This window comes from Chiloscyllium punctatum, chromosome 46, assembly GCF_047496795.1.
Source record: "Chiloscyllium punctatum isolate Juve2018m chromosome 46, sChiPun1.3, whole genome shotgun sequence".
NCBI lineage: Eukaryota > Metazoa > Chordata > Chondrichthyes > Orectolobiformes > Hemiscylliidae > Chiloscyllium > Chiloscyllium punctatum.
The window spans coordinates 45,492,621-45,631,573 of record NC_092784.1 but is presented as its reverse complement, the minus strand read 5'-3'; the positions used below and the strand labels follow the sequence as shown (position 1 = coordinate 45,631,573).

The 138,953-nt window shown below is 46.4% G+C and overlaps 1 protein-coding gene across 4 annotated transcripts; it reads right to left on the bottom strand.

Moving 5' to 3' along the window:
• Window positions 1–18,567: 18,567 nt before the first annotated feature.
• LOC140467987 (adhesion G protein-coupled receptor E3-like) lies at window positions 18,568–111,579 on the bottom strand. 4 transcript variants are annotated; one of them, XM_072564106.1, is made up of 20 exons: window positions 111,470–111,579; window positions 88,229–88,318; window positions 82,265–82,408; window positions 80,642–80,788; window positions 74,844–74,990; window positions 73,743–73,892; window positions 68,399–68,539; window positions 62,416–62,483; window positions 55,082–55,204; window positions 50,896–51,073; window positions 49,690–49,809; window positions 47,079–47,251; window positions 41,837–42,007; window positions 35,963–36,166; window positions 35,050–35,270; window positions 30,661–30,727; window positions 26,183–26,274; window positions 25,906–26,074; window positions 23,807–23,929; window positions 18,568–21,076 (listed from the first exon to the last, which is right to left on the bottom strand). In XM_072564106.1, the coding sequence occupies exons 1-20, from the start codon at window positions 111,492–111,494 to the stop codon at window positions 21,044–21,046; spliced, it is 2,586 nt and encodes an 861-aa protein (XP_072420207.1). In that variant the 5' UTR covers window positions 111,495–111,579; the 3' UTR covers window positions 18,568–21,043. The 4 variants fall into 4 exon arrangements, with proteins under 4 accessions (XP_072420207.1, XP_072420208.1, XP_072420210.1 ...); XM_072564107.1 differs by lacking the exon at window positions 82,265–82,408; XM_072564109.1 differs by lacking the exons at window positions 80,642–80,788; window positions 82,265–82,408 and having other exon boundaries at window positions 111,470–111,578.
• Window positions 111,580–138,953: the final 27,374 nt, after the last annotated feature.

Below are 138,953 nucleotides of genomic sequence, written 5' to 3'. Positions count from 1 at the left end.
CGCCAGAGACCTGGGTTCAATTCCCGACTCAGGCAACTGACTGTGTGGAGTTTGCACGTTCTCCCTGTGTCTGCGTGGGTTTCCTCTGGGTGCTCCGGTTTCCTCCCACAGTCCAAAGATGTGCAGGTCAGGTGAATCGGCCATGCTAAATTGCCCGTAGTGTTAAGTAAGGGGTAAATGTAGGGATATGGATGGGTTGCGCTTCGGCGGGTCGGTGTGGACTTGTTGGGCCGAAGGGCCTGTTTCCACACTGTAAGTAATCTAATCTAATCTAAATTGCCCCATAGCGTGTAGGCTAGGTGGGTTAGCCGTGGGAAACGCAGGTTTATGGGGATTGGACAGGGTGCAGTTCGGAGAGTTAGTGCAGACTTGATGAGCTGAAGGTAGAGAGTCTAAGAACGTTAACTTGGAGAGAGCTGACTTCAAAGTGGGGGGCAAGAGTGGAGCCAAGGCAGATGAACAGGGGGCTACCTTCAAAGATGAGATGGTTTTGGCGCAATTCAGGCGTAGCCCCTGAAATAGGGAAGGTAGAGAAAATGAGTCCAGAGTTCCCCTCTGAGAACGGAGACAGAAATTAAGGAAAGTGTGCTTGTGTCAGATAGGAAATACAGTTCAGAACTGAACTAAACATGGATGGTACAGAGGGGAGATGAGAAAGCACATACAAGAATTAAAGAGGGATTCTGAAACAAGTCTGGAGCTACCATTAAAAGCAATCCCAAAGTATTCTAAATAGTGAAAGCGTGATGAAAGGAGGAATAGGGTCAATTATTGAGCCAAAAAGGAAGTACAAATGGAGGTAGTTGAGTTATTAAAAGAAAACTACATTCATGTTTACCATCCATGACACAGAGGATGAAATGTAGTTAGCACAGTGGCCAGATGGCCTGTCGACGTTGATTCAGGGATACCGACTGAGCAGGACACCATGGAGACCTGTGGAGAGATCCTCTTCAAAACCATGGGCGGCACGGTGGCACAGTGGTTAGCACTGCTGCCTCACAGCGCCAGAGACCTGGGTTCAATTCCCGCCTCAGGCGACTGATTGTGTGGAGTTTGCATGTTCTCCCTGTGTCTGTGCAGGTCAGGTGAATTGGCCATGCTAAATTGTCCATTTGTAGGGGTATGGGTGGGTTGCACTTCGGTGGGGCAGTGTGGACTTGTTAGGCCGAAGGGCCTGTTTTCACACTGTAATGTAATCTAATCAAAAAAAAATGTTCAAAAATGAGGGAGGAGGAGATATTGGATGAACTCTCAGCATTTAAAGTTAACAGCCACAGAGTGGATGAGATGTGTTCATGGATATGTCGGAAGTTGGGAGTGGGATTTGACATTTGACAGACATTCCTCCCCACTCCCTCAAACTCAGTACAGCATCTCACCTGCAAAAACCCAAGATCTTGACTCACTCATCACCAATAACTGGAGAGCTCTGCTATTCTTCAATGTCATTTACCTTGCTAGTGGGGGTGTGGGTGACAACAGCAAGGTCTTGTTTGTTGACCAGCGCGAATTGTTTTGGGATAATATCAAGGGCCAATCAGGGCAGTAAAGTCAATGGATAAAAATTGAACCATTTAAGATTCCACTTACAGCAGATATTATGGGAGGGTGCATTTCATCACAAGGTTAATGAATGTTTGGGGCAGCCACAAAGCTGCTGAGTACTTAGAGACAAGGGTCAAGGTTAACGAGAAGGACAAGACCTACGTGGTTAAAAATCACGCAACACCAGGTTATTGTCCAAAGGTTTATTCGGAAGCATTAGCTTTCGGAGCACTGCTCCTTCATCAGATGGTTGTGGAGTATAAGATCGTAGGACACAGAAGTTATAGCAAAGGTTTATAGTGTCATGCAACTGAAATGATATCTTGAACAAACCTGGATTGTTAAAGCTTGTTCAATGTATCATTTCAGTTGCATGACACTGTAATCTTTTGCTAGGAATTCTGTGTCTTACTTTATTATACTCCACAACCACCTGATGAAGGAGCAGTGCTCTGAAAGCTAGTGCTGGTGTTGTGTGATTTTTAACTTTGTCCACCCCAATCCAACACCTGCTCCTCCACATCAAGACCCACTTGGGTAATATCTCATGGGAATCTGAAGCTTGCTTAGAGGGAAGGCTGACACCTAGAGGGCAATGTGTATCATTACAGAGGAGCAGTCATAGAGGAGCCATAGAGTAATACAATATGAAAACAGACCCTTCAGTCCAAGTTGTCCATGCCGACCACGTTTCCCAAACTAAACGAGTCCCATTTATCTGCATTTGGCCCATACCCCTCTGAACTTTTCCTATTCATGCATCTGTCTAAAAATCTCTTAAATGTTGTAACTGTACCCAAATGTATTATTTTCTCTGGCAGTTCATTCCATACACGCACCACCCTCTGTGTGAAAATGTTGCCCCTCAGTCCCTTTAAATCTTTCCCCCTCACCTTAAAATTATGTCCTCTCGTTTTGAACTCCCCTACTTCAGATCTTTGCTATTCACTTTATCGATGCCCCTCATGAGTTTACAAACATCTCTAAGGTCACCCCTCAACCTCAATGCGCATGGGAAAATAGTCCCAGCCTACCCAGCCCTCTCCTTATAACTCAAACCCTCCAATCCCAGTAACGTCCTTGTAAATCTTTTCTGCACCCTCTTCAGTTTAATAACACCCTTCCTATAATAGGGTAACCAGAATTGAACAGAGTTGGCCTCACCAACATCCTGTTAAACTGCAATGTGACAACCCAACTCCTATACTTAATGAAGACAAGTGTGCCAAACACCTTCTTTACCACCCTGTCTACTTGCAAGTCCCCACTCAAGGAACTATGTACCTGCACTCCTGTTCGACAACACTCCCCAGGGCCCTACCGTTAATTGTACAAGTCCTGCCCAGGTTTATTTTTAATGCATTAGGACCTCTTTTTTACTGACAAGACAGACAAAATTTGTGTCCTCTCCCAGTCCCAAAAGATGTAGATGAAAAGAGCAGACTATTCCAATCCATATAAATACAGAGCCCCACCATCAGACCAGAAAGAGTTTGAGTGAAACGTTCAATCCAGAAATCTAAGGGGGCATCATTTTTCCAGGTGGGTGTAGTTCAAGAGTTTTCTGATAAGGCCTGCATGGGATAGCAGCATCGGTCTGCAGCAGTCAACATTTCACATCCAATAGCTAGTGCCCTGCTCTCTGTCTACTCTGCTTACAGCAGCTCCCGGTGTAACTGTTGGTTGCAGCTAGTCCTGTTAGGAGACTACCCCCCCATCAGCGTATGCTATCCCAGTCGGTATGTGCAGCCATTACATTTTGCCTGTCAATGCTCCGTGACATCTCTCATCCAAGTGCCCCTATCTCTTCCTCATGCACTCCGTTTTTCCCTCCTGAAGAGATCTTCACAGCTTTGATCAAAAGGCCAACGTACTTAGGAATTAAGACCGGGAGTAGGCAGTTCATCCCTTTGCTCTGTCCTTTAACACGATCCTGGCTGATCTTATCCTGATCTCAATTCCATTTTTTCCTCAGGAACTTGTCGATTTCTTTCTTGAATCTGTTGATTGATTCTTCCTCCACTGTACCTTGACTTCCCCAGATACACCACCTTCTGAGAGAAGTCGTTTCTCCTTGACTCAGTGTTGAACCTGCCTCCTCTCACTCTGTATCTACTCCCTTTTGTTCAAGACTGTCCCTCCCCTCATTCCTCTGAGCCCCAACAAGACTGTCCCACAAGAAGGAACATCTGTTCAAGTCCACCTTATCAATTCCCCTTTAGCGTTTTATATCTGTCAATCAGCTCTCCCTCCCCTCATTCCTCTGAGCCCCAACGAAGATGAGAAAAACCATGCATTCTTCTCTGGATATCATGTTTTAAGAGTTTTGCTTTGCCCTTTTCAATTTCCAGCACCCCTTTATTTGTCTAATGGTCTGTATACGGAATACTTAATTGACTTTTCAGTATCCACATTTCCAAATCTTCATGGGTTCTCAGAGGCATCAGTTGGACAGAATACAGCAATATTTTCCCTTTTTACTCACTGCAGTTCTCTGCTTGAGGAGACATCCTTCAATTCCTCAAACCTCTATCTTTCTCCTGACTTCAACACAGCACTCACCATCTTCTGAGCAACTAGCTCTGGGTAATGGAGAGCAGACAGAGGACTATTGTCAAACAGTTGAATTATTTTGATTTGAACAACATTTGAATCATTTCTTTTTCATTCTTTCATAAGTCTTGGATGTCACTGGCTGGGCCCAGCACTTATTACCCGTCCCTAGTTGCCCCTTGAAGGAACTGAGGTATATTTCCAAGTCAGGATGGTGAGGGGCTTGGAGGGGAACTTGGAGGGGGTGATGTTCCCCATGTATCTGCTGCCCTTGTTGTTCTAATTGGAAGTGGTCATGGGTTTGAAAGGTGCTGTCTGAGGATCTTTGGTGAATTTCTGCAGTGATTCTTGTAGATAGTATACACTGCTGCGACTGAGTGTCAGTGGTGGAGGGAGTGGATGTTTGGGGATGTGGTACCAATCAAGCGAAGGCTGCTTTGTCCTGGATGGTGTCAAGCTTCATCAGTGAACATCCTCGCTTCTGACCTTATGATGGAGGGAAGGTCATTGAGGAAGCAGCTGAAGATGATTTGGAAGCTCCTGTAGAAGTGTTCTGGAAGATTGGCCTCAACCAATCACAGCCATCTTCCTACATGCCAGGTATGACTCCAACCAACAGAGAGTATGCTCCCTGATACCCATTGATTCCAGTTTTTCTAAAGGCTCCATGATGCCCCACTCGGTTGAATGCAGCCTTGATGCCAAGGGCTGTCACTCTCACCTCCCCTCTGGAATTCAGCTCTTTTATCCATGTTTGAACCAAGTCTGTAATGAAGTCAGGAGCTGTGTCCCTGAACGGAACTCAAACAGGGCATCACTGAGCAGGTTAGTGTTGAGGAGGTGCTGCTTGGTAGCACTGTTGATGACATCTTCCATCACCTCACTGATGATTGAGAGCGGACTGATGTGACGGGAATTGGCTAGGTTGGATTTGTCCTGCTTATTATGTACGGGACATACCTGGACAATTGATGGGTGGTGCCAGTGTACTGGAAGAGCTTGGCTAGGGGAGCAGCAAGTTCTGGAGCACAAGTCTTTAGTACTTTTGCCAGAACATTGTCAGGGCCTGTAGCCTTTGCAGTATCTGGTGCCTCCAACCATTCCTTGATATGACATGGAGTGAATCGAATTGGCTGGAGACTGGCATCTGTGATGCCGGGGACCACGGGAGGAGGCCGAGATGGATCATCCCCTCGGCACTGCAGGCTGAAGATTGCTGTAAATGCTTCAGCCTTATCATTTACACTGATGTTCCCTCCCATCTTTGACGAAGGGAGTCAGCCAGGAGCAGCAGTATCAGCAATGATGCCAGTCTATGCCAATCTGGACTAAGGTTGCCACCTGGTTGAAAGCACGCTCAGCTGATATAGAATTCCCTAACTACTGAGAGAATGGCACGGTAGATCAGTGGTTAGCACTGCTGCCTGACAGTGCCCAGGGACAGCGGTTTGATTCCAGCCTTGGCTGACTGTCTGTTGAATTTGCACGTTGTCCCTGTTTCTTCCGGGTGCTCTGGTTTCCTCCCACAGTCCAAAGATGTGCAGGTAAGGTGGATTGCCCATAGTGCCCAGGGGTGTGGAGGTTAGTTGCATTAGCCAGGACTAAACAGGGGAATGTGTCTGGGTGGGTTACTCTCCAGAGGGCCTGTGTGGAATTGTTGGGCTGAGTGGCCTGTTTCCACACTGTAGGGATTATTCTATTCTAGAAGAAATTCCTCCTCTACCTTAACTGGGTGACCCTTTATTCTGAGATTATACCCTCTGGTCCTCGAATCCCCCACAAGGATAAACAGCCTTTCTGCAACTACCCTTAAGAATCTTGGATATTTCAACAAGGCTGCCTTTCAATCTTATATTCCAACTACTTTCTCCATAGTACAGCCTTGACCAATCAGAATTGAGTTTCTAAGCAATCTGCACCCTTTTGCCCTCCAGTAGAAATTGTCGTGATCATTGGAAATTTGGCATTCTTGCACGTGTCCTGGTGAGTGCCTGATGAAGAGCTTCAACGATATGTCTCCCATCTCATCAAAAGCTGAGACTTTGCTCTCTGACTCTGTGGGCTATGGTCCAAGTGCTGGGAAACCGGATTAGAATTGATGACCAACATCGACCTCGATGGGCCAAAGGGCCTCTTTCTGTGCAGGAATGTTCTATGACTGTATTTGTAGGTATTTTCTCCTACATTTTCCACCAGTCAACAGCTGAAAAATAGACAAACCTTTGCCAAATGAGAGCTCATTCAATGTCAATAACTCTTGCGGTAAATGCCACTTGTGGTTTTCTCAATTATTTTGAGGATGTCTTCAGTGCATTTCCAATTCTTTGAAACAGGACCCTGTGGTTTCCCAACGGTTCTAAGCTGAGGCAGAGTGCTTTCTCAGGGGTCTCGGAGTCACATTCAATGTCAGATTAGCCTCAACAGAGACACAGTTTATCGGTTAGACCGCAGGCTGGTGCAGCCCTGGTATTCTTAATTTGTCTTGAGACAGTTACTGGTGTGTGATCCTAACGGAGAGAGGGAACGAAGTGGTTAACAAGTGGAGAGACTGAATGTGGGAAGACTCTTCAAGAATAACAGAAAGGTGGGGGAAGGTGCAATGCAAAAATAGGATGCAGGATAAGTAATACAGAGACAGTGCATACTTTTGAGAGAAGGTGAAGGGAGATAGTGAACAAAATGTCTCACCATCTGAAGCAATAGATTATTGAGAGACATTACAATGTGGTGAGAGACAATGAGGCAGAACATTGAGAAATTAAGGAATAATCCAGAGAAATGAAAGAGGGAGGACAAGAAGAGGTCAGGACAAGGCGATACAGTGTGGTATCACAATGAAGTAATGTCACACTCCAAAGGGGATCGTGCAGGAGGTGTTGCACTGTCTCTGCCATTCGATCTTTCATGGATTTGTATCGTTGGGTGTGGGCATCGCTGGCTGGCATTTAATGCCTGCCCCGAGTTGCCCCTTGAGAAGGTGGGGGTGAGCTGCCTTCTTGAACCACTGCAGTCCATTTGCTGTACTTTGACCCACAATGCCCTTAGGGAGGAATTCCAGATTTTTGAGCCAGTGATACTGAAGGAATGGTGAAATATTTCCAAGCCAGGATGGGGAGTGGCTTGGAGGGGAACTTGCACGGGATGGTGTTCCCAAGTATTTGATGCCCTTGTCTTCCTAGGTGGAAGTAGGGGTTTGGAAAATGCAAAGGATTTTTGAGGAATTTCTGCAGTGTGTTTTGTCAGTGGTACTCACTGCTGTTCCTGAGGTAAGGTGTTGCCCTGGATGATGTGAGGTTTCTTGAGTGTTGTTGGAACTGCCCCCATCCAGGTAGGTGGGGAGTGTTCCATCACACTCCTGACTTGTGCCTTGTACATGGTGGACAGGCTTTGGGGAGTCAGGAGGTGAGTTACTCACAGCAGGGTTCATAGATTCTGTCATGGTCTCGTAGCCACTGTGGTTATGTGGTGAGTCCAGTTGAGTTTCTGGTCAATGGTAACCCCCAGGATGTTGATAGTGGGGGATTCAGTGAGGGTAACACCATTGAATGCCAAAGAGTGATGGTCAGATTGTCTCTTATTGGGGATTGTAAAAATCAACTATGGAACATCTCCGGGACACCCGCACCAATCAACCACACCGCCCTGTGACCCAACATTTCAACTCCCCCTCCCACTCTGCCGAGGATATAGAGGTCCTGGGCCCCTCCCTCACCACCAGATGCCTGGAGGAAGAACGCCTCATCTTCTGCCTCGGAACACTTCAACCCCAGGGCATCAATGTGGACTTCAACAGTTTTCTCATTTCCCCTTCCCCCACCTCACCCCAGTTCCAAACTTCCAGCTCAGCACTGTCCCCATGACTTGTCCGACCTGCCTATCTTCTTTTCCACCTATCCACTCCCCCCGACTTATCACCTTCATCCCCTCCCCCACTCATCTATTGTACTCTATGCTACTTTCTTCCCACCCCCCACCCTCCTCTAACTTATCTCTCCACCCTTCAGGCTCTCTGCCTTATTCCTGATTGAAGGGCTTTTGCCCGAAACGTCGATTTTCCTGCTCCTCGGATGCTGCCTGAACTGCTGTGCTTTTCCAGCACCACTCTAATCTAGACTCTTATTGGGGATGGTCATTGCTTGGCATTTGTATGGCACTGATGTTACTTAAACTCACTCATTGATCTCATCTATTTCAGCTTGTGACATCTGAGACTGCAACTGACTTGTACGATTTGCAATTCCATTTCCTAGTTGGCAATTGACCCTCAGATCAGAGCACAATCTTATCTCACCTTTACCCCCAACTCAATCCCCACTTTAATGGCAGTACATCCATTGGTGGTTTAATCCCTTGACACAGTTATCCAAACACTTTGTTTGAAAAGCATGGATTGCTTTTGCTGGTGGTGTCCGCCTTCTGGTTTACACACCGACTGAACCTCAACTACCTCGAATTTGGGTGAGTTTCGAGCAGGGGTGCCTGGTGTTTAGCTCTTCCTGAAGACGATGGTTGAGAGTTGCCCAGCCAGCAGCTGCTGTGGCGAGGAGCTTGGGTGGTCTAACTGAAGGGAGGCTGCACTTTATCTCCCACGCTCACTGTCACACCTGCGCTGGGGGCAGGAGGGGGATCAGGCTGTGGTTGAGACCCACTGGGAAGTAGCAGCTCAAAGCCTGAGTCAGCTGGCCTTGGTTTAACTGACTGCAACCTCATCAGAACAGGCAGAAAATGTCGTGACAGGAAATTTAACCTGCAAACTTCTCGCTGACACAACCTACACACTCTAACCTTCCAAGTTTAGACTCGATTGTTTAAAAGAGCTCTTGGCTACCTTCAGAGTTTCCACTCTCTGTTCTCAGAGAATCATTGCAAAAGGCCATTTGGCCCATCAAGTCTGCGCCAACCCTCCAAAGACCATGCCAACCTATCCTTGCACCTCCCAAGGTGCATCCATCTTATCCTGCACATGGCAGGCAATTTAGCCCGGCTAATTCACCCTAACCTGCACATCTTTGGACTGTGGGAGGAAACCCACACAGACATGTGGAGAATGTGCAAACTCCACACAGACAGTCACCTGAGGCCGGAATTGAATCCAGGTTCCCCAACGCTGTGAGGCAGCAGTGCTAACCTCTGGACCATCATCCCACCCAGCTCTGCAGCCCAGGTTCAAAACCCCCCGTCACTCTCCCTCACCCCCACCCCCCACTGACACACTTTGGTTCCCCCCCCCCTTCCTGAATTGTCAAATTCTGATCCTGATGTTGAAAACCTTCTTTGGTCTCTACACTCCCTGTCTTCATCCCCCTCTCCTGCTTTGCGATAAATTCTTAGTTCGGGACAAACAAATTGCAGATGCTAAGGTAGGAGGCTGGAAGAACACAGCAAGCCACATAGCATCAGGAGGTGGATAAGTCTACGTTTCAGGTATAACCCTTCTTCAGCTTTAGGGGTGGGAGTAGGGAGAGCTGTAGATAGAGGGGGTGGCTGGGTCAGTGGTGGGGGAGGGAGGGGCAGGGTGGCGAGGTACAGATCGGTGAACACAGGTAGAGGGTGCAGCCTGGTTGGTCGCTGGGAGGAATGAATCTGTTGATAAATTCTGCCCTCTTGCTAATTCCTGCACACTCCTGTTTTTCATCAACCCCTGACACTGGGCCTGAGGCCCCAGCAAACTCCCTTCTTAAAAAAAATACTCTTCCTTCCCTTGATTTGGAGATGCCGGTGTTGGACTGGGGTGGACAAAGTTAAAAATCACACAACACCAGGTTATAGTCCAACAGGTTTAATTGGAAGCACACTAGCTTTCGGAGCGACGCTCCTTCACCTGATGAAGGAGTGTCGCTCCGAAAGCTAGTGTGCTTCCAATTAAACCTGTTGGACTATAACCTGGTGTTGTGTGACTTTTAATTTCCTTCCCTTGTTTCAGATGCTCCTTCAAACATAATTCTTTCGCTAAGTTTTTTGTCATCTGTCCCAACACATCGGGAGGTGACATCGTATGAAAGGATATTCAATGATTCTCTGATAAGGCAGCTTTGACTGGGAGACAATCTTGTATGTAAGGTGCACAATATTATTGTTGTGTCTTTTGCTTGCTGTTTAGAAGCGTCCCTTATTTTAAATGTTACACATTTTGTTTTGAGCCACAAGTGTGTTATTTTTCCAGATGCCTATTGCTGTGGTATTATTCACCTCTACCAGTGAGCGTGATACTGAGTGAAGGGGTGTTTGACGTTGTTCATGGCTACAAACCCTCCTCTGTCTTGTGTCTATCTCGTGATGAATGTCACGGGATACACAAACCGTTGAGTATCGACAGAACAGGCTGTTTGTTTTCAGACACCAAGGTTTATTGCACAATCAGCAGTAAGTACATCGATATTTGGTAAGTCTTGATGCCTAGGACCGTTAGGGAACTGTTACAGATAGCCACAGTCACATACAGTCACACAGCATGGAATCAAACCCTTCAATCCAACCAGTCTATGCCAACCATAATCCCAAACTAAATGAGTCCTAACTACCTGCATTTGGCCTATGTCCCTCCAAACATTTATGCACTTAGTAAAATGTCTTTCAAATGTAGTAACTCTACCCACATCTACCACTTCCTCTGGCAGTTTATTCCACGCACGAACCACTCTCTGTGTAAAATAAAAAATTGCCTCTTGTGTCTTTTCTAAATCTTTCTCCTCTCACTTTAAAAATGTGCCCCCAGTTCTTGAAACCCCCTATCTTAGGGAAAGGACAAGTACCATTAACTCCATCCATACCCCTCACGATTTTATAAACCTCTATCAGATCGCCTCTCAACCTTCCCCCCCACTTCAGTAAAAAAAAAGTTCCCAGCCTCTCCTTACAACTCAAACCCCCCCCACCGCCCATTCCCGGCAACAACCTGGCAAATCTCTCCAGCTTAATAATACCCTTCCTTTAACAGGGTGATCAGAACTGGACACGGTACTCCAGAATAGGCCTCACCAAAGATACCAGCTGCTCCACCTGACAGATGGAACCGAACTCCCCGCCTCCATACACAGACTGTGTGTGACCTCAGTAGAACAGGTGGAGCCAATGCACTGTTAACATTAACCCCTTCAGAACCATGACCTTACATCACAGTTGGCACATGCTGCTGGTGGGTTGTGGAGCTAAAGTGTTTCGTAATGTGTCACATTGCTTGCAATGGTCCAATATGTTGACTGACTTCTGTAAAGTTTTTAAAAGGCCCTTATTAGTTCTGTGGTTACTGGGAAACCGCAGAATCCCCATATGCCGCAGACTGAAACTCGGCAAATTAAGATTTTATGTCTGGCGTGCATGCCTTTCACAACTTCTTCTTCCTGCTCAAAGTCTTTTCTTGAACAAAGTGCACATTCTACAAAAGCTGTGCTGTCTCAGCAATACACATCCCCACTTACGTATTGATCGGATAATAATGTGTGAGGTTATGAGGGGCATGGATGGGGGTGGGGTAAGAGGTTGCTGTTCTCCTTAATTGAAGTAACAAAGGACAGGCATACTTTGAAGGTAGCTGAGTTATTTGAGTGTACGTGACAATAAAAACTAATTCTAACTCTAAGAGTCGGAAAGTGGGATTAGTATCGATAGGTCAGCACAGGATCAATGGGCCGAAGGAGCTACCTGGCTCTCGATCAGCTGCTGGCATAGGGCAGCAGATGCTTGGACAGAAATATAGGGAAGCTCATCCAATACTCTGCACTTGCTGCTCCCATGGACTCTGACCCAACAGTGAAGACTTATGTAGTGGAGGGGCAGTGGTGTAGAGTTCTGCTTGAGGGAAGTAGGTGGAAGCTGGATCAAAGGGTTATCACCGAGGGAAATTGAGAAGGGCACTGCAGGAGTTTTGCTTGGCACCGTTTGCCCCAATATTTGGGCAATCACATGGTCTTTGCATGATCCTGTAAGATGATAGGAAACTAAGCACATTAACTTGAAGCACATTGGCGAAACCACTATTACAAAACAGGAGTCCCTATTCCACTGACAGATTGTCATTGGCATGAATCAGAGATTTAACTTGAGAGGGTTGAACTAGTTACAATAGATATTCCTGATCAGCAATCCAGATCCAGCCTGAGAAGCATCAGGAGTTGAAACGTAGAAAGTAGGAGTGGGCCATTCAGCCCTTCAGTAAGATTATCTAACTCATGCATTATTCCCCTTTCTGCTCAGATCCTTCCAGTCCAAAAATAAAACAAGATCGAAGGCCTTCTTGAAACTCTTCAATGTTTTGGTATCAACAGCTTCCTGTGGCACTGAATTCAACAGGTCCACCAGTCTGTGGGTGAAGAAATTGCTCCTCATCGCTGTTCTGAATGGCCTCGCCTTTTATCCACCTTAGAATCATAGAATCCCTGAAGGAGGCCATTCAGCCCATCAAGTCCACATTGAGCCTCTGGAGTACATCTCATCCAGACCAACACTCTACCTTATCCTGTAACCCTGCACTTCCCATGTCTGCTCCACCTCACCTGTATATCCCTGGCTTGTATGCATAATTTCCCATGACTAACCCCTTATAACCTGCATATCCCTGGACAGGATGGGCAATTTCCCACACCCAACCTGCCTAACCTGCATATCTCTGGACAGTATGCATAATGTCCCATGACTAACCCGACCAAACCTGCATATCCCTGGATAGTATGTGCAATTTACCAAGTCCAATCCACCTAACCTGCATATCCCTGGATAGTATGGGCAATTTACAAAGGCCAATTCACCTAGTCTGCATATCCCTGGACACTATTGACAATTTCCTAAGGCCAATCCACCTAATATGCATATCCCTGGATAGAATGGACAATTTACCACAGCCAATCCACCTAACCTGTATATCCCTGGATAAAATGGGTAATTTCTCATGACCAATCCACCTAACCTGCTTATCATTGGTTAGTATGGGCAATTTACCAAGTCAAATCCACCTAACCTGCATATCCCTGGATAGTATGGGCAATTTATTTACCAAGGTAATCCACATACTCTTCTTATCCCTGGATAGTATGGGCAATTTACCAAGTCCAATCCACCTAACCTGCATATCTTTTGACTGATCTGCCCGATCTCGAAGCAGCCAGTTTGCAGAGCTCAGTTGTTGAAGCTTCACCATTAATCAGATTACCTTGTGCCCCCAGCTTTCCTCTCCCTCTGTCTCTAGCTCTCTCTGTCTCTCTCTCTCTCTCTGTCTCTGTCTCTGTCTCTCTCTGTCTGTCTCTCTCTGTCTCTCTCTCTCTGTTTCTCTCTCTCTCTGTCTCTTTCTCTCTCTCTCTGTCTCTGTCTCTCTCTCTCTCTCTGTCTCTCTCTCTCTCTCTCTCTGTCACTCTCTCTCTCTGTCTCTCTCTCTCTCTCTCTCTCTCTATCTATCTATGGCAATGCCAGAGCCAAGTCCACCTGCTCTGTTCCCCAGCTACCATCAGTGGTTTCCCACTACCGTACCCCGCTGCATTGTCTTAAACCACGCTGCCACTCACCAGTTCACGACATCTGCTCCCTTGCCCCTGCCCCTGGCACCTGCGCCCACCCTTGAACTTACGAAAGACCCTGCTCCCTGCACAGAGAGATCCCCAGGATCTGACCTATCGACTGAGTGGTACACTCCCATACCATCGCTACCTGCTGCCCTGTAATGTAAGGCTAGGGTGAGGATTCCTCTGCTTGTTTGAAGATCCCAAATGCTCAAGAAATGGGATGATTCTATTTGTATCTCACTGACATAAAGGTAGGTGCCCTGAAGAAATATCTACAGGTGAACTCCATAAAAACCCCATGTTCTCCATAAGTGACGAGATGTGCCTTTAAGAAGGATTTGTTCCATCATGTCTCTCTTGAAGAGGGGTCTTGTCAACTCGGTGCTGAGGTGCCATGGGAGAGCAGAGGAAACAGCTTCGGGTGTTTTCAATAAAGAATTAGACAAAACAAACATAAATAGGTGGAGTCAGGCTCGCACAGTTGGGAGTCAAATGCACTGGGCACAGTTCTCTCTCTCTGCTGTGAGATTAATTCCCCAGCCATTGTAACCACTACCCACTGCTATACCAAACTGGTCCTCACCCTCAACAACTTTCCCCTTAACTCCTCCCATTAACTTCAAATCCAGGGGGTGGCCATGGGCACCCAGATGGGCCCAGTTACGCCGGCCTCTTTGTCGACCATGTCGAACAGGCCCTCCTCAGTAGCTCCACAGACACTGTGCCCCAACTCTTCCACTGTTACGTCCATGACTGCATCGGTGCAGTGTCCTGCACCCAGGCTGAACTGGGACAGTTCTTTGCCTTAACCCACAACTTCCACTCCGCCATCAAACTCACTTGTTCCATCTCGGACACCCCCCCCACCCCTTTCTTCACCTCTCCATTTCCATCTCCAGCAACAGTCTCCAGACAGACATTCACCACAAACCCACAGACTCCCATAACTACCTGGACTACACCTCCTCCCACCCAGTATCCTGTAAGAGCTCCATCCCATTCTCCTTCACCTCCACTGCATCTGCTCAGACGAGGAGACGTTCCACTCCCAAGCATCCCAGATGTCCACCTACTTTGAACGACATGATTATCCCCCCTCTGCCATCCAGACAACCCTCCACCGCACCACCTCCATTCCCAGTACTCTATACCATTTCCTCCCAATGCAATACAGAGCCCCCCCCCCTTGTCCTCACATACTACCCCACCAGTCTCCGCATCCAACACATCATCCTTAAACACTTCCGCCAACTCCAACTAGACCCCACGAGCAAGCACATCTTCCCCTTCCCACTCCTCTGTGCCTTCTGCAAGGACCAATCCCTTCGACAGTCCTTGGTTTGCACCACTCTCCCCACCAGCCCCCCTACCCCCCCCATCCCCCCATGTACCTTCTCCTACAACTGGAGAAGATGTAAAACCTACTGGCGCACCAACCCCCTCACCTCCATTCAGGGCCCCAAACAGTTCTTCCAGGTGAGACAGAGGTTCACCTGCCTCTCCTCCAACCTAGTGTACTGCATCAGGTGCTCCCGATGTGGTCTTCTCTACATCGGGGAAAGCAAACGTAAACTAAGGGAACGGCTCACCGAGCATCTCAGCCAGGCCCGCAGGGGCTGACCGGCCCTCCCAGTCACCGTTCACTTTAATTCCCCTTCCCCACTCCCTTTCCAACATGGCCATCCTTGACCTCACCAATGCCGCATCGAACCAAACCACAAATTGGAGGAACAACACCTCATCTTCCACCAGGACAGCCTACAGCCCGGAAGAATCAACATTGTGTTCTCCAATTTCAAATAACCCTCCCTTCCCATCCCCTGACCTCCCCATGCCAGTCCCTCCCCCTTCCCTTCCACTCCTCCAGCCACCAACTGGATTCATTCCTCCCATTGACCAACCGCATTATACCCTTTACCTGTCTTCTCCTATCCCCACTTCACCACTCTTTACCCCCCCCCACACACACCATCAATCCTGAAGAAGGGGGGAAACATCGACTTCTCCACCTCCTGATGCTGCCTGGCTTGCTGTGTTCTTCCGGTGTCCTGCCTGTCTACTTTGGATTCCAGCATCTGCGGATTTTTTTTTGTCTTGAGCTGGATTAACTCTGTTGGGGTTCCTTTCCCCTGGGCTGGAGGAGATAGCAAGTGAGGGAAATCTGTTTTGCTGAATTTGCCTTTGCCAAGGGTGTGTTTATGGGATGCTGCTACATTGGAACAGTTAATGATCGGTGATTAAATAATATATTATGCTATTAAATATTTCTCTTGAGTTAAAGTTATGCCACTTCTTTTTCTTTTAATTTGTGTTTTTAAAACTGTGGAGTAAGAATAAAGCATATTTTGGTTAAAGTGTAGTAGTTTGCCCAATCAAATCACAACTGGAATGCAGCACTGTACACTTACCTTTAAATAAGATTAAAATGTCTAGGCTATCTCCTTGATCCTTTTTGAGGGGGTTTGGCCTGGTCCATAACACTGCAGTCCTACAGACCAATGTCAAATTGCTCCTGACAGCACATTGTCTACAAATTCCACATCAGAGGTCCTGAAATGCAATGATACGTTACTGCTTCCTCTGGTATCCCAGGGCTCTGGGAGATTCCCAGAAGGTTTCTCCAGCAAATCTAAGTTGGCTGCAATGAAGAGCAATCATCGGAACATGGCGATCATTCCAGAAGACCTTACTTACAAATGACGACATTAACCAGTTACCAAAAAAGACCTTCTGCAGTCATCATGTGACCCCTGAGGCTTCCTTCCCAGTGTTCTGTATGGACTCATAGCATCCCACAGCACAGAAACAGACCCTTCAGTCCAACCAGTCCATGCCGACCATAATCCCAAACTAAACTAGTCTCACCTGCCTGTTCCTGGCCCATATCTTCCAACACCTCTCCCGTTCATGTACCTACCTGAGTGTCTTTTAAACATTACGCTGTTTCCAAAGGAAAGTGCAACCATCATTCTCACTGCGCCAACCAGGAAAAGCTAAAGAAGTTGGCACTTTACATGACTACTTTGCTTATTTACCCCGTGTATCTTTACACCAGCAAAGATACTTCCCGCTACAGCTCACTTCTTCTGGTATGTTTGCTGGTAAGATTAATATTCCAACTTCATTTCCAGTTTGCTGTCATCTCAGAACTGTTGCTGTACAGTAAGTGGCTCAGTCACTCAATCCTTCTACATGTTTATTTACAAATATGCACATGCCCCAATCTACTCGAAGATGGAGATGAGGAGGAATTTTGTCTCTGACAAGGTCATAAATATTTAGAATTCTCAAAGGTCACTGCACGTACTGAGACAGAATTTTGAACTGTAGGCGAGTCAAGGGTTCTGGGAAACAGAGAGGAAAGTAAACTTAAAATTGCCAACAGATCAACCATGATTTTATTAAATGATGGAGCAGGATATATATATATATATATATATATATATATTCTGTTTCTATTTCTCATGCTCATACAAACTGCAGACCTCTGGTGCTATATTCTTAATTGCCTCCTTTCTTCATCCTTAATGCCCCACACGAAGTGAGTAAGCCCTTCACTTCAGCTTCCAGTCAAATTGTTGGAAAAAAAAGCGAGAGACATGGAGTCGAACATTCGGCAGGACAAACTGGCATGAATACCAAATCTCAAAGGGGACAACAACTTATTCTGCATGAGAAGAGGGTATCAGCACAGAGGCTAGAAACTAACCAAGGAGTGAAATCACCTACAAACCAGGGTTATGAATGATTCTGGCTATTTAACTGTGGGACACCTCATCTGACCTGCCCTCATAATCTGTCCTACATGCAGTGATGGTTTTTTTTTAACCATAGCAGCATACCCTACCAGGGGAGGCAATACTTACGTTAGCTCCCATAACGTAAGAACTATTCACAAATTATGAACTAGACGGGAGTCACATAGTTGTGTAAGATTCAATAGATGTTTATTATGGTTCCTATACATTACAGTCGAGAGTGTGTTGCTTGGAAAGCACAGCAGGTCAGGCAGCATCCGTGGAGCAGGAGAATTGATGTTATGGGCAAAAGCCCTTCATCAGGAATGACTTTCTCCTTTCTCCTGTACATTACAGTCCCATTAATTGGTATCTGGGCTCACGGTGAGTTATAAGTGCTTGCACAATTCTCTCAGTGTGTCATGCTGCAAGTGGCCCCACTAAGATGGAGACCGAGAGTTTTGTACCAGAAAATCACAAGCCAAGATGCAATGGTTACACCACAAAAGTACACTATGCTGTGAGACATATCCCACCAGTGAACAAGCCTGAACCTATACTTAGCTGAAGGCAGGACGTAGCTCCTGATCTGTTCCAGGTCAGTTAAAATGCAGTTGCAAGAAACTTGACTATGATTCATCAATAGCTCAGGGTTTAATCCCAGGAGCGGTTTGAAATAAATAGCTCCGCAGTTAAATCGCATTTAGCATTTTCATCAGATTAGAATTAGATGTCTTGTTTCTACTGCATATTTTGTCAGTGTTTTGGGTCAAAGGGACCGTTCATTAACACCATTGTGTCCCCCCCCCCCTCCATGCCAGGTGGTTGGAGAAGTCAGGGAAATTAGGGACAGGCAATATCCCAAGAAACAAAGAAACAAATGCGGCACAATGACTCAATGGTTAGCACTGCTGCCTCACAGTGCCAGGGGCCCAGTTTGATTCCAGCCTCGGGCGACTGTCTGTATAAAGTTTGCACATTCTCCCCAGTGCCTGTGTGGGTTTGCTCTGGTTTTCTCCCACGGTCCAAAGATGTGCAAGTTAGGGTGAATTGGCCATGCTAAATTGTCCATACTGTTAGATGCATTAGTCAGGGGTAAATGGGTCTGGGTGGGTTACTCTTCGGAGGGTCAGTGTGGACTGGTTAGGCTGAAGGGCCTGTTTCCACACTGTAGGGAATCTAATCTTTACAGAGCATAAAATTAATTAATTTTATTTATATTAACTTTACAAGTTTGGACGATTTTGTGCCATCACAATTGTTATGTTTCATGATCTGTAAATGATTTTGTTGATGGTTCAGGAATTGGCTCCTTATTGTAGTTCCCTCTCATTACAGGATCTGTGTGGAATAAATCTGGACTTTTTGGTCAGTGCATTGAGTATCGGAATTGGGGGGTCATGTTGCAGCTGTACAGGACTTTGGTGAGCCCATGTTTGGGATGCTGCATTCGATTCTGGTCTCCCCTGTTATAGGAAGGATGTTGCGAAACTTGAAAGGATGTTGCCGGGGTTGGACAGTTTGAGCTGCAGGGAGAGGTTGAATAGGCTGGGTCTGTTTTCTCTGGAGCTGGGTGAAAGAGAGGTTTATAAATTCACAAGGGGTGTGGATAGGGTGAGTAGTCAAGGTCTTTATCCCAACACTCGGGAACCAAAACTAGAGGGCATGGGTTTGGGGTGGGAGGGGAAAGATTTAAGAGAGTCTTAAGGGGCAACTTTTTCACGCAGAGAGTAGTCTATGCATGGAATGAGCTGCCAGAGGAAGTGTGGAGGCTGATACAATTACAACATTTAAAAGGTATCTGGATAGGAAGGGTTTGGAGGATATGGGCCAAGTGCTGGCAAATGGGCGGCACGGTGGCACAGTGGTTAGCACTGCTGCCTCACAGCGCCAGAGACCCCGGTTCAATTCCCGCCTCAGGCGACTGACTGTGTGGAGTTTGCACATTCTCCCTGTGTCTGTGTGGGTTTCCTCCAGGTGCTCCGGTTTCCTCCCACAGTCCAAAGATGTGCAGGTCAGGTGAATTGGCCATGCTAAATTGCCTGTAGTGTTAGGTAAGGGGTAGATGTAGGGGTATGGGTGGGTTGCGCTTCGGCGGGGTGGTGTGGACTTGTTGGGCCGAAGGGCCTGTTTCCACACTGTAAGTAATCTAATCTAAAAAATTAATTTAGGATATCTGGTTTGCATAGACGAGTTAGACCAAAGGGTTTGCTTCCATGGTGTACATCTCTATGACTTTTCAGTGTGGGTGTGATGAGGTGAATTAGCTCCCAGTTTGATCACTGCTGAATCGATAGGAGCTATCCAGAGAGTTTGGCATCATCAGCTGAAGTGAGCCTCCAGCAGGGTTCAGTGGTTGGTAACCAGCACCACATGCCCCCCTGCCAACTTTACACATCATTGGATTATCTTAAAGGAAAATCCTTTCTTGGGACATTGGTTAGCATTCATTGCTTGTCTCGAATTGCCCTGGAGCCAAATACCTCGTTGCGTGATTTCAGAGGGCAGGTAAGAGTCAACCGTGTCACAGTGGTTCTGGAGTCACATGTAGGCCTGATCAGGAAAGGGTGGCAGATTTCCTTCCTTGAAAGGACAATCATGAACCAGACAGGACTTTATTCAGTCACTCATGGGGTGTGGGCATCACTGGCTGGCCTGCATTTAGTGTCCATCCCTAACTGCCCTTGAACTGAGTGGCTTGCCAGGCAATATAAGAGGACAGTTGAGAGTCAAGCATGTTGCTGTGGGAGTGGAGTCACATGTAGCCCAGACCAGGTAAGGATGGAAGATTTCCTTCCCGAAAGGGAACCAATCAGCAATGGTTTTGTGGTCATCAGTAGATTCTGGATCCCAGATTTTGTTTGAAAATTGAATCGAAACTCGACCACCTATTGCAGTAGGATTTGAAGCTGGATCCCTGGCTGAGTTTTGGGATTGATATTCAAGTTATAATAGCACTAGCCCATTGCCAACTCAAAGAACAGATTAGCAATGGGTTAACAGATGGTCACCATTACTGAGAATATTCAGTTCCAGATTTATTCATCAAATTTTCAGTTTGACCTGCTGTTGTTGTGGGACGTATGGTCCTGAACATTAACCCAGGCCACTATTTCGATTACATTACCACCCAGCACCACATCCTTGTCATACAATGAAGGGGAAGAACGGTGATCAATACAGAAGTTCACTTCCTTTAGATTTCTACATGTTTATTTACAAAGTTGAGAGAAAGTGCTGGCAGAAACTGTAACTTAAAATGTTAGGATAATAAAGCACAGCAGCACAGAACTCAACGGGTAGGATTAGCCATCAAGCATGTACATTCAGAATCATTCCAGCTACTTCATATAACTCCTTAACATACATGACGTTTCAACAGCTCATGGTAAACTGTCACTGTACAATGCGAAACTCATTACAGAAAAAGCTGTCCCCCTGAAAGGTTACATTGATGTTGAATGCACATCTCAAACATGGATCTCCTTATCCTGGGTCACCAGTTCAAATCACTCCATCATGGGGTAGTTGCTCAGGCCAATAGTCATTCAATCCATTTTTAGGGCTCTCTAGGACCATTGGGAATGCTCAGAAACAGCATCCCAATGGAAGATCCCACACAATATTCCCTGAGAGGACACATCCCAGCGAAATCCTGGTGATAAAGTGCACGGCAGTCCCATCTCCAGACGCTCTGGGCCAGGGAGAGGTTGTTCATGCTGCGTTGTGACAGCTGATGTCTCTGCTCTAGAGCAACCGAGAGAAATGGGGTTAGCTCACACTAATCTCAGCTCCCCCACTCCGAGAGGTTTCCCCCCCTTACAGTCACGACAATTGCCCCCACAGCACTAACACTGAACACTGCCACACTGAGCCGTGACCCAGGAGGGGAGCGCTGTTCCCCCTCGAAGGTTAGAAAATGTGAGTTCAACCCCCCACTCAAAGAAATTAAAACCCAGTGGGAAAGGTTCCTTGAGAGGGCAAAAAAAAAGAATAGAAACTGCAGAGGCTGAAAATCAGAAACAAGGACAAAAATCGCTGGGAAAACTCAGCAGGTCAGACAGAATCTGTGGAGAGAGAAAGCAGAGTTAACGTTCCTGGCCTAGAAGATCCTTCAGGGTTCAGTTTATGACTACTCATAGCAATCCGCACATTTTGCTGAGTTTCAAATTTGCGTCCTGTTTTGAGGAAATATGTAGACAGGATAGTGAAGAAACTGTTGGTAGACCTGCCTTTATTGGTCAGTGCATTGCGTATAGGAGTTGGGAGGTCATGTTGAGGCTGTACAGGACATTGGTGAGGTCACAGTTGGAATATTGTGTGCAATTCTGGTCTCCCTGCTGTAGGAAGGATGTTGTTAAAAAAGAGTTCAGAAAAGATTTACAAGGATGTTGCCAGGGTTGGAGGGTTTGAGCTATAAGGAGAGGCTGAACAGGCTGGGGCTCTTTTCCCTGGAGATTTGGAGGCTGAGGGGTGAACATATAGAGGTTTACAAAATCATGAGGGGCATGGATAGGATAAATAGACAAAGTCTTTTCCCTGGGGTCGGGGAGTCCAGAACTAGAGGGCATAGGTGAGAGTGAGGGTTTAGGGTTTAGGGTGAGAGTGGAAAGATATAAAAGTGACCTAGAGGGCAACTTTTTCACGCAGAGGGTGGTAAGTGTATGTAATGAGCTGCCAGAGGAAGTGGTGGAGGCTGGTATAATTGCAACATTTAAGAGGCATTTGATTGGGTATATGAATAGGAAGGGTTTGGAGGGATATGGGCCGGGTACTGACAGATGAGACTAGATTGGGTTGGGATGTCTGGTCGGCATGGACAGGGTGGACTTAAAGGTCTGTTTCCATGCTGTACATCTCTATGACTCTATGACTATCAGGAATGAGGCTTGTGAGTGGGGGCTGAGAGATACATGGGAGGGGGATGGGGTTGGGAGGACTCTACACTGGGGAGACAGGACGCCTTCTTACGGATCGTTTCAGAGAACCTCACTGCGACACCCATACCCACCAACTCCGCCGCCCCGTGGCTGAACACTTCAACTCCCCCTCCCACTTCATCAAGGACATGCAGGTCCTAGTCCTCCTCCACTGCCAAACCATTCCCACCCTACGTCTGGAGGAGGAACACCCCATATTCAGCCTTGGGATCCTGCAACCACACGGGATAAATGTGGATTTCAACAGCTTCCTCACTTCGCCTCCCCCCACATTATCCCAGTTCCAGCCTCCACTCAGTAAGGCCCAATACCTTGAGGGAGCTAGACAGAGAGTTGTTCTCATTGGCAGATGGTTCAATAATGGAACCTGAATGCTTAAGGAACCAAAGGTAACAGTCAACCTGAGCAACAAATGTTTAGGATCTGGAAAGGTGCTGGCTGAAACTGTGGTGGAGACAAGTTTGGTCCTGACTTTCAAAACTAATGTTACTCAGACAAAACACAATTTGCAGTGAGGCAGGAAGAAAGAAGGAAGATGGGACTGACTGAGACAGAGATAGTGAGAGAGAGAGAGAGAGAGAGAGTGGAAGCAGCGAGATGAGGTCCCGAATGGTCCCATTCCCTGCCGTAACTAAGCTACCATTCTACGTTCAGCCAAGTGCCGAGGAAGGCCACATTGACTGCCAGGCAGACTCAGGTTCTCCTGCACAAAACAAAAAGGCCCACATTCGATTTTCCAGAAAATCTGCATTTACATAGCGCTTTCTCAGGGCATCCTAAAGTGCTGCACCGCAAGAAAGGTGGTGGAGGAACTGTGGTAGTGAATTGCCACAGCAAAGTGCCAACACGGTCAATATATTTGATGGCTGAGGACAACTCCTCAACTTTTTCAAATTGGTGTTTTTTGGATCATTCCCTCCACATGGGGGGGGGGAGAGCAGAATTGGCTCATTGTGAAAGGTGGAACACATCTCGGACAATGCAACACTCCCTCAGGACTTTACTGCGCTGTCAGTTTAGATTCGGCACTCTGCAACAGGGTTTAAATCTCCAGCTCTCCATCTCCCAGACAAAGGGAGTGATTAATCCAAGGCAATGATAAGAGTTTTGATTTGATTTATTACTGTCATATGTACCCAGGCACAGTGAAAAGCTTTGTTTTGCATGCAGGACAGGCAGATCATACCATACAAAGTGTCTCAGGGTTATAGAACTGAGTAAAATGTTACAGGTGCAGAGAAGATGCACAAAGAACAAGATCAACATTAAATTTAAAATTTGGGAGGTCCATTCGGAAGTCTAATAACAGCGGGGAAGAAGCTGATCTTGAACCTGTTGGTACGTGTGTTTAAGCTTTAATACCTTACGCCTGACAGAAGCAGTTGGAAGGGATTATAACCAGGGTGGGAGGGGTCTTTGATGACGTTAGCTGCCCTTCCAGCATCACTGCAGATGTGATCAGTTTGTGCAGCAGCTCTCTCCTACAGTCAGTGGGAGGCGCTGTTGTCCAGACCCTAATGAAAATGGAGAAGCAAACCTGATATGTTGAGCTGTTCTTCGACTGCAGACTGATCATTGGGACTGTGGACGATTGGATGAACTCGGAGTACAAAATGGGCTTCAAGCAGCATGGGAACCATTTCCGGTATTCATCCCTCACCTTTGGGAAAAACAAAATGGTACCATTAGCTATGTTTCCAGGGAATCGGAACATGACTTTGAGGACATCTGAAGCAAGAGACACATTGAGGGAGAAAAGAACAGAAATCTATATTGGTACAATAAGAAAATACAGCAGGGGTGGGTTTAGCTCAGTTGACTAGATTTCTAATATAGAGTAACACCATCAGCATAGGTTCAATCCCCACCTTTGCCTGTGGTTACCATGAATGGTCCCACTTTCTAGCCTCTACCATTGCCTGAACTGTGATAACCCTTAGGTTAAGCCACCACCATCAGGGGTCTGCCTTTATTAAGAAAGCAGGCCTATGATCTGGTGAGACGACAGGGGCTTGACTTGACCATTCAGTCCATTATACTGAAGCCTTGAAAGGACTATCCATTAGCCCCACCAGACCATTCTCTGTTAGCCTAGCAAGAACGCTCTATTCAATTTCTGTTCCAAGCGTTGCCAGTGAATCAATTTCTACTGTAGGCATCACATTCCTCATCATCAACAGTACATTGTGTAAATTAAATTCTATCTGCCTCCAATGCTGGTTCTTTTTTGTTGGTACTTTAAAATCAATCAAGCCAAAGTCAAAGGAATTGATCAAGGCTCCTGTGGAATAGGAACAGTTCAATATAGGACAGATGGGACCAATGGCCTTTTCCCCTAAGCTCCAGACACTGTCTGATATGATGAAGGGGAAAAAGATATTGAGCATTGAGAAAGGGAGCTGAGACTGAATAGGCTCTAACAGACAGGACAAGGGATCACCAAAAAGAATGGCTTTGAGTATTTTCAACTCAAGATGAAGGCAACTTGGAGCAGAGAATTCCAAACATAGGAATGCAGTGGTTGGATAGGAAATGGCATGGAATCAATGGAAGTGACAACATGTCAAATCAAGGGGTGTGGGTGGAACAACAATAAGACTATTGTCTGGGATATAGAGGGGTGTGGGGTATATCAGAGAGTGTTACAGTGAGGGGTGTGGGGTATATCAGAGAGTATTACAGTGAGGGGTGTGGGGTATATCAGAGAGTGTTACAGTGAGGGGTGTCGGGTATATCAGAGAGTGTTACAGTGAGGGGTGTCTGGGATATATCAGAGAGTGTTACAGTGAGGGGTGTGTGGGATATATCAGAGATTGTTACAGTGAGGGGTGTGTGGGATATATCAGAGATTGTTACAGTGAGGGGTTGGGGTATATCAGAGAGTGTTACAGTGAAGGGTGTGTGGGATATATCAGAGATTGTTACAGTGAGGGGTGTGTGGGATATATCAGAGATTGTTACAGTGAGGGGTTGGGGTATATCAGAAAGTGTTACAGTGAAGGGTGTGTGGGATATATCAGAGATTGTTACAGTGAGGGGTGTGGGGTATATCAGAGAGTGTTACAGTGAGGGGTGTGTGGGATATATCAGAGAGTGTTACAGTGAGGGGTGTGGGGTATATCAGAGAGTGTTACAGTGAGGGGTGTGGGGTATATCAGAGAGTGTTACAGTGAGGGGTGTGGGGTATATCAGAGAGTGTTACAGTGAGGGGTGTGTGGGATATATCAGAGAGTGTTACAGTGAGGGGTGTGGGGTATATCAGAGAGTGTTACAGTGAGGGGTGTGTGGGATATATCAGAGAGTTTTACAGTGAGGAGTGTGGGGTATATCAGAGAGTGTTACAGTGAGGGGTGTGTGGGATATCAGAGAGTGTTACAGTAAGAGGTATGGTTTATATCAGAGAGTGTTACAGTGGGGGTGTGGGGTATATCAGAGAGTGTTAGAGAGATGGGGTGTGAGATGTATTAAAGAGTCTTACAGTGAGGGGTATGGGGCATGTCAGAAGATGAGGGGGGGTGGAGAGGTGCAATGAGATTTATCCGAGCTGTATTGTGTGAGATGTGGGGGGTCAGAATGAGGGAAGGACAGCTGCACACTGCAGTGATTGACACCGCTGAGTCGGAGACAGCCTCCTACCTGTTTGTTGAATAGACAGTGAAGAATGAAGATGAATGCTCCTTGTAGGCTGTTAATGATGGTGAATATATACGCCATTGTGATGGTTTCCTTCTGAAAGTGGAAAATTCCAAATATCCAGGTACAGCCGAGGAGAAATAACTGGGCGATCGCTGTCACTGTGAAGGACCTGGGATGGGGACAAGGGAAAGCAATAAAAAATGTAATGTTTCTGGACAAATTAACTTTTGAGAGACCGTTCCTATCCTGAAGGTTGACATTCTGATACCACACATACCTGAACTTCTTCAGCTTTGGGGCGTCTTTCTGAATGGAAGACATTTTCTTTGCTAACTTGACCAGGGTGATGCAGTAGAAGACTATATTGATCTGTAAAAAAATGGAACGTTTCAGTTAAGCTGGAGATAAGGAACATCTCGATCTTCTTGGGATTTGTTCTTCCCGTTCAAGAATCTGGGTCAGAACAGGTGTCCTATCCCAGGTAAGGTATCAGACGGGATTGAACATTTGATTGCCTTCCCTTGCACTGTCGGTAAACTCTTCCAGGCCAAAGACAGAGCAAAAGTCTCCATCTAAAACAGCAAGTGCTGGAAAAGCTCAGCAGGTCTGGCAACAAGTGTGATGAGAGAGTTCAGAGTTAATGTTTTGGTTCCAGTGACCATTTCTCAGAGTTAAGGTCTTCTTGGGCTGTCTCACGGTCTGTTTCTTGATCAGGTACAGGCTGAGGGGCTCAATGGTTAGCACTGCTGCCTCACAGCACCAGGGACCCGGGTTCGATTCTATCCTCGGTCAACTGTGTGTGTGGAGTTTGCACATTCTCCCCATATATGTGTGGGTTTCCTCCGGGTGCTCTGGTTTCCTCCCACAGTCCAACGATGTGCAGATACAGGTGGATTAGCCAAGCTAAATTGCTCCATAGTGTTCAGGTTGTGTAGGTTAGGTGCATTGGTCAGGGGTAAATATAAGGTGGGGGAATGGGTCTGGCTGGGTTGCTCTTCAGAGGGTCAGTGTGGACTTGTTGGGCCGAAGGGCCTGTTTCCACACTAGGGATTCTATAAGATGGTAATACTGGTTAGCTCAGTTGGTTGGACAGCTGGCCTTGATGCCAATACCATCTGGTCAATTCCTGCACTAGCTACAGTCACCATGAAGATTTCATTAGATGACCAACAAGTCCACACCGCCCCGCCGAAACGCAACCCACCCATTCTCCTACATTTACCCCTTTACCCCTTTACCTAATACTACGGGCAATTTAGCATGGCCAATTCACCTGACCTGCACATCTTTGGACTGTGGGAGGAAACCAGAGCACCCGGAGGAAACCCACGTAGAGAGAATGTGCAAACTCCACACAGTCAGTCGCCTGAGGCGGGAATTGAACCTGGGTCTCTGGTGCTGTGAGGCAGCAGTGCTAACCACTGTGCCACCGTGCCGCCCACAAAGGTCTTCCTGGGCTGTCTCACAGTCTGTTTCTTGATCAGGTACAGACTGAGGGGCTCAATGGTTAGCACTGCTGCCTCACTACGCCAGGGACCTGGGTTCGATTCTATCCTCGGGCAACTGTGTGTGTGGAGTTTGCACATTCATCTCTACTTTTCCCCTGAAACATGCCAACTGTCAGTCTTCCCTCTCACTCAGGCCTCCTAAGCCAGAGGTGGGGACACTGCCACTCAGAGATGTATTTATAAAGAACATAACACTACAGCACAGGAACAGGCCCAGGCCCTTCAGCCCTCCAAGCCTGCGCTGATCCAGATCCTCAAACTAAACCTCCCACCTATTTTCTAATGATCTGTATCCCTTTGCTCCCTGCCCATTCATGTATCTGTCTAGATACATCTTCAATGGCGCTATCGTTCCAGCCTCTACCACCTCCGCTGGCATCACGTTCCAGGCCCCCACGACCTTCTGTGTAAAGAACGTCCCACACATATCTCCCTAAACTTTGTCCCTCTCACTTTGAGCTTGTGACCCCTAGTAATTGACTCCCCCCACTCTGGGAAAAAGCTTCTTGCTGTCTACCCTGTCTACACCTCTCATGATTTTGTTGACCTCTATCAGGTTCCCCCTCAACCTCCGTCTTTCTAATGAAAATAATCCTAATCTGTTCAATCTCTCTTCATAGCTAGTGCCCTCCATACCAGGCACCATCCTGGTGAACCTCCTCTGCACCCTATCCAAAGTATCCACATCCTTTTGGTAATGTGGCGACCAGAACTGCACGCAGTATTCCAAATGTGGCCGAACCAAAGTCTTACACAATTGCTTATGATTTGAAACTCATTCTCCCATGTCGCACCTGAGTATGGGTCCCCTCTCAGATTTTTCTTTTTGTTATTTATTCACTCGTGGGGTTTGGGCATCACAGCCTGGGCTAGCATTTATCACCAAACTCGAGTTTTTCTTGAGATGGTGGGCCTGTGGTGAGCGGCCCTTCTTGTCCAGTGAGGTTTTGAAGCCATCATCAATTTTTATAAAAACAAAAGTCTGGTTCACTCATGTCCTTTAGGGAAGGAAATCCACAATGTCCATAGTGGGCGGTACGGTGGCACAGTGGTTAGCACTGTTGCCTCATAGCGCCAGAGACCCGGGTTCAATCCCTGCCTCAGGCAACTGACTGTGTGGAGTTTGCACATTCTCCCCGTGTCTGCGTGGGTTTCCTCCGGGTGCTCCGGTTTCCTCCCACAGTCCAAAGATGTGCAGGTCAGGTGAATTGGCCATGCTAAGTTGCCCATAGTGTTAGGTAAGGGGTAAATGCAGGGGTATGGGTGGGTTACGCTTCGGCGGGTTGGTGTGGACTTGTTGGGCCGAAGAGTCTGTTTCCATACTGTAATGTAATGTAATCTAGTCTAATATGTGATCTAGCCTACATATGATACCACACCAGACCATAGCAATATGGCTGACTTTTAACTTCCCCTCTGAAATGGCACTGGCTTGCCCTTGAGTTCAAGAGTAGAGAGGGATTGACAAAGAAAGGACAAAAGCAGAATCAGGAAGCTAGAAGATGGTTTGGAACAGGAAGAGATTACAATGCTGTGGATGGAGTAATGGGGTTAATGAGAATCAGTCAGTCAGTTTGGCAACTGATGATATAAGGAGGACATTTGCAGGATAGTCCATGAGAGAAGGAAGGATTCTGTATTTGGGGACATCTGGTTCAAAACAGGGCTGGTGCACTGTATGGAAATAATATCTCGAGTTAAATTATTGTGCCATGGCTTGTCCAGATTATAGCTACAGCAGGCTGATAGGGATCACCAACAAAATCAAAAAAAGGGACTGGGACAAATTGCCCGTAGTGTTCAGGGATGTGTAGGTTAGGTGTATTAGTCAGAGGTAAATGTAGAGTAATAGAGTAGGGGAATGGGTCTGGGTGGGAATTTCTTCAGAGTGGTCAGTGTGGACTTGTTGGGTCAAATGTTTCTACTTTGTAGGGATTCTACTGTTCTGTGATTGTATGAAATGAAGCCTAATCTTTATTGGTTGACTTCTTTTCTGTGGTTACCCTTATCCCAAACCAAATACTGAAGAGTTAATATCTGTTTCAAAGTAGTGGCCACAGTCTTAAGGTCAGATTTGGAAGAAACGCAAGGGTGGTGGGTATCTGAAATTTGCTACTTGGTATCTCAAGACATTTAAGAAGGAATCAAGCACTTGAAATGTCATAATACATGTGGCTCAATCAGCTTGATGACCAGCACAGACACTGTGGGCCGGATGTTCTCGTTTTGTGCTATAAAAGATTTGCGACTGTTGCCTATCCACCTACAATGGCTTCTCACTGTAACCTTGCCCCTTCAGTGTCTTCATCGAGAGTGTGGTGCTGGAAAAGCACAGCAGGTCAGGCAACATCCAAGGAGCAGGAGAATCGACGATTCGGGCATAAGCCCTTCGTCAGACCTCACTTTCTCCCTTCGGTGTCTTGGTAACCATGTTTCCCAATTCTGTTAGCTGCTAATTGGGAATCATCCATTGATCGAGGTGGCACAGTGGCTCAATGGCTAACACTGCTGCCTCACCAGCACCAGGCAACCTGGGTTCAATTAACACCCGTGGGCAATTTGTGTGGAGTTTGCATGTTAGAATCACACAATTCCCACAGTGTGGAAACAGGCCCTTCACTGACCCGCTGGAAAGTAACCCACCCAGACCCATTTCCCCACCCTATTACTCTACGTTTACCCCTGACCTAATCTACACATCACTGAACACTATGGGCAATTTAGCGTGGTCAATCCACCTAATCTGTACATCTTTGGATTGTGGGACGAAACTGGAGCACCTGGAGAAAACCCACACAGACACAGGGAGAATGTGCAAACTCCACACAGATGGTCGCCCGAGGAGGGAATCGAACCCGGGTCCCTGGCGCTGTGAGGCAGCAGCACGAACCACTGCCTCCCATATCCTTGTGGGTTTCCTCCCAGGGCCCAGACATGTGCAAATAAGGTGGATCGGCCATTCTAAATTGTTCCATAGCTTCCAGGCATGAGCAGGCTAGATGGGTTAGCCATAGGGCGTATAGGGTGGGTTTGGGTGGGATGCCCTTCAGAGGGCTAGTATGAACTTGATGGGCTGAATGGCTTGCTTCCGCACTGTAGGGATTCTATGATCGTCTCTTTATGTCCAAAGTCCCTCATGTCTTTTTTTGGCCCTGTGTGTTTCTGTCCCTCAGCTGGACCTCAGAGCTGCCCTGCTCCCTTCACATTGAAGTGCAGCCATGCACTGAACCTCCTGCCTGGCCCTCACCATTATAATAGCACAGACCGGTCCCAGGAAGCTCCACAGGAAATGTTTATCCAGAGACAGCCAGCAGCTGCAGGAGAAAGGAAACAGACTGTTAGCAGGAACAGACATTGAGAACAGGCCAAAGCATTCTTGTCAAAGATTTCTGTACCTCCCACCACAAGCAAACAAACTAAAAATAAATCCCGTTTGCCAGCTGTAAGAGGAGACCCAGCGGACAGGGAAGAGAAGTTGGATCTGGTTGGTGCTTCACTCATGGCGGGTCAGAGGGGAAGGCTGATCCCTATCAGGAACATCAAAGTGTGCTCCACCTAGTCCTGCCAAGATCCAAAAATAAACTGCTGAGCAAACGAGAGCTTCCTACTCTCTGGGCTATTTCCACTGGGCTTTCCAAAGGTTTGGATGCACATAAAGCAAAGGGGTTTCCAGAGGACGGGAGTGGGAATGTAGAAGGCTACGGGGGCAAAATGATTTCTTTCGGGCATTGATCAAGTTGTCCCATAGGATATCAAAATGTTCCATAGAGTTTCACCTTAGGACTGCTTCTGTTTCCTGTAAGTCGAAGAGTGTGGTGCTGGAAAAGCACAGCCGGTCCGGCAGCATCCGAGGAGCAGGGGAGTCAATGTTTCCGGCATAAGCCCCTCATCGGACATTCCTGATGAAGAGCTCGTGCCCGAAACGTCGACTCTCTTGCTCCTCGGGTGCTGCCGGACCGGCTGTGCTTTTCCAGCACCACACTCTTCGACGCTGACCCTCCAACACCTGCAGCCCCTCACTTTCTCTCTGCTCTTCGAAGAGTCATTTGTGAGCGTGAAAGCGAGTCAATGATGGATTGGGTAGAGCTTTCTGAGATCTGGCCTGAGGAATGGAATGAACTGTGTAGATTTCCCAAGCACCCGGTCCACCCTGTCCTGATGAAGGAGCAGCGCTCCGAAAACTTGTGATTTCAAATAAACCGATTGGGCTCTAGCCTGGTGTCGTGTGACCTCTGACCCTGGATGAAAGAGCTTGCGAGCGGCACAGGAAGAATTAAACCTTCCAGCAGGAACCCCTCCCCCGCCTCCACCACCTTTAAGACCTTTAGACTATAGCGGCGTGTGCCTCCATATAAGAAATATTTTGCAGAAATAAAGACTGCAGATTGATCACGTAATGAAGTAGAAATGTAGGTCAGTTTCTTCAGCGATGTGGTCTCTTTAAACTGAGAGCCACCGTACTGGTGACGGATCACGCAGTTTGCAGTCAGAGCAAATGCACGTTTGCCCTGCGTTTGAAAGGAGCTGAGTATGAGAATAGAATGGAATAGCATTTTACTTTCATGTCTATTTTTACAAAAAAAACCACAGTGAGATGTTTTGTACAGTTGGCAGTGTTAATGACAGAAGTCAGACATCTGAAGAAAAAAAGTAAAAATGAGGACAGAGTTGAGCTCAAATCAATAATGCTAGCTCCGACGTATTTGCCTCTTACTGATCGAGCATAGCCTTGTCATCTCTGCTGCTGAGCTCTTCTGTACCACACTTCTCCACTTGGCTTTGCTGACTCTACAATTTGACCCAAGTTGCTTTCTTATTATCCCCACCTCCTCCATGGAATGTGGAAATCGCTGATGGGGATCAGCCATGCATTTTTAACCATGCTGCTTGGAGATGCGATGACCCACCTCCGGGGCACGTGGGACTTGAACCCTGACCTTCTCGGCCTTTGTTCTTTCACAGGCTAAGGGCATCGTTGGCTAGGCCAGCATTTATTGCCCATCCCTCATTGCCCAGAGGGCAGTTAAGAGTCAACCGCATCAGTGTAGACCACATGTGCTCCAGACCAGGTAAGGATGACAGTTTCCCTCCCGAAAGGACATCACTAAACCAGATGGGTCTTCCCGATAATCGATTCATGGTCATCATTCGACTCTTAAGTCCAGATTTGTTTTTATGGAATTCAAATTCCACCATCTACTGTAGCAGGATTCAAACTCGGGTCCCCAGAACCCTACCTGCGTCTCTGGATTAACCATCCAGCAATAGTACCACTGGGCCATCACCTCACCTAGAGGCAGGGACACTACCATTTTTCCATGAAAGCATTGACAGCACTAACAACGATGTGCATCCCTAATTGAATGAGCTGCTTTGGAAGGCTATTCAGAGTCAACCACGTTGCAGTGGGTCTGGAATCACATGTAGGCCAGACCAGATAAAGATGGCAGACTTCCTTCCCTAAAGGACATGAGGCTTTTTCTTAAGGACAATAACTATCATGGTCATTCTATTCCAGAATTATCTTAAAAATCGAAGGACATGCCATTGTCGGATTTGAATCCACGTCCTCCAAGACAATTTGTCTGTCCTTCCTGATGACTTCTCCAGTGACATTAGCATTATGGCACTCTCACCCTCAGGCAATGTGAGGTTATTTAAGAGACAAGTCGGGGGGATCCAGAGATCCAGTACTCTTCCCACAGGGTTTGCAATTATAGTTGTAAAAACGATTGCACGTTTAATAGTTCGCTAGCGATTAATATGAGCGTTATAAAGCAACTCTTCTTTTCATAAAGACAGGGTGCTCCCTTCAAATTGCCACATTCCTGAATCTAGCTGTTGGTTTAGCTACTTTCGGTGAGGAAATGAAGGGCAAAAATTAGGATAGAAAGTGTGATCCACGATGAAGATTTCCAGCTAATACATTTATTACACAGGACAGGTATTTTGGCCACTCTGCATAACCTTTAATTCTCAAAGATCTGATTAAAATCTGGGTTTTATATCCATTTGGAGTGAAACTCTTCTATTTAGATTCCAGTAGGGAACAGCTGTACCAAGAAGCCTGGAACGTTACAAGGCACTGCTCAGATCACAGCTGGAATACTGTGAACACTGAGGGCCCCTGATCTAAGGAAAGAGCTGGCACTGGAGGCAGTCCAGAGAAGGTCCACTCGGCTGAGGGGGTGGAGGGACTGACCTCTGAGGAGAGGTTGGGCCTGTACTCGTAGGAACATAAGAACTGGGAGCAGGAGTAGGCCATTTGTCCCCTTGAGCCTGCTCTGCCGCTCAATAAGATCATGGCTGATCCTTTAGTGGCCTCAGCTCCACTTCCCCACCCTCTCACCCTAACCCTTAACTCCTTTACTGTTCAAAAAGTATCTATCTTAGCTTGAAAAACATTTACTGAGGAAGCCTAAACCATTTCATGGGGTAGGGAATTCCACAGATTCACAACCCTCTGGGTGAAGAAGTTCCTTCTCAATTCAGTCCCAAATCTGCTCCCTCTGGCCTTGAGGCTATCCCCTCTTGTCTTAGCTTCACCCACCAGTGAAAACATCCTCTCTACGTCTGCCTTATCTATTCCCTTCATAATATTATATCTTTCTATCCCCCTCATTCTTCTGAATTCTAATAAATGTAATCCCAGTCTACTCAGTCTCTCCTCATAAGCCAACCCCCCTCAACTCCAGAACCAACGTGGTGAACCTCCTCTGCACTCCCTCCAGTACCAGGACAACCGTTCTCAAGTATGGAGACTCACTGGAGTGTTGAGGAATGAGAGGCGACCTTATTAATGCAGACAAAGTTCTGACAGAGTAGATGTGTGGGTGCAATCTCAGAACTAGGAATGGCACATTTCAGGCAGAAGAGAAAAGCTCCCCTTCCCTCCGAGGGGAGTAAGGCTGTGGAATTCTGTATCACAGAGGGCTCTTGAGGCTGGGTCATTAAATATTTTCAAGGCTGAGAGAGACAGATTTTTAATCAGGAAGGGAATCGAGGGGGGAAAGGCGGGAAAGTGGAGTTGAGGTGGATCAGATCAGCCACAATCTCATTGGATAGCTAGCAGACTCGATGGGCTGAAAGGCCTTATGCTGCACCTATGTCTAATGACGCAAGGCCCTCTTCTGTATGAGGCAGAAGTGGGTACTGCAGATGCTGGAGATTCGAGTCAAGATCAGAGTGGTGCTGGAAAAGCACAGCAGGTCAGGCAGCATCCGAAGATTCCCGATGAAGGGCTTCTGCCCAAAATATCGATTTTCCTGCTCTTCGGATGCTGCCTGACCTGCTGTGCTTTTCCAGCACCACTCTGATCTTGACTCTTCTGTATGAGTAGAAAGTGAGGACTGCAGATGCTGGAGATCAGAGCTGAAAATGTGTTGCTGGAAAAGCGCAGCAGGTCAGGCAGCATCCGAAGAGCAGGAAGAAGGGCTGAAGAAGGGCTTATGCCCGAAACGTCGATTCTCTTGTTCCTGGGATGCTGCCTGACCTGCTGCGCTTTTCCAGCAACACATTTTCAGCTCTTCTGTATGAGTCACCTCCAGACGCAGCTCTTGCTTCTGCGCGTTGGAAGTGTGACTGTGAACACATTCCAGAACCCACTGCAACATATCACAGGGAAAGTGGTACGTACTGCTTGCTTGTTCCGTAGCCCTTGTGACGTATGGCAGCGGAGATCCCAACAACTAGTAGAGGCAGCCCGTAGCCAAATGGGAGGATGTGTCGTTTCCTGAGGCATCCTGCGTTGAAAACCTTCACCACCATCAGGTAGAGCTGTATCCCTTCCAGGCACATCCAGGCAAACACAGTCAGGAAGAAGTAATGTAGAAAGCCAGCGATGATCGCACAGACAAGCTAGGGAAGAACAGTGGTGTATTGAGTGTTCTGTCTCCACCAAGAGAGAAGCAAGTCTCCCGGTGAATAGCGATGGCCATCCATTTGGGTGTCACAGATGGAAGTCGCAAATGTTTCATCAATTCCATCCTAGTCTTTGCCCTGACCTTTATAAAATAATCTTAACTTTTGTTTTTACTGTTTCTGTTACTATTTGATCAGTTATGATGCCACTTCCTGGAAGCTGTTAAAAACATGGGCATGGTTGGGTTGGGTCTGAATTTATTGCCCTTCCCCAGTTGCCCCTTGAGAAGGTGGTGGAGAGGTGGTTTGCCCTGATGGGAGAGTCTAGGACTCGAGGGCCCATTTCACTCAGACATGAGGAGCAATCTCTTCCCTCAGAGGAGAATGCATTTGTGCAATTTGTTCCCACAGAGGGCCGTTGAGGCTGGGTCATTAAGTATACTCAAGGCTGAGATCGGTTCCTAATCAGCAAGGAAATGAAGGGTTATGAGGAAAGGACGGGGAAGTGGAGTGGACTATTAGATCAGCCACAATCTCAATGATTGATGGAGGAGCTTCAATGGCCTGTGTCTAATCTTATGTCGATGGCTTTGTGGGGCAATGATAGCGTTTGGCGCCTGGGTGTGATAGTCTGGTGTTCGCCGATGTTACAATGATAACAGGACACTGATACAGAGCAGCGGCTTTACCTGGTTACTGGTTTGAGAGATACCGACGAGGAACAGTAGCTCAGCCAGAAACAGACACAGGCACAGGTGGGCATGGATGGTGGTGCGTGTGCCTTGGATGGTATGGCATATCAGGAAGGTGAGGAACGAAATAACGAGGCACACGAGGGAGATGCTTATTCCAACGTACGAAATCAGACTGAGGTTCAGCAGATGCCAGGGATCCTGCAGAATGAGAAATAGCCAGGGTAACCACCTCACATTCACCGTACACTTCTGTGACCACAATTCTCATCCTGTTTTATGTCTCGCAATCTGCATTATTTTGCCTGTCCTGACCCACACAAGTTTCCTCCAAAATACAAGCACTTCAGCTCCAATGTTTAATGCTCAGCTTCTGAATCCCCATTGGGTCTACACAATACTGTGATTTCAACCAGTGACCCGGTGATTAAATGTTGGTACAGAGATCCACTGATGCAAAGAATCTCACCATCTATGTGTCAGTTGTAAGTTTGCAAGGGGTTTTAGTGACTCCATTAACTGGAGGTGACCAAACATCTTCTCCTTTTTTTGCTCTGATTCAGCAACACTCAATCTCGCCATTAGTTCGGGAACATGATTGGCCACAAATTGTGATGGCCACCATTGCTGGATAGTCCACTAACAATACCTGACTCATCCATCGCTTACTTGTGACTCTTGAAATGTCTTACAGGCCAGGGGGTGAAAGAGAAGTCATGGAAAAGCAGGGAGGGAGGGAGTAGTTTCTGCCAAAGGCACGACAGAAATGATGTTCACAGGCTTTAAATCTGAGGTACACGAGGGGGACGTATGCAGGCAATGCAGGAGAGGACAACTGACTGGAAACTGTCTCCACAAATTGGATTGCCAAATGGGATAGTGCTGGTGGAGGTGGATGGTGGACAGTCATAAGGGAAATGGAGAATGGCATTGAGGGGAGAAAGAGAGAGAGAGAGGAGACAGAGAGGAGAGAAAAAGGAGAGAAGGAGGGGAGAGAGGAAAGAATCATCTCGAAAGGAATAATTTGATTAGGGATAGTCAACCCAGTTTTGTGAAGGGCAGGTCGTGTCTCACAAACCATATTGAGTTCTTTGAGAAAGTGACCAGAGAGGTGGATGAAGGTAAAGCAGTTGATATGGTGTAGGTGGATTTCAGTAAAGTGTTTGATAATGTTCCCCATGGTAGGCTATTGCAGAAAGTACAGAGGCAATGGGATTGAGGGTGATTTAGTGGTTTGGATCACAAATTGGTGAGCTGAAAGAAGACAGAGGGTGGTGGTTGATGGGAAATGTTCATCCTGGAGTTCAGTTACTAGGGGAGTACCACAAGGATCTGTTTTGGGTCACTGCTATTTGTGATGTTTACAAATGACCTGGATGAGGATGTAGGAGGATAGGTTAGTAAATTTGTGGATGACACTAAGGTCGGTGGAGTTGTGGATAATGCTGAAGGATGTTGTATGTTACAGAGGGGCATAGATAAGCTGCAGAATTGGGCTGAGAAGTGGCAAAGCAGTTTAATGTGGAAAAGTGTGAGGTGATTCACTTTAGAAGGAGAGTACTGGGCTAATGGTAAGATTCTTGGCAGTGTAGATGAGCAGAGAGATCTCGGTGTCCAAGTACATAGATCCCTGAAAGTTGCCACCCAGGTTGATAGGGATTGTTAAGAAGACATATGGTGTGTTAGTTTTTATTAGTAGAGGGATTGAGTTGGGAGCCACGAGGTCACGTAACAGCTGTACAAAACTCCGGTGCAGCTGCGTTTGGAGTATTGTGTACAGTTCGGGTCACCGCATTATAGGAAGGATGTGGAAGCTTTGGAAAGGGTTCAGAGGAGATTTACTAGAATGTTGGATGGTATGGAGGGAAGGTCTTATGAGGAAAGGCTGTTTTCGTTAGCGAGAAGAAGCTTTAGAGATGGCTTAATAAAAGATGATCAGAGAATTAGATAGGGTGGACAGTGAAAGCCTTTTTCCAAGTATGGTGATGGTGAGCACAAGGGGACATAGCTTTAAATTGATGGGACAGATGTCAGAGGTAGATTCTTTACTCAGAGAGTAGTAGGGGTGTGGTGGCACTGCCTGCAACAGTAGCAGACTCACCAACTTTAAGGACAATTAAATGTCATTGGATAAAAAGATGGGGTACTGGGCTAATGGTCGGATACTTGGTAGTGTGGAAGAGCAGAGGGATCTTGGTGTCCATGTACACAGATCTCTGAAAGTTGCCACCCAGGTAAATAGTGCAGTGAAGAAGGCATATGGCGTACTGGCTTTTATTGGTAGAGGAATTGAGTTCCGGAGTACTGAGGTCATGCTGCAGTTGTATAAGACTCTGGTGCGGCCGCATCTGGAATATTGTGTGCAGTTTTGGTCGCCATACTATAGGAAGGATGTGGAGGCACTGGAACGGGTGCAGAGGAAGTTTACCAGGATGTTGCCTGGTATGGTAGGAAGATCCTATGAGGAAAGGCTGAGGCACTTGGGGTTGTTTTCATTGGAGAAAAGAAGGTTTAGGGGTGACTTGATAGAGGGTGTACAAGATGATTAGGGGGTTAGATAGGGTTGACAGTGAGAACCTTTTTCCACGTATGGAGTCAGCTATTACAAGGGGGCATAGCTTTAAATTAAGGGGGGGTAGATATAGGACTGATGTTAGGGGTAGGTTCTTCACTCAGCGAGTCGTAAGTTCATGGAATGCCCTGCCAGTAGCAGTCGTGGACTCTCCCTCTTTATGGGTATTTAAGCGGGCATTGGATAGGTATATGGAGGATAGTGGCTTAGTGTAGGTTAGGTGTGCTTTGATCGGTGCAACATCGAGGGCCGAAGGGCCTGTACTGCGTTGTAATGTTCTATGTTCTATGTTCTATATATGGGTGATAATCAGATAGTGTAGGTTAGATGGACTTTAGATTGGTTTCACAGGTTGGCATAACATCGAGGCCCATCAAGGGCACTGTAATGTTCAATGTTTTATATTCTAGATGTGAGAGAGATAGGAAAGAGAAGAAGAGGGGAAGAGGAGAGAGACAGAGGAGAAGGAGAAAGATTGTGAGTAGACAGTCAAAGAGGAGGAAGAGAAAGAAGAAAGAGGAAGAAGAGAAAGGGGAAAAAGGGACAGGGAGAGGTGAGAAAGAGAAAAGAGAGAAAGGCAAAAGAGAGGGAAGAGAGAGAAAGGATTTAAAGAAGCGAGGGGGAAAGAGAGAGAAGAGAAAGTAAGAGAGGAGAAAGAAGAGAAAGCCGAGAGAGAGAGAGAGAGAGGGAGAGACAGAGACAGAGACAGAGAGAGTTATAATCTAGTATTTTACAGAGGGATTAGATTAGATTCCCTAAGTGTGGAAACAGGCCCTTTGGCCCAACCAGTCCACACTGACCCTCCGAAGAGTAGCCCACCCAGACCCATTCCTCTATATTTACCGCTTCACCTAACACTATAGGCAATTTAGCCTGGCCAATTCACCTGACCTACACATCTTTGGACTGTAGGAGGAAACTGGAGCACCCGGAGGAAAGCCACACAGAGCATGGGAAACATACTGAAGGGCATGTAGAGTAGTTCGAAGAGCTAATAGCTTTAACAAAGAGGACAACAGCTTTAAAAATGGCAGAATTAAACAAAGAGGAGCAATCGCCTTCCCTGTATTCATTCAGCAGCGTCCCCATACACATTCAGCAGTGTTTCACTATATTGCAGCGTCCCCATACACATTCAGCAGTGTGGACACTATATTGCAGCGTCCCCATACACATTCAGCAGTGTGGACACTATATTGCAGCGTCCCCATACACATTCAGCAGTGTGGACACTATATTGCAGCGTCCCCATACACATTCAGCAGTGTGGACACTATATTGCAGCATCCGCATACACATTCAGCAGTGTGGACACTATATTGCAGCGTCCCCATACACATTCAGCAGTGTGGACACTACATTGCAGCGTCCCCATACACATTCAGCAGTGTGGACACTATATTGCAGCATCCCCATACACATTCAGCAGTGTGGACACTATATTGCAGCGTCCCCATTCACATTCAGCAGTGTGAACACTATATTGCACCGTCCCCATCCACATTCAGCAGTGTGGACACTATATTGCACCGTCCCCATTCACATTCAGCAGTGTGGACACTACATTGCAGCGTCCCCATACACATTCAGCAGTGTAGACACTATACTGAAGATATTTACCAAGATGTTGCTGGGGATGGAAGGTTTGAGTTATAAAGAAAGGCTGGATTGGTTGGGACTTTTTTCACTGGAGTGTAGGAGGTTGAGAGGTGACTTATAGAAGTTTATAAAATCATGAGGGGTGTATGATTTGGAGGTGCTGGTGTTGGACTGGGGTGTACAAAGTTAAAAATCACACAACACCAGGTTATAGTCCAACAGGTTTAATTGGAAGCACTAGCTTTCGGAGCACTGCTCCATGATCAGGCGGTTGTAGTGGACACAGAATTTATAGCAAAAGTTTACAGTGTGATGTAACTGAAATTATACATTGAAAAATACCTCGATTGTTTGTTGAGTCTCTCATCTGTTAGAATGACCATGATAGTTTCACTTCTTTCATATGTAAGTCATAAAACTTTTTAAAAAAACGTCACATTCTCAGTTTAATTGTAACAATTGGTGTCAGCCAGATAAGATGTTGAAGGTGTTAGCCCCCTGTGTTGCCTGTCTGTGCCATAATGTTTAGACTGATTCTAATCTAAACAGTGAGTTAACAAATTCCTACATGGATTCATGCAGTTTTTGAGCAAAGTACAATGTAACTCTGCAAGTACAAATTCACCCCACAAACGTATATGTGTATGTGTGCATGTGGGTTTTTTTTTGTGTGTGTGTCTGTCTGGGGTTGGGGGTCATGAGTGTGAGAGAGAGTGTATATTTGTGTGTGTGTGTGTATATTGGAGTGTCTGTGTGTGTGTGTGTGTGTGAGTGTGAGAGTGTGTGTGTGTCTATAGGAATGTGTGTAAGTGTCTGTGTGCGTGCCTGTATATACTTGTGTCTGTATGTATGTGTGTGTATTGGAGTGCCTGTGTGTGTGTGTGTGTGTGTGTGTATAGTGCAATGGTAGTCACCCGTAATGTGACATGAACCCAAGGCCCTCCCTATCAGCCTCTGCTTGGTCACTTTTTGCTGCTGCTTGTCCCGAAGTCCGCCTTGGAGGATAGTCACCCGAGGGATGTACATGGTAGTTGTCTTTTCACTCAGACAGGGGATTTCAAGACTAGACGGCACAATTTTACGGTAAGAGGAGAGAGATATTAAAGAGACATGGGGCAAAATTATTTACACAGAGGGTGGTTCGCATGTGGAATGAACATCCTGAGGAAATGGTGGATGTGGGTACAGTTAAAATGTTCAAAAGACATTTGGATAAGGACATGAACAGGAAAGGTTTGGACAGATATTGGCCAGGAGCAGGCAGGGGGGACCGGTTTGGGATTATGGTCAGCATGGACTGGTCAGACCAAAGCGTCTGTTCCTGCGCTGGATGACTCTATGACTAACAAACCACACGCAAGTCTGTCCACACACTACTCAACTTCCTGTTGTCATGGTTTGTGGTCATGCCAATGTCTAACACTGAAAGCACTCATATTAACATTCAGAATGGAGATTGTGTATGTAAACAATTGCTTATAACGTTGTAGTTACATGCTCTGTCCAGTAGGTGGTGTGTGCAGTCATTTTCTGAAGTATTTCTGCCAACTCTATCATTTCATCATGCACCCGTACACTGTCACTTGCAGTTAAATCAAAAAAATCATGAACAAATGCCACGGACAATTCATTGGTAAACGTTAGACTGCGTGAGAAATCTTGCAGCTTTCAGTTGGTTGTGTTTTGCGATGTAAATGTACCTGGGTCTCATACAGTGCCATCAGCACTGCAAAGCTGGTTAGGTGTGTGCACCTGCACATCGTGTGTGTGGTGTTAGAATTTACCACAGTGCAGCCTTGCCGGGACCAATGGTTTCTGCTTCCTGTGCGGTTCAGGGAGATACAGACAACTTTGACTCGAGGCTTCTTCTCCTGGATCAAGAATATATCAAAGAATCAGAGAGTCATACAGCATGGAAACAGACCCTTCGGTCCAACTAGACCACACCAACCATGTTCCCAATCTAAACTGATCCCACCTGCCTGCGTTTGGCCTATATCCCTCCAAACCTTTCCTATTCATGCACATATCCAAATGTCGTTTTAAATGTTCTCACTGTGCCTGCGTCCACCATTTTTTCTGGCAGCTCTTTCCTCCTACATGGTGTGAAAAGGTCCTTTTTAAACCTTTCTCCTCTCACCTTAAAAATATGGTCCCTAGTCTGCAACTCCCCCACCCCAATGGAACATATCCTCGCAATTCAACTTATCCACGGCCCCTTGTGATTTTATAAACCTCTCAGTGGTTAGGCTTTGGTCAAAAGAACCATCCATTGAGTTGCCTCCTTAAACAAAAGCATTGCCTTGGCAGCAGCATATCTCCACCATATCCTACTCCCTGAACAACATAATGGCATGGTGGCTCAGTGGTTAGTCCTGCTGCCTCACAGCAGCAGGGACCTGGGTTCAATTCCAGCCTTGGGCGACTGTCTGTGCGGAGTTTGCATATTCTCCCCATGTCTGCGTGGGTTTCCTCCGGGTGCTCTGGTTTCCCCACACAATCCAAAGATGTGCAGGTTAGGGTGAATTGGCTGTGCTAAATTGCCCATAGTACATTAGTCAGGGTCAAATATAGGGTAGGTGAATGGGTCTGGGTGGGTTACTCTTTGGAGGATAGGTGTGGACTTGTTGGGCCGAAGGGCCTGTTTCCACACTGTAGGGAATCTGATATAATCATAACCATCTGCCCTTCCTTCAGTTATTGAAGCAAGGTTGTGTGTGTGTGTGTGTGTGTGTGTGGTGGGGTGGGGGGGGGGGGGTGTGCAGGGAATGCGATATCCTGATGAAATGAACAGAAATGGTGGTGTCCTGTATTGAGCAGTCGATACAGTGCCATACCAACGTTTGCTACACAAGGTAAGAGTATGTGGTGCAGGGATGAACAGATCATCAGGATAATGGATTGGTCGCCTAACAAGAAACAGCATGGCTAGGGTGGGAGCTGTTCCAGCTTGGGAAGCTGTAACTAGTGGAGAGTCTCCTGAGGAATGCTGACTCCTCAAGTATTTCCAATCTGTGTTCATGGTTTGGACAATGGGGCCATTTGTTGATGACTCCAAGGCAGGTTGGAAGGAAAGTTGTGAATGGGAGGGAGGAAGTCTGCAAAGGGATAGAGACTGGTCAAGGGAGTGGGAAAAATATAGCAGCTGGAGTATAACCTGGATAAATGTGACTTGTCCACTTTGGCGAAAAGCAGTGTATTGTTTGAATGGACAGAGGGTGCAGACCGTAACGGTGTAGAGGGATCCACAAGTCCCAGTACATGAATCTTAAAGTTAGTACGCGGGTACAGCAAGTCATCAGTTCATTTCATCAGGATATTGCATTCCCTGCACCCCCCCCCTCCACCACCCCCCCCCCCCCACCCCACACACACACACACACACAACCTTGCTTCAACAACTGAAGGAAGGGCAGATGGTTATGATTATATCAGATTCCCTACAGTGTGGAACATAACCATAGGGGGAATTGTACAGCAGCCACGTCCAGCTTTGGTGAAAACACTCAAATAGAAGAAAAAAATACTGCAGGCACTGCAAATCGGAAACAAACACAGAGAATGCTGGAGAAACTCAGCAGGTCTGGCAGCATCCATGGAGAGAGAAACAGAGTGAATGCTTTAAATCCAATATGGGTCTTCTGTCGAACAGATGTTCTGCTCTGTACTCCATTCTCCCATAGAGTCATACCGGGGACTCGAAATGCTAACTCTGTGTCTCTCTCCATTGATGCTGCCAGGCCTGCTGAGTTTCTCCAGCGTTCTTTGTGTTGGCAGCAAATTGAGTCTCAGACACAGAGGACAATCAGAGCAGAATATCTTTATGGGGCTCCCTTATTTATGATCATTTGACTTTCAAACGCAATCCCACAGGGGTGTAATTTTAAAGATCTAACTTATAAATGTTTCTCGGATTTAAGGATGGCCTTTTTATACTGCTCTGACTTGCAAATAGACTCTGGAATGGAATCCATTTGCAACACAGAGTCTGCCTGTAGATAGACTACTGCTTCAGAATGAGAGGCGAACCCACTGAAAAATATTATATTGTACAAAGGCTGGACAGGGTGGGTATTGGGAAGCCATCTCCCTTGAGGAGAAAAGAGATAATTATTCTGGCAGATAATCTTCTGCCTTCTCAGGAGTAAGAGGACATGCTTTAAGGGAAGCAGAAGATGTGGGATGTGAGGGAGATGTGAGTGAACAAAGGAGAATCTGTTAAAGAAGACATCAGGAAAGATTAAAAGGCAAATGTTCGAGTCTAGAAGTCTAGCTTTGATTAGAGTCATGGAGTCATGGAGATGTCCAGCATGAAAACAAACCCTTCCAAAGTGTCCATTCCACCCAAATATCCTAATCTAATCTAGTCCTATTTGACAGCACTTGGCCCACATCCCTCCAAACCCTTCCTGTTCATATACCCATACAAATGTCTTTTAAATGTTGTAATTGTACCAGCCTCCACCACCTCCTCTGGCAGCTCATTCCATACACGCACCACCCTCTGTGTGAAAAAGCTGCTCCATAAGTCCCTTTTAAATCTTTCACCTCTCTCCCTAAACCTATGCCCTTTAGTTCCCACTACCCTGGAGAGAAGACCTTGGTTAATCTATCCTGGGGAAAAGCCTGTGGGCTATTCACTCTATCCATGCCCCTCATGATTTTATAAACCTCTATCAGGTCACCCCTCAGCCCCAGACGCACCAGGGAAAATAGCGCCGCCCTCTCTCTATAACTTCAACCCTTCAACCCTGGTAACATTCTTGCAAATCTTTTCTGCACCCTTTCAAGTTTATGAACATCTCTCCAATAGCAGGAGACCAGAACTGAATACAGTTTTCCAAATGTGGCCTAACCAATGTCTGTAAAAGACTATGGTCTTTCACAAATGGTACCGCAATCTCTAGGGACTGTGTGACCTAACTCTTATGATCTTACATTTAGATGCTGTCTGTTATTTTGAATCCACACAAGGGGTTGTTCATATGCATCATGACGGTGAGTAACTCTCACCCCAAGTAAGTGCAGAAATCACTGGAATTACTCAACAGGGAGAGAGATAGAGAGAAACAGTTAATTCTTTAGGTTAATGATGTTTTGTCATGACTGGTAGGAGGTGTTTTAAGAATCATAGAATCCCTACAGTGCACAAAGATATCATTCAGTCCATCCAGTTTGCACCAACCCATCATAGAGCATACCACCCACACCCACAGTCTACCCTATAATCCCGCATTTCCAACTCACCTCGTCTACACATCAGGGGACAATTCCCAACACCAGTCCACTTAACCTGCACATCTTTGGACTGTGGGAGGAAACCAGAGCACCCAGAGGAAACCCACCCAGATAAGGGGAGAATGTCCACACAGGAATCGAACCAGAGTCCCTGGCGCTATGAGGCAGCAGAGCTAACCACTGAGCTACCGTGCAGAGTATAGCACTGGGGAAGAACCAAAGGGATGGTCTATCATTGAATGAGAGGTACAGGAGAAAATAAAAGGGAGGTGGGCCAGTGTGTGGTGTCAGGTGAAAGGAGATGGGTATTGGAAAAGTCAATAAATAAAGGATGAAGCAAGGATGTAGTTAGCTTTTTGGAAATGCCTCTGTTTGTTCACTTTCAGTTCAATCTAATTCCTTCTCACACACTTTATCCAATGGGAGTTGGATAGACATTCTGGTTAGTTGAAGTAGGATCAGTTATTGTAACGTGGACAGCCAGGTGGACCTCTTAGAATATGAGTGCCCTGACTGGGGCTGTTAATGCGGTCCAATCAGGGAGCCCTGGCTGACAGAGATCGATAGGAGTGTCGGGGGTTCTGTTCACTCTCGGAGCTGGCTCTGAGCTCGCCGGGTTAGTGTGCACGTATAAGTAAAGGATGACCTGGTGATGGGATGCCAGCCTCAGTGCAGTCATTCCAGCCACCATTCAACTTTATCGGGAAAATGGCCCATTTCCTCATCCCAGAAGGGGGTCACAAAGGTCATGGAACTGACTTTCTAGTCTTTTTCTACCTCCGTGTTCCCCAGTCTTTTGTCTGTTTGTGGATGGGGGAGCATGGGGGGGGGAAGGGTTATGAGGAGATTAAAGCGTTAGTTGTGTTATATTTTAGTAGTTCATGTTTGTTCATTAGATTAGATTAGATTAGATTACTTACAGTGTGGAAACAGACCCTTTGGCCCAACAAGTCCACACCGTCCCGCCGAAGCGCAACCCACCCAGACCCCTACATCTACCCCTTACCTAACACTACGGGCAATTTAGCATGGCCAATTCACCTGACCTGCACATCTTTGGACTGTGGGAGGAAACCGGAGCACCCGGAGGAAACCCACGTTCACTTGAAACTATAGTCCAATCACATAACATAAATAACAATTCTTGTTCTGTGCAGAAATCTGGCCTGTCCTTTCCATTAAAGGCAAACTGGGGGACTGCACATACCTTAAGAACATTTGGCAAGACTCCAGCAATATTGAGGCCCAGTTGACAACACAGTATCTGGGTGACACTTTGGCTCAGTGGTTAGCACTGCTGCCTCACAGTGCTAGAGACTTGGGATCGATTCCACCCTTGGGTAACTGTCTGTGTGGAGTTTGCATGTTCTTCCCTGTGTTTGTGTGGGTTTCCTCTGGGTGCTCCAGTTTCCTCTCACAATCCAAAGGCGTGCAGATTAGGTGGATTGGCCATGCTAAACTATCCAGGGATGGGCAGACTAGGTGGGTTAGCCATGGGAAATGCAGGGAGGGGGCGGGTGGGACGGAAGGCTGGTGTGGACTTGATGGGCCGAATGGTCTGCTTCCACACTGTAGGGATTCTACGATTCTGCCCCAGTGCTGGGTAAGCACCTGCCCGTTATGCGATGGACACTGTGAAAGGGCCAGCAATGATCGAATGGGCCGAGGGGCCTGTTTTCTCAGCCACGCCGGTGCCTCACTTACCCGCTCGTTCCGGAAGGTGATGTTGACGGGCTCAGCGAGGGCCTGCCTGTCCTTGTGGGAGGAGGTGACGGTCAGAACGTGAGAATTCAGGCACAGGCCACCATCACTGTCCAAGGAGCCGTTCAGCACCGACTCCATCTCCGAGAAGGCGATGAGCGCCACGCTGGCGAAACCTGCCAAGGTGGAGTGAGCAGTCAACATTCCAGCCTCACAGTTACCATAGCAACAACGCCCCGGGACTTCGCAACCCTTATTGTGGGTGAGCCCTTCCCAGGTCTAGGAAGGGTTTAGAGGGATATGGGCCGTGTGCTGGCAAAACAAACTAGATCAGGTTAGGATATCTGGGTCAGAATGGACGGGTTGGACCGAAGGGTCTGTTTCTGTGCTGTACATCGCTAAGACTCTGTGGCTATTACACCGAATGAGAGAAAGTATCAGATTGAAGAAAATATTGTGGCTGAACATTCGCCTTTCTGAGGTAGAGAGGAGCCAACATGTAGGAGGATGTGAGGCCTGGGACAGGTCAGCCACGCTGTTATCGAAGAGCGGAGCAGGCTCGAGAGGCCTCCCCCTGCCCCGATTTCCTGTTCCAAAGTTTGATGGTCTCATGACACCTCAGTCAGGGCGGAGCTGAGAAAATGGCCCAGTCCCTAAGTCTGACCAGTCCAAACTCACAACGCCAAAGGGTCTCCAGCTGGTGAGCCTGTGATAAATTAGAAACCTCATGGATGTTTCTGGCCATGTTTAGCCCACTCTGAACAGTGTGGAGTCCGCTTGATCAGGCGACTGGTGCCATTCAGAGACTTGCTGGGGACGGATGAGCTGCTGCTTTACCCTTCGTGACTATGGTGACTACACCTCAATACTGCAACACTGGCAAGTCTTTGTCGATAACAGGATTCCACGGCCCTGTTTCAGAGAATCGAAAAGGAGTCATAAAGTCATACAGCGTGGAAACAAACCCTTCAGTCCAACCAATCCAGGCCAACCACATTCCCAAACTAAACGAGCCCCACTTTCCTATTTTTGGCCCATATCCCTCCAAACCTTTCTCCTCTCACCTTGAAAATATGTCCCTAGTTTTTTCTTTTGCAACACCACCAATAATTGTGCAAGTCTTCCATAGAACATAGAACATAGACCATAGAACAGCACAGAACAGGCCCTTCGGCCCTCGATGTTGTGCCAGCCTTTTATCCTACCCTAAGATCAAACTAACCTACATACACTTCATTGTACGATCATCCATGTGCCTATCCAAGAGTTGCTTAAATATCCCAGACTCTCCTACCACTGCCAGCAGTGCAGTCCACACACCCGCCACTCTCTGTGTAAAGAACCTACCACTGACATCTCCCCCAAACCTTCCTCTAACCACCTTAAAATTATGCCTCCTCATGATAGACATTTCCATCCTGGGAAAATGTCTCTGGCTAGCTGCTCTATCTATGCCTCTCATCATCTTGTACACCTCGATCAAGTCACCTCTCACCCTTCTTCTCTCCAATGAGAAAAGCCCGAGCTTCTTCATAAAACAAGCCCTCCAGTCCAGGCAGCATCCTTGTAAATTTCCTCTGCACCCTTTCTAAAGCTTCCACATCCTTCCTATCATGAGGTGACCTGAACTGAACACAATATTCCAAGTGTGGTCTAGCTGGGGCTTTATAGAGCTGCAGCATAACATCCTGGCTTTTCTATTCAATCTCCATGCTAATGAAAGCCAAATCACCTTACGCCTTTTTAACAATCCTATCAACTTGGATGGCAACTTTGAGGGATTAAGGACATGGACCCCAAGATCCTCTGTTCCTCCACACTGCCAAGAATCCTGCCTTTAACCCTGCAATCTGCATTCAAATTCAACCTTCCAAAATGAATCATGTCACACTTTTCCAGGTTAAACTCCACCTGCAACTTCTCAGCCCAGCTCTGCATCCTGTCAATGTCCCATTGCAACTTACAATAGCCCTCCATACTGTCCACAACTCCACCAACTTACTAATCCTCCCGTCCGTTTCCTCATCCAATACATTTATAGAAATCACAAAGTCCCAGAACAGATCCCTGTGGAACACCACTGGTCATTGAGCTCCAGGCCAAATACTTTCCATCCACTCCCACCCTGTGTTTGTTTTTCCAAAAAGCAATACCATACCTTTATCCAAATTAAACCCCATCTCAGCCCATTGACCCAATTGGTCAAGAGCTCTTTGTAATCTTAGATAAGCTTCTTCACCGTCACCTTCTCAAAATGTCTTTCTCTCACTTATTCTCCATATTACTGCCTGCTCTGTGTCTGTCTGTCTCTCCTTTGAAGCTTCTTTCTATCAGTCTCTCAGTTACGGTAACACTCTTGTCTCGAGAGTCATAATGTTGTGGGATTAAGCCCCACACCAGAGACTGGATCATGGATTAAAGCTTGCTCCACTGTCCTGGTCAACATTGACCCCTCTGTCAACATCACCCACCAGCAGCACATGACAGGAATCCTCACCATCTTATGAAAGTTGGTGACTGGGTGATATGTGGACTCTTGTAGAGGGGTATGATTGGTGAGATGATGACTATTATGGTATTAGACAGTTATTGAGGGACCAAATGAGGGATTTACCAGAATCCTCTCTGTCAGTAACTGCCCGCCAGTGGATGTCCATCTGGTTCCCCTTCGCCGACAGCGACGCAGTTTCCTTGTCTGTAAAGTTACGTCCTCGTAGCACCTCCATTTCAACCTCTAAGGAAAGGAGCATGAAGGCTGGTAAATGTTTACAGCAGCACAGCACGGAAAAGCCGGATGTATTGGGCACAGCTCGGAGCTCACTACGTCTAAAAGACTATCCCTTTAGCTGACCGAGAGTTTGACCAATTTTCACTATCCCAGAAACAGAGGCGTTAGGAAAAGGATTAGGCCGTTCAGCCCCTCGAACGTGCTCCGTTATCCAGCAAGACCATGGCCACTCCTTTGCCATATCCCTGCACTATCCCAATAACTGTGCCAGACTTGAAGAAAATCAGCAGACATTCAGCCCTTTGAAACTGTACTAGTCATTCAATTCAATGATGGCTGATCAGGTATTGAACTCTATAAATGTCTCTGGGGTCTGCGAGTTTTAAAAAAAGATGTTAAATTGAAGCCATCCTGAACAGATGGAAGTTATCCCATGGTATGATTTTGAAGAAGACTCATCCCTTTTTGTCCTGAAAATGGTGAATTCTCAACCACAAATGACAGCGGATGTTGGATTAGTTGTTAATTTTAAACCTGAGGTCCATAAACTTTTGTTAAGCAAAGGTATTAAGGGATATGGGCCAATGGCAGGCATATGGGGCTTGGTCACAGATTAGGCATGAGGACAGTATAGCTCAATGGTTCGCACTACTGCCTCACAGCGCCAGGGTTCTGGGTGCTCTGGTTTTCTCCCATAGTCCAAAGATGTGCAGGTTAGGTGGATTGGCCATGCTTAAATTGCTCGAATTATCCAGGGATGTGCAGGCGGTGAGGGCTGGAGATCAGAGCCAAAAAGTGCGGCGCTGGAAAAACACAGCCGGTCAGGAGAGTCGACGTTTCAAACATAAGCCCTTCATCAGCGTTAGCTATGGTTTAAAGTGTGGGGATAGGGTGGGATGTTCATTGAAGGGCCAGTGCAGACTCAAAGGGCCGATAAGCCTCTACATGCATTGTAGGGATTCTGTGATCTCGTTGAAGGGCAGATCAGGCTTAAGGAACTGAATGGTCTACTCCTGTTCCTAAGATGGAGGCCCAATACGCTCAACTTTAATTTATTTCTTTCCACTTGGTGTCACCCTCTGGGTTTATTACCGATATTTCCAAACGCCATGTTCTTCTTTTCCTGATCACTGAGTGTGTACGCCAAGGCCATCACTGAGCTTTCAATGGTCTGTAAGGATACCTCCAGTGCTCTCTGTCGATCCTGCCCTCCCAGATTTTCCAAACGGGACCGGTTTCTGAGAAGCTCCTCTGTTAGCGAGGTGAGGTTCTGCAGGATTGAAACAGTCCCATCAACGCGGCTACAATTCATTCACTTCAGGTGGCAGGCTGTGTTGCAACTCTGCACTGAAATGGATTTGCATTAAGAACAGAATTATGATGCGAAAGGGAGGGTGGATTTCTGTCTGGGCGACGGCAGAGCCGTTGGAAATGTCAAGTAAAACGATGGAAACGATAAGCGATCAGATCGAGAGGAACAGCAAGTTGGTCAGAGTAAGTGCTGGACAGCGATGAGTTGGATTAGAAAGAGGTTGAGATTTCTGATGGTTGTGACCATTGACAGGAGTAGCCTATTCAACTGCCTGAACCATTCAGTCCCAATTGGTCTGCATTTCAACTCTGTTCCTCAGCTTTGCTCCACACCCAACAATCTCAGCCTGGCAACTGACATGAAGTCATACAGAGCAGATAAGGCCCTTCGCCCATTGAGTCTGCACCATCCTAGCTACCAATAACTGCGCACCAGTTGTCCCATACCTTTGAATGTTATGATATTTGAGGTGCTCATCCCAATATGTTCTTAAAGGTTTCTGGCCTCCACTATCTTCCCAGGCTATGCACTCCAGATTCCCAACGCCTGATGTGTGAGGTAGTTTCTTTTCCCCAAATCCCCTCTGAATCCCTTGCCCCTTACCCAAAAACGATGCCTCCTCGTGATTGACCCCTCAAATTAGGGGAACAGCTGCTCCCTACTCACCCAGTCCATACTCCTCATAATCCTATATACCTCAATCATGTCCCCCCCCCCCCCCCCCTCTCTGTTCCAGAGGAAACAGTCCAAGCCTATCTCGTCTCTCCTCATTGCTCAACTTCTCCATCCCAGGCAACATCCTGATGAACCTCCTCTGTATCCCCTCCAGTGCTATCACATCCTTCCTGTAGTGAGGTGACCAGAACTGCACACAATTCTCCCGGTGTGGCCTAACCAACGCTCTGTACAACTCCAACATTACCTCCTTGCATTTATACTGTACGCCACGAGTGACGAAGGCAATTGTCCCATATGCCTCCTGAATTAGGCTTTTGCCCGAAACGTCGATTTTCCTGCTCCTCGGATGCTGCCTGAACTGCTGTGCTTTTCCAGCCCCACTCTAATCTAGAATCTGGTTTCCAGCATCTGCAGTCATTGGTTTTACCCTGCCTCCTGAATTATCCTATCCACATGCTCTGCTGACTTCAGAGATCTGTAAATAATTACCCCAAGATCTCTCTGTTCCTCTAAGCGACCCAGTGTTCTGCCATTCATTTGCTTTCAGTTGTTCCCTTGTACTTTGGTTAAGGAAATTTCAGATTTTTAAAGGTTTCTTATATCACAGAGATCTTCAGCAGGAGAAAGGCTCTTTGGCCTATGCTATCTATTTTAATGCCATTTCCAAGCACTTAACCTATCGCCTTGTATGCCTTGCTATTGGAAGAGCACTTCTAAAGATTTCTTGAATGTGATGGGGGTTTCTGCCTCTCTCACCCTTACAGGCAGAGAATTCCAGATTCCCACCACCCTCTGGGTGATAATGTTTCTTCTCAGTAAAGATGGTAAAGGCTATTTTATTAAGAAAAAATTCTTTCTAATTTCCACGTAATTTGGCGAGAGAGACTTGGACAATGTCCAGGTTTGGGCTGACAGTTAGCAAGTAGCATTGGTCTCACACTAGTGCCAGACAAATACCATCTTTAACAAGCAATGTCATTGTCTCCCTTTGACATTTAATGGTGTTATCATCATTGAATCTCCCAATATCAACATCCTGGGGGTTATCATAAGACCATAAGACATAAGACCATAAGACCATAAGACATAGGAGTGGAAGTAAGGCCATTCGGCCCATCGAGTCCACTCCGCCATTCAATCATGGCTGATGCGCATTTCAGCTCCACTTGCCAGCATTCTCCCCGTAGCCCTTAATTCCTCTAGACAACAAGAACCTATCAATCTCGGCCTTGAAGACATTTAGCGTCCCGGCTTCCACTGCACTCCGTGGCAATGAATTCCACAGGCCCACCACTCTCTGGCTGAAGAAATGTCTCCGCATTTCCGTTCTGAAATGACCCCCTCTAATTCTAAGGCTGTGTCCACGGGTCCTAGTCTCCTCGCCTAACAGAAACAATTTTCTAGCATCCACCTTTTCAAAGCCATGTATTATTTTGTACGTCTCTATTAGATCTCCCCTTAATCTTCTAAACTCCAACGAATACAATCCCAGTATCCTCAGCCGTTCCTCATATGCTAGACCTGTCATTCCAGGGATCATCCGTGTGATTGACCAGAAATTGAACTGGATTGGTCATATCAATACTGCAGCTACAAGAGCAGGTCAGAGACTAGGGGCACTGCAGCAAGTAACTCACCCCCTGACACCCCAAAGCCATCTACAAGGCACAAGGCAGCAGTGGGATGGAATACTTCCCATGTGCCTGGATGGGTACAGCTCCAACAACGCTCAAGAGGCTCAACACCATCCAGGACAAAGCAGCCTCTGCTTGATTGGCACCACATCCACAAGCATCCACTCCCTCCCCCACTGACGCTCAGTAGCAGCAGTGTGTACTATCTACAAGATACACGGCAGAAATTCACCGAGGCTCCCTACACAGCACCTTCCAAACCTAAGACCATTTCCATCTAGAAGGACAAGGGCAGCAGATACATGGGGAACACCACCCCCTGCAAGTTCCTTTCCAAGCCACTCACTATCCTGATTTGGAAATATATCGCCATTCCTTCACTGTCATTGGGTCAAAATGTTGGAATGCCCTTCCTAAGGGCATTGTGGGTCAACCGACAGCAGATGGACTGCAGGGGCTCAAGAAGGCAGCTCACCCCTATCTTCTCAAGGGGGCAACTAGGGATGAGCAATAAATAACAGTCCAGACAGAGACGCCCACATCCCACGAACAAATGAAAGAAATTATTCAATGGACTGACCTCATGGTTACATTCTGAGAAGTACTAACACACAGGGAGAAAGTGGATTTTAATTCAAGAGGGATGGAGACGGAATAAATAATTATGAAAGGATTTGATAGTACCTGCCGAGAGAACATGTGTTGATTTGTGGGTAAGATTATAATCAGAGATGGTCACTAATCAATTCAATTGCGAATTCGGGAGAAATCACTTGCTTAAAAGACGGAATTTGCAAGTGAAAGGATTTGGGACAAAGTGTAGATACATCGAAACATAAAGATAAGCACATCAGCATTAAAGATATAGAAACATATATGAATGGACAATTGAATCATCGAGTCACAGAGTTGTACGGTATGAAAGAGACTTTTCAGTCCAATTTGGCCATGCTGACTAGATATCCCAATCTAACCTAGTCCCATTTGCCAGCACCCGGCCCATATCCCTCTAAACCCTTCCTATTCATATACCCATCCACATGCCTTTTAAGTGCTGTAATTGTACCGGCCTCCACCTCTGGCAGCTCATTCCATACACGTACCACCCTCTGTGAGAAAAAGTTGCCCCTTAGGTCCCTTTTAAATCTTTCCTCTCTCACGTTAAGCCTGTGCCCTCTAGTTTTGGATTCTTCTACCCCTGGGAAAAGACCTTGTCTATTCACCCTATCCAAGCCCCTCATGATTTTATAAACCTCTATAAGGTCACCCCTCAGCCTCCGACACTCCAGGGAAAACAGCCCCAGCCTGTTCAGTCTCTCCCTATAGCTCAAATCCTCCAACCCTGGCAACATCCTTGTAAATCTTTTCTGTACCCTTTCAAGTTTCACACCATCCCTCCTATAGGAAGAAGACCAGAATTGAATGCAGTATCCCAAAAGTGGCCTCACCAATGTCCTGTACAGTGGCAACATGACCTCCCAACTCAATGCACTGACTAATAAAGGCAATCGTACCAAATGCCTTCTTCAGGTCCTTTTTAAAGTTTTGGCAAATCAAAATGAATTACAAGTGAGCCCTAAATCAGAGTTCCGCGGAGATACAATTTCCGACATTACATCCTACATTTGTTTAACTTCCCTTTCCCAATGCTTACCTTCAGGTTCTCCTCAAAATCAAAGTCCTCTTGACTATGCAGTTTTTCACATACATTATAGTCACGGAATAAGCTGATGAGTGAGCAGGTTGGATCATCATGCTCAGGAGCTGAACTGTTACCCTGGGAAAAAGAGAGAGAGAGAGAGAGAGAGAGTCAAGTAAGTTCATGATATTGCACTGGAGAATTCCAGGGTAGAAATTGCACGTGCACTACCAAATCTGTACCAGTCATTGCTGTAACCTGCAGTTCAATATTCTTCCCATGGTTCCGCCTCCATCCTGAATCTTTGCTTGAAGCTGCTTTATCGAGTGAGTGGATTTGCTATGGTGCTGCGTATCACAGGGATTACATTTCTCACTGAGTACATTCATAGAATCATACAACACGGAAACAGACCCTTCAGTCCAACCAGTTCATGCTGACCATAATCCCAAACTAAACTACTCCCACCTGACTGCTTATCTCTCCAAACCCTTCATATTCATGAACTTCTCCAAATAGTTGTTGAATGTTGTAACTGTCCCCACATCCACCACTTCCTCCAGTAACTCATTCCACACATTCTGTATCAAAACGTTACCCCTCATGGCCTTTAAAATCTTTCTTCACTGACCATAAAAATATGCCCCTAAACCTTGAAAGCCCCCACCCTTGGGAAAAGACACCTGCCATTTACCCTTATCTACACCCCTCATGATTTTATAAACTTCCGTAAGGTCACCCCTCTAGATCCTACATTCCAGTGAAAAAACCGTCCCAGTCTATTCAGCCTGAGAAGTGGCAGATGGAGTTTAATTCAGATAAATACGAGGTGCTGCATTTTGGGAAAGCAAATCTTAGCAGGACTTATACACTTAATGGTAAGGTCCTGGGGAGTGTTGCTGAACAAAGAGACCTTGGAGTGCAGGTTCATAGCTCCTTGAAAGTGGAGTCGCAGGTAGATAGGATAGGGAAGAAGGCATTTGGTATGCTTTCCTTTATTGGTCAGAGTGTTGAGTACAGGAGTTGGGAGGTCATTTTGCGGCTGTACAGGACATTGGTGAGGCCACTTTTGGAATATTGTGAGCAATTCTGGTTTCCTTCCTATCGGAAAGATGTTGTGAAACTTGAAAGAGTTCAGAAAAGATTTACAAGGATGTTGCCAGGGTTGGAGGATCTGAGCTACAGGGAGAGGCTGAACTGGCTGGGGCTGATTCCCTCGAGCGTCGGAGGCTGAGGGGTGACCTTATAGAAGTTTGCAAAATCATAGATAGGGTGAATAGACAAAGTCTTTTCCTTGGAGTGGGAGAGTCCATAACTAGAGGTCAATGGTTTAGGGTGTGAGGAGAAAGATTTTAAAGGGACCAAAGGGGGAGAATTTTCACACAGATGGTGGTACGTGTATGGAATGAGCTCCCAGAGGAAGCATTTAAAAGGCATCTGGATGGGTATAGGAATAGGAAGGGTTTAGAAGGATATGGGCCAAGTGTTAGCAAATGGAAATAGATTAATTCATGATATCTGGTCAGCATGGACGAGATGGACTGAAGGGTCTGTGTCTGTGCTGTACATCTCTATGACTCTATGACTCTTCTTTTAACTCAAACCCTCCATTTCTGACAACATCCTGGTCAATCTCTTCTGAACCCTCTCCAGTAGAATAAGTAGGTGGAAGAAAAGCGGGAAAATAACTTGTGTGAGATTCTGTTTGACTGGTCTTTGGTCAAATTAATTAATTGATAAATGGGAATCACCTGATGAAGGAGCAGTGCTCCGAAAGCTTGTGATTTCAAATAAACCTGTTGGACTAGAACATGTGACTTCTGACTTGGTCTAACACTGGCATCCCCACATCATGGGTAAATAGGCTTGTGTCTGGGTATAACAGGAAGCCAGTTTGTCACCTATCCGAAAACGAACTTGCACTGAGTGCACATGTTAATTCGACATCCTGTCCCTGTGTTTCTGGCCACGTTTGTTGACATGAATATCTCTCTCACCTTCCAATGAGAAATGATACCAGGGTAGCACTGGAAAAGCAATATTTATTGCCCAGAGACTGCGAATGGATTGGACTGTGGGTGTAGACTGGGGAGTATGGCGCGATACCACCTGCCCGTTAATCAGTTGGACTTTGATGAACAACTGAAAGAGGAGACTATAAAAACCTCCCGCGAGGCTTTCACTTCCTAGAAATACCGCCCTCTGACTTGCTACACTTTCCCATTAGGCTAAAAAAATGTAAATAAGATGAGCTCTTGAATATTGAAAACTGGAATTTAAAGGTCAGTTCGACACAGTCCAGAATTTTATTTCTCCTTACACACCACTAAATAGAAATTGCTGGAAAAGCTCAGCAGGTCTGGCAGCATCTGTGGAGAGAAGTCAGAGTCAATGTTTCGGGTCCAGTGACTCTTCGCCGGAATGTTACCTCTGATTTCTCTCCAGCGATGTTGCCAGACCTGCTGAGCTTTTCCAGCAATTTCTGTATTTGTTTCTGATTTACAGCATCCACAGTTCTCTTGATTTTTACAACTCTAACACTGCCATGACTGTCTGAGTGACATCTGCATGTTCTCCCTGTGTCTGTGTGAGTTTCCTCCCACAGTCCAAAGATGTACAGGTTAGGTGGATTGGCCATAATACTGGATTAGTGGTGCTGGAAGAGCACAGCAGTTCAGGCAGCATCCGACGAGCAGCGAAATCGACGTTTCGGGCAAAAGCCCTCGGATTGGCCATAATGTCTGTGAATGTGCAGGCTAGATGGGTTTAGCCATTAGCTGATTCCTAAATGTATGCTATACACACACATACACGCAGACACACACACACACATACAGACACACACACACACACAAACACATATGTGTATACACACACACACACAAACATATACATACACACACACATACATACCTACCCACACACACACATACATACCTACCCACACACACACATACATACCTACCCACACACACACACACACACATACATACCTACCCACACACACACACACATACAGACACACACACACACACAAACACATATGTGTATACACACACACACACAAACATATACATACACACACACATACATACCTACCCACACACACACACAAACACACACAAAATTAACCCTTCATTAAAGTATAACCATCATCTGTTCCCTAGCTATATTTGCTCTCCGATCACCCAACCAGACTACAGTAGATGATAACAAAGATTGCAGTGGTAACTCTGCTACTCTCCCATCCTTTTCCCTTGTACGTTTCAATGTTAATCTCTCTGATGGCATGACCCTTCATCTGCCTGGGCTCCAAGGTCTGGAATTCCCTTCAGAAACTGCTCTACCTCTCTCTGCTTCTTGAAGACAGTCCTTAAAACCCACGCTATTTCCTGTGTCCTTATGTATCTCAGCCTTTGATAACAACGGTGTGAAGCACCATGTGGTGTTGCACTATGTGAAGGCACTACACAACTGCACTTGGGAGGTGGCGGTCTCATGGCACTATCACTGGACTGGTCATTGAGTGACAGAGGTAACATTCTGGGAAACTGGGTTTGAGTCCTGTCATAGCAGATGGTGGGAAATTGAATTGAATAAAAGAATCGGGAATTAAGCATCGAACAAATGACCACGTAAGTGATGGTTGGTGGAATAAAACCCATCTGGTTCATTAGTCCTTTCGGAAGGAACTCTGCCATCGTCACCTGGTCCAGACTACACGTGACTCCAGACCCACAGCAATGTAACATCCATGTCCCATGAAACAGTAAATTATTCCGATTTCTTTGTCTGTGATCTCCTCAGGAACCATGTGAAACCTGGATGCTGATAATCACTGAACATAATGAAACAAATGTAGGCCATTCAGCCCCTCAAATCTGCACTGTTAATCTTTAAGGTCTGCCCCAAGTCTCAATTCCGCTTTTAAGCCAGATCCTCACAGCCCTCAACTCATCAAGCCCATGGTGACTCAGTGGTTAGCACTGCTACCTCACAGCGCCAGGGGCCACGGTTCAATTCCACCCTTGGGCAACTGTCTGTGTGGAGTTTGCATGCTCCTCATGTGTGTGTGTGTGTGCGTGCGTGCGTGTGTGTGTGTGTTCCCATAGCCCAAAGATGTGTAGGGAAGGAGGGAATGGCCATGCCAAATTTCTCTGTAGTGCTCGGAGATAGGGTAGGGGCCTGGGTCTGGGTGTGATGCTTGTTGGATGGTCGATGGGCAGAACAGCCTCTCTCAGAGGTCTATGATTTCAAAGAGACCTACCTCCTCCTTAAATGCTTCTCGTCTCCACTACTCTCTGAGGTGTACAAAGTTAAAAATCACATATTGTCTAGCTATTTCTGTAAACTGGGAATGAGAAGCTGTTTCTGTGGATAAAGTGGGTCGTGTTTGTCAATCCACAGTCACAGAATCAGGGAATTCTTCAGGCACAGAAAGAGGCCATTCAACCCATTGTGCCAACATCGGTTCCATTACCCTCCTTTGACTAACCCTTCCACTGACACCCTCCTTTGACTACTGAACTCATCTCTGTATACCTCGACACGGTCCTGTCCCCCTTAGTCCAAGAACTGCCCACCTACGTTCGGGACACCACCCACGCCCTCCACCTCCTCCATGATTTTCGCTTCCCCAACGCCTTACCTTCACCATGGACATCCAGTCCCTGTACACCTCCATCCCCCGTCATGAAGGACTCAAAGCCCTCCGATCCTTCCTTTCCCGCCGTACCAACCAGTACCCTTCCACTGACACCCTCCTTCGACTAAGACCGCAATTTCCCCCCAGACGTGGTCGACGATGCTCTCCACCGCATCTCCTCCACTTCCCACTCCTCCGCCCTTGAGCCCTACCCCTCCAATCGCCACCAGGACAGAACCCCACTGGTCTTCACCTACCACCCCACCAACCTCCATATACATCGTATCATCCGTCGTCATTTCCGCCACCTCCAAACGGACCCCACCACCAGGGATATATTTCCCTCCCCTCCCCTATCAGCGTTCCAAAAAGACCACTTTTTGGAACTCCCTCATCAGATCCACACCCCCCACCAACCCAACCTCCACTCCCGGCACCTTCCCCTGCAACCGCAAGAAATACAAAACTTGCACCCACACCTCCCCCCTTACTTCCCTCCAAGGCCCCAAGGGATCCTTCCATATCCACCACAAATTCACCTGCACCTCCACACACATCATTTACTGCATCCGCTGCACCTGATGTGGCCTCCTCTATATTGGGGAGACAGGCCGCCTACTTGCGGAATGTTTCAGAGAACACCTCTAGGACACCTGGACCAACCAACCCAACCACCCCATGGCTTAACACTTCAACTCCTCCTCCCATTCCACCAAGTACATGCAGGTCCTTGGACTCCTCCATCGTCAGACCATAGCAACACGATGGCTGGAGGAAGAGCGCCTCATCTTCCGCCTAGGAACCCTCCAACCACAAGGGATGAACTCAGATTTCTCTAGCTTCCTCATTTCCCCTCCCCCCACCTTGTCTCAGTCCCAACCCTCGAACTCAGCACCACCTTCCTAACCTGCAATCTTCTTCCTGACCTCTCTGGCCCCACCCCCTCTCAGGCCTATCACCCACACCTTGACCTCCTTCCATCTATCGCATTTCCAACACTCCTCCCCCAAGTCCCTCCTCCCTACCTTTTATCTTAGCCTGCTTGGCACACTTTCCTCATTCCTGAAAAAGGGCTCATGCCCGAAACGTCGATTCTCCTGCTCCTTGGATGCTGCCTGACCTGCTGCGCTTTTCCAGCAACACATTTTCAGCTCCATTACCGAGCCCCAATCTTTGCTTTAAATTTCTTTTTGTTTTAAAAGAAAAGCCACATGACCTCGGAACTCCTGGCCTCGGAACTCCAGGCCTCGGAACTCCCGACCTCGGAATTCCCGACCTCGGAATTCCTGGCCTCAGCACAGACCCAACAAGGTGTCCTCTCGGACTGGCGTGGCAGTCTTTCAGCTTGGCCTGGCAATCTCCCAACAATCCCCCTCCCCCAGTGTGGTGGTCTTTCAGCTGTAGATGGTGGACCCTCGGCCTGGTATGGTCTCAGTGTGGATGTCCGGTCTCGAGGTGATTCTAGGGCGATCTCCCAGCCTCGTGAACCCTGAGATGAAGGCTGGTGCAGTCGGAAGGCAAGGCTCGGAGTAGCCTGGAGTCAAGACCCAGTGCGTCTGGAAGCTAGGCCCAATGTGGCCTGGTTTCAAGCAATGGTATGTTCTGGAGGCTAGGCCCAGTGAGTTCTAGAGGCTAGGCCTGGTGTGGTCTGGTGGTTAGTCCTCGTGAGGACTGGAGGCCAGGCCCAATGCGGTTTGGATCTAGACCTAGTGAGGACTGGAGACTAGGCCCAGTGAGGACTGGAAGCTAGGTCTGGTGCAGTCTGGAGGCTAGGCCCAGTGTGGTTTGGATCTAGGCCCAGTGTGGTTTGGATCTAGGCCCATTGAGGTCTGGAGGCTAGACCTGGTGAGGACTGGAGGCTAGGCCTGGTGTAGCCTGGAGGCTACCATGGACTAGATTGGAAGATCATCGTTCTGAATTTTTTTCCTCCATTTTATTGGAACTGTGATTGAAGAATCTGTGCCCAGGGACCTTTGCACTGAAGATGATGCTATAGGCAACGATTTGTACACATTTCAACTGCATTCAGTTGAGTATGTGACAATAAATCTAATGTGTTTATGTGTTTATTTATCTAAATGTGTTTATTTATCTTTTTGTATTATATTATGGTGGAAGGACTGTTATTCTGAGCTTTCTATTTCATTAATTTTTCTAATTTATTACTGTGATTTTGTACTTTGAAGATCTATAATGCCAGACTTTTTATTTCTTTATTTTTCTATTTTTTTCCTCAGAGTTGGGGTGGCACAGTGGCTCTGTGGTTAGCACTGCTGTCTCACAGTGCCAGGGACCCAGTTTCAATTCCACACTCGGGCGACTGTGTGGAGTTTGCACATTCTCCCTGTGTCTGTGTGGGTTTCCTCCTACGATCTAAAAGTGTGCAGGTCAGGTGAATTGGCCAAGCCAGATTGCCCATTGTGTTAGTCAGAGGGAAATGGGTCTGGGTGGGTTACTCTTCGGAGGGTTGGTATGGACTTGTTGGGCCGAAGGGCCTGTTTCCACACAGTAGGGAATCTAATCTAATTTGTACTCAAGAAACTGTACCAAAGATGGCAGCCTGTAAACTTTTCACTGCATTCGTGTTGGTACATATGACAATAAAGCTAATTCAATTCAATCTCCTGCATTTTTCCCTCAGACATCAATTAGGCCCACATCCTCAGAATGTTCAGAAAATGCCTTGGTGACCGTGGCGTCTTACCTGCATCCACTCTGTCTCCATGGCTGTGGGTGAACATTTGGCAACTTCATCGGAAGGACAGTCAAATTCTTGGGAGACAAACAGAAGGGTGAACTTCAGTAGAATGCAATCATTTTGACTCGTTTCCTGTATCCGAAAAATATCAATGCATTCCCCTACAGTTCCATAAGCAGGTCGGAAGATGCAGCAGAATGTGCTGGATTCATTCTAAAGGGACAAACTCTTATTGAGATTCTGGATGTAGGTTTGCTCGCTGAGCTGGAAGGTTCGGTTTCAGACGTTTCGTCACCATGCTAGGTAACATCATCAGTGAGCCTCTGAATGAAGCTTCATCCTTCCAAACCTCCCAGCGCAGTGAGCAAGCCTACATCCAGAACCTCAACCTGAGCTACAAATCTTCTCAAAACCCGATCTTGTTGAGATATTGAAGAGACACACTCCCCTTCAGATCTACCTTGCCTGACCTGGCCTGAAGTCACCTGCCACAATTCAATGTCAAATTTTGTCCCTATGTCAGGGCACCTTGGGATATTGTGCTGTCTTAAAGGCATTATTGGAATGCAAGTTGTTCTCTGTAATGTCCTCTTGTTTTACAGCCCGATAGATACATACGCTCCTGCAGATATGAATTCTTGAATACCCCAAATTTTAAATCTATCCAATATTTTAAAGAATTTATTATCTCATCATTGGCTGCCCGAGTTGCCCCTTGAGAAGGTGGGGGTGAGCTGCCTTCTTGAACCGCTGCAGTCCATTTTCTGGAGTTAGACCCACAATGCCCTTAGGGAGGGAATTCCAGGATTTTGACCCAGTGACACTGAAGGAACAGTGATATATTTTCAAATAAGGATGGTGAGTGGCTTGGAAGGGAACTTGCAGGGGATGGTGTTCCCATGTATCTGCTGCCCTTGTCCTTCTCGATGGAAGTGATCGTGGGTTTGGAAGGTGCTGACTTTGGTGAATCTCTGAAGTGCATCTTTTAGATGGTACAAGCATCAGTGATGGTTTAGTGACTTTGCTTCAACTGCCTGGGTCCTAAAGTCAGGAATTCCTTCCTTACAACATTCCACCTGTCCCGCCTTGCGTTTCTCCTTTCAAACTCTGCTGAGAACCATCATCTTCATCAAGTTGGCTAATGTTTTTAAAGTGGCGTGTTTTGCTTTGTAACATTAAAAGTGTTCCATAAATGAATATTAGCTGTTGCTGCTGTGCATTCCGTAGAAACAGTGCTTCATGGAGTATTCCGATGATGTTCAGCCAGCACTTTTCAAACAGCCACAATATGTGAGCCGCATGGTGCAGAGTATGGACAATTATTGGGCCTCTGAGCAACGTTATGGTCACCTTCTATATGTAGCCTCTGCTGTTTTGTATTGTCACCAATACCTGGCACAAAGGATTGTCTGTGTTCAAGGCAAGAGGGCACAGAGGTCTAATAAACATCGAAAATAGAGGCAGGAGGAGGCCATTCGGCCCATCGAGCCTGCTCCACCATTCGTGGCAGATCATCCAACTCAGTCCTTGTTCCCACTTTCTCTCCATACCACTTTGTCCCCTTTAGCCTTAAGAATTACATTTAACTCCTTCTTGAAAATATTCAATTTTAGGACCTCCATTGCTTCCTGTGGCATAGAATCCCACAGGTTTCCTGCTCTCTCAGTGGTGACATTTCTCCTCAGCTCAAGATTTCAGGACTCAGGGACATACTTTTAAGGTAAGAGGAGAAAGATTTTAAAAAAGACACGAGGGCCAACCTTTACCCAGAGAGTGGTTCTTGTGTGGAATGAACTTCCAGAGGAAGTGATGGAAGCGTGTACAGTTACAACGTTTTCAAAGACGTTTGGATAAGGACATGAATAGCAGGTGTTTGGAGGGTCAAGCGCAGGCAGGTGGGAATGGTTTAGTTTGGGAATTTAGTCAGCATGGACTGATTGGAGGATTAAAATCTGAGGATGTGAAACAGCAGAGGTCCTTTCCAGGTCTAGGAGAGTGTGGCCCTGAGCTGAGACAGGGACGATGAGGATGTAAAACAGCAGGGTCCTTTCCAGGCCTGGGAGAGCGTGGACCGAGGGGTCTGTTCCCATGCTGTATGGCTCTATTCCAGTCTTGAATGGTTTATTCCATGTGCTTAGACTGTGACCCCATGTCTGGACTCCTTGCTCATCTTTATCCTGTCTGGCCCTGTTAGAATTTTACATCAAACTTTCTGTGAGATTCCCTCTCATTCTTCTAAACTCCGGTGAATATAATGGTAACCAACCCAGTTTCTTTCTCTATGACAGCCCTGTCACCCCAGGAGCCAATCTATCAAATACTCATCCCCTCATGTCACGCAACCATTTAAAGAGATCATGGCTGATCAGTCCACATTCCTGGCTAACTCGACACTCTTTCTCTCCCCTGCCACTCCTCAATAGATTCTTAAGCATCTATCTATCTTTGCCTTAAGAAGATTCAATTAAAAATCACACAACACCAGCTTATAGTGATTTTTAACTACATTTATTTAATATATCATTACTACTCCAATGACATTGTAACCCTTTTGCTGTAAATTCTGTATCGTATGGTCATGTTTCACAACCACCCGATGAAGAAGCAGCTCTCTGAAAGCGAGTGCTTCCAAATAAACCTGTTGGACTATAACCTGGTGTCGTGTGATTTTTAACTCCAGTCCAACACTGGCATCTCCAAATCTTAAAAAGACTCAAACACCCTGTTTTCACTGTCTTTCAAGGAAGGGAATTCTAATGACACACATTCCTCCGAAAGAGAAAGCTCCTTATCGTTAATTTTCGATTTTAAATTAATGCTTACATTGGATCTGTCCTAAAGGTGGGGAGGGGAACGGGATTCAACTCATAGAGTTATAGAATCATAGAATCATTCACCATGGAAACAGACCCTTTGGTCCAACCAGTCCATGTCGACTATGTTCCCAAACTAAACTAGTCCCACTTGCCTGCAGTTGGCCTATATCCCTCCAAACCTTTCCTATTCATGTACTTATCCAAATGTGTTTTAAATGTTGGAGCTGTACCCGCATCCACCACACCCTCTGGATTCCATTCCACACATGAACCACTCTCTGTGTAAAACAAAAAAGCCCCTTGTCTTTTCTTAAATCTTTCTCCTCTCACCTTAAAAATATGCCCTGCAGTCTTGAAATCCCCCACCCGAGGGGAAAGACACCTGATATTCACCTTATTAAAACCGCTCATGATTTTATAAAACTCTATAAGGTCACCCCTCAGCCTCCCACAGTCCAGTGAAAGATGTCCCAGCCTATCCAGCCTCTCCTTATAACTCAATCCTTCCACTCTCGGCAAAACACTGGTAAATCTTTTCTGTCCCCGCTCCAGCTTAATAATATCCTTCCTGTAACAAGGGGACCAGAACTGGGCACAGTCCTCCAGAACAGGCCTCACTAATATCCTGTACAACCTCAACATAACTCCTATTCTCAAAGGTCTGAGCAGTGAAGGCAAGCTTTCTCAACATCCCTAACGACATGTGAAGCAAACTTCAAACAATTGTACACCTGAACCCCCAACTCCTTCTGGGACACAGCTGCGCTGGGAATTAAAATTGAGACAGCAGTTTGAGTTGAGCAACCCGTCTCTGCTTTGCTCTGACAGTTCCCTGGAATTTTCGATCGGGTCTGAGGACCACAGCAACTCTGAGACATCGTGCTGGATGGCAATGTGTTGTTAGTGCCCTCTTGCACAGGGGATGCTCCCTGAGGATTCACTCTGCCAGACCTGGCCAGCAAGACCTGCCTGAGAGTGATCGAGTGTTCAGCACCTTCAAGGTCTCTGAGTAAATGCAGGTTGTTGCTGTCACTGGGTAAAGCACAGAAGGAACATAGAACATAGAACATAGAAAAATACAGTGCAGTACAGGCCCTTCGGCCCTCGATGTTGTGCCGATCCAAGTCCACCTAACCTACGCTAGCCCAATAACCTCCATATGCTTGTCCAATGCCCGCTTAAATGACCATAAAGAGGGAGAGTCCACCACTGCTACTGGCAGGGCATTCCATGAACTCACAACCGCTGAGTAAAAAATCTACCCCTAACATCTGTCCTATACCTACCACCCCTTAATTTAAAGCTGTGTCCCCTAGTAACAGCTGACTCCATACATGGAAAAAGGTTCTCACTGTCAACCCTATCTAAACCCCTAATCATCTTGTACACCTCTATCAAGTCGCCCCTAAACCTTCTTTTCTCCAATGAGAAAAGCCCCAAGTGCCTCAGCCTTTCCTCATACAATCTTCCTACCATGCCAGGCAACATCCTGGTAAACCTCCTCTGCACCCGTTCCAATGCCTCCACATCCTTCCTTGTAGAAGGAAGACATCATGATTTGTGCAAATTTGTCTCTTTGGGGGTTGTTAAATAGGTGCCCAGTGTGGAGCCTTGGAGCTTGTACTGTGTTATTGTCAGACCATAAGACCTAGGAGCAGCAGTAGGCCATTCAGCCCATCGAGTCTGCCCCACCATTCAGTGAGATCATGGCTGATCCAGTCAACACTGGTTGAGGGACAGAGTGCATCGCCCAAATTTCACAGACCTGCATTCACATAGCACCTATCCTGAGCAGCTTTTGCAGCAAGTAGAGCTCTTTCGAAGTGGCATGCATCCAACTGGTGCACAGCAGGATCCCACAAGTGATCAGGACCAGATAGTCTGTCCTCTCTGTGCTCTCGATATCGGGGTAAATATTAGTCAGGACAGTGCCATGGCAGGCATTTTAATATGTTAACCACTGGACAGTACAGTGCAGCAAGTCCTCACATTATGTTGTGGCTGCTCTACTGGTGATCATGACTTTAAGCAAAAGACTTTGAGTAAAATATTGGTTCAACTAGAGAGGGCTTCAGAGGAGAGCAGTGAGACCAGAGAAGATTTGAAAGTCACTCATAAGTAAACCTGGGTTGTAAAAGTGCCCGAATTTTCTGAACTGACAGGACGTACTCTCCTGTGATATGGGAGATCCAGTTTTGGATAAACTGGATGCTGAATGGGGAATGCAGGTCAATGAGAGGCAATCAGTGAGTGAATGCATCAGGGAGAGCAGACAGTCAGCAACTAGAGGGTAGGGCGACTCCATGTCTCTGAGAGTGAGGGGTGGGGGGGGAGGGATGCCCATATCTCAGAGGGAGGGGAGTGGTAGAGTCCATATTTCAGAGAATGGGAAGTGGAGAGAGTCCATATCTCGGGACAGAGGGATGTTGGGAGAGTCAATAATCTGGAAGGCAGAGAATGGTGGAGACCATTACTTGGAGGTAGGGAGTGGTAAACTTCACCTCTCAGATGGAAGGGAGTGGGTAAGTCCATACCTTAGAGGGCAGGTAGTGGTACTGTCCATTACTTGGAGGGAAGGGAGTGGGATTGTCCATACCTTGAGGTGGGGGGGGGGGGGGATAGTGGTAGAGTCTATATCATGGAGGGAGTGAGTGGTAGAAGCCATATCTTGAAGTTTGGGGGTGGGGGTGTGTGTCCATATCTTGGACGGCAGGGAGTGATCGAGTCTGTATCACTGGGAAGTGGGGGGAATGCATATCACGGAAGGCAGGGAGTGGTAGAATCTGTAAGTTGGAGAGTGGGGTATGGTAGAGTCCAAAGCTTGGAAGGTGGGTGGTGGGGAGAATCCATATCTCAGAGGGCGGTGAGTGGTAGAGTCCATACCTCAGAGAGTGGGGAGCAGGGAGAAGCCAAAAACTCGAGTCAAAGTGCAGGGAGAGGGTGGATCCAGATATTAGGGAATGGGGAAAGCCATCAACATTTTCACACAAGAAGCAACAATAAAACAAATCTTGCAATGATTAACGAAATGACAGGCCACATTAACAAACTGACGTTAAAGTGAAACAGGGCCACTTTAAACAAGGACTTACTGTTCTGTACTGAGGTATGAACCTTGTAGCTAAACGGAAAAGGACAGATGGAAATCATGGATTAAAATGTAAAGCACCTACTGATACATATATCGGTGTCATGCATTCTGTTGCCTCCAGACGATGATATAAAGCCAGGGTCACACGTACAGATATAACTTCCCACTGTGTTCCTACAGCTGGCATGAGAACCACATGGGCTGAAGTCACATTCATTAACATCTGTAACAGAGAACGGAATCTGATCACACTGTACACTGTGAGCAAGTGACCACCATTACCTGCAGTACAGGGTGCACACAATTCTATTTCATCCAAGTCCTTTTGCGTCTTTGATAACCCTGGATGTCCACATGATGAAAGCAAATTCTAAATAGCACCTAAAGTGATAAATGATTTTATAATGGTCAGGTTATTTTCTGTTTTTTTCTTTCTAATTTGATGTCATGGCGAAACTGAATGATACTGGCAGAAGAGACGATGAAATAGCGAAAAATCAGATTGAACAAAATATTACAAAAGGGGGTGGATATCTGAAGCTTGGAAGTTGAAACTGTGTTTTGTTAAAACTTAGTTTGTTTGTATCACGTATGGGTCCAGATGATATATTGAACCCCTATAGTGTATAAACAGGCCAGTCAATCCATTGAATCCAAATTGAACCTGTGAAGAGCATCCCAGCCAGACCCACACCATCTCTGTTCCCTTGCATTGTTCATAACTAACTCACTTAGCCTGCACATTACGGGCAATTTACCATGGCCAATTCACCTAACCTGTACACTATGGGCAATATAGCATTCCAATCCACCTAACCTGTGCATTTTTGTACTGTGGGAAGAAACCAGAGCGCCCAGAGGCAGCCCACACAGACACAGAGAGTATATGCAAACTCCATATAAACAGTCACCTGAGGGTGGAATCGAACCCAGATCCCTGATGCTGTGAGGTAGCAGCGCTAACCACTGAGCCATGGTGCCACCCTCTCTCTAAACTTGTGATACATTTCATTTACATTTGATAGAAAGAACATGCTTTTAAGCTTTGCACAACTTTCTGAAATTCTAGGAGCTAACTTCTTTTTTCGCATCACAGCCAATCAGTGTCAAACAAACAATCATGGCGCTTTTCTCTTGTTGTTTTGATTATATGAAATCTGCCGAACTTACAATTGTCCTGATGAACGCAGCAATGGAAGAGGTTTTTTTTAAATTTATTCATCTGCTGTGGGCATCACTGGATCTGCCAGCATTTTATATTCATCTCCTCTTATCCTGAGAACATAATGGTGAGCTACTTTCTTGAACCGCTGTAGTCCAGAGAGTGCGGTTAGACTCACACCTCTACTGGAGAGGGAGTCAAGAATTTTGACCCAGCGACACTAAAGGAATGGCAGATATGTTTCCGAGTCAGGATAATGAGTGGCTCAGAGGGGAACGTGCAGGGAGTGGTGTTCCCATGTATCTACTGCCCTTGTCCTTCTAGATGGAAGTGGTCGTGGGAGTGGAAGGTGCTTTCTGAGGATCTTTAGTGAATCTCTGCAGAGCATTTTGTAGATGGTCCACACTGCTGCTACTGAGCATTGGTGGTGGATGGAGTGGATGTTTCTAGATGTGGTGCCAACCAGGTTTTGATCAGGTCCAGCAACAAGTCTCTTCGGGCGATATCCAGAGTGATTCAAGTTTAAAATCGGAGAAATGTTCTAAGAATACTGACCTCTCTTCGGGAAGGAAACTGCCAACTGGCCTCCATGTGACTCCAGGCCGACAGCAACATGGCTGACTCTTAACTGCCCTCTGGGCAATTAGGGATGGACAATGAATGCTGGCCTAGCCAGTGACACCCTCATCCCGTGAATGCATAAGGAAGAAAAAAGACTTTATAACCAAAATAACTATGGAAACAAGAATAGAAATTGCTGGAAAAGCTCAGCAGGTCTGGCAACGTCGGTAGAGAGAAATCAGAGTTAATGTTTCGGGTCTGGTGACCTTCAGGACCCTGAGGTTCACCTGAGTTCTGACCCGAACCATTAACTCTGATTTCTCTCCACAAATGCTTTCTAACCCTGTGTAATGTTTGAAAGCCAGTTTAAAAACATTCAAAGAAGCATCAGTGTTGATTTCAATTTCTGTCACTCCAGCAAAGAGGGGCTACCCCAGGCCAGAAATCTGGCATTAAGTCAGCAGGATTCAACTTCACTGCTCATTCTATTTTCTGTTCAGACGCCCAGCAGGAGGGAAGAGGTCCCATCACAACTGGATAAGAATTCGTTCACTCAATATTATCCAAAATCAAGGCTGGCATTGAAGGACAACTGTTGCACACGCGCAGGAGAGATATATTCAACTGAGGGTCCCTTCGCCCATTCAGAAGGACAGGAAAAAAAACCCTCACTCTGAAGCACATTCTCAACAATAGTCATCCTGCAATCAACAACCCGAAAGCTAATCAAACTGTTCAGGTGGAAACTTGCAGCATGCAAATTATTTACAGTTTCTGACATTAACAACATGCCAAAATATGTTCATTGAGTGTAAAGACTTTGCTATGCCTTATGTCTTGAAAGTAACAGATTCAGGACAGGTCCTTCCTTCTCTTTGAGGGAAACGTGATGCCAAGACCAAAAATCGAGTAACTTAAAGGAGCCCCTCACATTGTACCCATTGTAGATGCTGCTTAAAGAGCTTTGCAAATAGTTTGTAAGAATTTTGCATGTTAAGGCTATTTGTCAAAAGGAAATGTGGGACATGTATTTTACCACAAACACGTCATCCATGTCTCAGTGGGTAGCTGAATCACCGCTGTGTCAATCTCTTGAGGCTTAGCTTCTACTCCAAGGTCCTGATCTCAGTATCTAGTCTGACAGCTCAGTACAGATTGAGGGACTGTTGTATAATATCCAAACTGACACCACAGTAGAGATTGAGGGACTGTTGTATAATATCCAAACTGATACCACAGTAGAGATTGAGGGACTGTTGTACAATATTCGAACTGACACCACAGTAGAGATTGAGGGACTGTTGTATAATATCCAAACTGACACCACAGTAGAGATTGAGGGACTGTTGTATAATATCCAAACTGACACCACAGTACAGATTGAGGGACTGTTGTATAATCTCCAAACTGACAACACAGTGCGGATTGAGGGACTGTTGTATAATATCCAAACTGACAGCTCAGTAGAGACTGAGGGAGTGTTGTACAATATCCAGACTGATACCTCAGGACTGATTCCTGAAGAAGGGCTCATGCCCGAAACGTTGATTCTCCTGCTTCTTGAATGCTGCCTGACCTGCTGCGCTTTTCCAGCAACACATTTTCAGCTCTGATACCTCAGTACAGTCTGAGGGAGTGTTGCTCAATATATACATTGTCACCTCAGTACAGTGTGAGGGAGTGTTGCTCAATGTGTATATTGTCACCTCAGTACAGACTGAGGGAGTGTTGCTCAATGTGTATATTGTCACCTCAGTACATTCTGAGGGAGTGTTGCTCAATGTATACATTGTCACCTCAGTATAGTCTTAGGGAGTGTTGCTCAATGTGTACATTGCCACTTCAGTGTAGTCTTAGGGAGTGTTGCTCAATGTATACATTGCCACCTCAGTATAGTCTTAGGGAGTGTTGCTCAATGTGTATATTGTCACCTCAGTACAGTCTGAGGGAGTGTTGCTCAATGTATACATTGCCACCTCAGTACAGTCTTAGGGAGTGTTGCTCAATGTGTATATTGTCACCTCAATACAGTCTGAGGGAGTGTTGCTCAATGTGTATATTGTCACCTCAGTACAGACTGAGGGAGTGTTGCTCAATGTATACATTGCCACCTCAGTATAGTCTGAGGGAGTGTTGCTCAATGTGTATATTGCCACCTCAGTATAGTCTTAGGGAGTGTTGCTCAATGTGTACATTGCCACCTCAGTATAGTCTGAGGGAGTGTTGCTCAATGTGTAGATTGTCACCTCAGTACAATCTGAGGTGAATTGTCCCCTTCACACCATGACCCTGATGGTCATGGGCGGCACGGTGGCACAGTGGTTAGCACTGCTGCCTCACAGCGCCTGAGACCCGGGTTCAATTCCCGCCTCAGGCGACTGACTGTGTGGAGTTTGCACATTCTCCCCGTGTCTGCGTGGGTTTCCTCCGGGTGCTCCGGTTTCCTCCCACAGTCCAAAGATGTGCAGGCCAGGTGAATTGGCCATGCTAAATTGCCCATAGTGTTAGGTAAGGGGTAAATGTAGATGTAGGGGTATGGGTGGGTTACGCTTCGGCGGGGCGGTGTGGACTTGTTGGGCCGAAGGGCCTGTTTCCACACTGTAAGTAATCTAATCTAATCTAATGATCATTAATATACACCCGGATCCCCCGGATCCCAATACCAACCACTGGGGAACTGTACTAGAAACTTTCCTCCATCCCCCGCTGCTTTGATAACTTTGTTTTGTATCCTTCAAAAAAACGTTTTATGCAGTGTGCTATCGTCTCTGACCACAATGACACCCTTCAAGATTATTTGCTGTAAAGTTATATGGGATTCATGCAGCCGTTAGTGAAATTTTTTTTAGATTAGATTACTTACAGTGTGGAAACAGGCACTTCGGCCCAACAAGTCCACACTGACCCGCCAAAGCGCAACCCACCCATACCCCTACATCTACATCACCCATACCCCTACATTCTACATCTACTCCTTACCTAACACTACGGGCAATTTAGCATGGCCAATTCACCTGACCTGCACATTTTTGGACTGTGGGAGGAAACCGGAGCACCCGGAGGAAACCCACGCAGACACAGGGAGAACGTGCAAACTCCACACAGTCAGTCGCCTGAGTCGGGAATTGAACCCAGATCTCAGGCGCTGTGAGGCAGCAGTGCTAACCACTGTGCCACCGTGCCGCCCAATTTAATCAACATGAATCTTTCTTTCTCTAATTGTTTCTGACCTGCCCTAACAAAGTGATCTCTCAGAAAGCCCACTGGATGGCAAGACAAGTTCATTCAGTGGGGTAGTAATTCTTAAATGACAACAGTACAGTCCGGAGATCATCTGTTGGCAATTGCCCCTCGATTTCAGACCCCAGCATTTGTCAAGACTCCTTGTGGTAGACTGGTAGTGTCCTAACCTCAATCCCACCTGCTCCCGAGTTGTGTAATGCTACTTCTGTACAAATTGATTCAGAAATATATAGAACATGGAACGTTACAGTGCAGTCCAGGCCCTTCACCCCTCAATGATGCGCCCCAGGAGGTCTGAGTTAACCCCTGCTTGGTGTGTCATAACATCCTGAACACATTGGTCAGAAAACATTGGAAAAAATGTCTCAGGAGGTTTAAGCCACCAAGCAAGAATATGAAATAAACCTTCCAGGGAACATTACTTACTTTTTAAGGTGAATCAGGGCAATGATAGTCTTACCTTGACAGCCTCTCCCGTATCTGGTAAAAGTCATCTCTCCATTTGACTGGGCAAATCCTTCATGGCATGTACAGTAGAAACTCCCTGCATTGTTATGGCAGCTTGCATTATCTCCACATATTGCTGGAGAAGTCACACACTCATTGTAATCTGTAAGGGAATCCAGGAATATAAAATACTCTTGGGTTTCAAGGTCTGGATCGTTTTTGGTTTGAATGGTGTAACGTGTAACATCGATAGGCTGAGAGACAGGAGTCCATGCAACTTACTAAAGGACAGGGACAGCAAATGAGAATCGTGAAGAAATTGGGGAGTGGGTGAAATTGGAAGAAAGTGGAAGTAGGGAAGCTTTTGAAGATTTGTGTCTAATTTCCAGAAGTATAAAGGGGGAGGAGTAGAGGAACACTACTGGTGATAATTCAGAGACAGACATGTGTAGCTTTGATTAGGGATGAGTGTGAGCTTGAAGTTAAGAAGTCAGGAAGTCAGAATGAGACCGACATTGCACCATCCTGTGGAAATATCAAAACATTATGGCACAGAAAGAGATCCTTCGGTCCATTGAATCTGTAGTCTCAGGAAACCAATAGGAGTTGTTGTTGAACTGCGCTGGGCAAAGTCAGAAGTCACACAACACCGGGTTATAGTCCAACAGGTTTATATGAAATGACAAGCTTTCATAGCGCTGCCCTTTTGTCACCTTCAAATAAACCCATTGGACTATAACCTGGTGTCGTGTAATGTCTGTGTGGTGCTGGAAAAGCACAGCCGGTCAGGCAGCATCCAAGGAGCAGGAGACTCGACGTTTTGGGCAAGAGCTCTTCATCAGGAATGAGGGGGTGAGCCAAGGGGGCTGAGAGATAAATGGGGCGGGGTTGGGGTTGGGGCTGGGTGAAGGTAGCTGGGAATGCGATAGGTAGATGAAGGTGGGGGGGGGTGGTGATAGGTCGGAGAGGAGGATGGAGCGGATAGATGGGAATGACGATGGATAGGTACAAGAGGGTGGTGCCGGGTTGCAGGCTTGGGACTGGGATAAGGTGGGGGAAGGGGAAATGAAGAAATTAGTGATATCTGATTCAATCTGAAACTGTAAAAACTCACCTTTACAGGAGGACTTGTTTTTACCAGCAAACTGGCGATCGATAGACACAGAGTAAAAGCCTTGATTACACGTACAGTAAAAGCTTCCTTCAGTATTGTGACAGGTCGCATTGGATGGACATGCATCAGACAGACATTCATCTTTATCTGTAATGGAAGAAAAAAAGATAAGCAGGTGAATAATGTTCAACACTAGCCCTTAGTAAACAGGACCAGGCTTGAAACATAGCCCAAACACAGACAATAACACACACACACCCACACACACACCCACACAACACCCATACACACATCCACACACACTCACACAGACCTACACACACACACACACACTCACCCACACACTCACACACCCACACACACACTCACACACACACACTCACACAGACTTACACACACACACCCACACACACACCCACACACACACACACTCACCCACACACACACACCCACACACACAGACACTCACACACACACACCCAAACACACACACACCCACACACACACAGACACCCCCCCCACACACACTCACGCACACACTCACATGGACAGACACAGACACACATACCCCCCCACACACACTGACACATACTCACACCCACACACACAGACACAGACACACACACCGACACACACACAGACACACACACACCCACACACACACACACACACACACACACACACACCCAACCCCCCCCACACACACACACACAGGCAAACACCCACACACCCACACACACAGACACTCACACACACACCCATACACACACACCCACACCTACACACACACCCACACAGACACACAGACACCCCCCCACACACATCCACGCACACACTCACACGCACAGACACAGACACACAGACACACACCCCCACACACAGAGACACAGACACACACACACACCCACACACAGACACAGACACACAGACACACATCCCCCCCCACACACACAGACACCCACACACACAGACACACCCACACACACATACCCACTCATACTCACACACACGCACACAGACACACACACACACCCCACACACACGCCCACACACACACAGACACAGACACACCCACACCCACACACACACAGACACACACACACACACACCCACACACACACGCCCACACACCCACATCCACACAGACACACACCCACCCACACCCACACACACACTGTTGATTTAAATAAAGCTTATCCATGAGTTGCCATTAACTTAAGTCCTGGTCAGCATCCTAGAATCTCTATAGTATGGAAACAGGCCATTTGGCCCCTCAGGTCCACACCAAGCTTCCAAAGAACACCCCATCTAGGCCCACCCCTCACCTCCCCATCCTTGAATTTCCCATGGCCTATCCACCCAGCCTGCACATTATGGGCAATTTAGCACAGCCAATCCTCCTCACCTGCACATCTTTGCACTGCAGGACAAAACCAGAGGAAACCCACACAGACAGTCACCCGAGGCTGGAATCGAACCCCCATACCTGGTGCTGCGACGCAGCAGTGCTAAGCGTTCAGCCACCATAACAAGCAATGGCAGCATCACGTCTGCACTAAGTTGAACTGTAAGTGATCAACTTGACCTGAAAAGATTGGTAGAGTCATGAATTTAAATAAAGTGCTCACTTCTAGCCTTTAGATTTTGCTTGTGATGCCAAAATACAAATTCAGCCCATCCAGTCTGCTCCACCATTCGGCTGAGATCACTGTCACCTCAAACCCACAGTCCTATCGGTTCCTGAAAACCTTTCAACCCTGCGTTATTCATCAAGAATCTATCTGTGTCTGTCTTTAAAATATTCAAGCACTTGTCTTCAAATCTCTGTGTGAGGCTGCAGTGGTGACCCCTGAGCCAATGTGCCTTTGTTGGGTCAAGAGTTTCGGGGTTCTATGGTGCTTCGGTATTCAATTTCTTTCACAATAAATACCGTCATCTTTGGGAATGGGAATGTTCTGGTTGATCGAATGTTCCAGATAATCAAGAGGTCCACACAATCAGTGCAGACACACGCTAAGTAAGCGAAACGTAATGCAGGGGGTGTACACATCACTGTTAGACTTTATTTACAGCATAGATCACTTAAATAATAATGCAACTTTGCCTTAAATAAAACTTAGCTGTCATGAGGCTTCTCACTCACACCCTCAACTGACTACTCAGAAATCATGGACATTTGAGGAGAAATTGACTCAAAATTGAATCGAATGTTGATATTTCATGTGGCCATTCAATTGAACAATAAGTATATTCGGGTAAATGAGGTAAACAAATTAAATAATTGGACCGAATATTACCGTAGTCCTCGTGATATTTAAGGTATGTAATTTTTACTGGTTTATCAAGAGTGCTGGTTAAAACAAAAGTTACTGTAAAAACAATCAAGTCACTTTCCTTACTGGACCTGCAAAATAAACTTTCACAATTCATGTCTCTCAAATCCCTCTGCAGCTGAGCACTGTACAATCTCTCACCATTTTGATCACATGCACCTTTTACATTTTCCCAACGCACTGCGAAGTTTCATATTTTCCCACCTTATACCCCATTTGCCAGACTCATTTAACATCCATATCTTGTGGCAGCTTCCTTATGTGCCTTCGCTCCCAGCGTCCTGACCTATCGCTGGGCTGACAGCAAACCTGACAACCATACTCTTCATTCCTTTGTTAAAGTAATTGATATAAAACGGAAACCGTTGGAGTCCCAGCATTAATGGCTGCAGTACATCTTGGCAACCTGGGAGAGACCCAGTTATGCCAGTCTTTTAGTTTGCCCCCTGAATAGATTTAACCCGTCCTTTTAGCCCGAGCGCAAGGTTCTGCAGATTGTGATTGTTCGCTTTGAGGAGCGGAGAATGTGGGGAAAGAGGTGGCAGGATGAAGGACAGTGCTCCAGAATTCAGGGCAACATGGGGTCAAGACACATGAAGGTAGAGCTAGGATGGTAGGACGCAATGGCAGAGCAGAGGCACAGATTAGAATGATGCTGCAGCCACTTGTTTTCCATTACAGTCGGGGATACTGTAATTGAGACCTGAGGGGCAGGACTCAAACAATAAGGATACGAGCTGCAGTTGAGATGGTTCTTGTGTAGGGTAAAGCAGCAGTTTGCATATGGTGGCAATAAGGCCATAAAGACATAGGAGCAGAAGTAGGCCATTCAGCCTATCAAGTTTGCTGTGCTAGTCAATGAGATGTGAAGATGCTTTATCCCCTATGACCCTTGATTCCATCTTCCTGGTTAAAAAGCTTATTGTCTCAGCCTTGACTATATTTAATGACCCAGCATCACTCGGCCCTCTGCCGTAAAGGATTGCACAGATTCCCCATTCTCTGAGAGAAGAAATTCCTTCTCATTGTTGTCATACATGTGCTACTTGTTAAGGTGTGGGATGAAGAGAAGTTTTGGGAAGGTAGCAGAGGGCTTTGAATGGCAAGATACGATACTGAGGGAACACTTGGAGGAGAATGAGGGTGAGCAGAGTCAAGATTTGATAGGGACTTGGACGGTGGCTTTTTTTTCCATAGAATCCCTACAGTGTGGAAACAGGCTCTTCCAGTCCAACAAGACCACCCCAACCTTCAGAAGAGTAACCCACCCAGACACATTCACCTAATACTCTACATTGACCCCTGACTAACGCACCTAACATACACAGCCTTGAGCACTATGGGTAATTTAGTATGGCCCATCCACCCTAACCTGCACATTTTTGGACTGTGGGAGGAAACCGGAGCACCCGGAGGAAACCCACACAGACACGGGGAGAAGGTATTTGAAACAGGAAGCACTCAGGAGTTGTACATCTTCACGTCTTGCTTCAGTGAATATCCAGAGACAATGAATCTGCCAGCAGTCAAACATAATCGGGTTGGTTTTCCTTGGTGCTTAATCTCTGAGGGACTGACAATCAGATGTACACCTCTCCTCATTGTAACGCCATTACCATCAATGCAAAGGTGACCACTGCCACACATAATGTGAGGTTGTTCTCCAGAGACCTTGGTCTTATTAATGCTGACAATGTGTGACAATGAATCAAAGAGCACAATAGGATTTGTATAACTGAGGGCGATGCTATGGTCAGGTGAAACTGCACACAGCAACATGGGAACAGAATTCAGCCCCTCTGGGCCCATTCCTCCAATGAATGAGATCATGGCTGATCTGGGGCCTAAGTCAGTTCACCTGCTTTAGCCCACATTCCTTAATACTTTTGCTTAACAAAAGAAGTACTCATCTCTGGTTTAAAATTAACATCCACTGCCATTTGTGGAAGAGAGCTCCAAACTTCTCCCACCCTGTGTGTCGAAGTGTCTCTCCTGAACGGTATAGGCCTAATTCTCAGACTATACCCCTCATTCTAGATTGTCTTCTAAAGAATCTCCAAACAGTGGAAATTGTTTATCTTTACCTCCCCTGCCTTTTCCTGTTAATATCTTGAAGATTTTGTTCAGATCACCCCTTAACCATCTAAATCCTCAAGAAAACAGGCCTCGTTTATACAATCTCTCCTCATAACTGTTGAAGTCCAGGTATTGTGCTTGTAAACCTACACTGTAGTCCCTCCAAGGCCAGTCTATCCTCACTGAGGTGTGGGTGCCCAGATCTGCTTACTGTACTCCAATGGGGGTCTAACAGTGAACATTATGCTCAATGACATTGAACCCACACAGTTACAGACAATCCACTGAGGGACAAGAATGCAGTTGGGAATAATAAGAAATTGAAGGATGGAAAGATGGCAGGCAACCAATCAGCTCTGGAGGAGAAATCCTTGTGGGAGAAGGACCGTCTTCCTTAGGTTTGGAACAAAGTAATGGCAGGAACAAGGATCCAAGGCTATGGAATGGAAGCAATTGATCGGAATGGGGGTGGTCCAGTTGGGGAGTTTTGGCTGACACGCCTGGATTAGGAAAACCAGAAACGTTGGGGGACTGCGACACACCACACCAAATATGGTTGATATGCAACTTTGACTGCGGCAGTCATGATAGTGGAGTCGCATCAGGAGTCAGATGGAATGGACTCAAAAGGGGAGTGATGGAAGTGATCAGCATTGAATGGGACAGCAGTGATTCATTCCATTGAAGAGATCCTTTTTAGAGACGGTGAGTGAGAGCTGAGTGGGTGACCACGGAGAAAAGAAAGGGTTAAGAGTAGGTTTGAAGGGAAGTTTGATTATATCAGCTTGGAAAGGGAGGAACAGTGCCTGAGAAAAGGGAATAGATAATGGTATTGATGTGTGGTGAGGGAGGAAGCAGTGATTGAGCTAATAGAGATAGACTGAGAGAAATGAAAGGACCAATTGTTGTTGATTTGGTTTGGTTTATTCTTGTCACATGTTAGACAGTGAAAAGGACTGATTAGATTAAATTAGACTCCCTACAGTATGGAAATCATACCTTACCTAAGTACATCAGGGGAAATAGAACAGAATGCAGAATATGGTGTTACAGCTACAAGGAAGGTGCAGAGAAAGGTCAACACCTACCTATGAGAGGTATGTTCATAAAGTCTGATAACAGCGGGGAGGTAGCTGTTCTTGAATCTGTTGGTACCTGTTTTCAAACTGGACAGAAAAGGGTGGAAGAGAGTAGAATGGGGGTGGGAAGGGTCTTTGATCCTGTTAGCTGTTTTCCCAAGGCAGCTGGAAGGGTAGATGGAGTTAATGGAAGGAAGGCTGCTTGAGAAGATGGGGTGTCTGTTGGCAGCTGACATTATAGGACACGGAGTGAACAACGAGGGGTAAAATAGGAAGCAAGAGCTATGGTCGAGCTAGTAATTGTCATCACCTCTACAGTGGGACTCAGCTTCACCAGCAAACTGATAGTTTCCGGACACAGAGTAAAATCCTCCAGCACAAGTACAATAAAAACTCCCCTCAGAGTTGTGGCAGATTGCAGTGGGCCCACAGGGGCGAGAGAGACACTCGTTCACATCTGCAAAAGAAGAATAATGAGTTTGGGAATAACTAGCTGGATTCGTCATCAGCCTTTCAAGGTTATAAACCTCATGAAACATTAATGGCTCGAATTTTGCCTCAGTTTGCATGATGAGAACCTCCCAAGAACACATCTTAACCCAGGCTGTTCTTGGCAAAATGACACTTAAAGTGGAAGTGCTGAAATGGGGACACACAGAACCCCCCCCACTGTGGAAACAGGCCCTGCGGCCCAACAAATCCACACTGACCTTCCGAACAATAACCCACCCAGACCCATCTCCCCTATATGTACCCCAAACTAATGCACCTAACCTAGACATCCCTGAACACTATGGGTAAATTAATTTGGCCAGTTCACCCTGGGTGGATCATGGGTGGAAACTCACGCAGACACGGGGAGAATGTACAAACTCCACACGGACAGTCGTCTGAGGCTGGAATCAAACCCAGGTCCCTGGCACTGTGAGGCAGCAGTGCCAACCACTGAGTCACCGTGCTGCCTCATGAACACATCTTAACCCAGGCTGTGCTTTGCAAATGACCCTTAAAGTGGAAACTCTGCCATGGGGACACAACACTGTTACTAACCCTATTCTAATTGGAAATTAAACAACTCAGCTCCACTCTGATGTCATTTAATTTGCTAAGGTGTAATTGTTTTTGTTATTAAATCTAACTGTTAACCTGAATCGAACATTCAGACTGTGTAATATTTAGCACATTTTAAGATAGGCAGCAGAGGATAGGAGGCGTCAATAGTTTTGATAAAGGTAAGATTATACTATAATAAAAAAAAGTCTGCTTTAAGAAATTATGTTCTTTCTCCAAGTGCAAGTGAAATGCATTTACAGCAGCTCCAAACCATAAAACTGTCATGGGATTTCTGCAAGATCACAATTCCAGGCCTGATTTGATTACCATGGAATATTGGATTACACTTCTGCACTCGTAAATATTGGCAATTGGCTTTTGTTTAGATTTCCGGGGATAATCTCTGGGTGAGATCAAAGCCAGTTTGGAAACTACATCCAGCACAATGTTCACCTTGTGCATTTTGGATCACAGCAACTTGCTGAGGAATCTACATTTGTCCTCATCTTATCCCTGGTTCATTTGCCGATGGCCTTTAACCCGTGTGTCCTCTGGTTTCTGACCCACCAACTAGTGGAATCTAATAGTCCTTATTTTCCTTATCAAAGCCACTCATACTGTGATCTACCAGAGCTGTAGCTGAGGGAACAGCCAAAGCGAGGATTTACCCTTGGCATCCGGTCAGTCCCATTCCCTCTGTGCTACCTATAGGTCAACTGGCTTTGCGAGATCTGGAATGTTCTCGCTACGAGTGCCTCATAGCAAGTCCACTTCCAATCAAGATTCTCCTCAGTTAGCTTTCCACTAGATTGACCAACTTGGCCTCTGCTGCAACGTAGAGAGCTTCCCTGACCTGTTTCCGATGAGTAATTGTACTGACCTCGACAGAATGACACTGTTTTACCACTGAGCAACTGATTGGACACTGAGGCGAATCCAGTCTGGCAAGTGCAGTGAAACCCTCCAATCTTGTTGTGGCAGATTGAGTAGGGTCCACACGGACCCGTGAGACACTCATCCTGGTCTGCAATAGACAGGAAACATCATCAGCAGCAGGAAAGCGGCTCAGGGGTGGGATACACAGTGACACTTTAAGCATTGCTCAATAACAAAAGAAGACGTGACGATGAGGAAGGTTTTCATCTTGAGCTCGTCAGGACTGATATGCAAGAAAACCAACTTTAGAAAAGAACTAACAACTTAAACAGCACGTGAAGAGAGAGCTGATTGATTGGACCATAGATGTGGCGGAATATGTTAACTGTCAATCTCCATTAAATTCAAATCAGACAAGTTGGTTCTGACTGGTCCCATATTGTCACAGCAGACACGGGCTTTTTCCATACCCTGATCTCATTGTAAAAGGTGCAGTCCATAATCAACCAATTAGCACCTGCCTCTCGTGTTGCATTAATTGTTGTCCCCCTTTCTCAAATTGCTTTTCCTGTCTTTCAATCCTGATGAGGGGCAGGACAAAAAACAAACTTCAGAATCATATCTTTCCTTTGCACGGACTCAGGCCTGTACTGCCAAACAGGCACTTGACGGTTTCTCACTGGAGTTAGGCTGATGGAATAAAGTTCCTCTCTGCCTGGTCCCAAGATTTATTGATGAAAAGAGAAATGGGTTGTTCAAATGCTTCACTTCATTCTCATCAGGAACAAGTGGCAGGAATGCCAAATATGGAGACATAAATCAGATTTTCCACTGATAGGAAGTGTCAGAGGTCAATGGGTCGCACCTTTATTTCGGAACCAGAGGTTCCAATGTTTTGAGTTATCACATTGGATTTGTAATGTTAAACCTGTTTCTCTCTCCACAGACCCACTGAGTTTCTCAGTGTTTGTGCCGGATTTACAGCGTCTACATATTTTGCTTCCATGTTTTTCTTGTGAACCTTTGCTTTACTATCCCTGCCTATGACTCTCCTCACTAACTTCCGATTGAACTCTGACACTCTGAGTGAACATTCTCTCTCCATCTTCCCTCACGTTCTAACTTGCATTTTGCATCTTTGACACCTTAAGCCCCTCCCAGAAGGGAATACTTGTTCCGAGATCAGCTTTGGCGGAAATCTTCATGGCTCACGCAAAACCTCCTTCTCAGTCAAAGCAGAATAACTCTTCCTTTCATTTTACCTCAGAATTCACCTTCTCTTTGTTGATAGCTGCTTTCGCGAAAACAAAAATTATACTTCAAACTCTTTAGTCTCCTTACTTGAGAAAGGATGTACTGGCACTGGGAAGGGGGTACATTCCAGAGTTGAGAGGGTTGAGTTACAAGAAGAGACTGAGTAGACTGCGACGATATGCATTGGAATTTAGAAGAATGAGGAGGGATCTTATGGAAACATATAAAATTATGACGGGAATAGATAAGATGGAAGCAGGGAGGTTGGTTCCACTGGTGGATGAAACTAGAACAAGGGGGCATCGCCTCCAAATAACGGGGAGCAGGTTTAGGATGGAGTTGATGAGGAACCTCTTCACCCAGGGGGTTGTGAATCTGTGGAAGTCCCTGCCCAGTGAAGCAGTTTGAGGCTGCCTTGTTGGATGGTTTTAAGGTGAAGGTAAATCTTGAACTGTAACGGAATTAAGGATGAGGGTGAGAGGGCGGGTTAATGGAGTTGAGTCCATGAGAAGATCAGCCATGATCTTATTGAATGGTGGAGTAGGGTCGATGGGCCAAATGGCCCACTCCTGCGCCTATTTCTTATGCTCTTATGTTAGAACAAAGAAAATTGCAGCACAGGAACAGGCCCTTTGGCCCTCCAAGCCTGCGCTGATCCAGATCCTCGAACTAAACCTCCCACCTATTTTCTAAGGATCTGTATCCCTTTGCTCCCTGCCCACTCATGTATCTGTCTAGATACATCTTAAATGGCGCTTTCGTTCCAGTCTCTCCCACCTCCGCTGGCATCATGTTCCAGACCCCTACCACCCTCTGTGTAAAGAACGTCCCACACATATCTCCCCTAAACTTTGTCCCTCTCACTTTGAACTTGTGACCCCGAGTAATTAAGTTCCGCACTCTGGGAAAAAGCTTCTTGCTGTCCACTCTGCCTACACCTCTCATGATTTTGTAGACCTCAATCAGGTTCCCCCTCAACCTCCGTCTTTCTAATGAAATTAATCCTAATCTATTAACCTCTCTTCATAGCTAGCATCCTCCATACCAGGCACCATCCTGGTGAGCCTCCTCTGCACCCTCTCCAAAGCATCCACGTCCTTTTGGTAACGTGGCGACCAGAACTGTACGCAGTATTCTAAATGTGGCCGAACCAAAGTCCAATATAACTGTAACATGACCTGCCAACTCTTGTACTCAATACCCCATCCGATGATGCCGGCTTTGGGAATTCCAGAGGGATTCGCTCGCTGTCCGCCAGGGGAATGGTCATCATGGCAAATTTCCACAACCACCTCGAATCTGGGAGTCCTCCCTGGGAAACTGTTCAAAGCCTTTGTCACCGCCAAGCCAGAACCCCACAAGACCAGGCCACCTCCAGTCCTTGAGATGCACATCACAGACAACATTTCCGTATGTACACAAACAGAGCCTGAGTTACAAACCATCACTGACGCATCCACTGTGTTGTTCGAGAGAACCCACCTCAGACTAAACATCTGGAGAACAAAGGTTTTCACCCCTGTCACACAACACCACCTGCTCCTCAACAACGTGATCCATTTCCTGAACCTCCGGAAGTTCCAGTGAGAAGACAATGTGACAGTGCGGCCTGAGGAACAGTGTGTTCTATACTGGGACCTCAAACCCCTCATGGTTTACAGAGCAACTGTGGTCCACCCACTGCAGCATTGATACAAACAGCAGACCCCACAAGTGCCCAGAGAGATATCACCTTCGCAAAATCCTGCCAATCCACTGGCAAGATAAGTGTGCCAATGTGAGTGCCCTATCCCAGACCAGTATTCCCAGTGACGAGGTACTGGCCACACACACAACCATGGTCCCCATTGCCTGGCAGAAACTTCCTGAAACAAGTGCTCTGTAAAGGTATGTGATCACTGGGAGGGAATTGGGAATACTACAAAGAGCTGATGTACTTGGAGAAGGTATGATTTATCGAGTCACTCAGATGTACAGCAGGGAAACAGACCCTTCGGTCCAACTCATCCATGCCAACCAGAAATCCTAACCTAACCTAGTCGCACTTGCCAACACTTGGCCCATATCCCTCTAAACCATTCCTATTTATGTACCCATCCAGATGCCTTTTAAATGTTGAAATTGTACCAGCTTCCACCACTTCCTCCGGCAGCTCATTCCAAACACACACCACCCTCTGTGTGAAAAAGTTGATCCTTAGGTCCCTGTTCAATCTTTCCCCTCTCACCCTAAACCTATGCCCTTTAGTTTTGGAGGAGAAAAGACCTTGGTTATTCACCCTATCCATGCACCTCATGATATTGTAAACCTCTGTAAGGTCACTCCTCAGTCTCCAATGCTCCAGGGAAAACAGTCTCTCCCTATAGGTCAAATTGAATTGAGTTGAATTAAATTTATTGTCACGTCTACCAAGGCACAGTGAAACGCTTTGTCTTGTTAGCAATCCAGGCAGATCACAGAGTTAAGGAGCATAGATAAGTAAATAATAGGTAAACAGCAGCAAAAACAAAAACACAGATACAGGCGAATGTTAAGAGTTTGTGGGTCCATTCTAATAACAGTCAGATAGAAACTGTTTCGTAACTGGCTGGTGCGTGTGTTCAGGCTTCTGTACCTTCTCCCCGAGGCTAAACGTTGTAGAAAAATGTTGCCAGGGTGGGATAGATCTTTGAGGATTGCTTGCTCTGGAAGGTATAGACAGGAGAAGAAGCTTTCACAAAGACCAACTACATTCTGTATGTCACTGAGGGGGGCGCATGGTGGCCAGGAATGAGCAGCAGGAGCTAGAGCGGTCCCATTCACCCACCTCCTCAAACACCGCTTAGCTCTGCCTGGGGCAGTGTCCGTCACTCTGGAATAGGACTATTCCACCACCGCAGCACTCACCGTGCCCCCAGCAGGAGCTAGTCATCCCTGGACCCTGAGGGCCTGCCATTGAAGAGAGAGTTTTAACCACGTGGGGGAATCCAGACTTATGGGGCAAAGGCAAGGAAATGGAGTCGAGGCTTCTCAAACCAGGGAATGCTGGAGCAGACTCGATGGGCTGAATGGCCTACTTCAGCTCCGCCATCTCCTGGTCATACAATATTCCGTTTTCATTTTCTGGGACTTAGCACTGGAATGGAAGTTAGGTGACTGAAAAACCAGGAGGGGGTTGCAACTCGACATTCAAGCGTTGCGTGTTGTGTTGAGCAGCTTGTTGAAGAAGCAAGAGAGGGAAGGATTTGTGACTAAGTGCCACTGAGAGCCTTTTGAATGAAAGGGAATGATGTATAGAACGTAGAACATCGAACACAGGACTTAGACCATAGACAATAGACCATAGAACATAGACCATAGAACATAGACCGTAGACCATAGACCATAGAACATAGACCGTAGACCATAGGCCATAGACCATAGAACATAGACCATAGACCATAGACCATAGGCCATAGACCATAGACCATAGAACATAGACCATAGACCATAGACCGTAGACCATAGAACATAGACCGTAGACCATAGGCCATAGACCATAGAACATAGAACATAGACCATAGACCGTAGACTATAGGCCATAGACCATAGAACATAGACTGTAGACCATAGGCCATAGACCATAGAACATAGAACATAGACCATAGACCAGAGAACATAGAACATAGAACAGTACAATACAGTACAGGCCTTTCAGCCCATCGATGTTATGCCAACCCTTTATCCTAATCTAAGATCAGACTAACCTACATACTCTTCATTTTACTATCTTCCATGCCCCTATCCAAGAGTTACTTAAATGTCCCTTAAATGCATGATACAAGCAACTCACTGAACTGCATCACAGAGTATTAAATGCTTTCTCCCCAAACCTACTGAGTTTATCCATTGTCTTCCACTTCTATTATAGAGTCATTGAGGGCTACACAGTTGAGAGTGTAGTGCTGGAAAAGCATCATCTGAGGAGCAGGAGAATCGACGTTTCAGGCATAGGCCCTTCATCAGGAATGAGGCTTCTGGCTCGGGGGAGCTGAGAAATAAATGGGAGGTGGGTGGGATTGGGAGAAAGTCACTGGGAATGTGATAGGTAGATGAAGGTGGGGGTAAAGGTGATAGGTCAGAGGGCAGGATTGAGCAAATAGATGGGAAGGAAGATGGTCAAGACGACGGTCCCAAGTTGGAGACTTGAGATAAGGTGGAGGGAGGGGAAATGAGGCAACTTGTGAAATTCATATTAATTCCATGTGGTTGGAGGGTCCCGAGGTGGAAGATGAGGCGTTCTTCCCACAGGTGTCAGCTGGGAAGGGTTTGGTGATGGAGGAGGCCTAGGACTTGCATGTCATTGTTGGAGTGGGAGGGGGAATTGAAGCATTCAGCCACGGGACAGTGGGGTTGCTGGGTCTGAGTGCCCAGTGATGCTTTCTGAAATGATCCGCAAGTTGGCGTCCTGTCTTCTCAATGTAGAGGAGACCACATCGGGTGCAAAGGGTCTTCATCAACAGCTACAGCCCATCGAAGCCGCACTGGTTAGAAACAGTCACCTATCTGTTCGAATTCCATTTTCCAACAACTAAACATTGAAACTCAGCACAAAGTTTTGCCAAAGGTTGAAGACAAATGGAAAGGGGAAAAAAATGATGTCGAACTAAATTGATAAAAAGATGAATAATCACATTACACAATTAACACTTTTCAGAATTATGCCCATAAACTTAACAGTGGACTTAAAGCTCACCGACACATGTTTCATTGGTGTTGAGTATGTACCCATCTATACATGACTGCCCAGTCACACGCTCAGTCCAAGAGAGACAGAGATAAACCACTGGAAAAGAGAACAGAAAGTAACATTGTTTCGTGTGAAGAAGTGTTATCCAAATTATTAACCCATAATATCATTGACTGGACATAGGACTGATGAGGGAGTCAAAGGGAGTTAAAATAAGACAATTGATCGATCGACCATGACCTTATCAAATGGTGGTTCATGTCCAAGGGGCTGAATGGTCGCTCCTGATTCTTACTTGTTTTTGTACGTTTCATTGAGTCACCAATCCATTGAGACCAAGATAGATACAGATTAGGGATATCAGAGCAGGGAGGGTGCTTGCATCTTCTCCAAGCCTGTCAGTTTGACCATTGTCCATCAGCATCTCGTTATTGGGCCACATAAGTCCCACATGCCCTGAACAGCCATCGCTCAATCTCAAACGTCAATGCCGCCGCACACCCTACCCTATCCCCGTAACCCTGCATTTCCCATCGATAACCCACCTAGCCTGCACATAGGTGGGCAATGTAGCACAGCCACACCACCTAACCTGCATATAGACCATAGACTATAAGACCAGAAGACATGGGAACAGAAATGAGACCATTTGGCCAATTAAGTCTGCTCAATCATTGGCTGATAGGTTTCTCAACTCCATTCTCCCTTTGGACATCTGCTCAGGGATCCATAATATAACACAGGATCAGTTCACAAAAGTTCACAACCATTGAAGTGAATTTCTCCTCATCACCTTCCAAAATGACTGATTATTTATTCTGGACCTGCAATCTCCACTAGTTCAGGACTGCCCTGTCAGAGACAATCTGCCTCTATTGCCTACCCTGTCAAATCCATTCAGAATCCATTATGTTTCTAATCCAACTCCTTGACATTTGATGCCTCCACTGACCTCTTTAGTGAGGTACATCAGATGAACTGCCATTTCAAGGAGTGTAAAATGAGTAAGAAGATAATAAAATTGGAGCTGAAGGTAGGAAAGAAAAGACAGCACTTGGGTTTAGCACTAGAATATTTACCCTCAATGGAGTAAGGTCAAGCCCAAGCAAGAAGGTCATTAATCAGCAACAGCCCCAGTGGCTCAACAGTTAGCACTGCTGCCTCACAGCACCAGGGACCTGAGTTCAATTCCAGCCTCAGGTGACCATCTGTGTGGAGCTTGTGTACTCTCCCTGTGTCTGTGCGGGTTTGCTCTGGTTTTCTCCTACAGTCCAAGGACGTGCAGGTTAGGTGGATTGGCCATGCTAAATTGCCTGTAGTGTTAGAAGCATTAGTCAGGGGTAAATGCAGGGGGAATGGGTTACTCTTCAGAAGGTTGGTGTGAACTTGTTGGGCCAAATGGCCTGTCTCCACACTGTAGAGAATCTAACCTAATCAAACCACCAACAGTTTGAGCTGATGACCCAAATGTCTTCCTTGACAGAGTTTACTTACACCCGTTGTGTAGTGGGATCAATGTAGGATGTTCAGTCAGTCATAAAAACATTTAATTAGGAGCATCTTGGAGAGTGTTAATGAACAAAGAGACCATGGAGTGCAGGCTCAAAGTTTCTTGAAAATGGAGTCGCAGGTAGATAGGATAGTGAAGAAGGCATTTGGTATGCTTTCCTTTATTGGTCAGAGTATTGAGTATAGGAGTTGGGAGGTCATGTTGCGGCTGTACAGGACATTGGTTAGGCTACTTTTGGAATACTGTGTTCAACTTTGGTCTCTCTGCTAAAGAAAAGATGTTGTTAAACTTGAAAGGTTTCAGAAAAGGTTTACAAGGATTTTGCCAGGGAGGTGGATTTTTCCTGGGAGGTCAGTAATCTATTCAATTCCCAAAAGCGATTGGGAGAGTTGATGGGGAGAACAGGCATGCATTTGGATTTTGACCAGATTGAGTGGTCATTTTAGAAGGCAGTTAAGAAGTGGATCACATTGTTGTAGTTTTGGAATAATATCTCAATCGCACCAGATAAAAACCATAGATTTCCCTCCTGTTAGGAAACAGATGCTTTTAAAATAAGGAACAGATTGCAGAGAAGCCATGGGCCAGTGTATTATCGCTGGACTATTAACTCAGAGAGGAGAAAGTGAGGACTGCAGATGCTGGAGATTAGAGTTGAGAGAGTGGTGCTGGAAAAGCACAGCAGGTCAGGCAGCATCCGAGGAGCAGGAAAATTGATGTTTTGGGCTTCCTGATGAAGGGCTTTTGTCCGAAACGGACGTCAACTCTCCTGCTCCTCGGATGCTGCCTGACCTGCTGTGCTTTTCCAGCAACACACCCTCGACCATTAACCCAGAGACCCTGGTAATATTCTGGGGATCTGGGTTTGAATCCTTCCGCAACAGGTGGTAGAATTTGAATCCAATACAAATCTGAAATTGCTGATCACCATATGCTGATTGTCAGGGAAAAGTCCAGCTGGTTCAGTAATACCCTTCAGGAAGGAATCTGCCATCCTTACCTGGTCTGGCCTACATGTGACTCCAGACCCACAGCGAGGAGGTTGATACTTAACTACTCTCTGGGCAATAAATGCTGGCCTGGCTAACAATGCCCTCGCCCCATCAATGAATAAATAAATAAGAACGGTGATGGTTTCGTGGTTGTTACTCCTGAGACTATGTTCCAGTCTCATCATTTATTTAAATGAAACTAAACTCCACTGGTAGGGTGGGTTTCGAAGTGATGTTTTTCAGAATTACTAGCCCAGCAACACTGTCATTGCACCATTGTCACACCCTGGACTTTAGCATCAGATTAACCCACAGATCGCAGCCCATTGCTGTAAAATGATGGGTACCATGAAATATGGGACCATTGAGTGCTCTACACTGAGGTTCCAAGGCTGGGGCTTCAGCTTGTAAATATTCTGAAACGCACCATGCATCAAATAAGATGCTTCGAGTCAGAGGAAGGAAGTGCTACACCAGAGCCCAGAGCCCAGGAAATGAACATGGAATAGCAGCATGGATTAGGATGGCACGGTGGCTCAGTGGTTAGCACTGCTGCCTCACAGCACCAGGGACCTGGGTTCGATTCCAGCCTCGGGTGACTGCCTGTGTGGAGTTTGCACATTCTGCCCAAGTCTGTGTGGGTTTCCTGCTGGTGCTCTAGTTTCCTCCCACAGTCCAACAATGTGCGGGGTTGGGTGAATTGTCCATAGTGTTCCAGGATGTGTAGGTGCATTAGTCAGGGGCAAATGTGGAGTGAATAGGGTAGGGGGAATGGGTCTGGGTGGGATACACTTCGGAGGGTTGGTGGGACTTTGTTGGGCCAAATAGCCTGTTTCCACACTGTAGAGATTCTGTGATGATGAGCAATCACAGCTCACAGTCTTGAAACTAAATCACTGATGGAATGGGACCCAAGCTGTGGGAGCTCCTTTTTGCTCTAAGACAGATCGTGTTGCTGAGGCAACACATTTTGACTGGTTAAGTTGAGGCTATAAATTTTCTTCTGGTGACCATGAATTGTCAACGCTGGGTGAACAGTCACAGGACCCAGTGAGATCAGCTCAGTGACTTCACCATCAGTTATAGAGTGAGGACTGCCTGGGGGAGAGGGATGGGGTGGGAGAGAGGGGTAGAGTGAGAGAGAGAGAGGGAGAGGGAGTGCAATACCATGAGTGTGAAAGAGGAAGAAATGGAGAGTAAGAGAGAGAGGGAGAGCAAGAGAGGAAGAGAGATAGAGCGTGAGCAAGTGACGGGGATAGGGAGAGAGAGAGAGAGAGAGAGAGAGACTGTGATTGAGAGATGGAGAGGAAGAGCACAAGCAGAGAGAGAGACACACTGTAAGTGAGAGGAGGAGAGAGAGAGCCATACTGTGAGTGAGAAATTGTGTGTGTGTGTGTGTGGGAGAGAGAGTGAGAAAGAGAGAGAGAGAGAGAGACTGCTTGCGAGAGAGAGGAGGAGAGTGAGAGCCACAATGAAAGAAAGAGAGAGAGAGAGAGACACACACACACTGTGAGTGAGGGAGGGAGAGAGAGAGAGAGAGCGAGAAACAGAGAAAGCCATACCTTGGGTGAGAAAGAGAAACAGGAGAAAGAGAGAGAGAGAGAGAGAGGGACTGTGAGTGAAGAAGGAAGAGAGAGACCACAATGAAAAAGAAAGAGAGAGAGCTTTAATGAGAGAGGAAGAGACAGTGAGAAAATGAGTGAGGGTGGGAGAGAGAGAGTAAGAGACGGTCTGTGAGAGTGGGAGAGAGAAGCACACTATTGCAGAGGGGTAGAAGGAGCAGACTGTTTTGAGGAGTGAGTCAGAACTGTATTATGTGGCCCACCTGTTCACACAGATAACCCCGGGAGGGTGGGTTTGCAATGCTGACATCTCAGCTTATGAAGCTGGGGTTAACTGGACTGGGGGCCTTTCAGGCAGATTCTCTGTGACATTAGCATCAGGGTTTCAGGTAAGCCACGGCACACACTGTATTGTGGGTGATGTGCTTAAAACCACCAGCACTGTGAGACTAGGTGGAAATGAGCAAGCAACTTGCAGAATCGGAAGGTTTTGGAGTTTTACAGACAGACTCACGCTAGCACCGCACGGCTACATGCAGTCACCTCAACACAGTCAAACAAGCATTGGATGGAGAACAGTAGAGTACAGGAACAGACCCTTCGGCCCATCAAGACTCTACTCACCCATGACCCCTTTCCAAACGGAAAGTGTTTGTTCCATTTTATCCCATTTTAGGGGTGTCAAAATCCAAAAGGACTGGAACTGTTGGTAACCCCCGCCACATGATAAAGTGTTGCGTTCCAATCACACCCCACACAAAGACACTTTTCCTGACTTCTCCCTTCATTCCTCCCCTGAACTCTCTTAGTCTCTGCCCATTTACCCCGGAGAGTGGGGAGACAGTGGGATTCTCTACCACGGAAAGCGGTTGACGCCAAAACATTGAATGTTTTCAAGGAGTCAGATATAGTTCTTAGGGCTAAAGGGATCAAAGGGTATTGGGGGACAAACCAGGAACGGGGGACTGATGATTAACCATGATTCTGGTCTCCTTCCTATCGGAATGATGTTGTGAAAGCTGAGAGGGTTCAGAAAAGATTTACAAGGATGTTGCCAGGGTCGGAGGATTTCGGTTACAGGAAGAAGCTGACTAGCCGAGAGCTATTTTCTCTGGAGCGTCGGAGGCTGAGGGGTGACCTTATAGAGGTTTGTAAAATCATGAGGGCATGGATAGGGTAAATGGACAAGGTCTCTTCCCTGGGATGGGAGACTACAGAACTAGAGGGTGAGAGGGGAAAGATTTAAAAAGGGATGTAAGGGGCAACTTTTTCATGCAGAGGGTGGTGCGTGTATGGAATGAGTTGCCAGAGGAAGTTGTGGAGGCTGGTACAATTGCAACATTTAAAAGGCATCTGGCTAGGTATATGAATAGGAAGGGTTCAGAGGGATATGGGCCAAGTGCTGACAAATGGGACTAGATTAGGTTAAGATATCTGATCGGCATGGACGAGTTGGACCAAAGGGTCTGTTTCTGTGCTGTACATCTCAATGACTCTCTGGCTCGACATGGAATGGTGGGGCAGGTTGAAGGGCCAAATGGTCTACTCCTGCTCCTATTTTCTATGTTTTGGAATGGAAGTAACCAGCCTCAATAATTCCTTTGTGTGCTCTCACCCTCCTGGAGTTAACCTGGAGAAGGTTGATAAAACGAGGAGGAAGGCTATCGAAATGTTCGTCATGCACTCGCAAGAATGCCAAGTCTCAAAGGGAACAATAATTTATATCAGGTGAGGAGAGGCCCACTGACGTCTTGTTCTGATTTGTACAGGCATTGCCATGGAGAACACACCAAAAAAAAATGTTGGCTGCTATGTTTTGGGCATCAGTTAGCTGAATCCCTACAGTGTTGAAGCAGGCTATTCGACCCATCGAATCCACACCTACCCTCTGAAGACTATCCTACCCAATCACCCAGCAGTTCCCATGGCTAACCCACTCAGCCTGCACACTATGGGGCAATTCAGCACGGCCAAACCACCTAACCTACACTGTGTTGGACTGCAGGAGGAAACCCACGCAGACACGGGGAGAACATGCAAACTCTACACAGATGTCCGCCCGAGGCTGGAATTGAACCGGCCGTGAGGCAGCAATGCTGACCACCGAGCCACAGTGCCGCCTAGTTGGCTAGATGGCTGATTTGTGATGCTGACAATGTGGGTTCAATCCCCACAACAGCTGAGGTTACCCTAAAGGACTCTTCTTCCCAATGTCTCTCCTTGCCCTAAGGCATGATAACTCTCAGGTTAACTCACTGCCAGTCATCACTCTCTCTCTCTCTCTCTCTAATGAGAGAGTAGCCTGAGGGTCTGGTAGGACAATGGTGTCTTTACCTTTAGTCTGGCCCTTTCCTCTGTCTAACTCTGGGCTGGTTAGCAGCAAGCACTGTATAATCTACAGTGGGAGGATGCATCTTAAATTGCCCATTCTTTACCAAGCAAAGATATCCTCATGACAAACTTGACAAGACAAGAGGCTGACTGCAGTCTAGTCTTTGACATTTAATGTGTTACATCTGTGTCTGAGATCCACTCATTTTCCGATAAGGTCTTTGGTACTCTTTCCAGAGTGTATCGGCTCCCAGAGTGTTTAAATGTGGCACTCAATGAGAACTCAAAACTGGATCAGGTCCAATTTTCTGCAACTGGAGCGGATTTCACTGTAATCAACATTTATTTTTGAGCAGCCCACACCCCAATCGTGTGTCAACTCTTTCTCATGAGCGGTCAGCCTGAGCACTGCTCCACATAGTACAGTCAGGCAGTAACTAGCTCAATTTTCATGATGTTTCCCTTTATTTCCCACATCCATCCCTGAAATCAATGCTAGTGATTGGTCATTTAAGTTGATGCTGCCCCTGTGTTGTCCAGTTCACGTCAGGCTCTGTCTGTTACCTCTGAAACTTCCATACGTGAACATTCCAAGACTCTTATCCCACGCCTTCCACCTTCCACCTGGTTCAAAGCATGCTTGCTTCTGTTATAATATGCACCGAATCATGCTAAGACCATCAGAAGTAAATCATTCAGCTCCTTGAACCTCTTCCTCCTTGCAAAAGGATCATGGCCGATCTGACATTCCTCACATCCACTTTCCTGCTCTTTACCAGTAACCCTCATTCTCCCGACTGATCAACAACGTCTCTCAGCCTTTAATATGCACAAGGACTCTGACCCCACGGCTCTCTCTGTGGCAAGGAGTTCCAAAGACCCACAACCCACTGAGAGAAGAAAGGTTATCAAACACTTCCATCTATGTTTCTAAATTCCAGTGAGTAGCGCCTCAACCTGATGAACCTTTGTTCAATTTACAAGGCCAGTCAGCCTTCTCTGAACTGAAATAAGATCTTTTCTTGAATTGTGTGTTCAGGTAGGCCTTGTTCCCACTGGCTTGCACTGACTCCCACATTACAGCAACGCCTCAAATGTAAAATCCTTACATTTGTGTTCAAATCTCATCTCTCCCTATCCCTGGAATCTCCTTCCGAGACCTCTGCGCTCTCCCAGTTTCAGCCTCTTGTGGGTTCTCATCATTGCTTGCTGCGCTGCACTGGGCGCTATCCAAATGCACAAGGTGGTGAGTTTACTCTGCCGTGCGGAGATCCGGGGTGTGTTGCACAATAATTGTGTCGTGCGCAGTTAGCCGGGGCTTGTCTTTTTCTGGAGAAATGGTTCTTGTGAAGTTCTGTGAGGACATCAGTTGTGGTGTGGCTCAAGATAACTCAGAGTTTGGCAGCTTCCTGTTTGTATAAACACTTTCTACAGACAGCTGTCAGCATTTAGCAGGCCAGATGCCCCACTGGTGATGGGAGAGGTTACAGGAAAGAAATGGGAGAGAAGGAAAGTAAAGGAAGACAAGAAAAGACCAACAGATCTCTTATGATCTTCAATAACTTGGTATGGTTTTAAAGTTGCAAACCATCCTTTAAAGTGATTTGCATAAAGCTAAAACGTGACAATTGGGACGGCATGGCGGGTCAGTGGTTGGCACTGCTGCCTCACAGCACCAGGGTCCCAGGTTCGATTCCCACCTCAAGCAACTGTCTGTGTGGAGTTTGCACATTCTCCCCGTGTCTGCGTGGGTTTCCTCCGGGTGCTCCGGTTTCCTCCCACAGTCCAAAGGTGTGGAGGTGAATTGGCCATGCTAAATTGTCCATAGTGCGTTAGTCAGAGGGAGATGGGTCAGGGTGGGTTGCTCTTCAGAGGTTCGGTGTAGACTGGTTGGGTCGAGGGGCCTGTTTCCACACTGTAGGGAACCTAATATAATCTAATCTAATCTAATCTCCCGTGGTCACAGAGGTAGAAGGGATCACGGAGAGAAAGAGCGTTGACGCAATTAAGGCATTGAAAGACGAGAACGAACATCTTCCCAAATTCATGGGACTGAGCAGTGATGGATGAAGGGGGCTTGGTGAGAGTTAGTCTCCAGGCAACAATGTTTCACATCAACACTACAATTATGTGGGAGCATCGGGATTAAGAGCGAGAGGACACAATTTAACCCATTGCTCTGCCATTTAATGTGAACATAGCTGACCTTATCCTGGTCTCATCTCCAGTCTCCTGCCTGCTCCCCTTCATCTCTCTTTCCATCAGAAACATATTGATTTCTTTCTTGAATCTGTTGATTGATTCTGCCTCCTGTGCACCTTAAATTCCCCAGATACACGAGCCTCTGACAGAAGTCGGTTCTTCTCGACTCAGTTTTGAACCTCCCTCCTCTCACTCTATGTCTAAGCCCTCTTGCTCAAGACAGTCTCATCTGTTTAAGGTTCATCTTTTCAATCCCCCTTAGCATTTTATACACTTCTACCAGATTCCCCCTTGTGAACTCCAGTGAGTATAACTGAAATCAATTGCTCCATGTTAAGAACAAGAGGTGACTCCCCAACATCGAGATTGAGATATTTCGAATCAACCTGTTCATTAGATGTGGTAAGATCTCAAACCCCTGGCCCGTGTCGACATTGTGACACAGAAACCCAACACTGGGCTAGAATCTTAGAAAACAAAACTGACTAAGTTTGATCTTCATGATTGGAGGTCACTATTCGAAGACAGTAATTCAGTATTTGGGCACTCATCATCCCACCACTAATCTCATATAAATACAGAACAGGAAAGGGGAGATATTAAGGTGACACAGTGTCTCTGTGGTTAGCACTGCTGCTTCACAGCGCTAGGGACCTGGGTTCAAGCCTCCGGCGAGTGGAGTCTGCATGTTCTCCCCGTATCTGCGTGGGTTTCCTTCAGTTGCTCTGGTTTCCTCCCGCAGTCCAAAGATGTACGGGTTAGGGGATTGGCCATGTTAAATTACATAAAGTGTTCAGGGATGTGCAGGCTAGGTGGGTTAGCCGTGGGAAATGCAGGGGTAGGGTGCAATGCCCTTTAGGGAGTCAGTGTGGACACATTGGGCCGAATGGTCTAGGCCAGCCAGTATTGATAGCCCATCCCTATTCACCCTTGAGAAGGCGGTGGGGAGCTGCCTCTTGAATCGCTACAGTCCACTTGCTGTGGGTTGGCTCATAATGCCAGTCGGGAGGGATTTCCAGGATTTTGACCCAAAGACTGAGAAGGAACGGCGGTATATTTCCAAGTCAGGGTGGTGAGTGGCTTGGAGGGGAACTTGCAGGGGCTGGTGTTCCCAAGTACATGCTGCCCTTGTCCTTCTAGATGGAAGTGGTCGTGCTGTGGAAGTGGAAGTGCTGTGTGAGGAACCTTGGTGAATTTCTGCAGTGCATCTTGTAGATGGTACACACTGCTGCTACTGAGCGTCAGTGGTGGAGGGATTGAATGTTTATGGATGTGGTGCCAATCAAGCAGGGGCTGCTTTGTCCTGGATGGTGTCGAGCTTCTTGAGTGTTGTTGGAGCTGCCCCCATCCAGGCAAGTGGGGAGTACTCTATCACACCCCTGACTTGTGCCTTGCTGATGGTGGATAGATTTTGGGGTGTCAGGAGGTGAGTTACTCACAGCAGGGTTCCTCGTCTCTGACCTGCTCTTGTAGCCACTGTGTTTATGTGGTGAATCCAGTTAAGTTTCTGGTAAATGATAACCTCAAGGATGTTGACGGGGGGATTCAGTGATGGTAATACTGTTGGATGTCAAGGGGTGGTGGTTAGAGTGTCTCTTATTGGTGATGGTCATTGTCTGGCATTTATGTAGCGCAAATATTACTTGCCACTTGGCGGCTCAAGCCTGAATATTGGCCAGATCTTGTCACACATGGACATGGACTGCTTTAGTGTCTGAGGACTCGCGAATGGTGCTGAACACTGTGCAATCATTGGTGAATATTCCCACTTCTGACCTTATGACAAATGGAAGATCATTGATGAAGCAGCTGAAGATTGTTAGGTCTAGGACACTACCCTGAGGGACTCTTGCAGAGATATCCTGGAGCTGAGATGACTGACCATCCACAACTTTGTCATTTGTGCCAGGTATGACTCTAACTAACAGGGTGTTTGCCCCCTGATACCCATTGATTCCAGTTTTGCCAGGGCTCCTTGTTGCCCCACTCGGTCAAATGTGGCCTTGATGTCAAGGGCTGTCACTCTCTTCTCACCTCTGGAATTCAGTCTTTTGTCTGTGTTTGAGCCAAGGCTGCCCCTGCACTCTAGGGATGCTATGAATGAGAGTCGTATTCAACGTGAAACATGAACTTTGTCTTTCTCTCCACCGACGTGGCCAGACTTGTTGAGGTTCTCCTGAATCTTGCTTTCACTTTTCTTCAGCTCACAGCTCACCCTAGTGAATATCCTACTGTTGGTCAGCCAATTGCCAGCTACATTTCCCAAGTCAGGACTTCGTGAGTCTTGAATTTTGGGACGGCATAACACAGACCAAAAAGCACAAATACTTCCTGTTCTGTTTCTGAGAGGTTGGTAAATGGGATCCAAATCGATATATTTGTTAATGGAGTCCCGGTTTGAATGCCAGGCCTCTAGGAATTCCTGTGCGTGTCTTTGTTTAGCCTGTCTCAGGATCGATGTATTGTCCCAGTCATACTGGTGTCCCTCTTCATCTGTGTGTATGGATACTAGTGATAGTTGGTCATGTCTGTTGGTGGCTAGTTGGTGCTCATGTATCCTGGTGGCTAGTTTCCTGGCTGTCTGTCCAATGGAATGTTTGCTGCAGTCCTTGCTGGGTAGTTTAATAATTAACATTCTGAGACCAGTCAGAGTCAGATACTCCAACTCACCCACACGCACACATTCCATTGATGTTGGTTTGTTGTCTCCAAATGCTGTCAGCTATTTAGCTGTGGCAGGCAGCACTCTCAAGCTCTGGTTGTCTTCCATATATATCTCTCTCTCTCTCACACTGTGTGGCAATAGCACCATTACAACATAGCCCTTGGTTTCTGAGAATATCGACAATGGTGGTACTTTCCTGGGTATTGCCCCTCCTCTATTCCCAGCCCACCCCCACTGTGCTTTCCTGAGAAGGTTTGGAAGTTATTGGTAATATGAACATGAACCTCTTGCTTTCCACCCTCTCCCACTTCCCTCTTGCAAACTCCCCCCCCCCCCCCACCTCCACCGATCTGAGTTCCTGATTTCAGACACACAGTACCAGCCCAGGGAGGAACAAAACTGAGACATGAGGAAGAGATGTTCTGTCAGTTGACACACACACAGCCACCACTCAGACATTGGTACTAGTTGGCATGGAGCCAAGCGGAGAATTTCATTTGGCCTGTAGCCAGTCCTTGAGTAAGATGCAGCCAGTACAGAGCGAGGGGGTAGTTAGCTTGTTTGCTAACTCACCAGAGGGTGGGGGCAGTCAGAGAATAGTCCCATTTGCGATGGGAACCAAAACCGAAAGGGTGATGTCATCAGTCAAAAGCCCAGCGATGGATTCCCAAAAACATTGCTAAACAAGAGACTGGGCAAGTTATGAAACTCATTACCACATCAGGGTGGTTGGGAATAGAAATCCTAAAGTGGAGAAACAGGCTATTCGGCCCATCGAGTCCACACTGACCCTCTGAAAAGCATCCCATACAAAACCAACCCTTTACCCTGTATCCCTGCATTGCCCCTGGCTAACCCACCTCGCCTGCACATCCCTGGACACCATGAGGCATGTTCCCGTGGCCAATCCACCGAACCTGAACATCCCTGGACACTATGAAGCAAGTTCCCATGGCCAATCCACCTAACCTGCACACCATGAACACAATGGGGCAATTTAGGATGGCCAATCCACCTTAACCTGGTCATCTTTGTAACTCTGGGATGGGCTTTTGGGGTAATCTGAAAGTGAGGTGTAAGCTACTGGAGTCTGCTCTTGTTAAGGGGAGCTGGTACCCAGTGGCGAGTTTAACCTGAAGGTTTACATTTCTCTGGTGCGGGGGAAGGGCTGAGAAGGCACAGAGACCGCAGCCGATACAGGAACCAGACCCACGCGATTGGCATCGTCTGAGCAAACACGCAACAAAACCTGACGACGCTATAACAGTGCAAGTGCTCTCTTCAGGAGCTAGGAGCAGGAAGACTGAAGCCTCCTTTCCTTGTCAGTGGCCTTGAGGTGGGATTCACTGAGGGCTGTTTATTTCCTGGATAGTCCGCACATTGTATTTTGGATTCATGTACTTGGGAATCTTGTGAGACTCGTTTCCATTCCTGTGGTATAATTCGGGGTGACATCCTCATGCAGCAGTTCATTTCAAACATTTTCCATCATATTTATTGTTCCTTTAATGTAATCTTTAGCAGTAATTTGTGACTTAGAGTCAGGGCTACAGAGATGTACAGCACGGAAATAGGCCCTTTGTCTAGAGGCAGCAATATGAAAGCATATAAGTGCATTTAGATCGAAAAATATTGATTAGTAGCCACTGTCGCTTTTGGAATCATTTCAGCGCTTGCATTAAAACATCCACCTAAATGGATATCTGCAATGATCACTTGAAGGATTAGCTGAGAGATTCAGAAGTTGGATGTGGTGACTGATATTTCTTCCTGAGGCAGAAGGATTGTTTTTATTCTGGTTTTGATTTACAAGACTCGAGCACAAAATTAAAGCTGACGCTCCAGTGCAGCACTGAGGGAGGGCTGCACTGTCAGAGGAGCCATTGTTTATTTGAGGTGTTCACCTCAGAGCGCATACCCTATGCCACTACTTTGAGAGGCCGTGCTTCAAGGGCAGCATCACTGCTAGGCTGGGGCAAGAAACGCACATACTCAGAAACACAACAATTCATCTCATTCAGTCTCACTTAGAATTTGCTACTGAACCCTCAGTCTAACACCACGCACGCTAGGCTGGGAATTGCTAATAGGCCATTTAAGGCACTGGCTTGTCCAAAATTGTGCTGGTTCCCTGAGCTTGGAAGTGTGGCAAGGTGATCTACTGAGCAAAATTCCTCTTAATTTCATGTTCTCGTCACCTGATGCGATTAGTGAAAGAACTTGACTGCGTTGTGAGTTCCTGTGTGTTAGAGTGCATCAGTGCAAATGGATCAGTGGCGGCCATTTTTAACTGTGGGAACCTTATCTCCTTTGTTGGGGACACACTCCAACATTAGAAAAGAGTCATTTCAGTCTCTGGGCCAACACTGGGCCTTTCATGCTTTTCGGGAGTAAATTGCCCATGGCATTCCCCACACAAACAACGACAATGTGACACCTTGAGCCAAAAGTAGTTTGTTGCCTATGAAATGCTTTGGCACATTCAGAGACCATGAAAGATGTTGTAGAAAAACGAGTTTGTCCTTTGGCAGGTTCAGTCAATGATTGATGTATTCAGTGCTAAACCTGAGGCAAGGGTGCTGCTCACTGCCATGGTGCCACAATGGTTTCGAAAACATTTGGGATGATGCTGAGCCACACAGTGAAGACATTCAGTCAGCAGTTCCTATATGGTGTGCATTTTGCATCTCAGAATTAGCCTCCAGTGTGTTCCCGGCTGAGAGGTGACTTTGTGATGGGTAACCATCACAGAATCATTGAATCCCTACAGTGTGGAAACCGGCTCTTTGGCCCAACAAGTCCACACTGACCCGTCAAAGAGAAACCCACCCTAGACCCATTCCCCTACATTTCCCTCTGACTAATGCAACTAACCTACACATCCCTGGACAGAATGGATCAATTTAGCCTGGCCAATCCACCCTAACCTGCACATCTTTGGACTGTGGGGGGAAACCGGAGCACTCAGAGGAAACCCACACAGACACGGGGAGAATGTGCAAACTCCACACAGATAGTCACCCAAGGCTGGAATTGAACCCAGGTCTTGGGCGCTGTGAGGTGGCAGCACTAACCACTGAGCCACCATGCTGCCCCCATATAGGCAGTATCTTGTCACCACATCAGGGGTATTGCTAGCCAGTTGCAGACCCGGCAAGAGAACTGTGTTTCCTCTTCCTGGGAAGGTCCACTCAAGCACAGGCCAACCAATCAACAATGGGGCTCTAGTGGGTCTTCTCTGGGAAGCAAGTCCAAGAGTTTAGAAGGCCTGCCCAGCCAGAGTGATAGCCAATCAGAGCACACAGCCTCTGTGCCCATCAGCGCAAGGAGAGGGTTTACGACTGCTAGTGGAAAATGTCCCTCAAAGTCCCAGGATTCTGGAGAATGCCAGGTCACCGCTATGGAGTTACATCTCACCGCTCATATACAATGTGCCTTTAAGAAACATGTTCATGATTCATCCCCGCATCGTAGCTCGTGAACGCAGGGCATAATGTTCCCAGACTCCATCCTGCCTGGCACCACTTGAAGTGTGACATGCATTAGTGCCCTCTGTGTAGCTGATTGGTTCAGTGCTGAAGTACTGCCTGTGATTGCATTTTCCAGGAGCTGTGATAAATCTCTCAGTGCCATGTTATCCACGGCTGGTTCCACTATCGCTGAGGTTAAAATACCCTGCAGGAGGCATTGGGTGACACATCATCTGGGGGAAGTAATGGTGGTTAAGGGTCAGTATCAAGGAAATCTGTTGAGGTGACTCTCAGTTGGTAACACCCCCCCCCCACCCCCTCCCCAAATCCCCCGCGTCCCTCAGTTAGGCACTGATCACTTTCAATCATGGGACCTTGGCAGTGCCCACTTGCCCCGCCCACACTCGCCCCTCCACCCCTCCCCTCCTCTCCCCTGAGTAGGGTAGCAGCTATCGAGGACACTGCCTGGCCACAGGTTTGCCTACGGATGGGATAGTCCCAGCAGTGAATGGCTGAAGCATCTACCTGTATCTAAGATGGCCTCCATGTCAAGTTGGTGCATTGTCTCCTGGCAAACGTCATCACTGGAACAAGGGAAGGCGAGCAAACAGAGAGACGAGTGGAGAGAGCAAGATTCGGTCAAAATTTGCCAACTGACCACAGGGAGGGAACTTTCTAAATCTCTCCACACCGTAACACAGCCAACGTTGGCCGGACGGCTGGTTTGTGATACCAACTGCACAGGTTCAATTCCTGCAGTGGCTGAGGTCTCGCCTTTTCAATCTCACCCCTCACATGAGGCGTGGTGGCCTCAGGTTAAACTCAGCATCAAGTCATCTGTCTCTCCCTTGAATGGGAGAGCAGCTGTATGGGTCTCTGGGATTGTGGTGACTCTGCCCTTACCTTCTCAATTAGCATTTCACACTCAAGTCAGGTTTCGCAATGTCTTGTGAAATGACTAAGTGCGTACGAGTTAGCTATATGATCTAAAGAGAAGAATGCAGGAACAGGAGACCCCTTAGTTCCTCAATCCTGTTCCACCATTCACTTAAATCACTCTGCTTTCACCTCATTTAAATGCCTTCACTCCATCTCTCTTCACACTGTCTAACTAATGCCAATCACCCTCAATCCTAAAGGCTTCAATTCCGCAGTGCATGTGAACGAGAGATTCCGATCTCCCCAGCTTTCTGGGAATAAAAGGGTGTATCCCTTGTTTTCTTTCCTAAATGGCAAAGGTCTGATTTAAAGATAATATCTCTCCCTTCTCCCAAGAATCAGTCTTAACTGTATTAACCATTGTCAATGTTGTTATCGTTTTAAACACCACGTTCAAACCACCCTTCACTCTTCTCGACATCAGGAAACAGAAGATTTTCTTGACTAGCCTAAACACAGGTAGCTTTCTGGTAATCTTACACTACACCATCTCTGTAGTATCATTTCTGCAGTATAATATTGTACAATTATAATCTCTGTAGTGAAATAATTAGGGTGGCACAGATGTTCAGCAGTTAGCACTGCTGCCTCACAGCGGCAGGGACCTGGGTATGATTCCACCTTCGGGCGAATGTCTGTGTGGAGTTTGCACCTTCTCCCCATGTCTGCATGGGTTTGCTCTGGTTTCCTCCCACAGTCCAAAGGTGTGCAAGGTTAGCACGTGCTAAATTGCCCATGGTGTCCAGGGATGCGTGAGATAGCCATGGGCAATGTGGGGATAGCGAGAGTCGGTGAAGGCTCAATGGGCCAAATGGCCTCTTCCTGTCCTGTATTGTGCTTTATGTCTGCACAAGGCTACCACATGCACACAAGTACCAGCAGAGGGAGTCTGTTAGGAAGAGGTAATAAAGGACCCCTGTTTAATATCTTATGCAGTTCTACTTCTGAATATTGAACTTCATCTTGTGCAATGCCATATGATACATGAGGTGCAGAAACCAAGTTTGAACACTGATATGATCTGAGTCAGGCTTGCTATAACTGGACCACATTTTGACACAGGTAAGTTGATAGATTAAGCATATACCCCACTCACAGTATCTGAGCAAACCCTTAACACCAGAACCATGTGGAAACATTCATGGCACAAGCAAGATTTCCTCTGGTGCCGTTGTGAGGGAGTACTTTCAGAGGGTATCAAGGTGTGCAGAGGGGCATAGACATAGTCTCTTGTGTCAGTACAAGAGCTATCTGGGGATGGTTTCCCACGGTTGTTTTGAGCTGTAGTTAAGAGGGGATGGAGAACAATTTCCATAGAATGCATGAGAAAGTAAACAACTTCCTCCAGACACGGACATGAAGACTAAACAAAATGCCGAGCCTTTGGAGCACATTACATGCTGAGAGGCAGTCCTGTAAACAGAACTGACTGCCACATCAAGGACAAAGTACCAGGGAAAGTGAACAGGGAGGGGAGCAGTGTCTGAGCCCCAGAGTGGAATTGGCTGGGACAAGGCATCATTGGGTTTGATTTTTAGTTTCAGGATCACCACCAGATCCCTAATAAATTCTGAGTCATCTTTCATAGTCCCGTGAGCTTGGAGGGAACTGTGTCAATCTTCTCACTGGTAAAGTGGAAGGCGTCAGGGCTGCTTTACAATGTGGCAGACAGTGTGTGATTTAGCTTAAACTGACAGTGGGCACTGACACATCCACCATTCGATGGTGGGCGACACGGTGGGCTCGGTGGTTAGCACTGCTGCCTCACAGCACCAGGGACCCAGATTCAATTCCAGCCTTGTGTAAATGTCTGTGTGGAGTTTGCACATTCTCCCTGTGTCTGTGTGGGATTCCCCCCATAGTCCAAAGATGTGCAGGTCAGGTGAATTGGCCGTGCTAAATTGCCCGTAATTTATCAGGGATGTATAGGTTAGGTAAATGTAGGGGAATGGGTCTGGGTGGGATAATCTTCGGAGGGTCAGTGTGGACTTGTTGGGCCGAAGGGCCTGTTTCCACACTGTAGTGATCACACCAGTGCACTTACTCTGATAGTGACTTGCCCATTGCTTGCAAGTTATTGGTAACACGAATCAGAAATATCCAAACCAGGTGTACAAAGTAGGTTTCCTCAGACTCTTGCCTTTTTCGCTGACTACTCACTCTCCAAGAAACAGCACCACTTCCCCATTCATTGCTGCTCTCATTATTGCTTTGCTCATTCCTCAATTTTCAGTTCACCTCTCAATACCATCTCAGATATTATCACTCTCCTCACTCCCCCCTCTACCACCCACTGCTCCTTCTTCGACTGTCACTCCCTCATCAGCAGATTCCTCGCATCTCCTAACTCATCCCTCAGGTATCCTAACTCACCTCCAAGTATGTTATGCGATTCCAGCATTCAGGTTTCACAACCAGTCCTGATATATTTCTTAACTTCTTGTTTCGACTTGCCACGCTGTTTTGTTTCGGTTTCAATCTCCAGGCACCCACCATTCCTCTGCCCTTCTACCAAGCTCCTAACCTGAAGGCATTTCCTGCTCAGTGGTCCTGAGAGGCCCCTCCTGCTTTAAGTACCCAATTCCCTGCCCTTCTGTCCTGCTCCCTGAGGTGGAGACGGTCAACAGCATCAAGATCCTGGGGGGGAGACGATCGGCAACAATCTGTCCTGGTCCACCCACGCGGATATGGTGGTCAAGAAGGCTTCTCCTTTCTCAGAAGGCTAAGGAAATTCAGCATGTTTGTAAAGACTCTTACCAATTTTTATAGATGCGTCATAGAAAGCATCACGGCTTGGTACAGGACCGTATGAAACTGCAGGGAGTTGTGAACACAGCCCAGTCCATCACACAAGCTAACCTCCCATCCATTGACTCCACCTACACAACCTACTGCCTCGGGAAGGCAGCCAACAGCATCAAAGACCCCTCACCACCCCCCACTTATAATCTCTTCCACCCTCTTCTTTACAGCAGAGAATACATAAACTTAAACACACGTCCCAACAGACTCAAGAACAGCTTCCTCCCTGTTGTCATGAGACTTCTGAACGGACGTCCCAAATTTTAAATTTAAAACCGCTCTGTAAACAAGAACAAGCCCATTGACAGAGTCGGAGTGAAAATGGACTAATGCCAAATTCCCTGCTGACTTGTATGATGTGAACAGTATGGTCTGAAAGCCATCTGCAGACTCTGGGATTTTGGCTAATTTCAGAAATGGGACAGGATTGGATCAGTTGCGCTTTATTATCAATGTGCAGCGACATTGAGAGAATCGTGTAAGGTGGTGGGGAGAGGCAGCGTTTGACAGGAAACACTCTCGAAGTCACAATCACCTCCAATGAACTGAGAGTGGTTTCATATGGAAGCAGAAGGACATTCCCTCCCACATGATGCAGTCAAATGTAACTTGTAATTTATAGGTGTAATTTCTAAGCCTAACTGAAGCCTAACTGTTGTTACCTACCACTGAGTGGCAGCACAATCAGGTGACCCTCACAGATCGCATGGAATCTGACAGGAAACCCACCCACGGTGTGCTCAGAGGTGATTCATCAGTCTGATTGTTTTAACTTTAATTGTTTTCATCTGTTCCACTGCTCTCTCCAGCTCCCCCTAAACTTTCCCACCACCCACTCTTCTCTCTGGGTGAACCTGGGTTATGGGGCACTCACAGAATGTGAAACCATGGGGTTTTTTTTTTCAATACAGGCCTATCACAATCAGAAGCGATGAAGGGTAGTGAGAGAGAGAGTCCAATATTTTCCCCATCCCAGAGCTCACCAGGAAACTGGACTGACTTGCTGCCTTCCCTTAGTGTCCCATAGAGTCATAGAGGATGGAAACAGACCTTTCGATCCAACTGATCCATGCCGACCAGATATCCTAACCTAATGTAGTCCCATTTTCCAGCACTTGGCCCATATCCCTCTAAACCCTTCCTATTCATTCACCCAGCCAGATGCCTTTTAAGTGCAGTAAATGCACCAGCCTCCACCACTTCCTCTGGCAGCTCATTCCATCTGCAGTGACACATAGTCATAAGTCAGGAGGATTTGTCAAATACGGACACTCAACCTGTCTGGTTACCCAAGGAATGCACCTTCCTTCATCCTCTAGCGGGAATCGAACCCAGATCTTGTGGCTCAGAATCACTACCCATTGCACCATGCTGCTCCCCAATGCCTTCCTTGTGCGAGCCCCCTACAAAGATTTCAAAATCATCCTGAGCCCGTGGTCCGGAGAGGGACAGAGGTAGCACAGGGGGCAGATTGTGAGAGGTTTCAGCAGGATCCCTCAGGGTAAACGTTTCCCCTTCATAGAGGGTCAATAAACCCTTCAGCCCATGATGGATAGTGATTGATAGGTAAAGTCACAGAGGACCACTCTTTCAATAGAAAGAGAGAGAGAGAGAGAGACAGAGAGAGAGAGAACTGATGGAATAGAATAGACCAGCATTTATTGTCTCCTTTCTCCTTGGCCGAGGGGTCAGTAACTGGCAGTGGAGATCAGTTAGCTCAGATGGCTGGTTTGGTGATACAGAATGATGCCATCAACGTGTGTTCAATTTCCCACACGATTGAGGTCCCCTTAAAAGTCTCACCTTTTCAACCTCTCCCTTCACCTGAGGCATGGTGACCTTCAGATTAAACTCATATCCTGCACCTAAAATGGTGCCAAAGGGTGACATTACAAACTTTTCACTGCACTCACTCTCAAGTGCATGTGACAATAAAGGCTGCTATATTGTATAGCACTCAGTTCTCTCTCTCTCTCTTTAGAGAGTGGTTCTCAGTGACTTTACCTATCAGTCACTATCCATCATGGGTTTAACATAAAGGGCGCAGGAGATTTAGAGGGCTCTCCAGGAGAATTTGCTTCATCCAGATGGTGGTGGTTATATGGAGTTCACTGCTTGGAGGAATGATCAGAAAAGCCAAGCTTTCTTGTACTTGTTGCCTCAGGATCACGGGGCCAGTCCTCAGTAAACATCCCAGACCCTTTCCAATGAACAACGTGATGTGGAGGAGCCAGTGTTGGACTGGGGTGGGTAAAGTTAGAAATCACATAACACCAGGTTATAGTCCAACTGGTTTATTTGGAAGCACTAGCTTTTGGAGCGTTGCTGCTAATAAACCTGTTGGACTATAACCTGTTGCTGTGTGATTTTTAACTATGTCACTAAAGGCAGACTTAGTCAAAACCAGTATCTTGCCAATCGATGACTCAGACAGGATGGTACACAGTCTGCTTCCTCTTAGCGTAGATAAGTGTTTGACAGCTGGAATGGAAGCAATGGGCCAAAGGGCCTTTCTCCATGATGAATTACTGTAAGGCTATTATAACTTGATCGTGGCTCCACTTTCCCTCAGAGAGCTCCGCACACCTGCCCAGTCGCAGTAGAGCTGATTGGCACGAGCTCTCGCCAGCTGCTCTCTGGGTAATGGGACAACGTGTGGAAACCAGGGAGGGATGGGCCCAGTTGCAAATTCACTGATCGAACTATGACCCGAGATCATCACCAAGAAACCGAAAAGGAATCAGGAGAAATATCCTTTTCCAGAGAGAGGTGAGACTGTGGGCAAGGGGTAGTTGAGAGAAGACACGTTAAAGGAGAAACTCATGAGGAAGCAAAGATACTGATGGGCAGAATGGAATAGTACAGGAAAAGCCATGCTTGGAGTATGAAGACTAAGAAGGTTGGCTCCTGTGCTTCGAGTTCAGCATCACTGCGACTCTGTTTGAAATCAGCTCACTTTAACTGAGATAAGGGTTTAACTTGGAAACTTTTAACACTCTTCAGTCACGCTCTCTGCAATGTACTTTCACGATCGCTAAACAATCGCTCACAACTTTCTCCAGGTCTTGGACCACTGGGATGTCATTTTTTTTTTGGAAAACGATCAACATATCCACCCGCGAGTTGTCTTGCGTTGTTTTGTTAACCGATTCGGTCGTGTAAGGGGGCCAAACGCAATGATGCCAATCAAGTCAAACGCGTCAAGTCAAAGTGAAGTCAAACACCAACTGCTCAGTTCCGTTGGCACGATCCTGTGGTCAGTTGACTTTCACACATGCCCACAAACGTCAGCCAGTGAGCAGAGGAACCAAACTATGATTGTTCTTTTTGCCGCAGGACCACAGCACCATCCCTCAGCAAACATCTCAGGCATACTGCAATGAATAACGCAAAACCAGTGGAATAAATCTGATCACCAATGCCCCTACAGTCAGACTTAGTCAAAACAGGAATCTCACCAATTTATGACTCAGACTAATGGGTATGAATTCTGAAGGTTACTGGACTCGAAGCATTCACACTGTTTTTCTCTCTCCACGGATGTTGCCAGATCTGCCGAGTTTCTCCAGCACTCTCTGCTGCTACTCCTGTTTCAGATTTCCAGCATTCCTCGTTTTATATTGTGGGCATACACTTTCTCTTAACTTAAAGTTGGTTAACTCGAATGATCTAACCTTCTCACCCGAGATTAGCACCAGCCTGAGGAAAGTGCTGAAATGCCTGAATGAGTTTAATAACTGCATAAACCCACATAGTTTCAAATTGCAGCGAATCATAGGATAGAATCCCTACAGTGTGCAAGCAGGCCATTCAGCCCATCGAGTCCCAACGGACCATTCAAAGAGCATACCCCTCTATCCCTGTAACCCTGCATTTCCCATGGCTAACCCATTTAGTCTGCACACTCTAGCACGGCCAATCCACTCTAACCTGCACATCTTTGGATTGTGGCAGGAAACCAGAGCACTCAGAGGAAACCCACGCAAACATTGGGGAGAATAGGCAAACTCCATACAGACAGTCCCCTAAGGGTGGAATCGAACCCAGATCCCTAGCGCTGTGAGGCAGTGGTGCTAACCACTGAGCAGCAGTACCAGATATAGCTAAGACACAACTTATTGCTCATTCTCTACAAACCCTTCAGTCGCCTACAGATAAGTATATTCAAGCACAAAACACAAAAGAACCAATGCAGACTCTATTGATCCAAATGCTTAGAGTGTACGACTCCTATTTATCTACTGTGCCAATGTCAGTTCTTTGAAAAAGCGATCAATCCCATTCCCCGACTCTTCCAAAGTAACATTTTTCCCCTGAAGTCAAAATAGCCCTTTCAAATGTATTCATTGTTATTATTGCCAGTGTGTTTCAGGAGGCAGACCACTGTAAGAAACTGTGAAAAATAAACATTCCCATCTCCCTCTGATATTTTAACCATTCTCTTCAAACTATGCCTTCTGTTTACTGTCAGTTTCTACTCTAGCCAAACTCCTTCATAATTCTGAACTCTCGACCACTTTGTCTGAAAGAGAAGCAGACTCCAGGATTTACAGATGTCATGTAACACTGAGGGGTTAAAGAGGAGGAAAAAAGAAACAAGGTAGGATTAATGTGGAAGAAACTTCAACTAAACATGCCTTGTTAAAAGAATAAGAGAAAAGGAAAAGCAAGGGTGGGGGGTTATTGTAAGCCTCAGTTCACTAAAACTCAGACGGCACTAACTTACAGTAAATGTCGAGGGCGGTCAAATGAATTTGAACCACAGGGTACTTACCCAGTAAGTAGCTCTGAAGTGCCATCTTACTCACAGCCCGGTAGAATTCATCTGCTTGGGTCTGAAACTCTGCTGAGTAAGAATGCAACAAGCCACATCCCCTGATTAGAACACGTCAAAGTCAGGAAGCTGCCCGAAGACAAGGTCAGAGCATGAAGTTTTTTTTCCCAAGAGGTTGCATTGAATTGCAGTTGAATCATGAACAACACAATGGGGGTTAATTGCAGAAAATCCCAACCAGGAGGCAAGCTGTTTGTTCAAAGCTCCTTCATGTTTGGAGCCTCCATAGATACGGTCGGTGATAAATTATTGGCCGAAACACCAGCGTTGTGTTTCGCGTTGTCTCTGAATTGGGGCATGGCGAACGGGGGGGGCATTTTTCCATCTCTAAATGTCGTCTGGTAGCTTCTGAAATGCCACTTTGGAGGATTCGTTGACCAGTCTCGCTGTCAAAGAGCAGAAGCTCGCTCAGCCCATCGAGTCTGGTAAAGTCGCCGTACTCTTCCCTCTCTTGTTCGCCAGAGATGACTGGTGCTGGTTTAACCTGAGGGTCACCACAAACATCAACTGTGCCTGGAGGACCATCGACTTGGTGAGAGATGCTCTTTGGTCTGTCCGAAATGTGTTGGTCTTCCAGAACAAGGCGTTGACGCTGACCGAATGTTGTAGACTGGCACGGTCCAAGGACCAGGACTACGTGCTGAGGGACGCACTGAAGCTTGGGCCAGCTGCTGCCAAGGCGCAATGGGGAAAGACCACCCTCTGGGGTCTTCCTGATGAAGGTAAATGAAGATCCATTTACCTCCCAGTGCCTCAAATGCATGTGTCTGGTTCAAGTAAAGCTTGTGTGGATAAAGTCAAATCCCAATGTTTGCTTGTTTCCATGAAATGCCACTATACACAACCACACTGCATTTGTGGCTTTCTTTGAAGTTTTTTTTTAATGAGTAAAGTATATTGTTGAAATAAAAAGCAGTGGAAAACATTGCGAAAGTGGGACATTTGTAAGAACCCCAGCCAGTGTGGCTCATGGAGCTGAGGATTATGGGATGAGCCGTGATCTGATTGGATCATGGAGCAGGTCCGGGGGCTGAATGACCTCACCCTGCTCCTTTGTCCCTGTCAAAACAGTTTGAAATTTTCCAAAGTTTGGTTTCCTCCCACAGATGTGCAGGTTAGGTGGACTGGCCGTGTGAAATGGCCCTCAGTGTCATCTGGATGTGTAGGCTAGATGGGTTAGCCTTGAGAAATGCTGGGATAGGGTAAAGGGGATGGGCGGGGATGCTTTTCAGAAGGTTGGTGCAGATTCGATGGGCTGAATGGCCTCCTTCTGCACTGTAGGGAGCCTCTGATGACTGCACTCAGAATGAGTCTGAAGATTCATGAGCCCGATTCCGAGGATGAGGATTTCATGATGAAGAGTGGTTATAGAGTCATAGAGTCATAGAGATGTACAGCATGGAAACAGACCCTTCGGTCCAACCCGTCCATGCCGACCAGATATCCCGACCCAATCTAGTCCCACCTGTCAGCACCTCATGTCCCTCCAAACCCTTCCTATTCATATACCCATCCAAATGCCTCTTAAATGTTGCAATTGTACCAGCCTCCACCACTTCCTCTGGCAGCTCATTCCATACATGCACCACCCTCTGCGTGAAAAAGTTGCCCCTTAGGTCCCTTTTATATCTTTCCCCTCTCACCCTAAAGCTATGCCCTCTAGTTCTGGACTCCCCAACCCCAGGGAAAAGACTTTGTCTCTTTATCCTATCCAAGCCCGTCATAATTTTGTAAACCTCTATAAGGTCACCCCTCAGCCTCCGACGCTCCAGGGAAAACAGCCCCAGCCTGTTCAGCCTCTCCCTATAGCTCAAATCCTCCAACCCTGGCAACATCCTTGTAAATCTTTTCTGAACCCTTTCAAGTTTCACAACATCTTTCCGATAGGAAGGAGACCAGAATTGCACGCAATATTCCAACAGTGGCCTAACCAATGTCCTGTACAGCCACAATATGACCTCCTAACTCCTGTACTCAATACTCTGACCAATAAAGGAAAGCATACCAAACGCCATCTTCACTATCCTATCTACCTGCGACTCCACTTTCAAGGAGCTATGAACCTGCGCTCCAAGGTCTCTTTGTTTAGCAACACTCCCTAGGACCTTACCATTAAGTGTATAAGTCCTGCTAAGATTTGCTTTCCCAAAATGCAGCACCTCTCATTTATCTGAATTAAACTCCATCTGCCACTTCTCAGCCATTGGCCCATTTGGTTCAGATCCTGTTATAATCTGAGGTAACCCTCTTCGCTGTCCATTACACCTCCAATTTTGGGGTCATCTGCAAACTTACTAACTGTACCTCTTATGCTCACATCCAAATCATTTATGTAAATGACAAAAGGTAGAGGGCCCAGCAACGATCCTTGTGGTACTCCATTGGTCACAGGCCTCCAGTCTGAAAAACAACCCTCCACCACGAGCCTCTGTCTTCTACCTTTGAGCCAGTTCTGTATCCAAATGGCTAGTTCTCCCTGTATTCCATGAGATCTAACCTTACTAACTAGTCTCCCATGGGGAACCTTGTCGAACGCCTTACTGAAGTCCATACAGATCACATCTACTGCTCTGTCCTCATCAATCCTCTTTGTTACTTCATCAAAAAACTCAATCAAGTTTATGAGACATGATTTCCCAAGCCATGTTGACTATCCCGAATCAGTCCTTGCCTTTCCTCTCCCTCAGGATTCCTTCCAATAACTTGCCCACCACCGAGGTCAGGCTCACTGGTCTATAGTTCCCTGGCTTGTCCTTACCACCATTCTTAAACAGTGGCACCATGTTTGCCAACCTCCAGTCTTCCGGCACCTCACCTGTGACTGTCGCTGATACAAATATCTCAGCAAGAGGCCCAGCAATCACTTCTCTAGCTTCCCACAGAGTTCTCGGGTACACCTGATCAGGTCCTGGGGATTTATCCACCTTTAACCGTTTCAAGACATCCAGCACTCCCTCCTCTGTAATCTGGACATTTTGCAAGATGTCACCATCTATTTCCCTACAGTCTATATCTTCCATATCCTTTTCCACAGTAAATACTGATGCAAAATATTCATTTAGTATCTCCCCCATTTTCTGTGGCTCCACACAAAGGCCGCCTTGCTGATCTTTGAGGAGCCCTATTCTCTCCCTGGCTATCCTTTTGTCCTTAATATATTTGTAAAACCCCTTTGGATTCTCCTTCATTCTATTTGCCAAAGCTATCTCATGTCCCTGTTTTGCCCTCCTGATTTCCCTCTTAAGTATACTCCTACTTTCTTTATACTCTTCTAAGGATTGACTTGATCTATCCTGTCTGTACCTGACATATGCTTCCTTCTGTTAAGAAAAAGAGGGGTGACCTTATAGAGGTTTACAAAATCATGAGGGGCATGGATAGGATAAATAAACAAAGTCTTTTCCCTGGGGTAGGGGAGTCCAGAACTAGAGGCATAGGTTTAGGGTGAGAGGGGAAAGATATAAAAGAGATCTAAGGGGCAACTTTTTCACGCAGAGGGTGGTACGTGTATGGAATGAGCTGCCAGAGGATGTGGTGGAGGCTGGTACAATTGCAATATTTAGGAGGCATTTGGATGGGTATATGAATAGGAAGGATTTGGAGGGATATGGGCCAGGCGCTGGCAGGTGGGACTAGATTAGGTCGGGATATCTGGTCGGCATGGGCGGGTTGGACCGAAAGCTCTGTTTCCATGCTGTACATCTCTATGACTCTATGACTCTATAACCACTCCTCATCACGGAAATTCCTCATCCTCGGAATCGGGCTCATGAATCTTCAGACTCATTCTGAGCGCAGCTCTGAGTGCGCTGCTCCCTACAGTGCAGAAGGAGGCCATTCAGCCCATCAAATCTGCACCAACCCTCTGAAAAGCATCCCCGCCCATCCCCTTTACCCTATCCCAGCATTTCCCAAGGCTAACCCATTTAACCTACACATCCAGATGACACTGAGGACCATTTCACATGGCCAGTCCACCTAACCTGCACATCTTTGTGCTGTGGGAGGAAACCGGGGTATCCAAGGGAAATCCACACAAACACGGGGAGAATTCAGGCACTTGCCTGAGGTTTGATGATCGAACCCAGGCCACTAGTGCCATGAGGCAATGGTGTTAACCACTGAGCTACTGTGTTGTTGGATCAATGTTCTGCCACATTTACTCTCCAACAGAAACTGAAGCAAAACCCATGGTTCACCTGATGGTACGCCAAGTTTAATGGGGAGACCTAAGATCCCCCTGCAATGGGTGTGAAGTGGATTCCACATTCCCCATGTTTGCTCTATGGTTACTGACAGGACATGCAGAGGAGGTTACATGAAAGTGTACACCCTTAAATGGCTGACTGACCCATTTCTACTGGACATCAAGCTGGGCTTCCCCCAGTGGGCCACTGAGGCTCTGGAAAATTGTTTCATTGAGACATCTAGCCGAATCCCTGCTAAGTAGAAGTGTGGGACATTTCAAGGTCTCAGTTTGTGGAAGAAAAGGGGGTGTTCTTTCCAATGCCCTGACCAGCACTGGTCCATCAACCAACATCGCTTAAACAAGTAACTTGGTCTCTAGTCCCACCGCTGTTTGTGGGGTCACGCTGTGTACAAATTGGCAATAAAAGTCCCAGGATTGCGGCTGATTCCCTTTCTTCCCTTCTGCCTGCTCTCTTCCCCAAGTTCCCAGACAATGAGGTGTGGCACGAGGTAACTCTGAAGCTTAATTGCACTCTGCCCTGGATATCTGCGGTCCGAGAGGAGATTGAGGGCATGCTAAACCCTCTGATTCTGAACGTTGCTCACGTACACTCCCTCATGGCAGGAGGCTGTAATTACAGTTGGACCAGCACTCGCATGCACTTTCCATTGTAGGGTCCTCTAGCTGTCCCCTCATCTTGGGACCTAAAGATCCAGAGCTGAAGAATGTGTTGCTGGAAAAGCGCAGTAGGTCGCAGCAGCATCCAAGAAGCAGGAGAATCCTTTACATTGGGGAGACAGGCCGCCTACTTGCGGAGAACACCTCTGGGACACCAGCACCACCCAACTGCCCTGTGGTGGAACACATTTAACTCCCCCTCCCACTCCGCCAAGGACATGCAGGTCCTTCTTGGCCTCCTCCATCGCCAGACCATGGCAACATGACGCCTGGAGGAAGAGCGCCTCATCTTCCGCCTAGGAACCCTCCAACCACACGGGATGAATGCAGAATTCTCCAGCTTCCTCATTTCCCCTCCCCCCACTTTATCTCAGTCCCAACCCTCGAACTCAGCACCGCCTTCTTGACCTGCAATCTGCTTCCCGACCTCTCCACCCCCACCCCCTCTCCGGCCTATCACCCTCACCTTAACCTCCTTCCACCTATCGCATTCCCAACGCCCCTCCCCCAAGTCCCTCCTCCCTACCTTTTATCTTAGCCTGCTTGGCACACCCTCCTCATTCCTGAAGAAGGGCTTATGCCTGAAAATTTTAACCTAAGTTTCCAGGTTCAAGTCCCATCTATTCCGCACCTGTGCCATCTGCTGTTTGATTTTAACAATTCCCGTTAAACTCAAAGTTTGTTAAAAACAGGAGGTGGAGGTGGATATTAGATCTTTGATACCTTGTCAATCAAATCCTGGAAGAAATTAAACCAAGTCCAGCTTTTTGTCCGGCTTCAAATTATATTAATATTAATGTTGCTGTGCAGATGGTTTGCAACTGTTCAACGTTTCAGTTCTAAACTCCCTTGTGATTTCATTCCAATAATGGTGTTAACCACAGAATTTTCACATCTGTGAGATTCGTGTTCATTTTCAATTTAGTTACAAATGAGGACATTGTCTTCCTTTTATGAAGAAAATTCTTTCGATTCCAGGCTTCAGTTCCTCGAACTTGCTCTGCAGATGAGGACCCTCAGAACCCCAAAGATAAAAGCCCCCTCAGTCCCTTCAGTGACAACAACAGAGTGTGCATACCTCTCCATTACAAATGTTTTGAATCGTACAAACTGGAAAGCGTGTTACCAAGAGCCCACTGACCCACCTCCTGTCTCATCAGAGATCCAAATGCCTTTGTAACAATACCAGCAAAGATGCCGACCGCGCCATTGCCCAACCCACATTTTGGTAAAGCTGTGTTCCTCCTCCTGGCTCACCGCAGAGACCGCAGAGTGTGAGGATTCTGCACGTGATGACACCACCATCGTGAGTCAGATCTCAAACAACGGTGAGACAGAGCACAGGAAAGAGATAGAAAGCTCAAGGGCATGGTAGAAAGACAATGTCAGCAAAGTGAAGCAGCTGGTCAGGGAGCAGAGTAAAGGGCATGCCCCTGTCTGATCAATGATACGAGAGACTAGGACCAGACGGCACAGCCTGAGAGTAAAGGGACGACCCTTCAGAATGGAGAGAAGGAGAAACATCTTCAGCCAGAGAGTGGGGAATCTATGGAATTCATTGCCACAGGGGTGGCATGGTGACTCAGTGGTTAGCACTGCAACCTCACAGCGCCAGGGACCTGGGTTCGACTCCAGCCTCAGGCAACTGTCTGTGTGCAGTTTGCACATCCTCCCCGTGTCTGCGTGGGTTTCCTCCGGATGCTCCAGTTTCCTCCCACAGTCCAAAGATGTGCAGGTCAGGTGAATTATCCATAGTATTCAGGGATGAGTAGGTTAGGTGCATTAATCATGGGAAATGTAGTGTAGTACTGAAGGAGAATGGATCTGGATGGGATAGTATTCAGAGGGCCAGTGTGGACTTGGTGGGCCAAATGACCTGTTTCCACACTGTAGGGATTCTCTGAGAAGGCTGTGGAGGCCAGGTAAATTTAAGTCAGCGATAGATAGGTTCCTTGAATATTTAGGGTTTCAGGGAGAATGGGATTGAGAAACATATCAGCCATGATTGAATTGTGGAGCAGACTCAACAGGCTTCTGCTCCTGTGTCTTATGGTGATGAGGTAGAAGTGGTGAAGAGCTTCAAGTTCTGAGTAAATATCACCAATAATGTACCCTGGTCCATCCGTGTTGACACTGCGGTCAAGAAAGCACATCAATGCCTCTACTTCCTCAAGGGACCAAGGAAGTTTGGCACATCCACAAGGAATCTCACCAGTCTTTATCTGGGTGCACCACAATGTGGTATGGCAAGTGCTCCCCACAAGATGATGAGAAATCACAGAGAGTTGTGAAGACAGCCCCGCCCATCTCGCAAACCTGCCTTCCCTTCATTGACTCCGTCTATACTTCCCACTGCCTCGGGAAAGCAGCCAATACAATCAAAGACCCCTCCCACCCCAACTGATCCAAAAGTTTGAAACCAACAGATTCAGGAGCACTTCTGTCATCAGATTTGTGAACCAATCTCTCACATATTTGAGTTGATCTTCTACAGCACCATCTCAGCAGCTGTAACACAAAATTCTGCATTCTGTTGTGTTACCCCGATGATTTGTCTGGTTCAATACTTTTCGTTGCATCTCGGTACATGCGACAAGAATAAATCAATTCAAAGTCACCGTGGATGTGAAGGTCATCCCTTTGGCATTACCCCAGCTCAGTGGGGCACAAGTGAGATGGTTAGAAATGTGAGCAGCACAACTGACTTGAACCCAAAGTGAGAGAGGATGTGCCATCACTTTAAGGGACCTGTCTCCTTAAGAAGCTGAACATGCAGATGAGCCAAGAACCTGAATGTTATCAAAAGACCAGCAGTCACAGTCACTCTGTACTGTAGCATTTCAGACCGAGGGTGCGTCTGGAGACTTCCCGATACTTTCTGTGCAGGGTTAACCTTAAATTAACCCACAATAGATCTTCAAGTGTAAAGAATTCCTTTGTATTCAATTGAGGCATTCATGAAAGCTGAGGATGGGTTTTCAGGTCAAAAGAGTATGGGGATAACGCAGGTGATTGGCACTTGGCAATGATGTCATTTGAAGAGCTGGTACAAACCCAGTGGGCTGAATGGTCTCACTCTGCAGCGTAACAATTCTGTGTTGGATGGAAAGAGCGTGAACAATCACTACAGAGAGAACTCACTGCACGGACATTCAGTTATAACATCAGACGCAAATAATGTGTCTCGTGTACCCAGGTGTCAGCTGTGGCTCAGTGTTCAGCCCTCTGACTCCCTGCGTCGTCTGATCAAATCCCATCGCAGACTTGCAGCTGCACACTGGAGGCATTCATGTCAATAAGGGAGGGAATGCTGGGTCAAGGAAACTCTCTCAAACAGGGTGTGGCGGCCAGACACTGCTTCCCCTCTGAGGTGCATGGCAAGACCCCATGGCATACTGACTTTGCATTAGCAGTGTAGAATAAGGACGCTTGGCCCATCTGGTCTGTGGTGGTCAAGGGGGATATAGATACAGGGTGATCAGCTAGAGCAGGAGCAGTTAATGAGTCAGTCCATGGTGGATTGACTCACAAGAGAGGGACTCAAGGCCGGCTTATCAAACATCAAGGATTGGGATCCCATGAAGGCTAATGAATGGGATGGGGCAGTGGATCAGTAACCTCTGGAAGAAGTTGCTGAGAAATCCTCGGGATCTTTCCTGATCCCATTTGTTGTTTGATGACAGTGTGTTAGCCCATGTACCACATATAAACTCTGGATGTTAAGAATCAACTGCTCATGTGCTGTAGATCACATTACTGCTCTAACTTGTCACATCTTGCTGTTTGTTTAAAACCATGGATTTGTGGCTTCATTAATTTTATACATTGCTTGGATCTGACCTTTAATCCAATTTAAAACGGTCCTGAACCAAATTGTTACATAACATTCTGGATTCTGAAAAGCGGTCACTGGGTCCAACATATTAACTGTGCTTTCCCTCCATCGATGCTGCCAGAGTTTCTCTAGCAATTTCTGTTTTTGTTTCAGACTTCCAGCATCTTCAGTCATAGAGAAGTACAGGACAGAAACAGACCCTTCGGTCCAGCTCGTCCATGCTGGTCAGATGTTCCAACCCAATCTAGTCCCATTTGCCAGCCCTTGGCCGGTATCCCTCTCAACCCTTCCTATTCATATACCCATCCAGATGCTTTTTAAATGTTGTAATTGTACCAGCTTCCATCACTTCCTCTGACAGCTCATTCCATACACGCACCACCCTCTGCACACACAAGATGCCTATCAGGTCCTTTTTAAACTTTTCCCTCTCACCCAAATCTACGCCCTCTAGTTCTGGACTCCCCTACCCTGGGGAAAAAGACCTTGGCTATCTATCCTATCCATGCCCCTCATGATTTTATAAACCTCTATAAGCTCACCCCTCAGCCTCTGACACTCCAGGGAAAACAGCCCCAGCCTGTTCAGCCTCTCCCTATAGTTCAAACTCTCCAATCCTGGCAACATCCTTATAAATCTTTTCTGAACCCTTTCAAGTTTTGCAACAACTTTTTGATAGCAGGGAAATCAAAATTAAATGCAATTGGCCTAACCAATGATTTTCTTTGTGACATAGCATTGCTCTGATGTTAGAACGACGCTCTGATCAGTCAGATGACAAAACAAATACTCTTTGTCTGATGCAAAAAGTCTTTGTCCAGGATGTGGAGCATGAAAACCACACAAAAACAGCAATGTTCAGTTCTCTCACAGGAACAGCAGCTTTGCATGAATGTGGGACATTTTCTGAAACTGTGCAAAGCCCAAGGGAAATCCTTAAGCCCAAGAAACAAAGCTGGGTTACATCTGCAAAGAGGTTACAGATACCCAGTGGCCTCCAATTGAAAGATATTTCCTCAAATCCCACTGTAAACGTCCCATTCTGCAGTGATTGTAACAAGGTCAGCCAGGATCTGAGTTCCCTGATTGGGGCTGATAACCTGCTCCAATCAGGGAGCCCTGGCTGACAGTTTTAAACAGGATTGTCAAAGGTTCTGTTCACGCTGACTCTGAGGGAACTGAATCACTGTCAAGTTCGGTGCACGTGTAAATAAAGGGTGACGTGGGTCGTGGATATATGGGCCTCTGTGGAGTTATTTCATACTCCTTAGCTTCAAACTGTGTCCCCTGGTTAGTGAACCCTCTACTAAAGAGGGAATGTTCTCCCTATCTACCCTGCCTCTGCACCTCAGAGCTTTGCGCATCGCAGTTAGGTCGCTCCTGAGCCTGAGGAAAGCAATCCGAGCTTATCAAGTCTCTCTGAAATATTCCATCCCAGACAACATCCTGGTGAATCTCTTCTGCATTCCCTCCAGTACAATCACATCCTTCCTGGACACAGTATCCCAGCTGTGGCCTAACATTATATATAGCTCTATCATAACGCTCAAACACACACACACACACAAACTCTCAAACACACACACACACTCCCTCTCTCTCACACACACACTCTCAAACACACACTCTCTCTCTCACACACACACACGCTCAAACACACACACACACTCTCTCTCACACACACACTCTCAAACACACACCTACACTCACTCTCTCTCTCACACACACACACCCACAAACACACACAGTCACACACACACACCCTCACTCTCTCTCTCACACACACACTCTCACACCCACACTCACACACACACACACCCACAAACACACACACACACACTCGCTCTCACACACTCTCTCAAACACACACACGCTCACTCTCTCTCTCACACACACCCACAAACACACACAGTCACATACACAGTCACTCTCACTCTCTCTTTCTCTCACACACACACACTCTCACACCCACACTCATACACACACACACCCACAAACACATGCACACACACACACTCGCTCTCTCTCACACACACTCTCTCTCTCTCACACACATGCACACACTCATTCTCTCACGCATACATATACATACACACAGACAAACACATGCCGACAGATACACAAAGAGACACATACAAACTCAGATACACACATATGCACGCACACACGCACCTGCACGCACTCATATACACACACATATAGGCACACACATAGAGACACGCACACACACACATTCATAGATACACATGGAGACACACACACATAGAGACACACACACCCATACACAGACACACATAGAGACACACACACATAGATGCACATAGACACAGACACACACACACACACACACACACATACATAGATACACATGGAGACACACACACATAGAGACACACACACACACACACACATAGACACACACACATAGATGCACATAGACACACACACACATACATAGATACACATGGAGACACGTGCACGCACACAGATACACATAGAGACACAGACATACAGACACATAGACACACACACACATAGACGTACAAACACACACACACAAACACATAGGCTCACAGACACATGCACACACACAGACACATAGACATACAGATACACACACAGACAGACATAGACACAGACAGACATAGACAGGCACACACACTGTCTCATAAACACAGGTACACAGAGACACAGACATACACACACATAGTGACAAATACACACACACGCACACAGACACTGAACTGAATAGTTCTTAAGTTTCCACCCAGGTCACTGAGTGTGAGTAAGAGATCCTATGTGATGGGTAAACAATGTTCATACCTTCTTCCCAAAACCAGAGAAAACCATCCTAGACATACACACATTATCCCTTCAGTCACTGTACAATCAGAAATCGTTACAACTGCAGTAGAATGAACTTAAAGGTGCACAGCATGGAAGAAGCCCTTATTATGTACTTGGGTATCAGACTACAATCTGCAGTTCACATCCACAGCACCAACACAGCCCGCAAGAGTCAACACCCCTCCAGAGTGGTTATGTTTACACAGCTAGGAGACTTGGGAGAGAAGGCAGAGTGGTAGACTTGATACACTCATTTAAAAAATAATTTAATGGGATAAACGAGGGGAAAGGTCTTGGGAGGAGATATTGTAGAAAGCAGTTGTTCCAGCAGGTTTAATTCAGGTATACATGATTGTCTCTGGGAGGAGCTAGCTGTAGATGTTAGTCTGACTGTGAACAACCATCCAACCTAAGGTATCTTAGTCTCTCATTATACTGCCATCTTATGAGCATGACATAAACTAATTCTTGTTACACAAGTACCTTCTGTCAAAGACTTCGCAATGGTCAACCATTTCCCAATTTGTGCTGTTGTGTCCATGAGTACAAGGGGAGTTAATGGCAGCGTATATAGACAAAGCAAACCCAGGAGACACAGGGACCTACTGAGCAGACACTGGGGCAGGAGGTAAATCAGGGTCCAGTCATTGGGGGTGGCTGCAGTGCTTGGGTAGGGGGGCAAGGCTAGGGTGGGGCCCAGGGCCTGGCCTCAGAGCAGTTCTGAAGCTTGTGGTTCCTCTTTTGCCCTTGCTACTGAGGGACTCACCTACCAAACAGACAACCTTCCAACTCTGAAGTGGGATTGCTCCCCGCTGAGCCACAGCCAATTATACATATCTTTGAGAGCTGATTTGATCACTACATTGAATATCAATTCGACTCAGAAATGCCCATAATGAAGGTAGGAGATTTGCACCAGGGACAAAAAAAGGGAACTAAGTTTTGTTAGGCCCACTGTATCAGGATTGAATTCTGGTCTATAATTGAACAGTCATAATTTGTCAGTCTTCCCCTTCAAAACGTTCCTTAAAACATTTCACTTCCTGCCCTATTGTCTCTTGATGTAAGTTGGTGTCAAATTTCTTGCAAAGTAAGTTAAAGACTCAAGGGATGCAAAATGTTGTTGCCCCTTCAGCTGTTTGAATACCAAACGTTGCTGGCTTTGCTTTTTCTCTTGCTGCTCTGCTATTAAATGTGTTGGGGGGGGGGGGGGGTTCAGAAAATAAAACAGAGAGTGCAGTTTCATTGCAGGTCTTGCTCGGGGCTTCAATTAAACTTTAATGGCTTAAAGTAGCACTTAAACCTTGCTCTTCAATCTCTGGCACTCTTATTAGCATCACCATGGTCCACGGTTTCCAAAAGACTGTCAACGCCCCCAGTCAATGCAAACCAGAATTCTGTTTAACCCCTGAAGTGCCAACTTATCAGAAAGTCCTTAATAAAACTGATAAACCAAATACCTAATTTCAACCACCAAATAGTCCGCCGTTGAAATGCGACAGCTTCTTTACAACACTAATATGTCACTTGATGGAACAGAACTTGAAAAAGCAGACAAATGTCAAAACTTCTTCTCTCACATTCATCAGGACAGAATTGCAAGAATGCTAAATCTGAAATGGAACAATAATTGACACACTTTAGATGAGGGCTCACCTTGCCGTGCAGTACAAATTAATCTTTTTGAAATTCGGCGTTCTTCCTTCTGTGGGGCAGTCAATTACAAAAACTTAAGCACATGTCCCAACAGGTTCAAGAACAGCTTCTTCCCCACTGTTATTAGACTGCTGAACAGAGCTCTCAAGTTTTCAAGTTAATGCTGATTAATCTCGCTCTTTGTTCACCTTCTCTGCCGCTGTAACATTGTATTCCTCACTCTGTTCTATTACCCTAAGGCACTTTGTTTGGTATGATCTGCAAGTACTGCATGCAAAACAAAACTTTTCATTGTACTTAGGTACATGTGATAATGATAAATCAAATCAAATGAAATCAAAATTTGATCTTCACCAGTGTAAGACCAAATTCTTTATCACCATCAGCAACAATGCAAAACATTGTTCAATTGGAAAAGGCTTGTCACTGAGTGGTATCAGAAGATATTAGGAAATGAGGTGGAGTTTAATTGGATTTGATTTATTGTTGCCACATCTACCGAAGTACAGTGAAATGTTTTGTTTTGCGAGCATTATAGGCAGAGCATAGCAAATAAGAATATACAGATCACAGATGTTTAGAGTGAGGCTTACAGAGTTACAGTTGCGCTAAGCAGGATTAACATTAAATTTGAAATTTGCAAAGTCCATTCAGCAGTACAATGACAGTGAGGAAGAAGCTGTTCCTGAATCTGTTGGTGCGTGTGTTTAAGCTTTGCTCACTTCTGCCTGATGGAAGGAGGTTGGAAGAGGTTATAACCAGGATGGGAGGGGTCTTTGATGACATTGGCTGCCTTCCTGAGGCAGTGAGGAGGGTAGATGGAGTCAATGGATGCTCCTCGGATGCTGCCTGTCCAACGCCATGCTCGTTGACTCATCCAGGGATGGAAGGTTGGCTTGTTTAAGAGGCTGGGCTGTGTTCACAACTTCCTGTAGTTTCTTACAGACCTGAGCAGAGTAGTTGTCCCATATCAAGCTGTGATGCATCGAGATAGAATGCTTTCTATGGTGCATCTGTAAAAGTTGGTGAGGTCCTTATGGGCACGCTGAATTTCCTTAGCCTCCTGAGGATGGAAGAGGTGTTATTGTGCCTTCTTGACTGTCATGTTCACTTGGCCAACTGGAAAGATCTCGAGTGAGTGTCGGGGCCTGGATCACTGAAACCATGGCTATCAATGCTGCACTGACAAGAAGCTGGAGATACACAGGAGGTTCCTCAGAACTTGAGGGATACAGAGGCCTCAGAGCTGGTTGAGGAGGTTACACAGATAAAGAGGAGGCCAACACCACAGAGGGATGTGGAAACAAGGTGAGACTTTGAAAATTCAGGTGTTGCCCACACAAAACGCAAGGACAGCAAGGGTGCACTGGAGGCAATGCAAGTCTGGGTAGAAGGGGGGCATGTTTATTTTGGGGTGAGGTGCTGGAGGGATGAGTGAGGTGGAGAGAGCAGTGAAAGAGTCGCGTCTGCAGGTGGAAGGGATGAAGGCTGTGGGCTGAGCGACAGATGGAGCGGGGATCTAAGAGGAATCTATGGATAGCTTAAAGAGTTACTTCTGGAGAAGCTTCACTGCATAGCGCCAAGCTCTGACCCATGCACTATGATGTTCAAAACCATGGCCATATCCTCAGCACCAATGGACATCACCTTGTGTTATCTAGAGTTCCTGACATTGGTTACTAACTCCCCCCATCAAACATTCCCAGTACAGGGACAGCACGGGGTTAGATACAGAGTAAAGGTCTCTCTACACTGACCCCCATCAAATACTCCCAGGACAGGGACAGCACGGGGTTAGATACAGAGTAAAGGTCTCTCTACACTGACCCCCATCAAATACTCCCAGGACAGGGACAGCACGGGGTTAGATACAGAGTAAAGGTCTCTCTACACTGACCCCCATCAAATACTCCCAGGACAGGGACAGCACGGGGTCAATACAGAGTAAAGGTCTCTCTACACTGTCCCCATCAAACACTCCCAGGACAGGACCAACATGGGGTTAGATACAGAGAAAAGCTTCCTCTACACTGACCCCCATCAAATACTCCCAGGACAGGGACAGCACGGGGCTAGGTACTGAGTAACATTCCCTCTGTACTGTCGTCATCAAACACTCTCAGGACAGGGACGACTCTTTCATTGCTCTCTCCACCTCGCTCATCCCTCCAGCACCTAACCCCGAATAAACATGCCCCCCTTCTATGCAGACTTGCCTTGTCTCCCATTCACCCTTGCTGACCTTGTGTCTTGTGTAGGTAACTCCCGAATTTTCAAAGTCTCACTTTGTTTCCACACCCCTTCGTGGTGTGTTAAGCTCCCTCTACACTGTGCCCATAAAACACTCCCAGGACAAGAACAGCATAGAGTTAGAGACAGAGTAAAGCTCAGTCTACACTGTCCCCATCAAACACTCCAAGGACAGGGACAGCACGAGGCTAGATACAGAGTAAAGCTCAGTCTACACTGTCCCCATCAAACACTCCAAGGACAGGGACAGCACGGGGCTAGGTACTGAGTAACATTCCCTCTACACTGTCATCATGAAACACTCTCAGGACAGGGACAGCACGAGGCTAGATACAGAGTAAAGCTCACTCTACACTGTCCCCATCAAACACTCCAAGGACAGGGACAGCACGAGGCTAGATACAGAGTAAAGCATCACTCTACACTGTCCCCATCAAACACTCCCAGGACAGGGACAACACGGGGCTAGGTACAGAGTAACATTCCCTCTACACTGTCATCATGAAACACTCTCAGGACAGGGACGACTCTTTCACTGCTCTCTCCACCTCACTCATCCCTCTAGCATCTAACCCCAAATAAAAATGCCCCCCTTCTATGCAGACTTGCCTTGCCTCCCATTCACCCTTGCTGATCTTGTGTCTTGTGTAGGTAACTCCCAAATTTTCAAAGTCTCACATTGTTTCCACACCCCTCCGTGGTGTGTAAAGCTCTCTCTGCACTGTGCCCATCAAACACTCCCAGGACAAGGACAGCACCGAGTTAGGTACAGAGTAAAGCTCTCTCTACACTGTTCCCCAAAACACTCCCAGGACAGGGACAGTTGAGGGTTCAATAGAAGATAAAACTCCGCTTAATTTTATTCTGACCCATCAATTCTAGTGTCAAACCAGTTTGTGGTTGGGGGGAGTGGGGGAAGCATTAATCTGAGGGTGGATATGGCGATAGGACAATGGCCATTCACTCCACTGAGTCAGGGTTGGAAGAGCAGAGCCCACCGTCCATCTCTGCACCAGCACTGATAGATGTCAGGCGATTCTCATCCCTCACAGCCAAGCTGGAGAGTGGACACACTTCGAAGTGTGGCGCTCTGGCTCTCAGCATCGTCATTTTGTGACTCACAGTGACCAGCACAGGATATGGATGATTCAGTCCATCTGTCTATTCCTCTGGGCCCATCGCTGCAGAGGGCAGTTTGTGAACTCGATAAGGTTAACCCAGACAGGAAAAGGTCAAGGACTTCATAAACACAACACTGGAATGAGTCAGCAGACGGATGAACACTCAATCTTCAGTGATGCAGGGATAGTTGTGAACTGTTACACCGAGTATCCAAGTTCCAGTCTCACTTATGCATGTTAGCAACTGCAGTTTATACCAGAAAACCTGTAGATAATTACACCTATTTCTTTGATCGTTTCAATTATGGAAACATAGAAAATAGCAGCAGGAGAAGGCCATTCAGCCCATCGAGCCTGATCCACCATTCAACACAATCATGGCTGATCATCCAACTCAGTCTCCTGTTCCCGCTTTCTCCCCACATCCTTTCGATCCCTTTAGCCCCCTACCTATGTCCAACTCTTTCTCGAGAATGTTTTGGCTTCAACCGTGTTCTGTTCCAGAGAATTCCACAGGCTCTGGGTGAAGAACTGTCTCCTCATCTCAGTCCCAAACAGCCTACCCCTGTATCCTCAGAGTGTGACCCCCTAGTTCTGGATTCCCCACTCATCAGGGAACATCCTTCCTGTGTTTACCCTGTTGACTCCTGTCAGAATTTTATCTATGAGATTCTCTCCCCATTCTTCAAAACTGGAGTGGATATAATCCCAACTGGTTCAATCGCTCTGCCATCCCAGGAATCCATCTTGGTTTCTTGAGGTTTTCCACTGTTGATGGGGAATGAGAAACATGGGTCCATATACCCTGCAATAACGTATTGCTTCCCCAGGAGTGAAACAGCATCAGAATAGAGACGTAGCCTGGTTGATTTTACTTCCCCCTCATATCTTTCCATCCAAACCTGCCAGCATCTCTACAAGTGTGGCCTGGAGGGTGGTCATACAGGAGAGGCAAAGGGCAGAATTGCAGGGGTTAATTGAGAGTATCTGACCTTGCACAGTGCTCGATCATTAAAGGTTGTGGGTAGAGCTATTGAGGCAAATGGTTGGCATACTGGCTCAGTGGTTAGCACTGTTGCCTCACAGTGCCAGGGACCTGAGTTCAATTCCCACCTCAGGTGACTGTCTGTGGGGAGTTTGCACAATGTGTCTGTGTAGCTTTCCTCCCACAATCCAGAAGTGTGCAGGTTAAGTGGATTGGCCATGTTAGATGGTTGGGTAAGACTTGGCCCTGCTGCTTTGGTGCCAATTCAGAATAAAAAAAAGTCTTGTTTGGTTAAAGAAGAGAGGGTGACTAATGACCCAATGTAATTTTCTCAACTAGCAAGAGTGATAGCCAAAGCTGCAATGACCCGCTGTAGATTCAAATCTTGTTTTGTAATCACTTTCTCAACAATTGATAACACTTAAGCCCTTCTGTCTTCACATTGGAAAGCTGTAATACAATTTTCTTTCGATTTTCTTGTAGACCCCATACCAGAAATGGCCGAGAACATTCGAAGCCAGAGAGACAAACCAAAATTTTCACACAATGGTTATCTAGATGTGTTTGATAAATGTAGCAAAATGTAAAAGTTCATTTTTATAATGAATAGGTTAAAAATAATGAATAAAAAGTAATTAGATTTATTTCTTACAATGCAATTGAAACGAATTTCTTTCGGGCTCTACAAGACATTTTGTTTATTCTGAATTGGCGCCAAAACAGCTCAGCGCCAAAATAGTTTAGAGCCAAAACGACAGGGCCAAATGATCGGCGCCAAAAGGGTGGCACCAAATAGTCCCATTCCGGTTAAATTAGCCCTAGTGTTAGGTGCAATAATTAGGGGTAAATAGAGGGTAGTGGAATGGGTCTTGGTGGATTACTCTTTGGAGGGTCGATATGGGCTTCTTGGGCCAAAGGGCCTGTTTTCACACTAAAGGGTACCTAATCTGCCTCTCAGAGTGTTCATGAGTTAGACAAAATGAGCGACTCCCATGATGATGAGGCTTTATGATATAATACGTTGAGGAACCAGATTCTATTATAGAAATTAAAGGACTTTGATTTTCTTTAGTTCTGAGAAAGTGACTTGGTTGTCTGTAAGAGTCAGAAACGCAATTTCTTTTCACATTCGGTCGAAATAGCATTTTGATTTGGTTTGGTTTGGCTTGATTTGATTTGATTTGATTTATTATTGTCACACTTACCAAGATACAGCGAAAAGTATTGTGTGCGAATGAAACAAATTACACCTTACATAAATATGTGAGGTAACAGAACAGAATGCAGAATATAGTGTTATAACTTTTTTTAAAACTGAAAATACCGCTTTGATGAGATTGTGCCACCGAAGTTAAATGACTAGACAAATTACTTGCTAAGATAATTGCAAGATAATTCACAAGTTGAGATTTTACAAACCAGACACAGAGAGACCAGTGCTCAGCAACCAATACAATTTAGAAGGAAAATCCAGACCAACAGCTGTTGTGGTTAACAGCCTCAAAGTCACCAAAGTGACTGGAAAAAGTCAGAATTATTTGTTGGTTAAAGTTCAGTGAGAAAGACCAGTGAGTTTGTTTGTGTCTATGTTTTCCCAGGAGATGCAGTCATGAAGAGAGTCACATTTTCGCAAGAGTTCCTCAAGAGACGGTCACAAGTCGAGCTATCGTCTAACCTTCCCTCCATCAGAGATTGCACAATGTTCAGCACCATTCACAACTCCTCACTCACTGAAGCAGGGCACGTCCATATACAGTAAGACCAGGACAATTGAGCAGACAAGTGCAAGCATCATTCAAGCTACGCAAATGCCACGCCATGACCAAACAAGAATCTAAGCATCATCCCTCAACATTCAGTGACTCAGCATCGGTGATTCCCCACTATCAACATCCTGGGGAGTCCCCATTGACCGGAAACCTAACTGGATTTGTCACATAGAGCAGCAAGAGCAGGTCAGAAGTGAGGAATACAGCATTGAGTGACACCATATCCACAAACATCCACATCCTCCATCACTGACACTCAGTGTATACCAATTACAAGCCACGCCACAGCGATTTGCCAAGATTTGCTTTGATAGCACCATTACCGCCTCCATCTGGAAGGACAAGGACAGCAGATACCTGGAGACATGGAGGCACCATCACCTGCAGGTATCCTTCAAACAATGTTTCTGACCCCATCTTACTGTCCCTTCTGTGTGGCTGGGTCAAAATACTCAAACTTCTGCCCCAACAACATTGTGGCTAGACTTACAACAAGTTAACGCCAGATTCAAGAAGTCAGCTCAGCGCCACCATTCATGACCAACTTTGAATGGGTGCAGACAGTGATGCCCATACACTATGAATGATGAAAAGAAGTCAGGTAAATGTGCAGCCATTTCCTGAAAGGACACCATTTGTAAATTATCAGTTGAGTAAGAAAATTCAGAATGAAGAATGAAAATCATACTTCCCTGGGGTTGAGTATCCATAAAGAATTCTGCTGGGAAAACAGACTGAATCTGTCTTTCTGCTTCTTATGATAACATTTGTCCAAGTTGCCAATCTGTTACTGTCCCTCTCTAACACACACACATTCACACACACATACTCACACATTCACACACACACACACACACACACACACAGATGCGCACACCCACAGAGATGTGCACACAAACAGAGACGCGCACACACACAGGCACACACATGCAAATATAAACACACACAGTCACGCAAACACACACATTCACACACACACACATTCACACACACACACACACATAAATATACACACACACACACGAACATCAGTGAACTTGAATTAAAAAAACAGGGCTTTTTCCAGTTCCTTGGCTACTTTGAATGTGCGAATCAGCACAGCTGCTGTTTTGTGCTTTTCCTTTTGAAATGTATCGACTTCTGAGCTTTCATTTCCTGGGTTATAAAACCTCAACATTGCTGCAATGACTTCACCAGATATCCAGTCTCACTATTTGGCTTATGTCACAAGATATCTGAAAAGTACTAGTTTGACCACCGCGAAAAGTAATTGGGAATGGCCCGAAAATAAAATCACGTTCAGAGAACTCAAAACCAAAAACAGTTATGAGTACAAGGCTAATGTAGATAGATTCTTGGTTGCTTAGAAGTGTGAAATATTATTGGGATATGCAGGAATGTAGAGCTAAGATTAAAATCAGATCGTATTGAACAGTGGAGTAGAGTTGAAGGGTTGAGGGTCCAATGTTTGATCCTTGTTTATATACTTGTAAACTCTTTACTTCAGAACTCAATTCCCAGTTAATATATAAAATATACTTTCATCACATTTGTTAAGACAACATGCATATTGAAACTTCTGTCAAGCACTAAGATGCTAAAAGTTTTGCATATAAACTGTTTGTATTTAGAATTGCAAGCAGGGTGGCGTGGTAGCACAGTGGTTAGCACTGCTGCCTCACAGTACCAGGGACATGGGTTCAATTCCCACCTCGGTCAACTGTCTGTGTGGAGATTGTACGCTCTCCCTGTGTCTGTGCGGGTTTGCTCCGGTTTCTTCCCACAGTTCAAAGATGTGCAGGTTCAGTGAATTGTCCATAGTGTTAGGTGTAGAGGACTGGGTCTGCGTGGGTTGCTCTGTTGGGGGGGGGGGGTTGGTGTGGACTTATTGGGCCAAAGGGCCTGTTTCCACTCTGTAGGGAATCAAATAATTATCTCAGTATTACCCTGATATAAATAGATGTAGATTGTGGTTGCTTTCCTTACAATAGAGAAGACTGACAAAGGACATGATTGAGATGAATAAAGTTGTGAGGGGATCAATTCTGAATTAGGATCACTCAACCTGGAATATTAATTCTGACTTCTCTCCATGGGAGCTGTCAGACCTGCTGAGCTTTTCCAGCAATTTCTGTTTTTGTTTCAAACATATGAAGGATATAGATAAGGTAGATAGGAAGAAAGTTGTCCCCTTGACTGGAGGAGTCTGTGACTCGGGGGTGGGGGTGGGGGCATCGATTTAAGGGAAGAAGCAGGAAGTTTAGACAAAATGTGAGGAAAAACATTTTCAACCACAGGGTCATGGGAATCTGGAATTCATTGCCTTTAAGGATGGCAGAGACAGAAGCCATCATAACATTGGAGAAGTATTTCGATGTGGATTTGCAGTTTAATATATATGAGGCTATGGGACATGAAATAACTCCACAGAGGCTGATATCCACCAATAAGTCATCCTTTATTTACACACGTAGAGTACATGACACTGATCCGACTTCCTCAGAGCCATTCGGCCCATCGAGTCCACTCCGCCATTTAATCATGGCTGATGGACATTTCAACTCCACTTACCCACACTCTTCCCGTAGCCCTTAATTCCTTGCGAGATTAAGAATGTATCAATCTCAGTTTTGAAGACATTTAGCGTCCCAGCCTCCACTGCACTCCGTGGCAATGAATTCCACAGGCCCACCACTCTCTGGCTGAAGAAATGTCTCCTCATTTCCATTCTAACTTGACCCTCTCTAGTTCTAACACTGTGCCCATGGATCCGAATCTCTCCACCTAACAGAAACAACTTCCCAGCATCCATCCTTTCTAAGCCATGCATTATCTTGTCAGTTTCTATTTGATCTCCTCTCAACCTTCTAAACTCTAATAAATACAATCCCAGGATACTCAGCCGTTCATCATATGTTAGACCTACCATTCCAGGGATCATCCCTGTGAATCTCCGCTGGACACGCTCCAGTGCCAGCATGTCCTTCCTGAGCTGTGGGGCCCAATATTGGACACAGTATTCTAAATGGGGCCTAACCAGAACTTTATAAGGTCTCAGAAGCACGTCGCTGCTTTTATATTCCAACCCTCTTGAGGTAAATGACAACATTACATTCGCTTTCTTAATCACGGACCCAACCTGCAAGTTAATCTTTAGAGAATCCTGGACTAGCTCTCCCAGATCACTTTGTACTTTGGTTTTGTGAATTCTTTCACCATTTATAAAATAGTCCATGCCTGTGTCCCTTTTCCTGAAGTGTGAGACTCGCATTTGCTCAGGTTGAATTTCATCAGCCATTTCCTGGACCACTCTCCTAAACTGTCTAAATCTTTCTGTAGCCTCCCCACCTCCTCAGTACTACCTGCCTGTCCACCTAACTTCGTATCATCGGTGAACTCCGCCAGAATGCCCCCAGTCCCTTCATCCAGATCATTAATATGTAAAGTGAACAGCTGTGGCCCCAACACTGAACCCTGTGGGACACCACTTGTCACTGGCTGACATTCTGAAAAAGAACCTTTTATCCCAACTCTCTGCCTTCTGTCAGACAGCTAATCCCCAATCCATGCCAGTAGCTCACCTCGAACACCATGGGCCCTCACCTTACTCAGCAGCCTCCTGTGAGGCACCTTATCAAAGGCCTTTTGGAAATCTAGATAGATAGATAGATAAATCTAGATAGATACAGGGCAGCACGGTGGCACAGTGGTTAGCACTGCTGCCTCACAGCGCCAGAGACCCAGGTTCAATTCCCACCTCAGGCGACTAACTGTGTGGAGTTTGCACATTCTCCCCGTGTCTGCGTGGGTTTCCTCCCACAGTCTAAAGATGTGTAGGTCAGATGAATTGGCCATGCTAAATTGCCCGTAGTGTTAGGTAAGGGGTAAATGTAGGGGTATGGGTGGGTTAGGCTTCGGCGGGGCGGTGTGGACTTGTTGGGCCGAATGGCCTGTTTCCACACAGTAAGTAATCTAATCTAATAACATCCACTGGGTTTCCCTGGTCTAACCTACTTGTTACTTCTTCAAAGAATTCTAACAGGTTTGTCAGGCACGACCTCCCCGGATCCCTACAGTGTGGAAACAGGCCCCTCAGCCCAACAAATCCACACCGACCCTCCAAAGAGTAACCCACCAAGACTCATTCCCCAACTCGACATTTATCGAACAGCCTCACAGTCCCAATCAGGGAACTCATATTTTATGAGGTCCACATGGTTGACCTCATTACAATCACTACAGGCCAAGTGCTGCAAAGGAGGATGAGAATACCTTGCTGCTTGTTTCTGATTGGCATGGATATAATGGACTGGAGGACCTTTCTTGAGGGTGTCATGGTGGTTCAGTGGTTTGCACTGCTGCCTCCCAGCGCCAGGGACCCAGGTTTGATTCTGCTTCGGGTGGCTGTCTATGTGGAGTTTGTGCATTCTCCCTGTGTCTGTGTGGGTTTCCTCCGGGTGCTCCGGTTTCCTCCCACAGTCCAAAGATGTGCAGGTTAGGTAGATTGGCCATGAGAAAGTACCCATAGTGTTCAGGGATATGTGGGTTAGGTGCATGAGTCAGGAGTAACTGTAGAGTAAGAAGGTAGGGGAGTGGGTCTGGGTGGGATACTCTTCGGAGGGTCGGGGTGGACCTATTGGGCCAAAGGGCCTGTTTTCACACTGCAGTGATTCTCTGTGCTGTAGGTCTGCAGAGTATATGACTCTATAACTCAATCCAAACAGAACAAGAGTGTGGGTAACAGGGGTGGAATGTAGTTGCTGCTGATTTAATTTTACCAGACAAAAAGCATTCATTCTGGATGTCACTCATTGATCCAAAATGTGCCAACGTTGCTTCCAAGCTGCCTACCTTAAGACAGTTGCTTCTAGCTGCTTTTTAATGGGTCCCCGACAATTCCTTCTCGTGAAAATCACCAGAGGTTCCCTCTTTGTTCTCTTGATAGTGAACTATTTCTTGGAGAAAGTCCAAGGAACACAGTGCAGGAAGCCAATTGGATTGAAATGAGTAAAACCAAAAGTGAAGAGAGGCTGTGGTTACAATGTTGGTTTGTATTAAAGGAGAAATGTGGGAACTCTGTGATGCTGAAACCCTGCGAAGGAATGAGAAAGTAGGAAACATTTCAAAGAAGCCTTGTTCTGGCAATTCTGAGGTTGAAAACAATGAAGTTTATCATTTGTTAGAGAAAGAAGTTTCATATTAAAAGAACTGTGGAAAATGGAAATGTTTCAAGTTTTGTGGGAGTTGTCTCTTTTTAAAAATAGGTCACTGAAACATCCCCATGGATTTGGATCTTTCTTTTTAACAAGCGCTTCCTGTAAATCACATGCCTGGTGATAACTCCTCACTTTGCTGCCATGACCCTTAATCACTGGATAAATCATTTCGTTTACTTGGTTCCATTGGGGAAGAGCCTGTTAAGAACAAGCTGCCTCGGTGCTCTCCCTGATCCCCGAAAATACAGCCATCTTCTCGAGTTCAGAATGAAACGCGGCTGTTCTTTCGAAGCAGTGATTGAAAGAACATCGCAAGATTGCATTTCCTATGCTTCAGGCCTTCCGAGGAAGCCATGCATGTTTACTGACTTGACCACCTGTGCCAAAATATCAGAGTGGCACCTTATCCTTTTGTCTTCGACAATCGCCACTTATCCAAAGTCTCTCATTTATTTCTCAGAGAACCAATTGCTGCCGAGAAACCTGTACCTTTTCTGTTTTCCTGTCCACTGTGCGTGTTAGAGATTTTTAGAGCTATGTGTCCACATTACTGACATTGCATCCTCATTGTGTTGGTTTTGCTTTTGGTCATAATTGTGTTGATTATAGAGTCGCAGTATTGTTGTAGCACCAAAGGAGGCCATTCGGCCCATTGTTGCTGCCACCTGCTTTAAAGAAAACGAGCAAAAGGGAAAACCTGATCGACTTCTCAGAAAACATGGCTGATAGAACTTGTTGTTTAAAACACAGCACATACAAGACATTTAATCAATCACCCTGGCAACTGGCAAAAAAAAAGGCATTTTGATTTTATCTGCAGAATGATGAGACAGTGCAATCCTCCTGCCTTGGTCAAATATGTAAACAAAAAAGTGTGAGCATGTCTGTGTATACGGCCATTTGTGGACATATGGCTGTATGTAGAAACTGTAATAATATGAATGTGTAGTTATGCAAGAGAATATATAGATCTGTATATAACTGTGAATGCATGCATGGTGTATGTTTGACTGTAATGTATGACCATACATGGATGGTGTACAAATGACTATATATGAATGACTACATAGATATGGTTAAAAATTGCACAAACCAGGTTATAGCCCAACAGGTTTATTTGGAAGCACTAGCTTTCAGAGCGCTGCTCCTTCATCAGGTAGGAAGGAGCAGCGTTCTGAAAGCTAGTGCTTCTAATTAAACTTGTTGGACTGCAACCTGGTGTTGTGTGATTTTTTACTCTGTACACCCCAGTCCAACACTGGCATCTCCAAATCATAGCTATGTGGATATGGCTATGTATATTTGATTATAGAGGTGGACTGTGGATGTATGTATGACTAATGTATGACTGCGTGTACATGCAGATTGTCCTGATGTGGAGATGCTGGTGTTGGACTGGGGTGGACAAAGTTAAAAATCACACAACACCAGGTTATTGTCCAACAGGTTTAATTGGAAGCACTAGCTTTCGGAGCACCGCTCCTTCATCAGGTAGCTAGTTGTTGGACTATAATATGGTGTTGTGTGATTTTTAACTTTGTATATACAGACTGTCTGTATGTCTGCATATAAAGATATAATTGTGCATAAATTGTGTGCATATATTGTAAGATTTTTGCATTGATTGGAGCCAAGTGGATATTGTTAACTACAAGGTCCTTGACTGGGGTTGTTAACCTGGGCCAATCAGGAAAGTCCTGGTCGACCAATCGAACCAGATCATTCTGCTGTCAGTCCCCAGTAAACACCAGCTCACTGTAAAAAACATCTCACCAGGAGATGGGATTCGAGGTTTGTCCTCATTTCCCTGGAAAATGGTTGAAGGTTGGGGTTTGGGGCCTGGCTTTGCTGCCCCTTTCCCTGTAAATTGCTATTTTTCTATATATAGCTGTTAATGTTAATTGTTTGCAAACTGTACTGTTTAATACATTTTTTAAAAATCTAACCAGGAGTATCTTCTCAGTTCAGGGGACTGACTCTAAGCTGACTGGCCACAGTCGGTGTATTTTGCATGTGTAAATAAAGGGTGACTTGGTGACAGCGTATGGCCTCTGTGCAGTTACTTCAGTGGCAACGAGAGACAACAGGAAGTGCCTGAAGAACGTTCACTTGCTACAGCTACTTTGAAGTTAGGGTAAGCATTTCCACATCAGGCCTTTAATTGGGAAGGTTGACTCATTTGATCCTGCCCTCAATGTCTAGGTCCCCTATGTTGAAAGAATGTGACATTTTTTTCCAGGTAAATGATATTGGGGCAGATGAAAAGCAACGAGTAATCCTTCTGACTGTCTGCGGACCCGTAGCATTCTCAGTTATAAGGGGCTTAACTTTTACCCGACACTTAAACCTTCCAAGGAGTTAATGGAGTTGGTGAAGGAATATTAGGATCCCAAACCTCCTCGTATTCTGAGATGCTATCGGTTTTATTCGGCTATTAGAGAACAAGGGGGAATCCATATTGGGATTTTTGACGAGGTTGAGACGACTGGCAGAGGAATGGGAATGAAATGCTAAGGGACTGTTGGGTATGTGGGATTGATGATGTGACCATGCAAAGGCTCCTACTAACTGAAGTCCGGTTGGCCTTCAAACAGGCTTCCCAATGGCTTTATCATTGGAAACTGTGGCAAGTGGAGCATGGGAACTCCAGGGAAACCCAATGGAAGTGGATATCCTCACCTTTACGACTGAGCTTGGGGAACACCACTTGAGCCAAGGTAATTGCAGAGCTTCACACTGGGCATATCCTGAGCAGGGGGACCCTAGGCCAGCGCATAGCAGATCCCCACAACAAAGCCAAGCCTCAGCCAAGTGGTTAAAAACCTCTTCAGGATCTGGGCTGGAAAGCCATTGTATTTGCTCCCGATTTGTAGTCTCG

Excerpts from the sequence above, each read along its gene's own strand:
- LOC140467987 (XM_072564106.1), bottom strand. The coding sequence starts at position 111,494 with ATGGCACTTCAGAGCTACTTACTGG. Across the intron at positions 80,789-82,264 it reads AACAGTGTCATTCTGTCGAG|ATGTGAACGAGTGTCTCTCT; the intron begins GTCAGTACAATT and ends CTTCTTTTGCAG. Across the intron at positions 36,167-41,836 it reads TGGCACTGTATGAGACCCAG|GATCCCTGGCATCTGCTGAA; the intron begins GTACATTTACAT and ends CTCATTCTGCAG.